The sequence below is a fragment of the Bos mutus genome, chromosome 3 (assembly GCF_027580195.1).
Source record: "Bos mutus isolate GX-2022 chromosome 3, NWIPB_WYAK_1.1, whole genome shotgun sequence".
Classification (NCBI taxonomy): domain Eukaryota; kingdom Metazoa; phylum Chordata; class Mammalia; order Artiodactyla; family Bovidae; genus Bos; species Bos mutus.
In genome coordinates, this window is record NC_091619.1 from 111,340,461 (window position 1) to 111,471,916 (window position 131,456).

The 131,456-nt window shown below is 46.3% G+C and overlaps 1 protein-coding gene and 1 non-coding gene across 3 annotated transcripts; both read left to right on the forward strand.

Moving 5' to 3' along the window:
- Nucleotides 1-27,791: 27,791 nt before the first annotated feature.
- On the forward strand, nt 27,792-114,222 carry TRPM8 (transient receptor potential cation channel subfamily M member 8). 2 transcript variants are annotated; one of them, XM_005902599.3, is made up of 24 exons: nt 27,792-27,908; nt 31,726-31,799; nt 37,071-37,227; nt 39,364-39,541; nt 43,296-43,468; nt 44,280-44,454; nt 45,982-46,049; nt 47,688-47,885; nt 55,462-55,564; nt 56,850-56,968; nt 62,608-62,898; nt 64,704-64,799; nt 65,825-65,954; nt 67,401-67,546; nt 68,330-68,442; nt 69,324-69,540; nt 77,582-77,673; nt 82,770-82,911; nt 84,182-84,353; nt 86,180-86,357; nt 97,597-97,787; nt 106,327-106,426; nt 107,788-107,821; nt 114,172-114,222. In XM_005902599.3, exons 1-24 carry the CDS (start codon nt 27,792-27,794, stop codon nt 114,220-114,222), a joined length of 3,315 nt encoding a protein of 1,104 aa, XP_005902661.3. The 2 variants fall into 2 exon arrangements, with proteins under 2 accessions (XP_005902661.3, XP_070221498.1); XM_070365397.1 differs by lacking the exons at nt 27,792-27,908; nt 31,726-31,799; nt 37,071-37,227; ... (4 more) ...; nt 107,788-107,821; nt 114,172-114,222 and adding an exon at nt 45,724-45,751 and having other exon boundaries at nt 97,597-97,795.
- TRNAG-CCC (transfer RNA glycine (anticodon CCC)) lies at nt 53,988-54,060 on the forward strand. The gene has a single exon. It is a non-coding gene; the product is annotated as a tRNA-Gly (tRNA).
- Nucleotides 114,223-131,456: the final 17,234 nt, after the last annotated feature.

The window sequence follows — 131,456 nt, forward strand, 5'->3', positions numbered from 1 at the left end:
TAAAACACAGCTCGGGAGATGACCCTGTGATAAAGCTCTTCAGTGCCTATGTGCTCCCAAGATACATTCCAAAGTCCTCTCCCAGGCTCACACAGGCCCCTTCCCATCTGCTCAGTCTCCTGTCCCTCAGTCTGGCTTCCACCCTTAACTCTAGCCACACCCATCTGTTTGCTGGCAGGCGTTCCATGTTTGGGCTTCTCAGGTGGCTCAGACACTAAAGAATCTGCTTGACGTTGGGGAGATCCGGGTTGGATCCCTGGGTCGAGAAGATCCCCTGGTGAAAGGGAACGGCACCTACTCCAGTATTCTTGCTTGGAGAATCCGATGGACAGAGGAGTAAGGTTGCAAAGAGTCAGACACGACTGAGCAACTAACACACACACACAAATCCTGTGTTTGGTTCTTGCTCCTGTAGGAACATGATGGTCGGGTAGTTTTTCTTATCCTCCTATTCTGTGATGTGGCACCTTCATCCTCTGCTATACTGCAATGCTTAAAGCAGGTACCAGGTCTTACCAGTCTTGGAGACTTGGGTGCTCAGTGTTAGATCTGCTCATGGTTGGTGCTCAGTTAGTGGCGGGTTGATGAATGAAACAAAGGATGGGTAAAGAAATAAATCAGTGAGTAAAGAGAGAGGGGAGAGAGGGAAATACCAGGAGGTGTGTCTGCACTTGGGCACCAGGGTAGACTTGCCATTGAACCACAGAGAGCGCTGATTGGATGGCAGCGCGTAAGAACCGCAGAGCATACAGCACGATGTCAAGACCACAGAGAGCGCTGATTGGACGGCAGCGCGTAAGAACCGCAGAATATACAACACGATGTCAAGACCTCCCGTTAGGGTTTGAGGTGCAGCGATGACTGGACAGGAACTTGGGCAGCAGAATAATCACCCCAGGGAACAAAGGGGGTATTTCCATATGTGGAAAATTGACTTCTGTGACTTATTTTGTTTATTTGGTTTTTACTGATCCCTGGCGGCTCAGAACAGTAAAGAATCTGCCTACAGTGGGGGAGACCTGGGTTTAATCCCTGAGTTGGGAAGATCCCCTGGAAAAGGAAATGGCTACCTGCTCCAGTATTCTTGCCTGAAGAATTCCATGGACAGAGGAGCCTGCGGGCTACAGGCTCCACACAAAGTCTGAAATGACTGAGCAACTAACACAATACCATGTGCTAAGCACTGTTCCAGGCCCTGGGGAAACGCTTGTCAAGAAGACAAGGCTGATGTCTCCCTGGTGAAGCTGAGTAAAGGTTAGAGGGAGAGAGAGGTGGTCAGTAACACGGAGCAGCAGAATCGAACAGCTGGTGGTGATCGATGCAGGGATGGAAAACAGGACAAGGTGCCAGAACACACAGTGACTGACTTGGGGGATCAGGGAGGACTTCCTGACTGAGGGGATGGTTGAACGGAGACCTGCAGGAGAAGGCTATTAAGAATACAACAATGATGATAATAAGCATTTCTGAATGCTTCCTAGGTGCCAAGTACCATCTTTAGTGTGTGGCACAGATTAACTAATAAAATCCTCACAAAATATCTGTGAGGATGGTGTAATTATTATCTGCATGTACAAACAAGAAAACTGAGCCCAGAGAAGTCAAGGAATTTGTCCAAGGTCACACAGCCAGCAGTGAGTGGTGGTCTGACTCTAGAGTCAAAGTTCACAATTGATTTGATGAGAATAGTAATAACAATAACCACAGTGCACATTGCTTAGGAACGGCAGTGCTCTAAGTGCTTCACGTGGGTTCACTCATTAGTTCTCACAAGAGCCCTGGATAGATACTATGATTATCTTCACTGTTTTCTAGGTGAAGAAACAGGCACAAAGGAGGTTAGGAAACCTCCCCAAGATCACCCAGGGGCAGTGGTGGAGGCAGTGCCCTCCTGGAGCCTGAGTTCTTAACCTCTGCCCTCCGCATCCTCAAAGTAGCCACGTGCTGGAAGATCTGGGGAAGATGGGAAACACCAGGAGCTGGATGAGGACAAGAGGGGTAGGTTTTGTCCCGACTTCAGCGGGAGGCCACCCGAAGAGTGTAAAGAGGGGGCTGATACAGTCTGATGAGGGCTTTGACGAGATGGCTTTGGAGAAGCGGGAGAGTGGATCGTGGGAGCAAAACTGGCAAATCAGCTTCCAGGAGAGAGGTGGCAGAGCCTGAGCGGGAGGAGGGAGTGGCAGGTATCAGAGAGGTGGCGGGCTTGGGGTTTGCAGGATTGGAACTGGAGGCAGAGACAACAGGGATTACGGGTGGGTTGGGTCACAGGGGAAAGAGAAGAACCGGGAATGACTCCAGGGTGGAGGATGACTCCAGGGGCCTGTGAGCTGCCCTGGGGAGGGTGCAGGTTAAGGGAGGGAGGAGATGGCTAGGACTCAGACACCGTAGATGGGACCTACTGAGTCTGGGATGTGCATATTGGACACGTCAGTGAAGATGTCAAGGGCAGTCCTTGGAAATCCCTGAAAACATAACTTGTCTCACAATAGGAAGGCTGGAAAGGACAGCTGAAACAGCCCTGACCTTTCTTTGCTTTTGATTTGGGCCACCTTGCCTCCCCATGACTCTGAGCTGAGTAGCTCTGACTGGGTGTGTGTGTGTGGGTATGTGTTTGTGTGTGTGCATGTGTCTATGTGTGTGTGGATATGTGTCTGTGTCTGTGCAGGTGTCTATGATGAGTGTGTAGGTACATATTTGTGTGCATGCATGCATCTATGAGTGTGCAGGCATGTGTTTGTGTGTGTATCTGTGTATGTGGGCATGTGTTTGTATGTGTCTGTGTGTAAGAAGGTATTTGTGTGTGTGCGTGTATCCATGTGTGTGTAGGCATGTGTTTGTGTGTGTGCATGTATCCATGTGTGGGTAGGCACGTGTTTGTGTGTGCACATCTGCACATGTACCTGTAACAGAGAGGTCAGACAGAAGGGCTCCGGAACCACGCAGTCTGGATTCCAAAGCTGGTTCTGGAGCTTGTTCATAATGTAAGCTTTGGCAGGTTGTCTAAGCCGTCTGTGCCTTGGTTGCATCATCTGTAAAGTGGGGTTGGTGGTAGTGGTGGCGCCCCTCCCCCCCAGGTTTTCTGGGAGGTTCCATGACTCGGCACATGTCAAGAACCAAGAAGTGTGCCTGACACAGAACAGGCTCTCATAAATATTAGCTTTTGTCACAGGTGTACACGTGCACATAGTTGTAGAGTGAGTTTGTGATGATAAATTTCAGAATTTAAATTTCTGCTAGAATCAGAAATTCATTATTGAGTGAGTGGTCCAATGCTTTCTTACCTGAGATGTTGTTGTTACAGAATGGGTATAAGGAGGAAAGCTTAACAGAAAGCCTATCCTTGGCTGCTGGACGGACTGCCTCACCGAAACTGACCAGAATTCCGATTCAGACACCAGTTTCTCCTGCAAGATTCTTCTTACTGGACTGAATTCATCGTGTCCAGTCTTTTTCTTCAATGTGTTTGAATTTGCAGCCCCTAGCCTGGATCCTGGGCTTCCCTGTGGCTCAGCTGGTAAAGAATCTGCCTGCAATGCGGGAGACCTGGGATCCATCCCTGGGTGGGGAAGACCCCTGGAGAAGGGAAAAGCTACGCACTCCAGTATTCTGGCCTGGAGAATTCCATGGACTGTGTAGTCCACGGGGTCGCAGAGAGTCGGACACGACTGAGCGACTTTCACTTTCACTTTTCAGCCCGGATCCTGGCAGCCAGCCAATGCTGGCTGGCTGGATGGGACTTCTAGGGGTCGGCAAACTGTAGTGGTTGCTCTCGCCTTGGAAAATGTCTTTCCCGTCAGGTTACTTTGGGGACAAATATTTAGTTACCATTTGGGGTCACTTGGCTATTTTTGATTCTGACACTTGAACCCTTTTCCACTTAGGGACCACTCTGTGGGATGGTAATACTTCTAATAATCCTAATTGTCTACTGTTTGCATGTTCTTTTTTCCATTACACTTCATCACCCATAGCCATCACGCTTTTAAATAGCATTCAAGCATCCTTTCTGTCTTTGGATGGATTTCCCCTCCCCCAAAGGAGAAAGAAGACGAAGCAGTTCCTCTAATCCAAGTGGGCCTGGAATGCGTTTTTCTTCTCACACCATTACCACATAAAAGTGGTCAGAAATCACTCAAAGCGTCTTTTGTCTTCTCGAGCAAAGTTTGAGTAATTTGGGTAAAAGGGAAGAAATGGGTTCTTATTGCCCTAAGCTCTAAAATGGGATGGAGAAAGGTCATATAGGCCAAATGGACCACTGTGCGTATTTTCAATATTCAAAGAGTTTCATTTCTTCTCATACTCGGGAGCTGGAGCACACTCAGGCTGGAGGCAGGCCAAAAACATTTCCTCAAAAGACATTCTTCCATCTCACCACCCCATTTGCTTTGTCTATCGGAATTGCAGATTTCAAAGTGCACTTTCCTCCGTGGCTTTTTGAAGGAATCTACTTGAAGTCTCATAACCCACTTTCTGAGTTCTGTCCATCAGCGTCACGGACAAGCTTGTCTGACAGTCATGGGGTGTTTGTGCTTTGTTGTCAGAGAGCTCACTGCGGTGTGTAAGGAGCTTAATTCTCTCAGCAGTGCTGGATGTTCACTGATTCTTTACCCTGTATCATGACCCCTGAGCTGAGGGCTTTACAGGGGGTGCTGGAGGGGAAGACACCGAGTCAGGGAAGTCAGGGGCCTTGTCCAACCAAGGTTGCCCTGGAGCCTGGGCTTGAATCCAGACCTGTCTTCCAGAGGTGGAGTGCTTGGTGCTACAGTATTCTGTCTTATTCTGAGCGTTCTTGTAAAAGCCTCAGGAACATTATCATAGTTTACATTCATGTTAGTGAATATCAAATGCTTGCTCCCCGAGTCTGAATTATTCTTGGTCCGTTTTGCTTTGGTACCTCTCTCATCTTCATCTCCATCTCTATCATCTCTGTCTCTCTTCATCTTCATCCACATCTCCATCCTCATCTTCTCCATCTCTTTACCTGTCCCTGTCTCTGTTTTTATCTCCATTTCCATTTGTCTATAAAAACTCCTGTTCATTCTTGCATCTGGTCCCAGTGTTGCTTCTCACATGAAAAGCGACTTGGCTGACACAGCAAAACCATCGAAGAGCTTCATCGAGTCTCTTAGGTCTGGCGTAACGGAGGAGGGCTAGCCATGAGTGTGAGAGAGTTTCAAGCCCCTGCTTCTTATCAAATCACTCTGGAAAACTCTGATTTCTAAAGAGCTGTCAAGCCACACAGTTCCCTTGTCAGGTCACCTACAATGGAAGTGGGGTACAGTTAAATTTAAGTGGTGCAGGGCAAGTCAGGCTGAGGCCAGCCAGTGCGCAGACACCTTGAACTCATGGCTAGAACAGGAGCCTCTCACTGGAGACCAGAGGAGAGACTGGTGCCTTAGTGAGCTGGCTACTTCTGATTCTGCCAGGGGAGCAGAATTTGGGGGGCTGCGGAGATGACTGAGGAGCATAAAATCCAGAGGGACCCCTTCTCTCCTAGGCAGAGATGGTTCCTGGGTTCAACTGAAGGACCATTTTCAGGTGGGCGGCACTTTATCCTGACCACTTTTCTGATTCCTACCTTTCTCATGGCTGCTGGTCTTGGAGCTGACTGTGGTCCTGGCAGAAATCTGGTTCTTTCTGTTAAAGATGTAGCATCCTTGATCCTGACTTCTATCTGCTGAACCAGGATCTGCCGTTAACAAGATCCTCAGGTGGTTCACGCACATATGAAAGCTTGAGGCAGGGCCAGGGCGAGTGTAGGCAGCTGGTCAGGGAAGAATGGGCTCATGAGCTCATGGGAAGTTGCAAGTGCAGCCTCTCCCTGAAGGGTGGGCTCTTCATGTAGTGCTCACATGGGCCCTCGCGCCCTGTGGCAGAGGCTGTGTCTTGCAACCAGCTCCAGTGGGGCAGACTCAGAGGGCGAGGCTGCCACGCACAGCTGTGCCTAGTCTTTGTGGGGAGGGATGCAGGAGAGCTGGCCCAAGTGCCTGGAGAGGAGGAGGCCCCAGTGGACCTGGAAGTTGGGAGTTTACAGAGGGAGCAGCTTGGGGAGATGGAAGGGAGCCAGGGCAGGGCCCTTGCACATCTGCTGACATCTGGGCTCTGTTTCGTGGCCTCTGTACATCTCCTATAGGAAGCCTCAGTACCAGGGGTGGGTACTGGGGAGGAGGGCAGGACAGCCCTGCTTTGAAGATGGGTACTTTCGGGGACATGACTGGCCGAGACATCTCTCCCTTGACCCGTGGAGTCTGCAGCAGCTCAGAGTCAGTATATAGTACATATTGTATATATACTGCACATAGTACGTTTGGGCTATTTATTATACTATACTGTGTATATGGGTTTCCCTGAGAGCTCAGTTGGTAAAGAATCCGCCTGCAATGCAGGAGACCCCAGTTTGATTCCTGGGTTGGGAAGATCCTCTGGAAAAGGGATAGGCTACCCACTCGTGTTCTTGGGCTTCCCTTGTGGCTTAGCTGGTAAAGAATCCACCTGCAATGTGGGAGACCTGGGTTTGATCCCTGGGTTGGGAAGATCCCCTGGAGAAGGGAAAGGCTACCCACTCCGGTATTCTGGCCTGGAGAATTCCATGGACTAGTTCATGGGGTCGCAAAGAGTTGGACACGACAGAGCAACTTTCACTCACTCACTCTCTCATACTGTATATATAGTATTTATGTATGGTAGTATATATGTATATATATATATATATATATATATATATATATCGGAGAAAGCAATGGCACCCCGCTCCAGTACTCTTGCCTGGAAAATCCCATGGACGGAGGAGCCTTGAAGGCTGCAGTCCATGGGGTCACTGAGGGTCAGACACGACTGAGCAACTTCACTTTCACTTTTCACTTTATGCATTGGAGAAGGAAATGGCAACCCACTCCAGTGTTCTTGCCTGGAGAATCCCAGGGACAGCGGAGCCTGGTGGACTGCTGACTATGGGGTCGCACAGAGTCGGACACGACTGAAGTGACTTAGCAGTAGCAGCAGCAGACATACATATATGTACATATATATAGTATAGTGTAGCATATAATAAGGAGACAGCCCGTATAGCAGAAAGAACCCTAGCTCTGGGTGAAAAGTGCGTATGTTGACCTTCTTCTACCCTTGCAGACAAGGAGCCTTAGGGGTGACATTGGGGGTCCCCCAGGGAGTGTGACCGCTCCTCTGTGTGGTGGCCCAGCTCCCTGTCCCCGGACGGCACATTCACTGACACCCACTGGCTGTGCTCGGCCTTGTTCAGCTGACTGCATTTCAACTGCTGGCGCTTGTTTCTTCAGAGCCATGGTGGTTGAACTCCGTCACATCTGAGAAACATCAGATTCCTGGTTCAGCAGGTCTCAGGGGTGGGGGACGTGGATGTCGTTTCCAAGCTGAGGCCCTGAAAGGCTGATGCAGGAGGTCATGGGTCACAAAGGGAAACATGTTGGAAACACGCTGGGGCTCGCCTCTCTGCCTCCGTGGGCGCTGGGAGACAGAAAAAGGCGCCTGCCCGGTCTGCAGAGAGGAGCCCCAGACACACGGCTGCCGAGCTGAGCGGACAAAAGAAGTCAGGGGAGGAAGGATGCTAACACAGTCGGTGCCTCCATCGCAGCCGTCCTCCCAAAATTCCCCCCAAATCCTGGCTCAGCCTGAGATGCAAGTGTTAGGATCCCCCATGGGGAGAAGGAGCTGGGAGTCAGGGGTTAAGCTGCTTTCTCGAGCTCCCACAGTTAGCAAAAGCTCAGAACCAATTTCATTTAATATTGTGTGTGTGTGTGTGTTTGTGTGTGTGTATTCACCTGAACAGTCAGGGAACTTTCATCTATTTTATTTAAGTTTTCATTTATTCAAATTCCAACCAGAAGCTAAATACAATTGGAAACGGGTGAGCACTAAGTTTTACTCCAAAGGAGTAGGATCATTCAGATTTACTCCAATTAAAGTAGGCAACCCTTAAGCAAAGCTTTCCCTCATTTAAAAGAAAAATAAAACAAAGAAAAAACAAAACAAAAATTATACAGTAGTCTTTCCATGTGTTCATTGCACAAAATGAGTTCTGCTTTTAGAACTTTGACACTCAATGGTGTTTTTTTTTCCTCCCTGCACAATTTAAGATCCCAACTTTAATAACTTTTCTACATTAAAAAAACCCCCTAAGTTTTCCTTTAGGATGGTGTAAAAACCAGTATTTCTGTACAATTTGCTGGAATTGTTTTTCTTTATAATAAAAATCTCTTCTTTTCAAAACCAAAAAACAAAAACCAAAAGGAAAGTTCTCTGGCTATTATGGTTCCTGCAGCTATGAATGTATTTCTCAGTTTCATAGCCACTTAGCTACTTCAGACTCCAGATGTGCTTTAACATGTGTAATTGTATCCACACTTGGCAGAGTACTCTTTTGTAACAGCAACTTGGGGAAAAAGATCTGGAAATAAAATACATACATTTATGAGTAGCAGGAAACAAACATGACCCAGTAAGTAATACATGAAGCAAGACTGCCTACAATGAGATATTTTTTCATTCAACATTTTTAAACATTATTTTTCGTTGACATATAAAATCATTTCATTGACCTGACATAAAATCTGCCATCTTCCCCATTTGTAAGCGTCTAATTCAGCAGGAGTCAGCACGTGTGTCCACACTGTATCTCAGCATCGCCAGCTAGTGGTAAAGAACCTGTCTGCCAGTGTGGGAGACGTAAAGGACACAGGTTCAGCCCCTGGCTTGAGAAGATCCCCTGAAGGAGGGCCTGGCAACCCACTCCAGTATTGTTGTCTGGAGGAGTCTGGCAGGCTGCAGTCCGTAGAGTCACAAAGCGTGGGACACAACTGAAGCCACTTAGCACACACCACCATCAGCTTCCAGTTTGTTCAATTTTGACTTATTTTTCTCACAGTGCAGAAAACAGGGAAGCGAAAGTGAGAATCTGGTCCACTCACTGAGCGGACGTTCTCTGCTCACTCTTGTGGGACCAAGAGGGCTCTGAGGAATTCGGCAAGCCAATGCCATTGTCCACCTGTGAAGCCTGTTTTGGGGATAAAGGTGATTGAAAATGTCTCTCCTGCTAGCCGTTGAATTTGCTCAGAGAAGCCACCTGCTGGTACCGAAAGAGAGCGCAACCTCATACAGTATTTTAAAATTCTCTAAAAAATCACGTTTGTCTCTGTAGAGGAATTTGGGCATTTCATTAAGTCTTGGATAAAATGACAAAGTTGTAGGCTATATACCTATGCCTCTATAGCTATACATACAAATCTGTGCCTGTACTTCTACATCTATACCTATATATCTGTATATATATACAGATATGTATATATACATATACATATACATACATATATATGTATACATATACACACACACAGATATATACACACATATATGCCTATACACATCTGGGCTTCCCTGGTAGCTCAGATGGTAAAGAATCTGCCCACAATGCAAGAGATATGGGTTCTATCCCTGGGTCAGGAAGATCCCCTAGAAAAGGGAATGGCTACCCACTCTAGTATTCTTGCTTGGAGAACCCCATGGACAGACCACGGGATCACTAAGAGCTGGACACGACTGAGCAACTAACACACACACACACACACACACCTCTGTCTCCATTTCCACCTCATCCCCATCTCCACCTCATCTCCATCTTCACCTCCATCTTCATTTTCATCTCCATCCCTCCCACTGAATGACAGTGTTTACTTACGTCAAGGATCCATTCACTGAAGAATTTCAGGTCGTACTGAAAACATTTGCATAGAACTTGTTTAGGCCAAGTGATACTTTATTTGCTGTGGATATAGGTTTGGAATTACGATGAAAACTGGGATAGAGCAAAGAACTTGATGGTTTAATAATCAGAAAATAAAGGAGAAAAGTCCTTTGTTGCTCCATTAATCTCACTCTGAGACCAAGACAGGGTTACTTGGCCCCCAGTACTTCTATCGGTTACAATAAAAGCCCATTTTACCTCTCCTCAGAAGGACATGCTTGCTGTACAGTGCTGAAGATGGAGGCTGGAGGTGGGGGTGCCCCAAAGTCTCAGTCGTGTCTGACTCTTTGTGAACCCATGGACTATACAGTCCATGGAATTCTCCAGGCCAGCGTACTGGAGTGGGTAGCCTTTCCCTTCTCCAGGGGATCTTCCTGACCCAGGAACTGAACTTGGGTCTCCTGCATTGCAGGTGGATTCTTGACCTGCTGAGCTATCAGGGAAGTCCCAAAGTCCCGGGAGGTAGAAGTTTAACATAGATTTGGAAGGAGACATGATTCAGACCATAACAGGGGTAGGCAGCGTCCAGGCCTGTCTTGCTCTCTTCATGCTCAGAGAGCCTGGCTTGTCCGAGACTTGCCTGGGGACTCTCGTCTCCTCTGGTCTTGACCCCTCCAGCTCCTGTTGCTGTGACTCTTGCTGTCACTGTCGAGGACCACAGGAGGTTGCCCTACAAACCTGGAAAACCCAAGTCTAAGCCCTGCAGCCTGGTGCTCAAAGCCGGGTCATTCTTTGATTCCTCAGGACCATGACATTCCTGCAGTGTCAGCCCGGTTGGTTCTCCACAACACAGTCCCCCTCCTTCCAGCATCAAGGCAGCCTCCTTCTCCTTTGGTTCTTTCTCCCTCAGTTCAGTTCAGTTGCTCAGTCATGTCCGACTCTTTGCGACCGGACTGCTGCACGCCAGGCCTCCCTGTCCATCACCAACTCCCGGAGCTTACTCAAACTCATGTCCATCAAGTCGGTGATGCCATTCAACCGTCTTATACTCTGTTGTCCCCTTCTCCTCTTGCCTTCAATCTTTCTCCCCAGGTATATTTTAAACCCCAGATGTAATTGTACACCCTGTTTTGTAACTCACACCAATTACTTGGTAGCATGTATATATATATATATATAGTTTTTTTTTTTAGAGTTTTTTTAATGTGGACCATTTAAAAAGTCTTTATTGAATTTGCTACAATATTGCATTTGTTATATGTTTTGGTATATACAAGGCATGTGGGATCTTAGCTCTCCAACAAGGGATCCAACCAGCACTCCCTGTGTTGGGAGGTGAAGTCTTAACTGGACCATCAGGGAAGTGCTGGCAACACATATTTTGAACCTTTCCCTGCAAACACAGCTCTACATCCCCATGTGCAATGGCTCTACGATGGTTCACTGAGGAGCGCCTCCTCCTTCCCCCCATCTCTCTCACCTCCCCCGACTCTGTGCTCATCCCCCTCTGCTCTCAGCTTTCCTTCTGCCAGCCTGGGGTCACTGGTCCGCCACCTTTGACAAGGATTATTCCTCCACAGCAGAGCAGTATGCAGTTGGTACTTCAGTCTCTGTAATTTCCTAGCTTTGCGGCCTTTTTCAGTTCATAGCTTGGTTTTCAAACTAAACGTTAGGCTCTGCTTTCCAATTCCTTTGCACCTCTAAAAATACCGGGAAGGATGCTGTGCAGATTGCAGTCTGAGGACAGAGAGGAACAGATCCACGGCCTTGTCTGTATGTGCGTGTACTTGGGTTGTATGTCGGGAAGGAAGTTGTGGGGGTTAAGGGTGTAAGAGTTTTTAGTCCGAGGGTCCACATTTGCGGCGATTTTGAGGTTTCTCCGATTCTCTCTCTGCTTCTGGCTAGATCTCTGCTTACGTGGGTCCTCATTCAGATGCGACCCCGATGTTCCCAGTTTTCCACAGTCCTCACCCTTCCCTACTGCTTCACACTAGGTCACATTATTCATTACCTGTCTGACCCTTGGAGTATTTGTGGCCTTATCTTAAGTTTTTCTTAAAGATTTTCTTTGTCAACAGGATTTCTTCCCTGAATTGAATAAGCTTTTTCTAGGAGTTACCACTATAATTAATTATGTCATAACCCTCCTTTCACATCTTGATCAAACCCTTCTGTTTTTACAAAATTGCCCCTTGACTTTCATTATATTTAATCTCTAGCCTCTTGGCATTCGTTTGACCCTTTAATCAAATTTTAAATTATACCATCCTATTTCTACTTACCTGAAATGTATACTTCATATATGACTACATAACAGAATCTCTCACCTGATGAAGAATCCGCCTGCAATGCAGGAGACCCCACAATGCAGGAGATTCCTGGGTTGGGAAGATGCGCTGGAGAAGGGATAGGCTACCCACTCCAGTATCTTTGGGCTTCTCTTGTGGCTCAGCTGGTAAAGAATCCGCCTGTATGCAGAGGACCTGGGTTCGATCCCTTGGTTGGGAACATCCCCTGGAGAAGGGAAAAGTAACCCACTCCAGTATTCTGGCCTAGAGAATTCCACGGACTGTACCCTATGGGGTTGCAAAGAGTCGGATGTGACTGAGCGGCTTTCACTTCATTTTTCAAGGAACATTAACTATAACAAAACTGTTTAAATTATGCTAGTGGTACATCATTTAAATAAAATGACTGAAAATTGTCCACCATTGATTATTATTTTATTTCTCCTAGTTGAGTTGTCACAAAGACAAAGTATAGTTTAAAGGGGATATGGAAATGACTATGAATTAATCCAACCAGTCCATTCTGAAGGAGATCAGCCCTGGGATTTCTTTGGAGGGAATAATGCTGAAGCTGAAACTCCAGTACTTGGGCCACCTCATGCGAAGAGTTGACTCATTGGAAAAGACTCTGATGCTGGGAGGGATTGGGGGCAGGAGGAGAAGGGGATGACAGAGGATGAGATGGCTGGATGGCATCACTGACTCGATGGATGTGAGTCTGAGTGAACTCCAAGAGTTGGTGATGGACAGGGAGGCCTGGCGTGCTGCAATTCATGGGGTCGCAAAGAGTTGGACACGACTGAGCAACTGAACTGAACTTAATAAAGCCAGCCTTGCTGAGTTTTTAAAAAAATATTTATTTATTTATTTGACTGTTGCAGCATGCAAGTGTGGCATGTGGGGTCTAGTTCTGTGACCAGAGATGGAACCCAGGCCCCTGCATTCAGAGCAGGGAGTCTTAACCACTGGGCTAGCTGGGGAGCCCCTGGCCTTGCTGAGATCTCTTGTGACTTGTACCCCAGCCCTGCCAGCCATCCCAATACTGAATATATGTTGGTGTGGAGAAAGTTAACAAAACCGACGAAAATACCTGTGTTGAATTTCCTCTACTTAAGAAATTTTCTTAATCTTAATCATTAGCTTTTAATCTATTAATTAATCTTGTCATGACGTTCCATAATGAGCATTTTCTATTTCATTTGTGGTTTTTAATATGTGCCATAATTGTAGAAATTCAGCTTTAGTGTGTTTAATTCTATGGTACAACTGGCAAGCCAAGAGTGGGGATTTGGTATTCCGCTTTATGAGCATTTAAAATACTCTGTTCTGTGAATATGCATTCTTTACTCAAAGTCAATGACTACACTTACATTGTATTTGGTGCCTGGAGGTTTTTTTTTTTTTCGGTTCCTCCTCTTAAAAGAACTTCAGAGAAGAGGGCGGGGCTGAGAAGGCTCAAGTTATAAAAAGCCTCTTCCTTTTGCAAGTATATCAGAAGAGCAGGATCCTTGGAGTAAAGCAAATCCTGTCTGATAAACTTCCAGGGGTAAGGTACCAACTTTTGCTTTTCATCTTTCCATAAGTGTTGCAATTGTGTAGCTTGTAGAATTGATGTGAGTTTAGTGTCTCTGAGGAGGATACCCTTTGTTTTTTCTATGAAGGTAAGAAACTAAAGGAAGATGAAATTGGAAATTTCTCAAAGATCTGTGTGGATAAGCAAAATGCTAGTGCACAGGTGTCTTTAGTCTCATTCGGATTTACTTAGAAATGTAGAAATCTGTGCTGGATTTTTGAGTGATTTAAAATAGATCTGCAGTATTTTCCCCTCTGATCGGCAGAGTCAGAAACGTCCTCAGATGAGTTCTACTAAAAAGTTGCCAGCTTCTTACGTCTGCAATTGACTACCTTAACCAATCCTATGTTTCCAAACCTATTGGGAGCTAAACAGGTTGTTCTTATTTTTTTTAATTTTTATGACTTCAATTTTTTTAAACTTTTTATTTTGTATCGGAGTATAGCTTATTAACAATGTTGTGATAGTTTCAGGTGAACAGGGAAGGGACTCAGCCATGCAGATACCTGTATCCATCCTCCCCCAGACTCCCTTCCCATCCAGCCTGCCTTATAACACTGAGCAGAATTCTCTGTGATATACGGTAGGTCCTTAAAACAGGTTGTTCTTAAATCTAGACTATTGTGACATATAAAGGAACATTCAGAAAGTATGCATTCAGATGGTCAATGGTCTTGATAATAAAAGGAAAAAGGTATTTTTGATTTTACACACTGTGGTTCCTTTAGTTTTTTTTTTTTTTTTCCAGCTTCTGAAACCCGCTCATTGCTTGTATCATTTAGAAGCAAGAAAGAAACTCTGAGGAGTTGTATGAATAATTAAAGGTTTTATTTCTGCTTAATTTTGAAGCCATTATTGCTAGTGCTGACTTTTTCGGTGTAAAAATTCTTAAGCAGAAAGTAAGAGAATGGTTATTCCTCAGGTCTGTTCTATATGTATGCCTACAAATATGCTTATTATGGCAGGAGTTTTAGCTTGTCAGTATCGTAGAGGATAAAGAAATTTCTTCCAAGGTTAGGGCTTTGGATGTACAATTCTTTAAAATTTGGAACAAAGTTGTTATCATCCATTATTAATTTTTTTTGGTTTTGCCTAAGAACTGATGTGATTCTTGGCATCACATCAGACAACAGTTTCAGGCACCACAGGGACCCTCTGCCTTTCTCCTTCAAGCATCATCTGCTGCCCTGTCCTGCCTCCTGTCTCTTTCCTATTACCTTTGGTTCAGGACACGTGGGGCTTCCCTGATGGCTCAGATGGTGAAGAATCTGCCTGCAATGCAGGAGATGCGGGTTCAGTCCCTGGGTGGGGAAGATCCCCTGGAGAAGGGAATGGCTACCCACTCCAGTATTCTGGCCTGGAGAATCCCAGGGACAGAGGAGCCTGGCAGGGTACAGTCCACGGGGTCGGATAAGAGTCAGGCTCACCTGAGCGACTAACACTATTATTTCCCTTCACATGAGATTGATGACTTTAGGAGCCTCCATTGGCTTCTGCCATTTACCCAGTTTTTAGCCATCTATTCAAATCACAAAAAAAATATGGTCGACAGAGGCAATTAGAAAAGCAGGACAATTCCTGTAACCAAACAAACCTCAGTTCTCCTCTACGGGTGAACGAGGCGTGGAGACAAAGTTGTGCACAGACCTTGCAGGTCTGTAGCTTTGCAGGCATCGCTGTAACACTGTTGCCAAAATGAGAATTAAGAAGATTTCTCTGGATGGTGTCATTTATATTTGAAGCCTCTGCAAGTGTCACACTCATCATTACAATGAATAATTGATGGGAGGGAAGAGTGGAGATGGCTGGGGTTTGGTTTGGGGCCTTTTGGAACATTTTCAACAGAACATGAACAATTTACTTCCTCTCTCATTCAGGGTTAGTAAGGAGAAATTCTTCTTCTTCTTTTTCTTTCTGTTCTTTTAGAAATCAGAGAGAGACTTAGAACTTGAAAATGGCATCTTAGAACTGGTTTGAACGTGGTGATAGGCACGCTGAAACACAATTTTAAAAACATGCCAAAAACCACTCATGTGTTAGAACAATAACATAGCAAGTTGATTTTTGTTTTCGTTTTGGGCTTACAGGACAAAAGAGTATTCTGTTGTTGATGGGTGACCATTTGAAATTTCTAGACTATTTGAAATTATCGTGATTGTCAGCGATAAAAGTAATGTCAGCCTACTCCCCTCAATCAACAAAACAAGGTTTTTAATTCTTTAAATTTTGATAGGGTGTTGATACAGTAAATGTGACAATCTTTTCTTTCACAAGGGCTTAGTAAAGTGGTCAAAGAAGCTTAAATTTTAAGGATTAGATTCCTAGGCCAGGCTGCTTTGGTGTGAATGTTGTATACCCTACTTATCAGCTGTGTGACTTTGGGGAAGTTACTTTACCTCCCTGTGCCTTGGTTTCCTCGTTCATTTAAGAGGGAAAATAATATTCCGTGTAATGCATGGGAGGATTAGAAAAGTTGACCCATGTGAAGAGTATAGCACTGTGTCTGGCACGTAACCAGCTTCACATAAGACGAAGCTGTTATTTATTCCGAGCTTCATGAAGATGTATGTGTCATATGCCGTCAGGACAAATCGTGTCGTTTATAAACTCAACTTGTAACCACGAAAGAACACTCAGCCCAAGTTTTCTTGAGAATACTTTTATTTTTTTGTAGTCAAAGATTCTTTTATTTTCTAAAATTTCTGTACCATATTTCATTTAGTCATATACCCGGAATATTTTCATTTTAAAATGTAATCAATATAACAATTATAAATGCCATGTTTTACATTATTTTTTTTTTCATTTTAAATCTTCAAAATCCACTGTGTATTATACACTCACAGAGTATCTGTTACACCAGCCGCATGTCACATGTGCCCCAGGCACAAGTGGCTCGAGCCTGCTGGACTGAACCACTCAGGTCTAGAGCCTGTGCTTCTTAGCAATGCAGTGTTTAGTAGAAGCTTCCAGACAAAAATGCTAGTATTATTGTTTGTAAAAATGTTATAACTGACCATAGAACTTTAATGGATAGAGCCAACATAACAAAATTAAAGGTTGAAACAGGATGAAGAGAGGAGGGCTATTGGATTTCTTAATTCCAGACTATTTCCAGAGAGGTAAAAATCTCTTTCTTAGGCTTCTCCACGTCTTGCTCCAAAAAGTCCCTCTCCCCCTTCCCAGGTCTCCTTTTTTTGTGTGTGAATGAAAAGAGGTGGCAGAAGGTGGATGAATACACTTTTGCACCCAAGGCTTATGAATCTAGGGTTTCTCTAAATACAGACTGAGGGCTTTCCTGATGGCTCAGTGGTAAAGAATCTGCCTCCTAATGCAGGAGATGTGGTTTGATCCCTGGATTGGTAAGACCCTCTGGAGGAGGAAATGGCAACCCACTGCAATATTCTTGCCTGGAGAATCCCATGGACAGAGGACCCTGGTTGGCTATAGGTCATAGGGTCGCAAAAGATTCAGACACGGCTGAGCGACTCAGCAACAAAAATACACACGGAATACATAACACGCGACCTCCTCTGAAGTGTCTAGTCAATTCCATGCTTGTGCTTGAAAAAGATTCCAGTACAAGCTTTGATTGGTGTTATTGGTTGCCTCCTGGCTGAGCTGAGTGGTTCTGCAGCAGCCTCAGCAGCCTCAGGAAACACGTTAGAGTTGCTGAATCTGCGTCCCACCCCACATCTGTGGGGTCCCTGTGGGTGGGGCCCACAAGTCTGAGTTTGAGTGAGGCCCCAGTGATTTTGTTGCCCAGTCATCATGTGTTTTCACGTGGGAAATTGGAGAAAGTGGGCAGTGGTTAGCACAGAGCTGCTGCTGTCCTGATGTGGATGGTAAGCAGTGTCTTCACAATCTATTGTAAAGCTGGAAACCATGAATGCTGGTTCAGAATCCACTGTGGCTTTAATTGTCACTGAGATAATCTTCTTGGTGGGTATTAGGACTCCATTAATTTAATGAGTCATCTGCAATCTGAGAATAAGGACCATAAGTAAAAATAATTGAGATATTAATGAAAACAAAAAGATTTTACATCATTCCACAAGTAGGAAGGAAATCAAACCAGTCAATCCTAAAAGAAATCAACCCTGAATCCTCATTGGAAGGACTGATGCGAAAGCTGAAGCTCCAGCACTTTGGCCACCTGATGCAAAGAGCCAACTCATTGGGAAAGACCCTGATGCTGGGAAAGATTGAGGGCAGGAGGAGAAGGGGCGGCAGAGGATGAGATGGCTGGATGGCATCACTGACTCAATGGACATGAGTTTGAGCAAACTCAGGGAGACAGTGAAGGACAGGGAAGCCTGGTGTACTGCAGTCCACGGGGTCACAAAGAGTCACACATGACTGAGCGACTGAACGAGAAGTACGTCCTAAATCTGGCCAAACTCTCAGACATTTCTCTACTGGAGCCATCATTCGTCCCTACTACAGAATTGCCTGCACTGGATTTTACCTTAGTCACGCATCTTCCACTGGCATTCAGGACTTTCTACTAGACGGCCACACAGTTTGGTGCTGTAGGTATTACAGGGTTATGTCACGATGTCTCCTATCGTGTGGCCCAGGGTTCTTTTTATACAGGTTTATTTCTTTTAACTTATTATTTTGAGATAATAACAGACTCATAGTAGCGCACCAGTCAGAGTCAAATTGCTGCCTCTGAGGCCCTCTTAAATTGTAGTTTGGAAACTGTCACTGCTTTTGCACATGCTAAGAGTCAGATTGCTGCCTTTCATGCATACTCAAATATGTATGGAACAGTCACAGAGGATTATCCATTTGAAATTGCAAAAATAGTACAGAGAGATCCCAGGTCACCTTCACCTGGTTCCCCACAAAGGTTACATCACACATAACCAGAGTGTAATATCAAAAACAGGAAACTGACACTGGTATACTCCGCAGCCTTTATTTATTCAGATTTTTCTCACTTGCATGTGCAGTGCGTGCCTGCGTGCTCAGTCATGTCTGACTGTTTGCGGCCCCATGGACTATAGCCTGCCAGGCTCTTCTGTCCATGGGAAAAGCCAGGGGATCGTCCCATCCTGGGGATCGGACCCTCTCCTGCATTGGCAGGTGGATTCTTTGCCACTGCACCACCTAGGAAGCAGGTGTAGAGCTTTATGCGATTTTAGCATGAGTGGATTTGTGTAACCACCACCACAATCACATTGTGGAACTGTTCTACTGTTACTGCTAGAAAAATACCCCCCATGCTGCTCCTTCACAGTCTCGCCGCCTGCCCCATCCCACCCAAACTGCAGGAGCTGTTTGTATACTGGACTCTGGATCAGGGAATATGGGTTTGATCTTGCTTTATGGACTCTGTGAAACATGTAATTGACTGTGTTCCCTTGCTTTCAGTTCGGTTCAGTTGCTCAGTCGTGTCTGACTCTTTGCAACCCCATGAACCACAGCACTCCAGGCCTCCCTGTCCATCACCAACTCCTGGAGTCCACCCAAACCCATGTCCATTGAGTTGGTGATGCCATCCAACCATCTCATCCTCTGTCGTCCCCTTCTCCTCCTGCCCTCAATCTTTCCCAGCATCAGGGTCTTTGCAAATGAGTCAGCTCTCTGCATGAGGTGGCCAAAGTACTGGAGTTTCAGCTTCAACATCAGTCCTTCCAATGAACATCCAGGACTGATCTCCTTTAGGATAGACTGGCTGGATCTCCTTGCAGTCCAAGGGACTCTCAAGAGTCTTCTCCAACACTACAGTTCAAAAGCATCAATTCTTCAGCACTCAGCTTTCTTTATAGTCCAACTCTCACATCCATAAATGACCACTGGAAAAACCATAGCCTTGACTAGACTGACCGTTGTTGGCAAAATAATGTCTCTGCTTTTTAATATGCCGTCTAGGTTGGTCATAACTTTCCTTCCAAGGAGTAAGCATCTTTTAATTTCATGGCTGCAATCACCATCTGCGGTGATTTTGGAGCCCAGAAAAATAAAGTCAGCCACTTTTTCCACTGTTTCCCCACCTGTTTGCCATGAAGCTATGGGACCAGATGCCATGATCTTAGTTTTCTGAATGTTGAGCTTTAAGCCAACTTTTTCACTCTCCTCTTTCACTTTCATCAAGAGGCTCTTTGGTTCTTCACTTTCTGCCATAAGGGTGGTGTCATCTGCGTATCTGAGGGTATTGATATTTCTCCCGGCAGTTTTGACTCCAGCTTGTGCTTCCTCCAGCCCAGCGTTTCTCATGATGTACTCTGCATAGAAGTTAAATAAGCAGGGTGACAATGTCTCTTGCAATTAGGTTGCAGTTTGTAGCCATGCACTACAAGCAGGCTTTCCATGCTCTGCAGGAGCCCTTCGCCTTACTAGTTTCTCTTTCATTTTAATCTCTGCTCACCTCTTTCTCTCTGGTTCCTTTGTTTTCAATAATATCTTAGTAAGTCTCTTCAAATATTTGTGCACCCAGATAGAATACAAAAAAATTAAAGTGCAAAAAAAAAAATTCCAATATCTTCTCCATTTATTCTTTAAACTCATCACTCACTTCAAAACCCTTTTTTTGAAAGGCTGAAAGTTGTGTGGGTGCCTTCTGACCTCCTCCTCCAATTCCTGAGGGTGCTTTCTGCTGCATTCACATTTGTATTGGCTGAGGATGCAATTCCTACATCGCAATCTTTCGCCTTATATGCAATGCTTTTTGTTATCTTGAATGCTATAACCAATAACAAACTTAATTAGAGGAAGACACAGAGGGAAATTTCAGATACTGAGGTGGATTTCTGGGTAGGTTTTAAATCTTTAAGGTTTTAAAACCTTTAAGGGTTGTTCACAATGTCTTTTTTTAGATGTAGGGCTTTCCTCTCACTGGGCAATTTTCACTTAACAGTCCTTACATTGTGAAGTTCAATCAGAGTCTTATGCCTGTAAAGTTTCCAAGAACATCTGAGATTTAGTTTGTACATGTATCTGCTGCTGCTGCTGCTGCTGCTGCTAAGTCACTTCAGTCGTGTCCGACTCTGTGCGACCCCAGAGACAGCAGCCCACCAGGCTCCCCCGCCCCTGGGATTCTCCAGGCAAGAACACTGGAGTGGGTTGCCATTTCCTTCTCCACATGTATCTGGGTCATTTTTAAAGCTACTGTAACCTTTAATTCAAGAAAATTCATTGTCTTGAACATTTTTAAAAGTAAAAAATCAAGACATCCTTAATAAAATTTCAAATTTAGACATTAAAATGTATGTGAAAGGACAAAGAACACAAACCATTCCTAACATCCATACATACCAAGAAATTTTCTGTTTTAGCTGCTTGTATGGCTTTATCTTTTTATCCTTAAGAAATTTCACTGGGTACCTTTAAGCCTATTAATTTCACCTGGCATGAGACTTTTTTTTTTTTTTTTAATATTGAAGACTTAGTTGGCAACCCACTCCACTATTCTTGCCTGGAAAACTCCATGGATGGAGGAGCCTGGTAGGCTACAGTCCATGGGGTAGCAAAGAGTTGGACACGACTGAGCAACTTCACTTTCAGTTCTTTCCCTACTCCAGGGAAGAAGATTTATCCTATTGACTTTTGCTACATCTGCTGTGTGGAACTTTTTCTTCTTTTCTTTTTTTAAACAACTGATTATCAATTTATTAAAAAGGTTGATTTAGACATTGGCAATGGCAGCTTCCACCTTGACTTCTGGCTCAGTCTTGATAGAAGGGATCTGCTTGACAATCGCAGAAGGACGGTGTGGGTCCATGAGTCGCTTGTGGATCCTCATCTGGAATCAATCCCAAGTCTTAGAACCATGATGACAAGGAGTTGTCCTCGTCGTTATTCTCCAAGTCTTGGGAGGCATCCAAACAGGGCCTTTCACTTTGAGATTCTTTTCCTTCATGCCTCTGCAGGTCAGCACATACCTTCTTCAGAGACTTCACATTGAAGCTGGTGAGGGTGATCCTACAGGAATCAACACCTGGGCTTCCTGGTGGCTCAGTGGTAAAGAATCTCCCGCAATGCAGGAGATGTGAGTTCGATCCCTGGGTTGGGAAGATCCCCTGGAGAAGGGAATGGCAACCCTTTCCAGTATTCTTGCCAGGGAAATCCCATGGACAGAGGAGCCTAGTGGGCTCATGGAGTCCATGAAGTCACTAAGAGTTGGAAACAGCTGAGCATGCATGCTTGGTGTGTTTATTTGAATTCCTCTTGACATTATGTGTTTCATTATTGAAGAAAAGTACATCTTTCATTTTTTTGCCTGAATTTTTGGTAAAGAATCCGCCTGCAATGCAGGAGACCCCAGTTCAATTCCTGGGTTGGGAGGAGCCCCTGGAGAAGGGAAAGGCTACCCACTCCAGTATTCTGGCCTGGAGAATCCCATGGACCGTGTAGTCCATGGGGTCACAAAGAGTCGCATTCAATTTGGACTTTCACTTTCACACTTTCACTTTTGAAGTCCTGGCCTGTGTTATGAAGCTAGTGCCTTCCTGATGCATTGGCCAACCCTACAGTCTTTTAAGAAGTAGAATAATAAACTGTGTGTGTGAATACATGAAATCCACCTTATCGGACATCATGCCCACATTACGGAGCATGTTCGGTGTCATCTTACTGGTGGGTTCTTACTTGGGGAGGTCCCTGGGTGGGGTCAGTCCACATCTGGTGCTATCACTTTCCTGACTCCATTTTCCTTCTTCTCAGTGAGAATTTCATTAATTTAGAGAACTACACTCAGATAAAGCAAAAAGATGGCCCTAGGCCTGAAACTCATGCTTGACAACATTATACTCCACTGCCCTCCAAGTGGGTGGAATGTCTCTTTCATGTGGATACCAAATATCTCATTAAAAAAACAACTGATTTACTTTTACTTTTGGTTGCTCTGGGTCTTCACTGCTGCAGGCAGGCCTTACTGCTGTGAGCGGAGCTAGACTTCCTTGCGGTGGGTGGGCTTACTGCAGCGGCTTCTCCTGTTGCTGAGCACATGGGCTGCAGTACTTGTGGCACACAGGCTCAGTAGTTGTGGCGCACGGGCTTAGTTGCTCCTCGGAACCAGGGGTGGAGCCCGTGTCCTCTCCATTAGCAGGCGAATTACCACTGGACCACCACACCTCATTTCTGAAGTCCCAAACACCTCACTTCTGACCCAGAGAAAGCAATATCCAAGAGAGAACTTTGTTTAGGCTTTAAGAGCATAAGAGTTACATATCATGCTTATGTCGTGTGCCTCTGTGTCGTGTTACAGTTTGGGAGGTACCTGGTCATGTATTCCAAGACATATGTGAAACTCTGACCCCTAAGTGTTCGGGTTTTGGGGAACCAGCCCATCACCTTTAACTTCTGGAGCTTGGCAAACCATTTACAAACTCACTTCTCCTCAAGTAAAGTAGTTCTTTCTTCTCCATTCCAAGAGACGGAAGCCGCAGACGTCTCCTGGCTGCCCATGGGGTTGGGTGACCGGGAGTGTGTGTGCAGCCAAGCTCCAGAGCAGATGTGTGCAGATGCTTTTGGGCAGCACAAACCCTTCCCCAGAGGGAGCCTGTTAGGACCCTGAAGATGCAAATCTGAAGGAGCGGCACTCTCCCCACAGGTGTGGGGAGGGGTCCTTGAGCCCCCACAACCGGGAAGCCCTAAGCTCCACCTTTGAGACCACCACTCTAAACTTGGCTTTTTAAACGACTGCTCTAGAGTTTCACAGGTGCAGTTTCATATGCGTGCAGTGTCCCCAGCCAGCCTCCCGTCTGGGGCAGACTTGGCATTTCTTCTCTGGAGTACGTGTCAGACAGTCCAGTTGAGACCAAGGACCTGGGGCCGTAGGAAGTCAGTGTCATGTCCAGGAATAATTTCAAAGAATATGATGCGAGGGGGAAAAAAAAGATCCCCCAAATTGTCATCAGCATTTACTATGTTATTCTCGACTCTGTTTTCCTTTTATTTTTGATTTATCATTTACCCTCAGTTGATCAGTTCCATGCCGATAGTCTTACTGCTCCCAACTACCCCACAAAGTCCTACTCTGTGCTCTATATTGTCATAACTGTTTCTCTGTCTCTGCTAGTTTCCATCCCCCAAGATTTAAACATGATCCCACCCCTTGGGAGTTAACAAGTCAGCCTGGGATCCTCCCCTCCCCTGTGGCTAACCCCACCCATGCGCTCTTGTGGATGGCGAGGTCTGTCCTATGGTCCTCAGCCTCTCACCCTCACTTACTGAAACGTTATCACTAAGGTCAATGGTTATCTTTGCCTTACCTAGTCTCTAGAAATGTTTCCTGTTTATTAAGTGTCTTTTCAGGATTACGTAAGGAATACATTTAATTTTCCCAAATATAAAAAGCAAAAGGATACAATTAAAGTCACTCAGTCCCACCCACACATATAGCAGTGGTTACCATCTTGGTGCATTTGCTTCCATGTGCCTTATACATGGCACCCCACTCCAGTACTCCTGCCTGGAAAATCCCATGGACGGAGGAGCCTGGTGGGCTGCAGACCATGGGGTCGTGAAGAGTCGGACACGACTGAACGACTTCACTTTCACTTTTCACTTTCATGCATTGGAGAAGGAAATGGCAACCCACTCCATTGTTCTTGCCTGGAGAATCCCAGGGACGGGGGAGCCTGGTGGGCCGCCGTCTCTGGGGTCGCACAGAGTCGGACACGACTGAAGCGACTTAGCAGCAGCAGCAGCAGCCTTACACACGTTGTGCGTCATGACTGTACGCCCCCTTCTTCGACAGCTGCCCTTCCTGAAGGTGCATCGTGTGTTGGCTCCTCTGTTGTTACTGTTTAGTCACTCAGTGGTGTCGGAGTCTGCGACCCCATGGACTGCAGCATGCCAGGCTTCCCTGTCCTTCAGTATCTCCCAGAGTTTGCTCAGACTCATGTCCTTTGAATTGGTGATGCCATCCAACCTTCTCATCCTCTGTCATCCCCTTCTCCTCCTGCCTTCACCTTTATAAGGAAGCCGAGAGGGTGGAAGACCCACTAAAGGTCACAGGGTGAGTGGTTGAACCCAAGCTGACTGTCTCTCTAAGGTCAGAGCTCCTGACCACTGGAATTTCTTACTTCCTGCTTTTCTTCTGCCCACAATAAATCTTATTAATTTTTCTGTGTCATTAAAATACACCTCATTCATGGCACCATCTTCTTACTCCTTCTGCATGTAATGTTCTCCTATTGTTGGAACTTAAGGTCATTTCTAATTTTTTCTATGAAATAAATATCTAAGTATACCCTTTAACGTCTTTCTGATGACTTCTTTTATCTAGAATTCTCCAAAGCCCCAAGGATAATATTTGAACTTTTGCTACATTGTTGCCACACTGGTTTGCAAACTGGAAAATGATTTTTACCTCCCCCGGACCCCCAACCATAAGAGAGAGTTTGCACTCAGCTCTTTTCAGCATCACACGCATCATCTGAGACCGTCTCCCCTGGACGCTTCACTGTCACTGAAGGTTTATTGTTTGTATTACTAGGAAGGCAGAGCATACGTCTGTGTGTATTAGTGACTTGAGTTTCCTTGTTTGATGGCTTTGGATTCGTTTACCCATTTTTCTACAGGGTTTTGTATTGTTCGACCTAGTGGTATGACTTTATGACTTTTCCTTAGTATTTGATGCATTAACGGGTTTCTCCCTGGTGTGACTTTCACTTTCTCCTCCTCGCGGTTTTCATTCTGCTTTTCCAGTTCGCCCCCTTTCAAGGATCCTGGGGGCCCCTGTAGGCCCTCTCCTCTCCTCTTCAGACCTCCCTAGAAGCCCTTGGTCCTTGACCCCATGTCCCCTCTCCTAATATCCCTTTCACACCCAAGCCTTAACTCCCAACTGTGTTTAGGAGATGGATAAACGCTGTACCTGGAATATCTCACCTGTGAGGCAGTGTGAAGGTGGTCCAGACCCATAATTAGTCAACTAGAATATCAGCTGACCTCAGAAAACCAATTAGAAGCTAACATGGAATAAAGGCCCCTGAAATGTCAGAACAGGACTGCTTCCTGCCCTTTTTACACAGCCTTCCCATTTCTTATTTGAACTGTGATTATAAAGCAAAAATAGACCTTTTCTGCTGCAATGAAATAAGCAGTTTTTTCATTGCGAGCAAATGAAATCACTTGCTGACCGTCAGTGCCCTACTTAGAAGCCATTTGCTGCTGTATGGGAATCGCAGTAAATCCCTGGCAGGATTGATTTGTGGTTTTACAATAATGTATGTAAAGTACCAATTAATACTCCGAGTCTCTCTGTGAAACGCCTAGAGAGAGAAGTAAAAGAAGCGCTTGTTGTTTTAAACAGCCTGGCCTGAGGGTTCTCAGCGGGCTTTAAAGAGGCGTCCAATCTCTGTGGCCTGGGAGGGTTTTGAGGCTGGGACTGGGGATTTGGGAGGAGGAGCCGGGCTGAGAAGTCAGGAGCCGAGTGGCTGAGCCGTGGGTCTCAGCCTTTCCACGCGCAGGGGGTGCGGAAGGCAAGGTGGAAGTAATTTGCAAACTAAAGGAGGATTTTGGGGGTGAGGGAGAGTGTCATATAATCGCGTATGTATTCCATCAATCTTGGTATTAATACTTCCTGCTTTGGGCTCTGTGCCAGGCTCTGGGAATACAGTTGGTGTTCAGTCGCTCAGTCATGTACAACTCTTTGCGACCCGATGGACTGCAGCATGCCAGACTCCTCTGTCCTCCAGTATCTCCTGGAGTTTGCCCAAATTCATGTTCATTGAGTCAGTGACGCTGCTTAACCATCTCATCCTCTGTCGGCCCCTTCTCCTCCTGCCTTCAATCTTTCCCAGCATCAAGGTCTTTTCCAATGAGTGGGATCTTCGCATCCAGGGGTCAAAGTATTGGAGCTTCAGCTTCAGCATCAGTCCTTCCAATGAATATTCATGGTTGATCTCCTTTAGGGTTGACTGGTTTGATCTCCTTGCTGAACAGATAGATCTGGTTTTAGCCTTAAGTAGACAGACAGGGGGCCGAACAGATCATGAAACATATCAGGGTACTCATATCTTGGTGGAGAGTAGACGGTGCTTCCAGAATAGGCCACTGGGCACCTGTGCCAGCCTGGGCATCATTGGTACCTCCCTGAAGAGATGGTGCATAAGATCGGGAGGGTGAGCAGGAAATAACCAGCTGGGTGTGGGGGGAGTTGGGGAAGAGGGCTGCAGACACACCATGGGACTCACACGGCTAAGTCAGGGCCCAGTGAGGAGCCTGGCCCAGAAGGAGAGGGAGGCGAGTGAGGTCAGGCTGAGGTACCTGGGTCTGGGGGGCTGCTGTGGGCCACTGGAAGAGCTAGAGAGGGGCGAAGGGGTGGGACTACCCCTTGGATGTGGTGATGACAGAGGTGAGGGTGGTGGGGGGAGAGGTCATGGGAAACTGGGGGAGCTTGGTCCCAGGAGCAGACAGAGGGCCAGGGGCGGGGCAGAGGGGAGTGTAGGAGAAGGATGATGCCTTTGTTCTAGGAACCCCATGTTTGCTGTGTCTGCTCGACCGCCCAGGGATGTGGTGTAGCTGTTGGTGGATACAGGTCTGAGATAATGTTTGGGAGACAAGAGGGACAGGTTGCTCCTGCAGCTGGGATGGGAGACTCGGATTCCCAGAAGAGCAGGGGTATCCGGGGACATCTTCATGGCAACCAAGGCTTCTATGATACCCCCGGCTCAAGGCCTGCTCCTGGAGCCTGGGAGGAAATTGTCAGGGGCCCCTGGGACTCATGTGCTGGCTCCAAGTGTTGGGGTGACCCAGAGCTCACTGGTCCTCAGACCCTACTGCCCTGTCGATCAAAGTCCTCCTCCCCCTTCCTGTGACTGGATCAGGGCAGGAGTCCTCCTACCTGTCAGCTGGTCTTCTTGCTGCAAGCCGCTGGTTACAGCTCTCTCCAGGGCCATCAGCTTGAAAGGAGCCATCCTTTCCCCTCTTATGTGGTGGTCAGGGATGCTGGATCCCACCCCCCAGACAAGAGGGCGCACCCAGAGGGGCCCTGCCCACAAGGGAAGGGCCAGGGAAAACATACGGAGGGACTGAACTCAGGCTGGGTCCTGGAGGAGAGATGAAGCGAGGAGAGCAGAGGCGGGGGGACAACTACCCCGTTAGGGGGGCCGGGGTGGGGGCGGGTAGGGATGGGGCTGTGGGGGCAGCAGACGGCGAGACGGGAGGGGCTCGGGGAGGGCACTGCGGTGAAGCCTTCAGTGAAGCCTGTCCACGTTGGTGACCCCATCTTCCCCGCTCCACTTTGTCCACAGGAGAAGAGATGTCCTTCAAGGGTGCACGGTTCAGCATGAGGAACAGAAGGAACGGCACCCCGGACAGCACCCGGACCCTGTACTCCAGCGCGTCCCGGAGCACCGACGTGTCCTACGCCGAGAGCGTGAGTTAACCGCGTCCCCTGCAACACGCAGTTAAGGTTCTTTGGGGACCTGTACTCCTTCTTTAAAAAGTTCATGTATCATCTCACTCTTGTCTGTGGATTACTTTTGTCGAACGAAGAGATGTTTTCTTTTCTGTGTTGTTTGTCAAGCATTTCTGTTTTAAAGTTTGTAACTGTAACCTTATGTTGTTAAAGAATGCATTTGTTTTGGCCTTTTAAAAAGGCCAAAGTAGATTTTATTGAAGTGTAGTTGACAGCACAGTGATTCAGTTAACACACACACACAAACACATATATGCACTTTTCATATTTTTCATTATGGTTTATTACAAGATATTGCATATAGTTCTCTGTACTCTACAATAGGACCTTGTTTATCCATTCAAGAGTGCACCTATTAACTGACTTATATAACATTTTAAATACTGCACTTTAAAAAATATTTATTTTTAATTGGAGGATAATTGCTTTACAATATTGTGTTGGTTTCTGCCATACAGCAACATGATTCAACCATAGGTATACATATGTCCCCTGGCTCTGGAACCTCCCTCCCGCCTCCCACCCCATCCCACCCCTCTATGTTGTCACAGAGCACCTGTTTGAGCTCCCTGAGTCGTGCAGCAAATTCCCACTGGCCATTTTACATATGGTATCTATTTTACACACGATAGTGAAACACCATAGTATGAATATTTGGTTTTTACTACTTAATGCTTGGTGTTCTTGCTTCCAGCCCTGTGGGTTCACCTTAGAAGTGAGTTTTGAAGTCCTTTTATTTAATTCCGTGGCTGGTGGCTCATTCTGCATCTGCATTTGTCCTGGCTGTAGCTTCTGACCCTTCTCTTTGGTGCCCGTCTCACCTCTTGCCATTCTGTGTCCCTGCACACTGAGTTGCTGCTTAGGACTCGGGGTGGGGAGGGGCAGAAGGCTCCTCTCTGCACGCCCCTCCCATCCAGTCCCACCTGCAGCTCCAGTGATGCCTGCAGGCTTTCCACTCACTCTCAGGTCCTAGAGAACACTCTCACGTGTCAGGAAATAAAGACAACATTCCAGTCTGATACCAAGGTCCCCCTCAGCCAGAGTGATGAAAGTCGGGGTGGCAGCTGACTCTGGAAAAGGGAAGGAGGAGGAGGGACTGGGCTGGGGCTTCTGGGGTGCTGGGCATGTCAGTATTTTTTTTTTTAAGCTATTTATTTATTTATTTTGGCCTAGCCCCTGGACATGCGAGATCTTATTTCGATCCCCCAGGGATTGAACCTGTGCTCTTTGCAGTGGATGCTCAGAGTCTTAACCACTGGACCACCAGGAAAAGTCCCCATGCCAGTATTTTGATCTGCGGGGTGAGGTTCTCTGGGCACCCAGGCTCTTGCCATTCCCACCACCCCATGCCCACTTAGGTTTTTGTAACTGCTGCGGTCACCCTGGCCCTGTGAGAATTACACCATGGGCAAGGACCCTGTGGCTTCTCCAGTGCCCTCTCCTCTGGCCTCCAGCAGTGTGAGACCCCTGGGAGGGCAGAAAAGGTCTTTCCGGATCCCACGTGGAGGCAGGCATGGGTGCTGTTGGCAGTCAGAGACTGACTCTTTCCTGTTTTGCTCCTCTGGGCTCCCCCGGAATTTCTGGATGGATTTCCCACTCTGCTCAGAGATGCCAGCTGTCATGTGGGTAGGATTTCTGAGACCACACAGGTACATCCCAGTTCTGAGGGTCCTCTTTATCCCTGAGAACATATACCTCTGCAAAGTACATTTTTCAGACGGAACTATTAGCAACAAGATAGTTTTCGTCCCCACCCTTTCTCCATCACCAGCATCAATTTCAAAAGCTTATACGTATAAGCTTATATATACTGTGGAGTTTTCTTTATCTGTGTGAAGTAGACTTAAAACTAGTGAAGCGCTAGAAAAAATTATGAAGAGGAAAGGCCATCACAGGGCTTCAAAACTTATTCATTCAGAGGATATAAGATTTATTTTTGCTTTCTACATTTTTATTATTAATATTGGTAGAAAAGAACCTACAAACCTAAATTCCCAGCCTAAGGAAAAACAATACAACTAACACTCTTGCACCCATCACCAGCACTTTTCACCGCATGTCAAAGCCCTCCACACTCTCCTGAGTTTTGTGTTCCCCATTCCTTGCTTTTATTCATAAGTTATGGTTTGAATATACGTGTGTAAACAGTGGATGGTTCCGTTTCGTCCGTTTTGACATTTGTGGAGCCCCACCATCAGCTCCTCTGTGGGTTCGGTTTCTTGCTAGCGTCCTGTGTTCGTGGTTCTCCGAGTGACCATGTGTCGTGGCTGTTGATTCAATCCTGCTGGGCTGGGCTTTCTCTCGCGCTCCTTTGTCCAGCTTAAGGGGGATGAACATTTGAGTTTCTGATTTTGCCTTTAGGAGCAGGGCCATTCTGAACCTTCCTGGATGTGTGAGGTGGTCCCTGGAGAAGGTTCTCTGGATTGAGGCTGCTGGGTGAAGGTGAACACCTCTCCCTAATGGGAATTGGGGTTAAGACACAGGATTTATGGCGAAATATCATTTAAAGGGCCAGGTAAAGGGGGCATGTGGTTCCTATTCTCTGATGTCTCAGAATGTACAGTGGTGGGCGCCAGATGGCTGGAGGAGACTGCTGAAGGCATGGTGGGCCTTTTCCCAGGACAGGGACTGTCCCCTCCCTTTTTGTGGTGGCCTCGCTGTGGGGGATGAGGAGTCAGGCTTGGCTTTGGTGCAAAGACAGGAGGAAAACCCACAGGACACTGTCTGAGAACTGTGGGTGCCTCGTGACCTGATGGAAGTGGGTTTGGGCTGCCAACTGCACCTCCACGGGGCAAGATAGTCCCCTAAAGCTGACAGCCCTGTGCCAGGCATCTGAGCGTGCAGGGCATTCCCAGGACACAGGGACTATTTCGAGGGGACAGCGGTGACCAGTTTCCAAGAGTTGTGGCAATTCGCTCACCGCCCACAGTGGGTCTGAGGCCCCTGCCTTGCCCTTCCCAGGCCTTTGGTGTCAATGCTTTCTTAATTTTTCCAGCCTGGTGCGAGTGTCGTGGGACATCATTATGGTTTCCCTTCACCTTTGCCTCATTCCCGAGGAGGCCGAGCACCTTCTCACACATTTATGGTTGTATATCCTCTTTTATTTAATGCCTGTTCACGTCTCCTTCCGTTCTCTTATGACGTTGTCTGTCTTATTCTTGGTGTCTCATCATCCTTTATATATTCTATTGACCAAGCCTGTGGTGATCAATACATGTTGCAAATATCTTCTCCCACTCTGGGGAGTATACATATTTTCAAAGTAGTTTTCAACCTTTGCCAATTGGTTTGCTTCTGTCACCTAAAGGGAAGTTTTCCATCATGTGTCAGAATTAGGTCCTGAATATGCCTGATCACCTGCCTGTGGGGGGACAAATGAAAGTTCGGAAAGAGCATCTACACGTTATCGTCTTTGGAAAAGCAAGCATTAGAGGAATGGGAATCTGCAGTAGTACATTATTTACGATACTCTACCAACAGATCCTTATTTTCCCCTGGTTGCTTTAGAGTTGAAAAAACATACTTTGCATGTGTGACATTTGTTACAAGATAATGCCAAGTAACTGTTAGAAAAATTTATATTTAGTTATAAAAACTTAAACGTATGCCTCTTTTTTACAAGCTCTGTATGCTCTAAAGGTGTGACGGGATACTGGGTGCCACCGATCTGCAGTGAATCCTTAAACCCTTTGAAGTAGGTTTAGTTCATTCATGAAGAGCAGCGGGGGTTAAGAGCAAATTAGTGATATGTTGTTCCCATGTTCTCTCTCCAAAGGACTTGGTGAATTTCATCGAAGCAAATTTTAAGAAACGGGAGTGTGTCTTCTTTACCAAAGATTCCAAGGCCACGTAAGCACCTCTTTTGCCTCCGATTTTGCTAGTATGTTCAAAGATAAATTATTAACAACCACGACAACAGACTAGTTCATTATTCAAGTCATTTGCATCTTGCAGTTCTCAGAAATGGTGTGCGAGCAGGAAGAATTTGGCAAGCAGCTTGTCCCTAGAGAGGTATCATTTCGTATTTTAAGCTTTGGCAGGAGTGGGTGAAGGTTCCAAGACAGGCTGTCACTGTCTTGGTGCCCCCATGGGCCTGGGAGCCCGCCCGAGTGGCCGTGGCAATCAGCCTTGTTATTTCATAGCCGTTGGCAGGCGACAGCAGGCATGCACACTCGTGGCAATCTGACCGGCTCCTCTGTCTGGCTGTTGACTGTGGCTATACCATAGGACTTTGTTGTTTATCCTTTCTCTATATAGTAGTCTAGCTACTAACTGATGGTGTAGTTGCTGCCATAGTTTATGTTTAAAGACTGTTGACCAGAGGCAGTTACAGCAAGATCAGGAGTGTTACAATCAGCCTTAGATCCAACCTTGGCTTGGCTGCCTGTTCACTGCATGAACTGGAACTAATTATTATCTTCTGAACTGAATTTTCTTATCCTAGAAATCCAGCACAGTATACATTCTGTGTTGTGGTAAGGATTCAGTGGGATGTTTCATAAAATCCCTACTCTAGAAAGTTCTCAGTCAGTGTGCTTTCTTTCTTTGTATAAATTAGAAAATGAATATCAGAAAAAATAAGAGATTTCTATTTTGTCATTGGTATAAACTTAGTCATTATGAAGCATTTTGACAGAGTATAAATTCTGTGAGTCAGCTATCTACCCCCCATATTTCCCTGAAAGATTTTGTGTTAATTTGTTTGGTAGAAAACACCATTTGGATTCATTCACTCATTCAATCAATATTTATTGAGCATCAACTGTATCAAGGGGACTTTACATACTTGATCACGAATTCTACAACTGCCCTGCAAGGTAGCTGTTATCATTTGACTGACAAGTCAAGTGAGGCCTGGAGAGGCTCAGTGTTTTACCCAGGGTCTCATTGCCGGGCTTCCCTTGTGACTTAGATGGTTAAGAATCGGCCTGCAATGCAGGAGATTCGGGTTTGATCCCTGGGTTGGGGAGATCCCCTGGTTGGAAATGGCAACTCATTCCAGTATTCTTGCCTGGAGAATCCCATGGACAGAGAAGCCTGGTGGGCTACAGTCCATGGGGTGGCAAAGAGTCAGAGACCACTGAGGGACTAACACTTTCACTTTCATATTGCTGGTAGGAGAGAAAAAAAGGATTGAACCCAGTTTTCTGATTCTTCTTTGTGCATTCTTTTTTTAAATTGTTTTTTAATTGGGAGAAAATTGCTTTACAATGTGATGGTTTCTGTCATACAGCAATGCAAATCAGCCATAATTATGCTTATATCACCTCCTCTTGAGCCTCCCTCACCTGCCCCCAGACCACCCCGCTGGATCAGCACTATTTATAACAGCTAGGACATGGAAGCAACCATGCGTGCATTCTTTTCGGGCCCAGCTCCTGCCCCTTCTAAGGACGACCCTGCCCTGGCCTGACTGTATTCATCAGTACCTTGTCATTTGCAGATAGCCAATCTAATTGGCTTAAATGAGTGGTGGTTGTAATGGGACCTCGTGGCTGGAAAGCACAGCCAGATCCAGGGCTTAATATTACCAAGACCTTGCCTCTTTACCTGTGAGTCTGTCCTTCTCTGGGTGTGAAGTCTCCTCCTTTGTAATGCAAAATGGACACCACAGCTCTGGCTGATAGCATTTCAGCTTACCATTGAGGGGAAAGAGGGCCTGGTTCCTAGCAATTCTAACCAAAGTCCTGGAACCTTGATCTTGGAGTTCATGGCTCTTATTGGCCTGGCATGGGCCATGGACCAGCTCTAATCCTTGGGAAGGTGATGGAATATGTAATTGGCCAGTCTTGGGTCATTGGAAGGACTGATGCTGAAGCTGAAACTCCAATACTCTGGCCACCTGATTCGAAGAACTGACTCATTTGAAAAGACCCTGATGCTGGGAAAGATTGAAGGCAGGAAGAGAAGGGGACGACAGAGGATGAGACGGTTGGATGGCATCACTGACTCAGTGGACATGAGCTTGAGTAAACTCCGGGAGTTGGTGATGGACAGGCAAGCCTGGTGTGCTGCAGTCCATGGGGTTGTAAAGAGTCGGACACGACTGAGTGACTGAACTGACTGACTGGGTGTTGTGTCCATATGGACCTGGTGTGGGAAGGATGGGTCCTCAAAGGAAAGACGGGGTGTTTCTACTAGCTGCAGCAGAAGTGGATGGAGGATAGGGAAATCTACAACTGCCCAGCTGATGGTGTCTGACTGCAGCTCAGGTCTGACCCCAAACGAAGGCACTTGCTGTGAGTAGCCCTCACCCTCCACAACACCAGCTGAGGACAGGAACACCTCGGGGTCTCCCAGTGCCTATCTCAGAGGAGACCCAAGGTTACAGACCAGAGTCAAGACTCCATAAGCTTTTTAACTCCTCATATTTGTTATTTTCATCTGTCTATCGGCAGCGGGGATGCTCTGTGTAATCTAAATTACTCATCAAGGGAAGTGACTGGTAACAGTGATACTGTAATCCTGCTGCTGCTTGGCACACCAGCTGACGTAAGCTACTGCAAATCTCCCCAGAGTTGTCCCTTATATGCTAAGCCCAGACCATTCATGTTTTTCTTCTTTAACCCCTTTCGGATGTCTGTTTCTTGTGTGGTCACGGGAGAGTGATGCCTGACTATGGCCCCTGTTGCTGAGGGTACCCTCTGAGACACTGCTGCCAGTTAGGGGTCGCCTCCTGGCACTCCCGAGGCTGTAGGTCCCTGGATCTGGGTTTGTTCTCTTCAGTTCTCACTGCCTCAGCTATCCTGGATTCTAGGTAGAGACAGGAAGAACTTGGCTTTTGCTGTAATGGGCTATGTGCAATGGACCTTTCTACTATAATGGGAATATTCTTTATCTGCATCAGCCCATATGAGCATTTGAAATTGGCTAGTGCAACCAAGGAGCTGAATTTTCAAATCAAATTAAATAGCCACACATGGCTAGCGGCTACTATATTAACAGTGTAGTTCTGTAGGAGTCTGACTTGTCCCAAGGGGTAGAACTAGCATCCTGACTCTCTCCTAATCCTCTCTATCTCCCTTGTCTGTCACTTCTGTGCCTCCTCCAAGTATCTATGCTCCTAACGCCTTCCTAGCATTCTTCCCACCTCCTCTCCATTTGTAAACCAATTTACGTACATTGGTACTCAGATATGCAGATGACACCACCCTTATGGCAGAAACTGAAGAAGAATCAAAAAGCCTCTTGAATGAAAGTGAAAGAAGAGAGTGAAAAAGTTGGCTTTAAGCTCAACATTCAGAAAACTAAAATCATGGCATCCGGTCTCATCACTTCATGGCAAATAGATAGGGAACAGTGGAAACAGTGGCTGACTTTATTTTTCTGGGCTCCAAAGTCACTGTGGATGGTGATTGCAGCCATGAAATTAAAAGACGCTTGCTCCTTGGAAGGAAAGTTATGACCAACCTAGACAGCATATTCAAAAGCAGAGACATTACTTTGCCAACAAAGGTCCATCTAGTCAAGGCTATGGTTTTTCCAGTGGTCATGTATGGATGTGAGAGTTGGACTCTAAAGAAAGCTGAGCACAGAAGAATTGATGCTTTTGAACTGTGGTGTTGGAGAAGACGCTTGAGAGTCCTTTGGACTGCAAGGAGATCCAGCCAGTCCATCTAAAGGAGATTAGTCCTGGGTGTTCTTTGGAAGGACCGATGCTGAAGCTGAAACTCCAATACTTTGGCCACCTGATGTGAAGAGCTGACTCATTTGAAAAGACCCTGATGCTGGGAAAGATTGAAGGCGGGAAGAGAAGGGGACAACAGACAATGAGATGGTTGGATGGCATTACCGACACAATGGATATGGGTTTGCGTGGACTCCGGGAGTTGGTGATGGACAGGGAGGCCTGGCGTGCTGCAGTTCATGGGGTTGCAGAGAGTTGGACACAACTGAGCGACTGAACTGAACTGAACCCAATCATCAAGATGGAGCCAGACAAGCTTCTCATTCGAGGTCACCCGAAACACACCCCTATTCTTGGAAGGGAAAAGGGTTTGAGAGTCACTCTTCAGTTGTAGCAAAGACAGATGGGACAGGGGCTTCCCTCCCCAGTCCTGCAATGAACTCGGGTGGGTGTGGAAGGACCCCAAAGGAGAGTGGCACAGAAACAGCTAAAGAGAGAGGGGAGGAAGCCACCTTGGACCACAACAGTGGGGAGGATCCTGAAACCACCAGGAGCAGCCTCAGCTCAGGAAGTGCCCCAGGGCTAGTCAGAGAAAAGCCTAAAGCAACTGCAATCAAGTCCAGTTGACTTTTTAAAATTTTTCTTGGCCAAACTGAGTGATGCCTGAAAGACCTGTTCCAAAAAAAGAGGCAAGGTTACTGGTGGAGGAGTGATTTTGGATTCTAGGTTCTAGCTCAATTTTTATAACTCTAGAAAATATAGAATGTTTTGATATCAATACAGATAATTTCTATACCCTAAAGTAATTAAGATCTGGGCTTCCCTGGTGGCTCAGTGGTAAAGAATCCACCTGCAATAGAGGAGACATGGGTTTGATTCCTGGGTCGGGAAGATCTTGGGGAGCAGGAAATGGCAACCCACTCCAGTATTGTTGCCTGGGAAATCCCATGGACCGAGGACCCTGGCAGGCTCCAGTCCACGGGGTCGCAAGAGTCGGATGTTACTGAGCGACTGAACATTCCTGTGCACACACACATACACAGTGTTAGTACTTAAGACTTTCAGTTACAAGGAACCCAGGTTATTTTAACCTAAATGAAGAAATTTACTCTAAAGAAAAGGAAGTTCCCTGCAGAACCTGAGAGATAAGTGGCTGGGATCTAGAATAGTTAGGGCTATGGCCAGAGTGTGTGAAGGCTCAAGAAGTCTTCTCTGTTGTCGTTTATTCCATGCCTCCCTACATTCCTGCTTTCTTCTTTCTCAGTGGAGATGCAAGTGAAGTGTATTGCCTGAATCTTCCATGTCACAGGGATAAAACATCAAGATAGTTTTTAAACAACCAAGATGATGAAAACAGTCTGGAAATTAGATGTGATGCTAAAATCTCTTTTTGTGTTGATTTAAGCTAATCATGTGTGGTCTACGAGACGTGATGAAACATTAAAGTAGGTTTAATGAAATCTGTTCCTTCCTGTCAATATCCTCCTGCTCAGGGAGAATGTGTGCAAGTGTGGCTACGCCCAGAACCAACACATAGAAGGCACCCAGATCAACCAAAACGAGAAATGGAATTACAAGAAACACACCAAGGAATTTCCCACCGATGCTTTTGGAGATGTTCAGTTTGAGACTCAGGGGAAGAAAGGGAAGGTAAGCGATGGTTTTCTACTTGAACTAGTTAATCCATATGCTAACATGGTAGGTTACTGAAGTACCTTGAGTTACTTCAAATTGTCTGATAGTATGTATGAAAGCAGAAGAGATGGGTTGTCACCCAAAACATGATTGCAGAAAAAGATAAATCTTGTGAAAAATCAAGCGCTGTGATTAGATCACGTGCTGTGGCAACACTCCTCAGGTGATTGTTAAGGCAGTAGTGAGTAGCGAGGAAAGAGCAGAATGAGTTCCATCTGTAAGGTGTTGGTAACGCCAAGGTGGCGGGTTCAGTTCCCATATGGGCCACCAAATGTTATGACTGTCTGGGCATGGGCTGGAAAAGAATTTCCAGACACAGAATATTTTAGAAGAGAGGATTCATTGAGAACAAAGGACTGAGGTAGTGAGAGGTGCTGCAAAGACAGCAGGCCGGCTTTCTGACAGACCAGGGAGAGATGACCGCCAAAGAGAGAATAGAGCCGGAGATGCTATTAGACCAGCAGGCCAATCCTGAGGTGTTTTCAAGGGACAGCTGATGCTTTTGTGGGCTTGCAGCCAGTTTTTATAGCCTCAGGACAAAGAAAATTCCTAAGGGAAGGGTTGGCGTTTAGTCGTTGGTTCTATATGGTACACGTGTTACTTAATATAGAGATGGGAGCTGGCTGGTTAGGGGCAGGCTGGCTCTTGACAAACAAGATGGCTTTTGACAATGGTGGTCGTGGAGCTTGGCTCATTCTGGAAATATTGGCCTGTGACCCAGGATGGCTGGCTTGTCATACAGTGTCCTTTCTCCAGGCACAGCGCAGGCTCATGTGATATCCTCGTTGACCCTCCCTGCTACAGACAAATGCATTTATGGTTTAGTTTGGCATATGACATTCTTGACAGTAAATGTGGTCTTGAATAAGGTGACATTTTCCTTTGCACACCCACACTGCAGGCTCTTACGCAGCATTTTACAAAGCTGTTTAATGGAACCAAAAAGGATAATGTGAGAGTTGTGAGTTAAGTTTTATTGGGGGCAAATGAGGACTATAGCCAAGGAGACAGCATCTCAGATAGCTCTGAGGAGCTGCTCCAAAGAGGTAGGGGGGCAAGGTCAGTGTTACCTATGATTTTAGTGAAGGGGGTACGTGCAGTCAGGCACCCACTTTGGTAGATGCTTGCTGCTAGTCATGAGAAGCAGGTGTCTCCATGAACGATTTTAGTGCTTTTGTAGATATGAGAAGATGCAAAAATTTGGGCTCATATAATATGCTGAAAATACCTAACTGTCTGAAGCCCAGTTCTGTGGGTTTTCCCCAGAGCACAGAGAGTTTCATTCTTGATCTCCACCCTGAACTCATTTCATGATGTGTGGAATGTCAGTTGATGACAGTGATTGATTGCATCCTTGTAAAGGCAGCTCCCTGGTGGTTAGGATCCGGTGCTCTCACCCCCACGGCCCGGGTTTGATTCCCCATCAGGGAAACCTTTCTTCTTCCTCTCCCCCTGCCACCGACCGACCTCCCCGGAAGGTCCCGTTAGGGCTTGAATCTGCCTGCAATGCAGGAGACCTGGGTTCGATCCCTGGGTTGGGAAGATCCTTTGGAGAAGGGAATGGCAACCCACTCCAATATTCTTGCCTGGAGAATTCCAAGAACAGAGGAGCCTGGCGGGCTATAGTCCATGGGGTCACAAAGAGTCGGACACAACTGAGCGACTAATATTTCCCCTTTCAGAGGCAGATGGCAGGTGACCGTTTTCAGTTGGCCATTATTAACAGTTTCCTTAAATTCTCCTCTGTCCACTCTGTCTCTTCCCAAGGCCTCTGTCTCGGAATGGGCTGCCACTGTCTTGCCTCCCCCCTGTCTTGGCTCACAGTCTGTAGTTAGCACTCCTGCTGGAGGGCTCCCTGAAATGTAAATCCCTTCTGGCTTCTACTCTGCTTAGAACACCTGACGGGTGCGCCACTGCCTTTAGGATGAAGTCTCCAGCTCTCCAGCTGGCTGGGGTGTCCCCTTCCACTGCCCCAAGGGGACCTTCCTCACCTGCCATGCGCTCCCCTCCCAAAGGAACAGGTAGACTGGGCCACGCCCCCGCCATCAGGAGAGCGCCTGCGGATCCTGATGCTTCTGTCCTTCCCCACAGTATATCCGACTGTCCTGCGACACGGACGCGGAGACGCTGTACGAGCTGCTGACCCAGCACTGGCACCTGAAAACACCCAACCTGGTCATTTCCGTGACTGGCGGCGCCAGAAACTTCGCCCTAAAGCCGCGCATGCGCAAGATCTTCAGCCGCCTAATCTACATCGCGCAGTCGAAAGGTGCGCGGGTCCCGCGGTGGCCGACGGGACCGTCCCGGGCGGGGACGTGGCGCCCGCGGGTTTGTCCGTCCAGGCTGCGCCACGTCTTTAGAGACTGAACGAAATTGTCCTCTACCATTCATGCGCAAGACTGCAGATACTCTAGGGCTGTATGATTAATCCTGATCTTAATTAGAAACAAGATCCTTAAATGAGGAAACAGATCCGGAACTCTGGAGGGTGGGGTGAGGTCGGGGGGAGGGAGGGAGGATTTCCTTAATCAGAGCTCAGGAAATTGCATGTGGGTAGTTGCATGTTTCTCTTAACCTAACGTTTTCATTTAGTCGTTTTTACATAAAACACTCAGAGTATTCTGGCCAATCAAAAAAAGAAAGTTTAATTTTTGCTGTTTCATTTGGGGACCAATAATATGCTTTGGAAAAAGTGACCGTGCCTGGCAGGTTGTGAGCGCCAGGTGAGTGTCTGATGGGTATCAAAACACAGAACCCTGGCTTTGTTATTTGAAATATGTTGCTTATTTTTTTCTTTTTTGATTTTTTGTTATGATAAATTGTAAACCTACAGAAGATTTGTAAGAATAATCTAGTGAATATCTGTACAGCCTTCACTTAAATTCACCAATTGTTAACAATTTCTCATGTTTGTCTTCTCCCTCTCTCTAGATATTCTCGTATTATGATTTTAAAAATCGTTTGAGGGATTCCCTGGTAGTCCAGTGGTTATTGTTGGTATTGCTCAGTTGCTAAGTTGTAGCCGACTCTTTGCAATCCCATGGACTGCAGCATGCCAGGCTCCTTGTCCTCTGTTATCTCCTGGAGTTTGCCCAGGTTCTTGTTAATCGAGTTTTGTTCTTGTTCAGTTGCTCAGTTGTGTCTGACTCTTTGGTAATGCTATCTAACCATCTCATACAGTGGTTCAGTTCAGTTCAGTTCAGTTGCTCAGTCGTGTCGGAGTCTTTGCGACCCCATGAATTGCAGCACGCCAGGCCTCCCTGTCCATCACCAACTCTTGGAGTTCACTCAGACTCACGTCCATGGAGTCAGTGATGCCATCCAGCCATCTCATCCTCTGTCGTCCCCTTCTCCTGCCCCCAATCCCTCCCAGCATCAGAGCCTTTTCCAATGAGTCAACTCTTCGCATGAGGTGGCCAAAGTACTGGAGTTTCAGCTTTAGCATCATTCCTTCCAAAGAAATCCCAGGGCTGATCTCCTTCAGAATGGACTGGTTGGATCTCCTTGCAGTCCAGGGGCCTCTCAAGAGTCTTCTCCAACACCATAGTTCAAAAGCATCAATTCTTCGGCACTCAGCTTTCTTCACAGCTCGACTCTCACATCCATACATGACCACTGGAAAAACCATAGCCTTGACTAGACGGACCTTTGTTGGCTGCTTATCAATATGCTATCTAGGTTGGTCATAACTTTTCTTTCAAGGAGTAAGAGTTGTTAGGACTCTGAATTTCCACTGTAGAGGGCACAGTTTCAACCTCTAGTCAGTGCATTAAGATCCCCCAAACCGTGGGGCGCAATAGCCAAAAAAAAAAAAAAAAATCCTTTGCAAGTAAATTTTAGGTATCATGAGCTTTAGCTCTTAAGCACACACATTAGCACATGTCTCTGAAGAACAAGCTTGTTTTCTCATGTAACCGGTATAAATTTCAAACCCAAGGAAGTTCACACCGACCAATACAGTCATCTAACAAAAGGTTCTTGTTTTAATTTTGCTAATTATCCCAACAATGTTCTTCAGAGTAAAAAAATGTTTTTTGTTTTTTTTCTCCACCTGGATTCCAATCCATTTAGCTTTTCATATCATTGAATGCTGAAAAGCTTTCTTTCCTCTGGAAATGTTCTTTAATCTTTTTGGCCTTTCAGGACCTTTTTGAAGACTATAGGCAACTTTTTTTTTCTCTCCAGAATTCCTTTCATTTGAGCTTGACTGATATTTCCTTTAGATTTGATTCTGTTTATCAAAGTCTAATATTTATTTTATTAGTTTATCTAATACTAAGATTGTAAAAACTTAATTTTTTTCATCATGGATTTTTGGGCATCAGTTTTTACATTTATTTATTTATTGGCCATGCAGCATAGCATGCAGATCTTGGTTCCCCACCTGACCAGGGATTGAACCCTTGCCCCCTGCAGTGGAAACTTGGAGACTTAACCCCTGGACCACCAGGGAAGTCCCTTGAAAACAATTTTATTAAGAATATTAGTTGACAGAACTAAGGTAGCATGTCTTATTCTAAATATGCTTTTTCTTAAAATCAAGAAGAAAGGCTGCTTTCTCCCCGTATTTATTCTTAATTTCCTGATCAACCAGATGGGACCACAGTAGATACTTTGTTATGAAACCCAGCAGCTGACTTCCTCACCACTAAACCCGAACATACATAATACATTCCTTCAGCAAATACTTCTTAAATGCGTGCCATGTGTCAGAAATTGTTTTAGGTACTGGGAATACATAGAGTAGAACAAAGCAGACAGAAGTGCCCAGGCCGGGATTCTTCTTAGATGAAGTGAATGGGCGGAGCTGGGGGTTCATTGTCTTCTTGTACTCTGGGTCAGCCACGTGGAGAGCTGCTTTGTCTCCTATTGCCTCATTTGAAACGGGGGTATTGACAACTGAAATCTGTCTGCAGGAAGGAGACTGGGTGCCAGGGGGTCTGGAATTCACATCTTGTGAGAACTGGCCAAAGGAATGGGATCTGAATGTTCTAGGGACTACATCACATTTACCGTAAAATATTGGAAGGACTTTTCTGTGGGAGATGACTAAAGTAGCTCCCTGTCAGGAAGTCAGTAACAAAATTGGAGAATGGAGACAACAATGAACAAAAGGACTTTCTAACAGTTGGGGGAGGGGGCTGCCTCAGGACTCCTCAGAATTCAGGGAGACTGGTGGCCAAGCCTCAGGCTAGATTCCTGCCTGGGTGGCACACTGGCCTAGGCACATTTTCAGCTTTAGATGCCATTATTATGTGAAGTCATATTTTTAGGTATTTTGTTTACTACAGTTTTGAAAACAAAACTGTGAAAAATTCTTGGCCTTGCAAAGATCATCAAATAAAAACCTTCAAACACCAGTGTGCAAGCTTGTGCAATTTTAAAGTTAAATTGTAGGCACCAGGGTCATGCTAGAAGACCCCATGGACTGTAGCCCACCAGGCTCCTCTGTCCATGGGATTCTCCAGGCAAGAATCCTGGAGTCGGTTGCCATTCTCTTCTCCTGGGGATCTTCCTGACCCATGGATCAAACCCAGGTCTCCCGCATTGCAGGCCGATTCTTTACCATCTGGGCCACTAGGGAAGCCCAAAATTAAATGGTAGGCACCAGGGTCCTGCTGGGAAGATCACTCCAGATCCATGGGGCGGGAAGTGTGGGAGCAGAGCGTTCCACTTTCCATGATGACATTGCTTAACTTGCTCAACAGCTAAGGGCAGGTGCTTATTAGCCCTGAAAAGATTTACCTGAGAGATGATTAAAGGGACAGATTTCTTGGCCCCACTTCCCAGAGAATCTGATAATGTGAGTCTAGAGTGGGGTCTAGAATCTGTATCTTTTTAAGCGGCATCTCTAGACACTCGGACATCCTCTTCTCTTTCCTAAGTCCGTGTCTTAGGTTGAACATAGTCCAAAGTGTGGCCAGCGATGCTGGGTCCTGGTGCTCACAGGTGGGGCTTCTTTAGGGATTGAGCACAGGATGAAAAACTTATTCAGAGCCTCTGTTCTCCTCTCTTGTTGGCAGGTGCCTGGATTCTCACTGGAGGCACCCACTATGGGCTGATGAAGTTCATTGGGGAGGTGGTGAGAGACAACACCATTAGCAGGAATTCGGAGGAGAACATTGTGGCCATTGGCATCGCCGCTTGGGGCATGGTCTCCAACAGGGACACCCTTATCAGGAATTGTGATGTGGAGGTACGGGCAGGACATGAGGAGGTCTGCGGGGTCACGGGGGAGAGTGGCCCTGGCATGGGGCTCTGGGATGCCATCAACTTGTAGGAAGTTGGCCTTACAAGGTTCCTTTGGAACCTCAGGAATTAAAAACAAGGATGACATAATCAAAGCGGTTCTGTGAAGGAATTACCGATAGATGTGTTTTGTTCATGAAAATTTGTTCCCAGCAAATCCTGTTAGAGTCAGTTCTTTAGTTTTTTATTCTCTGGTACTAAGTCTTATGACAAAGTATATGTTTAATTACTTCTTTTCATAATCCTGTAACTATGTGCTCCTCAAGAGCTAAGACTTCATTTTATTCATTTTCTAATCCCTAGACCCTAGCATAGGTCTTGGCATATGATGGATTCTAGACAAATATGTGTATATCAATATCTACCTCTATCATATCCACATGCACACAAATATGTATGTCTGGATACACACACACACACACACACACTTTCCTGAATGCTATCAGTTTCAGTGAATTTATACAAAAGCACAGGGTGATGGAATAAGAACTGGATTGGGAATCTGATTCTTATACTACCACCGGTCATTTATGTGACAATAGGCAAGTGATCCAACTATTTTGAACCTTCATTTCCTCATATTTAAAATGATGGCCTGAACTATAAGATTTTTAAGACCCTTCTGCACTTAGGAATCTGGAAAGAGGCATCAATATAGTTGAACCCAAAGAGTCAGCCTTTCATGAACCCATAAAGATGTCATCAGGCATTTTGGCCAACAAGCAAGTCTCAAAAACAAGTTGCTGTGTGCTTTTCAGGGATATTTTTCAGCTCAGTACATTATGGATGACTTCAAGAGAGACCCTCTGTACATCCTGGACAACAACCACACCCACCTGCTGCTCGTGGACAACGGCTGCCATGGGCACCCCACAGTGGAGGCAAAGCTCCGGAATCAGCTGGAGAAGTACATCTCTGAGCGCACGATTCAAGGTCAGTGCTTACGAGATGGGACGTTAGAAAAACATATGAACAAAAGCAGCAGCAGCATCAACAATAGCTCCAGTTATTGAGTGAAGCGTGGTAAACCCATCCTATCAGATGCTCTACTGCCAAAGAAGAGCCGTTGTATCTCTTCTTAATATACTAGAAATGCTTCTGCTCCTATGATACGTACCCTCCAGTGTGCTAGAACATTGATGAATGCTGCCTTGTCCCACTCTGGCTTGGCAATAAAGAGACCTGCTGTCCATTCTGCTTGATAACATTTAAGACCTGGTAAAATTCACGGTAGCAAATTGCACTGATGAAGCAATGGGATTTGCTAGAGTAGAAGTGATAAAAAACCAACCCGCTAGCTTCACAGTTAGATGATTTACTTCTTTGACTATTGGCTACTTCTCTATACCATTGTTGTTTAGTTGCTAAGTTCTGTCCAGCTCTTTTGTGACCCCATAGACTGTAGAATGCCAGTCTCCTCTTGCCCATGGAGTTTTCCAGGCAAGAATACTGGAATGAGTTGCCATTTCCTTGTCTAAGTGATTTTCCTGACCCAGGGATTGACCTCGTGTCTCCCACTCTTTACCACTGAGCCAACCAAAACCTCCTAAAACATTGGTTTCAGGGGGAAAATGCAACCATGGAATGAAAGCCTTTATTTGCTATGGAAAGTGATAAATAATGTCTTCTACTGCTGAGATGTTGGTGTTGAGATGTGTCCTGTTGTGGAACCAGATTACCACATCATCTAGTGACAGTCTCCATCACAGAGACTTGCTGGAGATAATCTCGATCTTTTCTCAATGGGAAGTCTGTGGAGGAAGACATTTGTATATGCAGTCATCTCTCTGGAGAAAACACGTCGTTACGCAAATTTTTCATGCATAGATTATGCAAATAAGTGAAAGTATAATTATTGTCAGGATAAATTTGAACCTGGCTTAATATATTCAGGTCAGTTCAGTTCAGTTACTCAGTTGAGTCCGACTCTTTGCAACCCCATGGACTGCAGCACGCCAGGCCTCCCTGTCCATCACCAACTCCCGGAGTTTACTCAAACTCATGTCCATTGAGTCGGTGATGCCATCCAACCATCTCATCCTCTGTCCTCCCCTTCTCCTCCTGCCTTCAATCTTTCCCAGCATCAGGGTCTTTTCAAATGAGTCAGTTCATTGCCAAAGTATTGGAGCTTCAGCTTCAGCATCAGTCCTTCCAATGAATATTCAGGACTGATTTCCTTTAGGATTCACTGGTTTGATCTCCATGCAGTCCAAAATATTTATTAACAAAAGTCAATCATTCACAGACTTTAGCATTTTAAATAAATGTCATGCAATGTGACTCATGTCATGCTACTGCTGGTTTGGAGCCCAGAGATGATCCACTGTGATCAACTGATTGTCAGGTTCGTTAGGTCTGCAGCCAGCACCCCAACCCTAGGCTCAAGGGGCAGAAGTTCCCTTGAGGTAGGTGGGTATTTCTGATGAGCCCAAAATATATTTTATGTTTTATATTTTACAGATTCCAACTACGGTGGCAAGATCCCCATTGTGTGTTTTGCCCAAGGAGGTGGGAAAGAGACTTTGAAAGTGAGTCTTGGTTTGGTTTTCTAGAAGATCGGTCAACAAGTTTGCTCAACCAGTTTTTATTTTCATGGCTTTGGGGGCTCACCTAAACTAATCTGGTTGCTTTCTTTTCTACAGCAAGTAAGTAGCATTTTTCCAATCACACAGCCTGTTGCCCTAACAGACTTATGTTGTCTCCTCAGCTGAGAAGATTTAGGAAGAGACTTTGTAGCAACACGAATAGTCTTTGTCCTTACTGTTGGCTTTGGCCATCAACCAGCCAAATAGAAGGGCTTGACCTGAACTCACAAGACTCAGGAATGGTAACCAACACGTATGTTGGAAAACCATGGCCACCCTGTGATCACACACACTTAGAATTACATGAAATTTCTGGCAGAGTTAGTTGGAATCATAATCTAATGCTTCTCTTTATTATTTTCTGTAACAATGATCCATTCGTTTATTCCTTCATCAGCAGGTATTTATTGTACCTTCTATGAGACCTACTGTTGAAAACATTATTAAATAAAGATTTTTCAGGGAAAGACTTTTCAGAGAAAAATTAGAGATTTTTTTCAGTGTGAAATAGTCAGTATGGAAATGCTTGAAGAGGCAGTCACATTAAAGAGGAAGAGAGATGGAGAAAAAGTAATTGAAGATGGTTGCCTCTATTATCACTCAGATTTTAGATTTAGAATTAAGGTTTCCAGCAAGGTGCTGCCGGTCTAGAGTATCACATTTCTGTAGCATTTCCCTCAAAGTCTGTTCAGGCAATTCACAACCCACAGATGCTACAGGAGAGAGGAGAAAGGGAAGAGAAACTACCCACTGAGCTCTTCATCCTTCAGCTCACTCTCCTATACCCTCATTCCCGCCCCAGCACAGCCCTGACACCCACCTTTGGCTCAGGTAGGGAGGTGAAGATGGATCCCAGCCTGATCTGATGAAGGCTCCACACTCTATGGGCAACGTCTTCTGTAAGGGAGACAGCACTCCTGGCTAAAGGAAGGGGCTGTGCTCACATGTACATGACTTTGTCTAGTTGTCAAGTAATTAAAATTCTTAAGACCCGATTTCCCTATGCTGGTCTCTGTGGTTTTTATTGGGGAAATAAAACTGTGGTATGTGTTTATCCAGAAAACAAATATATTTTTCTTTTCTTTTCATAAAAGGAGAAAAGAAAATTATTTGAGGAGGGAAATATGTGAGTCAAAAAAGTGTGCCAGCTTCTGGGAAGGTATTTTCATGCCTTAAATCTATGCATATTATTCACCTCTGGCAGATAAGCCATCAATGACAATGTTGGGTACCATCTTAAGAGTTGTCATTTAAATCTATGATGTCAATATTTGGAATGATCAGTTTTGTATAGAGGGATATCTTGAAGCACTTATTTATGGAAAACTTGCCAGCTGCACATGTCCTTACTATGGAATTTGATACTAACACAGGATGTAAGACAACTGGCTTACATTTTTGATTCTTAAACGGTTGCAAGTATTTGGTTTGCTTCTGATTGAAAATGAACCTCCCCTACTCCCACAGAAGGATACAGTGCAGAGATGTGTCCATATGATTTGTTCATCAGCTTGATTAGAGCCTCGGCCCCGGGCCGGGTTCTGTTGATCCTCTGGTCGACTCTTACCTCCCTTCTCGCAGGCCATCAATACCTCCGTCAAAAGTAAGATCCCCTGCGTGGTGGTGGAAGGCTCGGGGCAGATTGCCGATGTGATCGCGAGCCTGGTGGAGGTGGAGGATGTCCTGACGTCATCCATCATCAAGGAGAAGCTGGTGCGCTTCTTGCCCCGCACGGTGTCCCGGCTGCCTGAGGAGGAGACCGAGAGTTGGATCAGATGGGTGAGTTGCAGCGGGGGCAAGTTCATGGGAAGGGAGGGGGCGGGCGCCGCCACTGCCAGCCTCTACTAGCAGCTCTGGGCGTTTATACTTTCTCAGGGACTTGGAAACTGCACTCCAGCCCAAACAGGTTTTTCCTTGGAAACTGAAGCTCACATACATTAAATGACTTGCCTAGTCTCCATACCTCATAAGGTGTAGCAGATGGGGCTTAAATTCCAGTCCGCCTGTTTTCAAAGCTGATACTCCTTCTTTCATACCCTGATGATACGCTTCTGTGTCTCGTATCAGCAGTGGGGGCTGAGGGGGTGGGGGGTGGGGGGTGAAATCCCTGTGATGGTGTTTTAGGAATGCAGATTCTAATTTGAATCTGTGTCTAGTGGAGAAGCTGTTACTACAGAAAGATTGCCTTTCTAAGTTAACTGGCCTGTGATTCATTCACAATCTCTCATCTTTCCTATTGGATCATGTAAGAAATGTGTAAGAAATGTGTACTGATTGAAATATCTCCGGCCTGTATTTTAACATAGTGCTGTGCTTTCTCACATTTCTCTCTGAATCATGACTGGTGTTGACTTGAAATGACTTTCATCTTGTTGACTGTTCAGTTTGTGATAGAGTTCACATTGGCAGGAGTGGGGACGTTCCCATCAGCTCATCTGAAAGTGGCCTTCCATGTTTGGGTATTCTTAGGAGTGTGTGCTTCCACTTGGAAAGTTTGCCATAAAGGAAATAACAGGATGTAGACAGCAAGAGTTATTTTAATCATGGAACCCATTTCATCATTAGAGTGAAAGGTTGAATTTAGTATAAATATTTTTTATAAGTTCTTTAATTAACTTGGTATTTCAGCAGCATTTCATTATAGAAGAACCTCGAAGTGTCAGATTTGGCAAACTGAAATCCTGGAGTAGTGAAGACAATCTTGTTCTTGGTGGCATTTGTCATTATGTTGTTTCTTTTATCAAAGCACAGTTGATTTGCAACATTGTGTTCATTTCAGGTATACAGCAAAGAGATTCATAGATATATATGCTGTGTCCATTTGCTCAGTCATGTCTGACTCTTTTGTGACCTCATGGATTGTAGCCCACCAGGCTCCTCTGTCCATGGGATTTTCCAAGCAAGAATACTGGAGTGGGTTGCCATTCCCTTCTCCAGGGGATCTTCTCAACCCAGGGATCAAACCCTCATCTCCTACATTGGCAGGCAGATTCTTTACCACTGAGCCACAGGGGAAGCCCAAATATACATAGACACAAAAGTATATGTATGTGCATTCGTGCTAAGTCACTTTAGTCATGTCCTCTTTGCCACCCTGTGGAGCATAGCCTGCCAGACTCTTCTATCCATGGGATTCTCCAGGCAAGAATACTGGAGTGGGTTGCCATGCCCTCCTCCACGGGATCTACGTGACCCAGGGATCAAACTTTTGTCTCTAAAGTCTCTTGCACTGGCAGGCAGGTCTTTACCACTAGGGCCATCTGGGAAGCCCCCTACATATATATGTTACATATATATGTAACTTTCTTTTGCAGATTCTTTTTCATTATAGATTATTACAAGATACTGAATGTAGTTCCATGTCCTAAACGGTAAATCCTTGTTTATTTTATATGGAGTAGTGTGTATTGGTCTTTGTCATTATTTAAAGCAAGCATGAACAAATCAAATTCTTGTAAATAATGAGAAGAATCAAGCCCATTGTCTAGGCTACAGGGTACTCGGTATTAAATTAATGAACAATGAGACCCTCTTGGCTTTATTTAATTTCACCTGCCTGGGCAGTTAGGTGATGATCCAGGGAAAGTGCGGCAGGATCAAAGTGATCAGGACACAAGTCCTTTCTGGATTAAGCCTCACTACTAAGACTCAGAAGATGGCAGCTGCATCTTCTTCCTATACCCGAGAGTCTCTGTTGTTGCTGAATGATGCACTGTCCAAAAAAAGCCCACGTGATGTTCCTACAACATCTGTGTTTCGCAGATTTTGCTAAAAAGGGCAAAGCTAGTGGTTTTCTGTGAAAGTTCTTGCTGGGGTTTGCTTGTATCTTGTTCAAGTCCAGTTGAGGGGAATAGAGTGATATTAGCGTCATTGATGATGAAGGCCGAGTTGAAAGATGCGGCTTAGGGGTGCAGCCACCACGGACCTCCTTGTGCTGAGCCCCTGGATGAGACAGAGGAACCCACCCAGACAGAGGCAGCCCTGGAGGATTGCCGGCCCGCTGTCAGGCGACACGGAGTGACAGCTGACACTAGAGCACTAGCACCCTGCAAGGAGCAGATCCCAGCGAAGAAGCGGGAAGGGGCTGGCTGGGCACGGCCAAAGTGGTCAGTTGTCTATGTCACTCCCCAACCCCGAGCCAATCAAGGGAGAGGTGAAGAATCTGCCTGCCAGTGCAGGAGATGCAGGAAACGTGGATTCGATCCCTGGGTTGGGAAGATACTGTGGAGAAGGAAATGGCAACCCACTCCAGTGTTCTTGCCTGGAGAATCCCTTGGACAGAGGAGCCTGGTGAGCTACAGTCCATGGGGTCGCAAAGAGTTGGACATGGCTGAACATGCATACACACAAACGCCCTGAATACCCAGAAGCCCGATTTGAATAGAGTGCCCTCCGGGTGAAAATATGTGGGTGAGAGAAATACGTATAACCCACAGTGGTTATTTCTGTTCCCCATATATTCAGACCTAAACAGCTTGAGTCTTTCCAAACATATCAAGGGAGCAACCCCAAAGCACAGATAGAAACCCAAGACTTTGTGTGTTGAGCAGTGTCGTCAAGATACTTTCCTGTGATGGATGGAAGAAATCCAGCAGTCAGTTCAAGGATGCTCGCAGACAAAGGAATAGACAACTCTTAACTCACCCATCAAAGATGGCCCTGGGTCCATTCCAGTGACTGTCCTCTTATTCCTTATGCACATTGCTTGTAGAGTCCAGACAAGGTCATGTCCAAAGGGCCATGCCACTGTATGGGTCCCCATACCCTTTATAAAGGATATTAAAAAAAATTTTTTTTTGATGTGGGCCATTTTTTAAAAAGTCTTTATTGAATTTGTTATAATATTGTTTCTGTTTTATGTTCTGGGTTTTTGGCTGCGAGGCATGTGGGATCTTAGCTACCCAACCAGGGGTTGAATTGGCTCCCCTTACATCGGAAGGTGAAGTTTTAACCGCTGGACCACCAGGGAAGTCCCTTTATGAAGGGTTTTGATTTTCTGCTTCAAGAAATCTGCTACGGGAAAGTCACATGAAGCAGGCTAAATGTCAGACACATTTCACTTTCTATGATTATATTGCCCTTTCTTGGATGCGTATCTAATTCGTATTCATATGCTAATGATTTATCATAATTATAGTCATGTCAATCAGAAGACATACATCAATAATAAAAATTAGCCTGGCATTTTAATTGTGCACTTATATGGGGTCTGGCAGTTGTTAGAGATTTCCCAAAAGACAAAGCTCAGGAGTGGAATTATTAATGAATGAATGTATACATTCAGCCAGACATTCGTTGAGCAAGCTCTCAGGGGAGTTGCGGGTGGCCTCACTGGCCATGTGGACAAGCAGCCCCTAAGCCTGGCGTCACAGTTTCTCATCCTCCTCAAGAGACCCCATATGCTTGCCCACTGGGCCCAGGCCCTCCTCCCCACCAGGGCTCTCATAGTTCCCCACTCTGCCCACTCCCACCTTCTCAAGAGCTTGACCCTTCAGCGTCTCCCAGCCTGCCAGCCAACCCGGTATCATTCATTTCCAATACTTGCATTTATTCAGTAGTAATTTATTGAGCACATACTGATGCCTGATCCTGCAACAGACATTTCAAAAAGGAGAGTACACAACAGGGAGTGCCTGTCTTCAGAAAGAAAATGGAAATTAAAAAAAAAAAATTCCTGTTGAGTGATTACAGTACAGTGTGCTATTTAATTTCCTACCAGAAAAGGGAGTTTTAAAGAAAATTAGCAGCGTGGATACACTGGGCTTGAGCCAAGGGAGCCTGGCCTGGTGTGGGAGGGCCTTTCAGCGGAGGGCTTCTCAGAGGAGGTGATGTGGGACCTGAGATCTGAGTGATGGGTGAGGGTCAAGGGTGAGGACTGGGCTTGTTTGGGGCACAGCTCCTGAGACTCGAGATAAGCCCAGCTCCCGAAGGGACTGAAAGATGGTGGTGAGGGTGGACGCTTTGACGTGGAGACTGTAGGACTTAGGAGGGGCCAGGCCAGGGAGCTCCTTGAACACTGTCTAGAGCTTTTGGTCTCATTCAGGTGTGTCAGGAAGTCACCGAGGAGTTTGAGGCAGGGCGAGGTGTGATCTGAGACTGTTGCAGTTGAGCTCACACGGGCTGCAGTTAGGGGTCAGGATCCTAGGGGGACGGAGTACGGGTGGGTGCCCCTGCAGAGTCCTCTGGGTTCCATCCATTTGCTCTGTATCCATGTTCATCTTCTTCTTCTTCCTTTTAATTCCAAAGGAAAAGTTGTCCTGGCCCTTCTGTGCTGCCCACCCCCAGCTGGCCCCAGAATCCTGGGACCTGGACCCCTCCTCACCTGTCATTTCTGGCCAGGCCCCTTTCCTTTGCGTGAACAAAGGCCGCCAGCATGGTGGGAGGACCCTTCCCTTCCTGCCGTCAGCCCCTCTCCCTCTCCGTCAAACTCACTGTGGTCTGTGCCTTCCTGCAGTTTTCATCTATTTCCTCGTCACCCTAGGATGCTTCTTGAATGAAGCCCTTGGACACCACCTTTCCCAGGAAACTGCAACCTTAAGGTCACCTCCTAAAGTCAAAATTCAAGGGCGCTCCTTTTTTCTTTTTAAAAAATTGAACTCAAGTTATAATACTGTGTTCTATCAGGTGTACAGCCAAGTGATTGAAATATATATATGCATATATAAATAAATGTACTTACTGTTGTTGTTGTTCAGTCGCCCAGTCGTGTCTGACTTTTTGTGCCCCATGGACTGCAGCACGCCAAGCCTCTCTGTCCCTCACCATCTTCTGGAGTTTGCCCAAGTTCATGTTCATTTCATCGGTGATGCTGTCGAGTCATCTCATTTTCTGACCGCCCTTCTCTTTCTGCCCTTGATCTTTCCTAGCATCGGGTACTTTTCCAATGAGTCAGCTGTTCGAATCAGATGACCAAAATACTGGAGCTTCAGCCTCAGCATCAGTCCTTCCAGGGAATATTCAGGGTTTATCTTCCTTAAGATTGACTGGTTTGATCCCCTTGCTGTCCAAGGGACTCTCAAGGGTCTGCTCCAGCAACACGATCTGAAGGCATCAATTCTTTGGTGTTCTGCCTTCTTTGTGGTCCAGCTCTTACAACTGTGCGTGACCACTGGGAAGACCGTAGCCTTGACTCTGTGGACCTTTGTCGGCAGAGCAGCGTCTCTGCTTTTCTAGGTTTGTCATTGCTTTCGTGCCAAGAAGCCACTGTCTTCAGATTTCACGGCTGCAGTCACTGTCTTCAGTGGTTTTGGAGCCCAGGAAGAGGAAATCTGTCACTGCTTCCACCTTCTCCCCTTCTATTTGCCATGCGGTAATGGGGCCGGATGCCATGATCTTAGATTTTTAAATATTTAGTCTTAAGCTGGCTCTTTCACTCTCCTCCTTCACCCTCACCAAGAGGCTCTTTAGTTCCTCTTCGATTTCTGCGATTGGAGTGCTATATCTGAAGTTGTTAATGTTTTTCCCTCCTGTCTTGATTCTGGCTTGTAACTCACCCAGCCCGGCATGTCTCATGATGTGCTCAGCGTATAGGTTAAACAAACAGGTGACAGCAGACAGCCCAGTTGTACTCGTTTCTCGATCTTGAACCAGTCAGTTGTTCCATACAGGGTTCTAATGGTTGCTTCTTGACCCACATATGGGTTTCTCAGGAGACAGGTAGGATGGTCTGGTATTCCCATCTCTCAGCTTTCCATAGTTTGTCATGATTTACATGGTCAAAAGCTTTAGCATAGTTGGTGAACAGAGACAGATGTTTTTCTGTACATATATATGTGTGTGTCTATATATAAGAATAAGAATATATGTACACACATATTTTTATGTAAAGAATATGTATATATTATTTTCAGATTCTTTTCCATTAAAGACATTACAGGGAATTCCCTGGTGGTCCAGTGGCTAAGACTCTGTACTCCCAATGCAGGGGGCCTGGGTTCAATCCCTGGTCAGGGAACTAGATCCCACATGCCACCACTAAGACCAAGAACAGCCAAATAAATAAAAAAAACATTAAAAAAAACCAAGACATTACGTATAGTTCCCTGTGCTATACAGTAAACCCTTATCATTTGGACAGTCCTTGTTGTTTTATATTTAGTAGCATGTATCTGTCAGTCCCATACTATTAATTTATCCGTTCCCTCCCCTTCCCCCTTTGGTAACCATGAGTTTGTTTTCTATGTCTGTGAGTCTGTTTCTGTTTTCTAAATAAGCTTATTTGTATTATTTTTAGATTCCACATATAAGTGATATATAATTTGTCTTCCTCTGTCTTACTTTGCTTAGCACCATCCATGTTGCTGCAAATGGCATTATTTCATTCTTTTTTTATGACTGATATTCCATTGTGTGTGTGTGTGTGTGCATATTTACCACATCTTTTTTGTCCATTTATCTGCTATGGGTGCTTATGACCTGGCTATTGTAAGTAGTGCTACTCTCAACATTGGAGTGCGTGTATCTTTTCAAATCAGGGTTTTCATCTTTTCTGAATATATGCAAGAATGCATATATAGCCAACCTGACCTGAGGCTTCCCTCTCTGCCCAGCCAAGACTGTAGTTCCAGATCTTCATGTCCAAATGTTGCCGGGAAAACCCACCACCGCCTTGAACTCCGTGTAACCACAGCCAGACTCGCTTCCTCCTCTAGAGGGAGCTCTTCATTTGCAAGCTCCCTCCAAGCTGGCCTGAAACCTTAGAATCAGGAGGGGCTCTGCCTCTCCCCAGGCTCTTTTTTTCTTTTGTCTTTTATTGACCAGGGATCAAACCTGCTTCCCACTACTGGACTGCCAGGGAAGTCCCTCCCCCAGCTCGTGAATCTTACAAAATGTCTTAAAATTAAACATTACAGAAAATCACAAAGGAAAATATAGAGAATCCCTCATCTCTTTATTTAATCACCACGTTGTCTTGGCTTTTATACACATTGAATTTTCCTTTCTATAGTCTAAGCCCTTAGGACCACACTTGGACAATTTCTGTGGTTTTTTTTTGTTGCCTTTTCCTGATTTATTCACTCACTCAATGATTGAGTATCTACCATGTGTCACATACACACACTCACACTCAGCCCTAGTCATTTTATCTTGCAGCTTTCTGATAGGTTCTTTTGATATACCTGTCCTTATAGAAGCAGTGCTTTATGCTCATTGTGGTCAAGGACTCACTGTTTCAATTTAGAAATTAGATGCTGCGAGTATGGGCACTGAGAGGAGGGAAGGAAATCTGAAACATTCCTATAGGTCGTCTTTAAAAAAAATGGAACGAGACATTCCTCACCAAAAGAGAGAGAAGTTTATACTCCTCGGGCCTGAAATCAGTTGGCTGACAATTCTGCTCTTTAAATCTTGCCAGCTCAAAGAAATTGTCGAAAGTTCTCACCTATTAACAGTTATTAAAATGGAAGAAGCAGGGGATGAAATTGTGAGCAATGCGATCTCCTATGCGTTGTACAAAGGTGAGTAAAAGTGGCTCTTCTAGAAATGTGACTTTCTGTGGCTTTTAATGGCTGGCATTTATTTTTTACACAGCCTTACTGGAAATATAATCTTGCATTTAATTTTGATTATCATAGGTTGAAAGTTAGAATAACTATTATTGACCTCCTTGGATGTATGTATTTAATAGAACAAGAATTTTTATGTCATTGAAATACTGGTTAAATATGATCACGGTGCTTTCCAAAGAATTGTCTGCAGTAGTGGTTTAAAATCTTTTTCTGAGCCTCAGACACCTGGGAGAATGTGATAAAAGCTGTGGACCTTTGTCCTAGGATTCCACATCTGTGTACACATGTACACACACACTTCACACACAGATGATTCTGCATTCAGTTTCAGGGGCTAACACATCTCCTGAAGCTTGTGAATGAACCTTAGTTTTAAATTCTCATGTGTGAACTTTGCTTCCTGAGAATCCCATCCAGGTGAAATTACCTGACAAAGACCGTGCGGAGTTGAACCGCCTGATTAATATCTGTAAGGTATGCAGAGCAGCGCAAGGCACCTCGGAAGTGCATTTTTAGCATTAACTATTTATTAGAAACATTCTTGTGGTACTTGTCAGAAATGTGGTTGTAAGGATATTTATTGAAATGGGGCTACATCTGTAGAGATACACAGATACAGAAAATAATAGCTCTGGAAAAGACAAGTAGAACATTGTTATAATATAGCTCTTTATTTCATAGATTTAGATATAGTATAAGTCAGATGTGGCTCTGGAAATGTAATATTTATGGAATCTGAATCTATAGGAAAATATCAATATGCCATAGTTACACTGTTAGGATATGGAATGGAAAGATATTATCACCTAAATTGATCCTCATCATATACTTTGGGGCATAGAGAATATGGATAAGAATCAGTGAAAATAAAGTGTCAGTGAAATGACAGCTCTGAGTGTCTGATTCCTTTTTTTTTTTGATCTGGACCATTTTTTAAAAACCTTTAATGAATATATCATAATATTGTTTCTGCTTGTTATGTTTTGGTTTTTCGGCTGCAAAGCATGTGGGAATCTTAGCTTCTTGTCCGGGGATTGAACCCACATGCCCTGCACTGGAAGATAAAGTCTGAACCATTGGACCACCAGTAAAGTCCCTCTAAGTGTTTGATTCTAAGAGAACATGTTCAGAATCTCCTTTGACAAATGGCTCTGATAGTTGGCCATATGGAATGGTTCTGATGCTCTTGTTTCTGGGTGTTTGGTAAGTTGACTTTTTCCCTGTCCTCTTACAGCCTTTAGCACCAATGAACAAGATAAGGATAACTGGAATGGGCAGCTGAAGCTTCTGCTGGAATGGAACCAGCTGGACATAGCCAATGATGAGATTTTCACCAATGACCGCCGATGGGAGGTAAATAAGAAGTCCTCTTTGGTGACTCCAGTGGCAGGTCTAGTCCGTTTCTAAGAAGGCCTTTGATACTGAATCTTGAAATGGACGCTCTGTCTGGTGCATCTGTGTTGCTAGGCCTCATTTTCTTCATCTGTTCTTGCTGTTGTTCAGTTGCTAAGTTGTGTCTGACTCATTTCGACCTCATGGACTGCAGCGTGCCAAGCTTCCCTGTCCATCACCATCTCCCGGAGTTTGCCCAAACTCATGTCCATTGAGTCGGTGATGCCGTCCAACTATCTCGTCCTCTGTCACCTCCTTCTCCTTCTGCCTTCAATCTTTCCCAGCATCAGGGTATTTTCCAGTGAGTTGACTCTTCACATCAGGTGGCCAAAGTATTAGAGCTTCAGCATCAGTCCTTCCAATGAAAGTTCAGGATTGATTTCCTTTAGGATTGGCTGGTTTGATCTCCTTGCTATCTGAGGGACTGTCAAGAGTCTTCTCCAGCACTTCTTCATCTGTAGTATGGGATAATAACATTGACTTTGTAGGTTGGTTGTAAAGAGATAATAAAACTAAATACACTAATGTAAGGTAGCATCAAGCCACCAATATCATCTAAAGTTTACAGCTTTTCAGCTGTGACGTGAGAGGCAATTCTCCATCTGGGTGTAGAGGTGAAGATTTCCTCTTGGGGGAAGTATATGCTCGACAGCGGTACTCATTTTGTGCCCTACTCTACCTTCCTAGCCAAATTCTAATGAGAAAACTGTCAGACGTGAGATGCATAAGAGACAAATAGAACAAGTTGATTGAAGACATACAATGAATATCATAGAAAATTGGGCCTCCCCCAGGCAAACCTGTGCCTCCAATATGGAAGTTGTATGTCCAGGAAATCTGTATTTTTTCCCCAGTAAGCTGACTTTTCTCATTTAGAATTATTTTTTTCACATTTATTCAGCTGCACTGAGTCTTGGTTGCAGTATGCGGGATCTTTCATTTCAGCATGGGAACTCTTAGTTGCAGGATCTAGTTCCCTGACCAGGGATCAGACTCGGGCCCCCTGCATTGGGAGCACAGAATCTTAACCACTGGACTGCTAGGGAAATCCCTCTCACTTTGAATTTGATGACAGCTGTAAGGCTACACTTTCCAGCAGCATCCTCTTGTATACAACTCAACTGAGATCCACTTCAGGAATTCTGTTTCATAGGAACAATTACAAAATGTCACACGTGGATCCACATAGCAGGGGCTTCTTTGTTTTCAGCTCTTCAGTCATTGGTGGGCAGTGAGAATTTCATTTTATATGTGTATAACAGTATAAAGCATGTGTATTTCATAACTTTGTATCCTTCCCAGTCAGACTCAGAAAACTTTTAGGCCCATTATCATATAATCAAAGATGAAGAATTCATTTATACTAACGTGATCAATTTTAATAATAGAATACAAATAAAGTCATGGTTTATGGACATTTAAATTATTCATTTCTTTAGCAAACACTATCTTTGTTTGGTTTTTGCAGTATAATGAGCCCTATCTCATATGGCAAGCCTTGAGTTAGTTGAGGGAAAGTAGAATTGCAAGTAGATTTAGTTAATTGATTCGTAAATGAACCCATGTGTGTGAACTGTCCTATTTAAGTGAGGTTAGATGGTACAAATAAACATAAAGTTGGGCACATATTGAATTGATCATTTAATTTTACTAGCTTAGATAAAGATAGTTAAGCATGAAGGGTCTAATGGTTGAGAGAATGGACTCTGGAGCCAGCTCCTCTGCATGACTTAACCTCTGCAAGTTACTTAACATTTCCATGCCTCCATTTCCTTGCACAGTGGTGAGTTGGGGTCAGCTCATACTGTTTTTGGAGAAGGCAATGGCAACCCACTCCAGTACTCTTGCCTGGAAAATCCCATGGACAGAGGAACCTGGTAGGCTGCAGTCCACAGGGTTGCTGGGAGTCGGACACGACTGAGCGACTTCACTTTCACTTTTCACTTTCATGCATTGGAGAAGGAAATGGCAACCCACTCCAGTGTTCTTGCCTGGAGAATCCCAGGGACGGGGGAGCCTGGTGGGCTGCCGTCTCTGGGGTCGCACAGAGTCGGACACGACTGAAGTGACTTAGCAGCAGCAGTAGCAGCCATGGGTACCACGGGGGCGGGGCGGGGGTGGCATTCTGATGGCATTTTGGGAGCCTGTTCTGAACTTGAATCTCTAAAGGCATCTTGACCTGTGTTACCTCATTTCATCCCCACAAACACCTACTTTACAGATGAGAAAAATGAGGTTCAGAGACACAGTCTCATTCAAGGTTGCACATAAGGTAAGGTAATGGTAAAACCAAGGTGTGGAGACAAAGGTGTGTCTGACTCTGAAGCTGTTCTCTTTTCCTGTGTGCCAGGGGTTCTCAAAGAGTGACCCCTGGACCGGGGGTAGCATGGACTTAACCTGGAAGCTGGTTAGTAGTGCAGATCGTCAGGTCAGCCACTGCTTTCTGCCTCTGTCCCACTGGGAGCCACAGTGTGGGGACTGAAGGGCCCCTTGCCAGTTCCCTGCCGGGGTCCAGCCCTGCCTGATCCAGGGTATTTGAAGGAGAGACAGCATAGGCAACCTATTTATTTAAATATTTTATCAAAGATATAAAGAGTAATAGAATGAGGATAGCTCAGTGAGGAAATTCAGTGGAGAAAAGAGGCTGAGTAGCTTGGTTTACGTGGGAGACCAATAAAACTTCAAGACAAGAAGTTTGCACCACTTACGTAGGCCGCAGGCGTCCTTCCGTTCTCCCGAAGGAGAGGAGACACTGAGGCCTCCCCGGTTGGATCTTAGAAGCCCAGGCATAATTAGTAAGCATGGTGGCTTCCGCGCTCCAGATGGAAACTCAGCCAGAGTGAGAGAGAGAGCGACATGGGGAGACCAAGTTTTGGTGAACAAGGCCCGCACTTTATTTTCCAAAGTAGTTTTTATACCTTAAGTCATGCATAGAGGATAATGGGGGAAGGGGTGGAGTCATGCAAGGACAGCAGTTCCTGGTTCTAATTGAAGCCAGGCTTTCAAACTTATCATATGCAAAAGTTCAGGTGAATTACATCATCTTCTGGCCAGGAGGCCTGTTAACATTTTAAGAAACTTATTTTTCTCTAAAGGTGATTATTCCAAAGTCAGGAGCCACCCTCCAAAAGCATTAGATAAAGTTGCATTCCTATAGGGCAAAGGTGTGGTGGGCTCAATCAAGAAAAGAATTAACTCAAGGGTCCAAGGTTACAAACATTAAAGCTACTACTTACACCAATTATATTAATCAATACACTGCCAGGGACACAGCAGGTAAGGGATGCAGAGACTTAGCAGAAAACATTGGCCCAAAAAGTGAAAAACCCTTCACCAATACAATTTCTAATCGATCTTTTAACTGCTCAAAGGACTCTGTATTAGACAGTTTGGAACATCTCCTGCCTCTCACAGTTGGGAGGCTCTGAACAATCACATGTGGCTGGAAAAACCTATTCAGGCAGGCTAGGATTTCCAAAGGAGTTTGTAGGTTGAAACACTGTCACACCCAGGAATTGTTAACTGGAGCTGTAAGCTAACTCTTTTTTCAGAGAGAGGTAGTGGGGGACAGCCCCCCATAAAGTCAGAGGTGTAGGTGAGAGCACAAAGCAGAAAGTAGGCAGACTCTGGTTTTGGGGGGTAGATGCTCGAGAATTTCCAGGGGGACTCCTGAGGCTCGATCCCGCCTTTGCGTATGCTGAGCCTCCTTCCTCATGACCTTTGTCATGGGCGGAGTTCCTCACACTGGCTCCCCGCAGTGATAGAATTCCAGTTGAGCTATTCCAGATCCTGAAAGATGATGCTGTGGAAAGTGCTGCACTCAATATGCACTCAGTATGCAATATGCCAGCTCCTGGCAGTTCCCTCTGCAGGTAACGTGTGATCCTGCTGAGACCAACATCAGACAGAAACAGAAACCGCTAATGATGCCCTTGGCCGGGGATATTCCCCTGAACTGGGGCTCAGTCACGTCCAGTGAGGAGAGTGGATTGGGTGGGCGGCAAGGAGATGTGTGTGGGTTTGGCGCTGCAGCGCCCAGGCTCCTGGAACTGCCCCCACTGGCTCCAGCTGATGGTTCTCTGTGGTGTCAGATCTTCTGGTGTTTACTCGTGAGTGTTATTCGCTCCGTCATGTCTGACTCTTTGTGACCCCATGGACTGTATGTAGCCCGCCAGGCTCCTCTGTCCATGGGATTCTCCAGGCAAGAATACTGGAGCGGGTTGCCATTCCTTGTTCCAGGGGATCTTCCTGACCCAGGGATTGAACCCAGGTCTCCTGCATTGCAGGTGGATTCTTTATTGTCTGAGGCATCTGGATTTTAATGCTGGAATTGTGGATTTTTATGAACCATCTAATTTTTTATTAATTTTTATTGCGGTATAGTTGCTTTATAGGACTTTATAGTGGTTTTGTAGGACTTCCCTTTAGCTCAAGTGGTAAAGAATCTGCCTGTAATGCAGGAGACCAGGGTTCAATCCCTGGGTCGGGAAGATCCTTTGGAGAATGGAATGGCAACCCCCTCCAGTATTCTTGCCTGGAGAATCCCATGGACAGAGGAGCCTGGTGGGCTACAGTGCATGGGGTTGAAAAGAGTCGGACACGACTGAGCGACTAACACACACACATGGTTGCTTTAGAGTGTTGTTATTTTCTGCTGCACGGCAAAATGAATCAGCCGTACGTGTGCACATGTCCCCTCCCTTCCGGATTTCCTTCCCATTTAGGACACCATGGTGCATTGAGTTCCCTGTGTTATACAGTATATTCCTATCAGTTTTCTATTTTATACATGGTCTAATTGTTAATGTTGGCAACTGAATCAAACTGTAAAAAATATTGGGTTGGTCAAAATATTCATTCAGGTTTTGAAACACACGAGCGAACTTTTGGGCGACCCAGTACTAAGGAGGACGTTGGGAACCAGTGGTGTGATCTGTGGACCACTGGTTTGTGCCTGAAGAATGTATTCATTATTAAGATTTTCAATAGGCTTCTATGGGATAAGACTTATCAGGAGCCCAGACAGTAGAGATAAAGGGAAATAATAACTGGGTATCACTGTCAGGTGTTCCAGTAACTCATGGTTTTTGAACATGGCCAGGCGTTTGCCTCATGGTGTGTGAAGGGCAGCAGGGTGACCCACGGCACGGACGGAAGAGCTGGTTGGTGGTTGGCTCATGATGGTGTCTACCGTAGACCTCAGAGAAGTCGTGTGAGCTGGATGGCAGGTTCCCTGCCCCCTAACAGAGCCAGTGCTTCTGTACGAGACACTGGGATCAATTCTTGATCAATGTCACCCCTATATGGTGCCATCGTCTGCACTTTACCATAGCACAAGGCCAAGTCCCATCCAAACCCACGTCTGGCTGATTTCAGATCCCACCATGCTGCTTCCTTCTCCTGCTGCAACGCTTGAGCTAAAATCCAACATTGTGTTACAACTGAAAAGATAAATTTTATTTCCAAAGCAGAACTGAAGGAGAATCTGATAATCCTGTTACTTTGTGGTTGAAAATGCGATGGAAGCTGAGAAAGAAAATGGCTTGCTTCTTTAACTGGATTTAGGGTGTGCGCCCTCTCTCTGTGCTCTTTCTCCTCAGTCTGCTGACCTTCAGGAAGTCATGTTTACAGCTCTTATAAAGGACAGACCCAAGTTTGTCCGCCTCTTTCTGGAGAATGGCTTGAACCTGCGGAAGTTCCTCACCAATGACGTCCTCACGGAGCTCTTCTCCAATCACTTCAGCTCCCTGGTGTATCGAAACCTGCAGATCGCCAAGAATTCCTATAATGATGCCCTCCTCACCTTTGTCTGGAAACTGGTTGCTAACTTCCGAAGAGGCTTCCGGAAGGAAGACAGGAATAGCAGAGATGAAATAGACATAGAGCTCCATGTATGTACTGGGATGGTTGTCTGCCTGAATACTCTGATCTCTTGAGTCTTCCTTCAGAAAAATCTCTCTACCTCTCTAGATTCCTACTCCCTATCTCATCACCATCATGTAGTCAACATATTGGGTTTGTTAATTTTCTTGCCCTACTTCATTTATTTAAGCTAGCAGATCCTACTGAGATAATAAATGGTGCATTTTCTTGCTTTATTCTTTGTGCTATATTTATAACTAGTTATTGCAGTGTTTATTGATTGCAGAGGTTGGTGTGATGCACTTTCTGAAGGTATCTAACAGAGAACAGGGGCAAAGAAATGGCAACCTGTTCATGCCTTAGCCTTTTAGATGTGATCTGCCTAAAACAGTTCTGTGCTATCCATGCAAAGGACTGGAGAACTGCCAAGTTTTCCTTTGTGAATGAAAAGGGAAGCAAATCTTTCCAAAAGGATAATCCTGGTTTCCACTTGAGAGGATGTTATGGATGTACCATTTATATTCTTTCAAGATTTTCTACTTAAAGGACAGGCAGGGCCAGTTTCCTGCACCAGCAACTCTTTGCTGAAGGCTTGCTCTGCTCAGAGCCCACTGAGGGTCAAGTTGGTGTATAAATACCCCAGCAACCTTCCTGCTCAGAGGGGATAATTCTGAGGCCTGTGTCCTACACTGGCTCCTAGAGTTGCCTAGTGAGACAGTTGTTGTTCAGTGGCCAAGTCATGTCCGACTCTTTGCAGCCCCATGGACTACAGCCCACCAGTCTCCTCTGTCCGTGGGATTCTCCAGGCAAGAATACTGTAGTGGGTTGCCATTTCCTTCTCCAGGGGATCTTCCTGACCCAGGGACTGAACCCACATCTCCTGCATTGGCAGGCAGATTCCCGCTGAGCCACCAGGGAAGCCCCACGTGGCCCACGTGGTGGGGTTAGTTTCTGGTTATTTACCATGATAACCTGTTGGTCCGTCCTTTTCTAATTTCATTTCCTCAACCTTCGAGTGGTTTTCCCAGAATCACTTCTCAAATAAAATGCTTGTCTGAAATCCTTTTACTTCTGGGAAAACTCAAGCTAGGTCATTATCTTTTATAGTTCTCGAATTTTAATATATGTGTGTGTTTGCAAAAATCTAAATGAGCTAGGTGTTTGAAGAAGTTGGAAGTGTTTAAAAAGCTGTTTGATTCTGTTTATAGTGAAACTCTCCACAGTATCTATAACTGTGCCAGAAACATTTTGTATCTTGGTAAAACTTGTAGGAAAGATTAAAAGGAATCTATACATAGAGTTGTTTTTCTATCTGAAAAAGATTCCCTTGGGCGGCTAAATGAAGCTGGGATTCTAGCTGAAACATTAGGAATTGAAACTTTGAATAACACTCCAAAGAAATAAATATAGTTTTACATTGTGATAATTGAACTTTAACTATCAGAAAGTCGGAATTTAGATTGAGCATTTTTCTAGATGAGAAGGAGAGTTATATGGTGAGAAGGAATTGCTTTCTCTTCTGGCTGTCAGAGTCATTCAGTTTTTAAATTGCTGTCAGCACATTTTTTTCAGCCTTTATACTTTTCCATCTACTTGTACATTGCCTTTTGTGATAGATCAAAGATTCCGTGTCAGATTATACCACCTGGTGCACTGGGGAGATGAAACGCTCATCCCTATTCTGTGAAAATGGATTCAGGCACCGAGTTACAGAGCCCTCCATACACGGGGTGCTCCCTAGGGCATCCTGACCGCATTTTCATTCTCATACTGGTGTGTCTGCTAAAGTGGTGTTCCAGCTGCAGGTGCTGACTCCCTGCTCTAACCCTCCCAGGATGTGTCTCCTATTACTCGGCACCCCCTGCAAGCGCTCTTCATCTGGGCCATTCTTCAGAACAAGAAGGAACTCTCCAAAGTCATTTGGGAGCAGGTAAACGCCCAATTCCTTGGCAAATGTGCGCTTTGCTGTGGTTGTTCTGACCCTCTCAGAACTCACACATGTGTGCGCATATGTGTCCACGCTCAGTCCTGTCTGACTATTTGCTGCCCCAGAGAGTGTAGCCCACCAGGCTCCTCTATCCTTGAAATTTTCCAGGCAAGTATACTGGAGCAAGTTGCCGTTTCCTTCTCCAGGGGATCTTCCTGATCCAGGCTTTGAAGCTCTGTCTCTTGGATCTCCTGGACTGGTGGATGGATTCTTTACCACTGTTCCACCTGGGGAGCCTAATCTTAAAGCATCACTAATGAAATGAAATATTTGATGTAACGAAAATGGTTGTGGCTTGTTTTTAATGTGAACAGAGGTGTGTTTGGGAGGGGAGGTCTCTGAAAAGTGCTGGCCATTGTGGGCAATCCAGAAAGCACTTACTTCTTAGGTGTGTGTGGATGTGCGATTGTTTTCCAAGTGGATGAGGTTTTTAAGTTTAGTTTAAAAATTAATTTCTAGCTTTATCACATTATAGACAGGAAGGTATGGCCTGTACAAAATCTTCTCTGGGAAATGATTGATATTTTTCTCTGTGATTCCCTACATAATGATTTTTCTAAATGATTTATGAGCAGTTGAAAAGCAGTTACCTTCTCCATTTTTAGAGCCTACAACTAGGTACTGAATATTAATTCACACACAGTCTCACTAACTACATTGTCAGATCTTCGTGTCCTTGGCCACTTTCCCACCTGAGCTCTTATAGCATGGGGGTGGGTCTTCAGACCTCCCACTGCCCCATCGAACTATCAGCTTGTCCTACATTGATCTTGATACTGTCTTTTTGCCTGTTAATTCCGTGTTCAAGACTGTGAGTATATTCAGGTTCAGGACTCTTGGTGCACATTGCACACCTTGCTGGGAACCCATTTCCTGCTTTTGCCACAATTTTTTCCTTGTCTGACTTTGATGTTGGCTTGACCACAAGGGATTTAGAATTAACGGCAGCATGCTCACTTCTCTGAAAGACCAGGGGCTGTACTTTGGCCGCCCTGGGGGCCAGCAAACTTCTGAAGACTCTGGCTAAGGTGAAGAATGACATCAACGCTGCAGGGGAGTCGGAGGAGCTGGCAAACGAGTACGAGACCCGGGCAGTGGGTAAGCCTCCTGGAATGGGACCCGGGGGTGGCATAGGCACGCTAGGGGGCATTTACTGACTTTCCTAAGATTGAAGGTGGGGAAAAATGGGGGCTTCCTCACCCCACAGCCTCCCAGAGCCATATCCAGGTCAAGTCTAAGTAACTCAGCACCGTAGGAGAGCCTTGGAGTGTTGCTGTTCAGAAACTGTGACAGGTCTGAGGTTTCACCTGACATGTGAGCTGATGGGTTAGCCTGCCAGTCTCCCATACCCATACCTAGGGAAGACCCCAGAGCCCTAGTTAGGGGCCGCAGATAGCTTATTACTATGGGAAAGGCAGCATTCAGAACAGCATCCAGGGTTGTTCCTTGTGCCTCGATTCCCCACGGGGTGATGTGAATAAGAGCTGGTGTTGACAGTCCCACAGCTCCCCCAAATCAGGAGACTCAGGGCCTCTATAATATAAGACGACAGGTGAGCTGCCCAGCGCCCTCCGGGGGAGGTTTCTCATCACCAGGAACAGAGATGGGCAGAGGCCTTGCTGAGTCTGATGCTCCCGGAACATCTGTCCTCCATTTGCTTCACCTGCCCTTGAACAAAGCTTATCGGTGCCCCTGCTCAGAAGGCCTGGGCCATGCGAGGTGTGAGAAATCCAGGACCAAGTTGCCTCCCAGCAACGCAGAATGTTAGGCCAGTTCTATTTTTTTTCCCCCCACTTGAGAGTTTTAAGTTTGCAGTGTGGCACATTGCCAACTGCAGCCGTGCTTATCTGTTGTCTTATCTAATGAAGAAATCCTCATGAGTTGAGCTTCTCTGCACTGGAAAAAAAAGGTGTCTGATTTTTTTCTTCTAATATATTTAAAATTTGAAGATACCATGTTAATTTCAGATTGACTTAGCTAGTCAATGAATCCTAATGTTTGACTTTTAAAATAGTTCCTCTGAGGATCAACACACCAATCTCTTTGTCATAAGAGCACAAAATATGAAATCTTATGTGTCAAAATACAAGACATCCTCAATGCAATTGGTCAGTGTTTTTTTATTACATCATTTTGGCTCTTTTTTTTTTTTGGTACTGTGCCTTAACTGCAGAGACCCTCACCAAGAAAGCACAAAAGGTAAACGAGATAGCTGAGGGTCTGAATCCTCCCCGCTGTGGCTGAGCCCCATCAAAGCAGGCGGTGGGGGGGGCTCCATGTGTTCACTGCAGCTCAGTGGGCGTTTCTGACACCTGCCACCAGGAGGTGCTGTAATGGGCATGGGGTACCCAAAGAAGACCCCTTGCCCTGTGGAGAATTCTCTTCTGTTGGCCTTATCTCTGCCTTTTATAAACCAGGAGAGTCACAGCCGGGGTTTTGTGGAAGCCGGGGCTTGGCCGGGGCAGAGGGGGCAGGGTGAGAAAGTGCTATGCCTTGGCCAGCCCTGCCTCCCTCTTCCCTCTCTCTGGGGATGCTGTCGCTTAGAGCTGTTCACAGAGTGTTACAGCAGCGATGAGGACTTGGCGGAACAACTCCTGGTCTATTCCTGTGAAGCCTGGGGGGGAAGCAGCTGCTTGGAGTTGGCGGTGGAGGCAACCGACCAGCATTTCATTGCCCAGCCTGGGGTCCAGGTGAGCAGCATGCCGTCACCGAACGGCATGCCTAGAAATGGGCCTTTCCCATCAGCTGGCTCTCGGCACCCAGGGTTACCTCTAGCTCGGTGTAGGGATGGGCCAGTTACACAAGCTCCCTGAGCCTTAGTTTCCTTGTCTGTAAAATGGGCAGAGTAGGGGGTAAAGAAAGGCTTGCTATGAGGATTCAGTGAGACAGTCTGTGAGTGGAGCCGGCCCTTTATGGTAGCAGTTACTGTCACAGCCGTTATCCGTAGTACTGGGAGCAGAGAATTTAGTGTGAAGTGGGTTCAGCCACTGTAGGTGCTTTCTGCCTTGAATTACACTCACAGCAATTTGTGTCTTGTGCCTCAGGTTTGGGAGGGGAAATATTTCACCCACCATCCCAGCTGGAGGAAAGGTAGAGAAGGGGACAGACTGACACTCACCTACACACTCCTCGTATGTGCAATCACGCTTTATCTTCACAGCATGCGTGCAGGTCAACATCATCCTGTTTTACTGACGAAGACTTGCACAATAAAAATTACAGTTGGTTAAGGTTCGTAGGTTTAGTGAATTTGGACTCATACAGCCTCTATTTTAAAGTCCACAGAACTGAAAATCAAGCAGAAGTTTCAGTGGTTTAATCATAGCCCCTTAGAATTCAGGTAACCAATATAAAAGAATAAGGATCTCAATTCAGAGAGTGAGGGGAGGTTTGAGGGCTGGGAAGAAAGGTTGCACACCATCCAGCAAGTCATTGCACTGATAAGGACCTGTTCCTTTGTCTGTTTCCTCTAGAATTTTCTTTCCAAGCAGTGGTATGGAGAGATTTCCCGAGACACCAAGAACTGGAAGATTATCCTGTGTCTGTTTATTATACCCTTGGTTGGCTGTGGCTTTGTATCATTTAGGTACGAAACCAAGGCACACAATAGTGTGTGCGTGTGTACATGCATCTGTGAATGTGTGAGCACGTGTGCGTGCACATGCATCTGTGTGTGTATATGCATCTATGTGTGTAGACATACTTGCATGTGTACAAACATACATGTGCATGCACACGCACCTGTGTGTGTACACGCACCTGTGGGTGTATAATCGTCTGTGTGTATACATATATCTGAGGCTGTAGATGTACTTGTGTGTGTACAAGCATCTGTGTGTGTGTATATGCACCTGTGGGTGTATAAGTGTCTGTGTATATACAGACATCTGTGTGTATAGATGTACTTATGTGTGTACAAACATTTCTCTGTGTGTACATACATCTCTCTGTGTATAGATGTACTTGAGTGTGTACAAGCATGTGTGTACAAGTGTCTGTGTGTAGATGTACTTGTGTGTTTATAAGCATCTATGTATGTACACGCACCTGTCGGTGTATGAGCATCTGTGTGTACATGCATACGTGTGTGTACATTCTTCTGTGTGTGTACAAGCATCTGTGTCTGTACAAGTGTCTGTGTCTGTGCACACATCTCTCAGTGTGTGCTCTTGTGTAAAGAAAGCATTGTAAGGCCTGGAATTTATGACGTCCACTCTAGTGCCTGCACACATTAGGTCTGGGATCTCTGTGGGTTTTCCCTGGGTTTGAAACAGGCAGAAGTGGGGTCATGTCCTTATATCTGAGGCAGAATTTGGATCTGGTAGCCAAGCAATGCCAAGGCTGAATTCTGGCCGCCTGGCCCCAGCCCGGCTGTGGGTCTGTGTTCATCTGCGTTCAGCAGGGGAGATGAGGCCCACACAGCGATGCTGGCTGGGATGGTGACAGGGCTCTCTCCTCTCGGTCCAGGAAGAAGCCCCTGGACAAGCACAGGAGGCTCCTGTGGTACTACGTGGCCTTCTTCACCTCCCCGTTCGTGGTCTTCTCCTGGAACGTGGTCTTCTACATCGCCTTCCTCCTGCTCTTCGCCTACGTGCTGCTCATGGATTTCCACTCTGTGCCCCACGCCCCAGAGCTCGTCCTCTACGCGCTCGTCTTTGTCCTGTTCTGTGATGAAGTGAGACAGGTAGGTCAGCCCTCACGTGCGTGCCCCCTCCTGTCCTCAGTGGGTGGGGGCTTCCTACTGCCACGGAGGAACAGAAGCTGCTCCTGAAGTTCCAAAGTCACTATGTCCCCCAAACAAATGTTCTCCTTAGGTGATCACCCGTGAACATGAAGACGCACTTCCGTGAGATCTCAGCCCCAGGCCCAGGCTTTGCTCTGTAATTAATGTTAATGGAGATGAATTACTCGGGATCAGCAATGTGTTCAAAGAGCAGGTTGACCTTGGACTCTAAACCCACTCCTGTGTTTAGGGATTGGGAGCTATTTGTGGCCCTGTCAGTACCATCGCCGGGGGAGGCGGCACCATGCGTGGCAGGGAGACCGGAAGGACTTGCCGTTTAAGAGCATCTCAATGTGCAGTGTGTCAGATTGACAATGTTGGGAAGAATTCATATTCATTCTTGTGAATTTCAGGGAGTTCGTTTCAATTATTCATGGTGCTTTTCTGTAGTTTCTTGGGATCTGCATTGTTTGACATGCTCTTTCCACCCTTGAATCCAAACTTGGCCCAGGCTGGGCATGTATCAGTGTTCAGTTAATAGTTGTTGAATAAATAAATGTTGATGTTGAAGGTCAGTGCTGTCCTTAAACCATCATAAAAAGTCATCCAGAAAACCCTTTTAAAATGGTAATTTGTAAAGTGTATGAGAATTGCTCTTGCCATCACTCTCGTCCCATATGAGCCCAAATGCAAAAACATATCCATTCAACAAGTATGGCCTAGGTGCCTATAGTTTGTGAGGTGCTGTGCCAAGTGATACAAGATGTTTGGAGGGGCAAAGGATACTGGTTTTGACCACACAGAGTCACTGCCTAGAATGGGAATCCTAAATTGGTTTCAATTATCATGCCAACTCTAATACTTTTTGGTGCCTTCTAGGATCCCTGGCAATGGCACTCCACTCCCGTACTCTTGCCTGGAAAATCCCATGGACAGAGGAGCCTGGTAGGCTGCAGTCCATGGGGTCGCTAAGAGTCGGACATGACTGAGCGACTTCACTTTCACTTTTCACTTTCATGCATTGGAGAAGGAAATGGCAACCCACTCCAGGGTTCTTGCCTGGAGAATCCCAGGGACGGCAGAGCCTGGTGGGCTGCCATCTATGGGGTCGCACAGAGTCGGACACGACTGAAGCGACTTAGCAGCAGCAGGATCCCTGGGTTGAGAAAGATTCTGAGGCTCTGTTTTCAGCAGGAGCGCACCTTAATGAATTAGCAGCATCTGCCATGGGCACAAGGAATGGCAGAAGTCCTGGCACCAGTGCCCTGAATCTGCCTTTGCTTGTCCAGTAGGTGGGAGTTTCAGGTGTGGACTGGAGATGGGGTACAGGTGGAAGTGTGTTGAGCATGGTGAGATTATCAGGCTTCTGGTCTGATAATCTCCCCCAGCAGGTCTCCCCCAGGATCTGGTCCTGCTAAAGTGCAAAAGGCTTCTGTGATTTCGGATCAGCCTCACGGGAGCCCCAGCACTGGCTCAGGAGGTCACAGTTCAGCCCAGGGACCTTCTGTATGAGCCCATGAGGGCTAGGGCTGCGATGATAGCAGGGCTAGGGCAGGCTGCGATGATGAAGCACCGCCAGGTGGCTGAAACAGTGCAAGTTCATCACCTCATTGTTCTGAAGGTCAGAAGTCTGAGATCAGGTTGTGGGCAAGGTTGGTTCCTTCTGAGAATGCAAGGAAGAGCCTGTTTGAGGCCCCTCCCTGGTTCCTGGAGACTTGCTGGCCATCTTTGCTGCTCCTCTGCTGGCGATGTGTTGTTTGATCCCTGTCCTCATGCCCACACCACCTTCTCCCCATGTGCGTGTCTCTGTCCCAGCCTCCCTTTGTCATGAGGACACTAATTGTTGGGTCAGGGGCCCATCCTGCTCCAGTATGACCTCATTTTAGCTAATCCACACCTGCAAGGACTCTACTTCCAAACAAGGTGCTGGGGGGGGATTCCTTAGAAGTATCAATTTGGAGGGGACATGGTTTGACCCACAACTCCTTCCATGCAGTCTATTAGTGCTGTCTTTACTTGCTAGTTCTCTCTCTTTTTTGGACTTAACTGCATATCAGCAGCCAGGGTGTGAAAATACCTGCATGAGAGAATCAGAGAAAGATGGAAGGAGAGTCAACAATTAGAAATGGGCCGTCGTGAGAGTTAACCAAGTTAAACTAGCACCTCTTGAGTTATGTTGTCATGGGAGTTGGCACTGCCCAGGGTCACACATGCTTCTTCCTAGACCAGTGGGGTCGGGGCTGGGGCCCTGCCTCCCTGCCTTTGCTCCACTCCCGGGCGTGGTTGACTACCTTTCAAAGCCACATCAAAGAGAAAGTTTAGCTACTGCAGAGAAAGACGATGAAAGGGTGAGTTTGAGGGGCTTTGGCTGGCTGCGGGGGGAAAGCCCTGAGTCTCACACCATCTTGGAGGCTAGCAGACCTCTTGTCCTCTGTGGGTGGGGGATGCCCAGCAGGGAAATAAGTCATGAGCCCAAAGAAGTGGAGAGGGAGAGAGAAAGAGAAAACCAGCAGGAATTGCAAACAGCATGGTTGTTGTTCAGCTGTTCAGTTGTGTCTGATTCTTTGTGACCCCATGGACTGCAGCATGCCAGGATTCCCTGTCCTTCACTATCTCCCAGAGTTTGCTCAAACTCATGTCCATTGAATCGGTGATACCATCCAACCATGTAATCCTCTGTCGTCCCCTTCTCCTCTGGCCCTCAATCTTTCTCAGCATCAAGGTCTTTTCCAATGAGTCAGCTCTTTGCATCAGGTGACCAAAGTACTGGAGTTTCAGCTTCAGCACCAGTCCTTACAATGACTATTCAGGGTTGATTTCCTTTAGGATGCACTGGTTGGATCTCCTTGCAGTCCAAGGGACTCTCAATAGCATGGTAGTAATTGAATTTCTTTGATCTTCTGGTTTCCTGTCCTTAAATGGGCGTCTTTCCTACTGTAAGCGGTAATTTTTTTCTGTTTTATTGAAATATTGTGACATAGCCCTGTATCCATTCCAGGTATGTAGTATAATGACTTAACGTACATAGAACTATGAAATGATAGCCACAGGAAGTCCCAGAGAGGAGCCACAGGACCGGATGCCTTGTGAGGCAACCTCGCCCATCTCATCCGCATCAACTCTACTGCGGAGTTCCAGCTCCTCGCCCAAACTCTGCTCCTGACCAGAAGTGGGTGGCAGGGAAATGACTTCATTCAGACATTTGGTTTTTATTCACATTTAATCCTTGGGTACTAGCATAGGAGCTGGCGCTATTGCGTTTCCGGCAAGCGTGTGTATCTTTTTAATAAATGAACTGAGAAGGCAGGGTCTTCCTGACTGAACCCCAGAGCTGTGCTGTGACTGAGAATAAGTGGGGAGCCCTGAGGCCAGAGCCAGGCTTTGGGGAAGAAGCTCGCAGGAAGGGCTCAGGGGTAGCTCTTTGGGCAGTGGGTGCTGTTGGCAGCTGCTTCTTAGAACAATTGATAAAAAGTTCTTTTCCTGCTCTTAACTGCCCCTTACTCACACTCCCAACATTTCTCCCTTAGTCCCACTCCTGACCCTGCCTCCTGGCTGCATTTCATCACAGAGCCTACGATGTGATTCCCAAGGTCATCTGTATCCTCCAGGCACCTAAAGGAGCATCAGGTCCAGAGAGAGGGCGTCTCCTGGACTGCTTCAGGGGCAGAGCTGGGCCTGAATGGAGGACGCAGGGAGAGTCATCCTGGCTCAAGCCAACACACTTCATCCACGCCCTCCTTCTTTGAACAGATATTTATTGAGCACCTACTGGGTGCCAGGCAGTGTTTAGACCCCAGGGATGAACCAAGCAGGCAAACATCTCTGTCCTCATAGACTTTTTACCAGTTAGAGATGACCGTCAGGGTCACTTCTGAGAGCTTTCAAGGAGAGGAGGTGAGCATGGCAGGTAGTGTAGAATGAGCGAGTTTTGAGTTGATGGGGAGATTGGCGGAGAGGACCCAAGAGAGTGAAATTCTAAGTCCTCTCAGCACAAGCGTGTCCCTTCAGATTCGGATGCATATCAACTGCTCATCACTGATTTGGGTCATGCAGGAAGGAGTCTCAGGACAGGTGTGTTTAGCTTGGAGAGGGGCTCTGGGCAGGCGGAGTGCGTGGAGAGTTGCCCAGGAGAGACACGGCGGGGACTCTGCGTGGGAGGACGGCGGGCTAGTGTGCTCCCAGTTATTCCCCAGGCCTGACGTGATGCCCACAGCGTCCGACTGGGTCCCAGCTGTCCTGCCTTCCAAATGGGTGATATTGGACCGTGTGTAGCTCTGTCCAAGTTGATATTTGACCACGTGTAGCTCTGTCCCATGGACGGAGGAGCCTGGTAGGCTGCAGTCCATGGGGTCGCACAGAGTCGGACACGACTGAAGCGACTTAGCAGCAGCAGCAGCAGCAGCTCTGTCCAAGTTTGTCCTCTCTTTCTCTGTAAAAAGTTATTCTTTTAAATTTATTTTTAGTCGGAGGATAATTGCTTTCCAATGTCGTGTTGGTTTCTGCTGTACAACGTGAATCAGCTATCAGTATAAATACACTCCCTCCCTTTCGAGCCTCCCTCCTACCTGCCCATCCCACCCCTCTAGGTCATCACAGAGCACCGAGCTGACCTCCCCGTGTTACACGGCAGCTTCCCGCTAGCTGTCTGTTTCGCGCGTGCTGGTGTGTGCGTCAATGCTGCCCTCTCAGTTTGTACCCCGTCCTTCCCCAGCTGTGCCCTCAAGTCTGTTCTCCCTGTCTGAGTCTCCATCCCTGTCCTGCGATTAGATTCATATCTAATCATATCTCTAGATTCCACATGTATACATTGTACGCGTGCATGTTCAGTCACGTCATGTCTGACTCTGCGACCCCCATGAACTCTAGCCCTCCAGGCTCCTCTGTCCATGGGATTCTCCAGGCAAGAGTACTGGAGTGGGTTGCCATTTCCTCCTCCAGGGGATCTCCCTGACCCTGGGATCGAACTCACATCCCCTGCGTCTCCTTCATTGCAGGCAGATTCTTTTACTACTGAACCGTCAGGGAAGGCCTATATATATACATTAATATACGATACTTGTTTTTATCTTTCTGACTTACTTCATTCTGTATAACAGGCTCTAGGTTCATCCTGTAAAAATTCTTCTTGAAGGGGCAGTTTGAATCCAGCAACCTTGCGTATTAAGGCAATGGTGAAGGACATGCTTAGGGTCAGGAGCGTGGGGCCCAGGCCAGCCCTGCCATCCGAGAGCCGCTCTGATTGTGTGGTCTGTGAGCCAGTCTTCGATGCCAGCCAGCCTTGCTGATTCTTGTCATTACAGAACTCTGACACTAGAGGTCGCTGTTTCCCCTCAGGTGTGCAGTCTCAGGCCTTTGGAATCCTCCATGCGGTTGGTTTCCTCAAACCATCAGGTCTGCCAGCCTAGTACTGTCTTAATTAACCCAATTCACACTTGTTAGCGAAAATCAAAACCAGGCGGGATGCTACCTGTTTCAGATCGTGTCTGGGTGTCAAACGCATGCTCCTCGGTGTCTGCCTGGGTCCCCTTGCCCGTGGGGGGATGGTGGTGGCAGAGGTTGCTCTGTTAATTGGAATTTTTAACCAAGGCAATCAATGAGAACAAACAGAGTTAGTTGCTAAATAGCTCTTAGGTCTGTTAAGCAGTCTGTGAATGTTTATTTAAAATGAGGCAAGTCCCAGCATCCCTTCATGGAGAGCACACTCATTCTTTAGGCCCTCGAATCCTGAGAAAGATGGTGAAATATGGTGTTTTATGAATGTAGCCTGACCCTGGCATTCCTTTCAGAAAAGAGACTGCTGTTCCTTTTTAAAGATGTCTTCTTACTGTAACAGTATCTCCCAGCCGACGAATTGATGTACTTACCGTTCCTCCCATCACGGGTTCAGAGGCTGAGCCAGGCTGGCGCTGCCCTGTTGCCCTGTGCCTACCTGCCTCGCAGGCCAAGGTCTCAGAGAGGGAAGTAGGTGGCAGGGAGAGCCTGTCCCAGCCGCCCTCATCTTGCCCTGGGTGGGTGGGGACCCACGTCACTGGGGTCACCCAATGGACCGTTCTGAGCCCATGAGATCCGCCACCCACAGGGGAACAGGGTCAGATCAGGCTGCTTATATCTGGGGGATTTTTGTTTTTTTCGTATTTTTTTTTAATTTAAGTTTTTATTTTGTATTGGGGTATAGCCAATTAAGGGCTCCCCTGGTGGCTCACTGGTAAAGAACCCACCAGCCAAATGCAGGAAATGTAGGAGACCCAGGTTCAGTCCCTGGGTTGGGAAGATCCCCTGGAGAAGAGAGGGCAACCCACTCCACTATTCTTGCCTGGAGAATCCCATGGGCAGAGGAGCCTGGCGGGCTACAGTCCATGAGGTCGCAGAGTCAGACACGACTGAATCGACTGAGCATGCACGCACATAGCCGACTAACAATGTCGTGATAGTTTCAGCTGTACAGTGAAGGGACTCAGCCGTACATATACATGTATCCATTCTCACCCAAACTCCCTCCCATCCAGGCTGCCACACAACATTGAGCAGAGTTCCATGTGCTGTATGGTAGGTCCTTGTTGGTTATCCATTTTAAATATAGCAGTGTGTACCTGTCCATCCCAAACTCCCTAACCACCCCTTCCCCTGGTACACCAGGGGGATTGTAATACTTTCTTGGTGCTTGATTTCATAATGTTCTCACCCCCTTGCCCACTAAAGTTGCCATTTGCATTTATCAACGAGTGAAGAGAAGGGCTTCCTGAGAAACTGATGCTGTTTCTTGAATCTCTTCCAAGTCTAAGACTGGGGGATCCCCATGGACTGTAAAGAAGCAGGGTGATGCTGGAGAGAGGAAACTGGATTTCAGAACCCCGAGACCCACCACTTACTGCCTTTCTGTCTTTGGGCGAGTTCCTTTGCTTCTTTTTCTCAGGCCCTGGTTTCAGGTGTAGAATAGGAAAGGAGATATCTGGATAGCGGGTGGCCCATGGTGGTGAGTTCATGTAGTAGAGTTGAAAAGTGCCGTGTTCCTTTGATGACGCGTGTTTGTTGTTATTTTCCTCTTCCCTGAGTAAGGCAGGTACATGGTTTCCTTATCTGAGCTCACTGGGACCTTTGGTCTTACCTCCCCTCCGACCCTTATCACGTTTCATTTTAAACATGTTTAACGTCTATCTTTCGCATGGGCCAGTGGATTCCTTCAGAGTCCACGTTGCACCCAATCTGATGTCTTTGTGTCTCAGGAGCCCACCACAGGTATTTGCAATCCTGTGGACTCTCAGTAAAATATGTTCTGACTGGATGAGCAAATGACAGGTGAGATGACCTCCCTGGAATCACCCAAATCTAGTGGACGGATTGCCAGAGAGGCTGTCCAGATGCAGCCTCTTCTAATGGATAATCTTATCCCTCTTCAAGTGTTTTCCTGACATACTTTCTTCTGAGAAATCATGACTGATATATACATATCATGACAAAAAGATCCTTAAGACACATTGTTCCCATCAGTCATTTCTGTGACCACATCTGTTCCCTTAGGTGCCATGTATAGCACCTGCGTGCAAAAAAGGGTTTTTAAAACTTCCAAAAAAATGTTCCCTTTTTAAAGACGTTTTATTGTCATGTGTCGGAAAATATTTATAGGAAACACACAAATCTGTGATGACGGCAGTATGGGTAACAGCCTTGAAGAGTTGTCCAGTGTGCAGCCTACACCACTGTACATGGCGGTTGGGGGAGGGTTCCAACTTGGCCCACACAGGTTCTGCAGGTTCCTTTTTAAAGAACAGTAAGGATCCCTGTGTCTTTTTTTCCTTGACTTTCTTAGCAACATATGAGCAACAGAACAGCAGGCATGTGACCTTACTTTCCAATCCCCCGGGAATCACAGGGGTCAGTTGCAGGGCATACTTGGTACATCATGGACTCAAAATGGATCTGGAGAGAAATGTGTGAGCGTGAATAAACCTGGACGCAGCTGATGTTCCAGCTGCTGTGTCCTTTCTGTCCCTCTGCTCTGCAGTGGTGCGTGAACGGCGTGAATTACTTTACCGACCTGTGGAACGTCATGGATTCACTTGGGCTTTTCTACTTCATAGCGGGGATTGTCTTTCGGTAAGTAGTCCTCAGCACATCTTCAAGTGTCAGTGTGCGGATTCTCTCAGGTGGAAAGGAGGAGAGACATTTCAAGCCCAAGATATGTGAGATAGGGTGAAATATGGTCCTGATATTTTATGAATACAGGGCTTCCCTGGTGGCTCAGTGCTAAAGAACCCACCTGCCAATGCAGGAGACGGGTTCGATCCCTGGGTCGGGAAAATCCCCTGGAGGGGGAAATGGCATCCACTTCAGTATTCTTGTCTGGGAAATTCCACAGACAGAGGAGCTTGTGGACTACAGTCCATGGGGTCACAAAGAGTCAAATACGAGTTAGCGACTAAGCAGCAATAGCAGCAACGTTATGAGTATGGTGGTGGTGGTTGAGTCACTAAGTCGTGTCCGACTCTTGCGATCCTGTGGACTGTGGCCTGCCAGGCTCCTCTGTCCATGGGACTCTCTAGGCAAGAATACTGGAGTGGGTTGCCATTTCCTTCTCCAGGGGATCTTCCACCCACTCAGATCTAGGAATCGAACTCAGGTCTCCTGCATTGCAGGCAGATGATTTACCAACTGAGCTTTGAGGGAATAGACTATCTCCAGAACACCATTCAGAAAAGCGGTGGCTATTCCTTTTAAAAAATGTTTTCTTACTACAGCAGTCCCTCTGAACCCCAGAATTGGTTTGCTTACAGTTCTTCCCATCACGTGGCCGGAGGGTGAGCTGGTCTGGGGCTGCCCAGTTGCTATGTATCCTCCCTGTCCCCCCCATTTAGAGATTATTACAAATGCCTGTTGTCTCTGCCTCTTAGAGACACAGCCTGGTTGATATAAAGTTGTGTCTCCTCTCATCCCCCCTCTTGGTGATCTGTAATTGGAAAGGGGTTCTTCATGGTTTTTCTCTTTGCGCTTGTATAATTTGGGGAGAGGAAATTAGAAATTGAGGGCCCTAGAGAATGATGAAGGTGTAAATATCACACAGCATTTTGCTTTGAGGCCATATAATCTAACATGCATTTAACTTCAACTCGAATGTTGGTTCTGGAGCCTGCCCTCCCAGCTGCAAGGTTTCCTCAATCTCAGAACTCATGATTGGAAAAACCAGTTGGAAATTGTGTTTGGAGGGAAAAAGCAACATGACTTCACCTGATAGGGATATTGGGGTGCACCCAAACCGTGAACCCCCTTGCCCAGTCCTGCTCCTTCCAGACCTGCCTCCCCAGTAGCTTCAAGGTGAAATTCCTGGTTCTGATGGAGCAGAGAAGCTTTTCTATTCGTATTTACACCCACTTAAATCAAATCCCTTATGATTATACAGTGGAAGTGAGAAATAGATTTAAGGGCCTAGATCTGATAGATAGAGTGCCTGATGAATTATGGAATGAGGTTCGAGACATTGTACAGGAGACGGGGATCAAGACCATCCCCATGGAAAAGAAATGCAAAAAAGCAAAATGGCTGTCTAGGGAGGCCTTACAAATAGCTGTGAAAAGAAGACAAGCGAAAAGCAAAGGAGAAAAGGAGAGATATAAGCATCTGAATGCAGAGTTCCAAAGAATAGCAAGAAGAGATAAGAAAGCCTTCTTCAGCGATCAATGCAAAGAAATAGAGGAAAACGACAGAATGGGAAAGACTAGAGATCTCTTCAAGAAAACCAGAGATACCAAAGGAATATTTCATGCAAAGATGGGCTTGATAAAGGACAGAAATGGTATGGACCTAACAGAAGCAGAAGATATTAAGAAGAGATGACAAGAATACACAGAAGAACTGTACAAAAAAGATCTTCACGACCCAGATAATCACGATGGTGTGATCACTGACCTAGAGCCAGACATCCTGGAATGTGAAGTCAAGTGGGCCTTAGAAAGCATCACTACGAACAAAGCTAGTGGAGGTGATGGAATTCCAGTTGAACTATTCGAAATCCTGAAAGATGATGCTGTGAAAGTGCTGCACTCAATATGCCAGCAAATTTGGAAAACTCAGCAGTGGCCACAGGACTGGAAAAGGTCAGTTTTCATTCCAATCCCAAAGAAAGGCAATGCCAAAGAATGCTCAAACTACCACACAATTGCACTCATCTCACATGCTAGAAAAGTAATGCTCAAAATTCTCCAAGCCAGGCTTCAGCAATATGTGAACCGTGAACCTCCTGATGTTCAAGCTGGTTTTAGAAAAGGCAGAGGAACCAGAGATCAAATTGCCAACATCTGCTGGATCATGGAAAAAGCAAGAGAGTTCCAGAAAAACATCTATTTCTGCTTTATTGACTATGCCAAAGCCTTTGACTGTGTGGATCATCACAATAAACTGTGGAAAATTCTGAAAGAGATGGGAATACCAGACCACCTGATCTGCCTCTTGAGAAATTTGTATGCAGGTCAGGAAACAATAGTTAGAAGTGGACATGGAACAACAGACTGGTTCCAAATAGGAAAAGGAGTATGTCAAGGCTGTATATTGTCACCCTGTTTATTTAACTTCTATGCAGAGTACATCATGAGAAACGCTGGACTGGAAGAAACACAAGCTGGAATCAAGATTGCCGGGAGAAATATCAATAACCTCAGATATGCAGATGACACCACCCTTATGGCAGAAAGTGAAGAAGAACTAAAGAGCCTCTTGATGAAAGTGAAAGTGGAGAGTGAAAAAGTTGGCTTAAAGCTCAACATTCAGAAAACGAAGATCATGGCATGCAGTCCCATCACTTCATGGGAACTAGATGGGGAAACAGTGTCAGACTTTATTTGTTGGGGCTCCAAAATCACTGCAGATGGTGACTGCAGCCATGAAATTAAAAGATGCTTACTCCTTGGAAGGAAAGTTATGACCAACCTAGATAGCATATTCAAAAGCAGAGACATTACTTTGCCAACAAAGCTCCATCTAGTCAAGGCTATGGTTTTTCCCGTGGTCATGTATGGATGTGAGAATTGGACTGTGAAGAAGGCTGAGCGCCGAAGAATTGATGCTTTTGAACTGTGGTGTTGGAGAAGACTCTTGAGAGTCCCTTGGACTGCAAGGAGATCCAGCCAGTCCATTCTGAAGGAGATCGGCCCTGGGTGTTCTTTGGAAGGACTGATGCTAAAGCTGAAACTCCAGTACTTTGGCCACCTCATGCGAATAGTTGACTCACTGGAAAAGACTCTGATGCTGGGAGGGATTGGGGACAAGAAGAGAAGGGGACGACAGAGGATGAGATGGCTGGATGACATCACTGACTCGATGGACGTGAGTCTGAGTGAACTTTGGGAGTTGGTGATGGACAGGGAGGCCTGGGGTGCTGCGATTCATGGGGTCGCAAAGAGTTGGACACAAGTGAGCGACTTATCTGATCTGATCTGAGAATGAGAAGCTTTACAGTGAGTGCTCACACTATGATGTGAACTGGATAAAGCTCAATTTCGTCCTTCGAAACCTCCCTTTCTGCTTGGGTTAAAGGCTCAGCTTTTGGATCACGGTTGGACGTGATTTCTGGATCATTCCAGTTAGAAAGCACATAAGGTTTTCAGTGAACATGCTAGCAGATGGTTAGTTAATCAAATGATCTGGTGCAAATGAGGTAAGTTTCATTGGGGGGAACCTGGCAGGCTCAGGTGCCAAGTGGTTGGCATCATTGTGGAAGCCTTGTGAGCCGGGAAGTTAGCGACAACAGGATTGGGTCCTACAGTAGTACAATAAATCCCCTCCGTTCGAACGTGTTATGTCAGGGGAGTGTGTTCGTTAAGTCTGACAAAGTTAGCCTAGGGACCCATGTAACACAATCTGCTATATAGTACTGTACTGTAATAGATTGATAGTAATTTTCACTCAAATAATACATTAAAAACAAACACAAAAAATGAAACATTTTTGATCTTACAATATGGTACCTTGAAAAGTATAGTTCAGTTCAGTTCAGTCACTCAGTCGTGTCCGACTCTTTGCGACCCCATGAATCGCAGCACACCAGGCCTCCCTGTCCATCACCAACTCCCGGAGTTCACTTAGACTCACGTCCATCGAGTCAGTGATGCCATCCAGCCATCTCATCCTCTGTCATCCCCTTCTCCTCCTGCCCCCAATCCCTCCCAGCATCAGAGTCTTTTCCAGTGAGTCAACTCTTCGCATGAGGTGGCCAAAGTACTGGAGTTTCAGCTTTAGCATCATTCCTTCCAAAGAAATCCCAGGGCTGAGCTCCTTCAGAATGGACTGGCTGAATCTCCTTGCAGTCCAAGGGACTCTCAAGAGTCTTCTCCAACACCACAGTGCAAAAGCATCAATTCTTCGGCGTTCAGCCTTCTTCACAGTCCAACTCGAAGCAGCTATATCACTGCTCCTTTTACGCTTGCTTCTGGACATCCTGGGTTTGAAGTGAAGTTACAGCACTACTGTACTCGACAATGTGGTTTAGCCACTGAGTCGTGTTTGACTCTTGTCGGCCCCGTGGACTGTAGCCCACCAGGCTCCTCTGTCCACGAGATTTCCCAGGCAAGAATACTGGAGCGGGTTGCCATTTCCTTTTCCAGGGAATCTTCCCGATCCAGGGATTGAACTTGCATCTCCTGAGTTGGCAGGCAGATTCTTTGCTGCTGAGCTGCTTGGGAAGCCCACGCTACACAGAGCTGTGCAGTGCAGTACACAAAGCGCAATCTACAGGATGCGTGCTCTTGACAGTGCACACCAGACAGCTGAACTCACTTACACAACTGGACGTGGGAACCCATATTTGCATCTTTGAAAGTTCACATCTCGAAGGTCCATGTGGAGGGGACTTACTGTATTTAGGCTGAAGGGCTGAAGTGTCGGGAGTCTTGGGAGCTCTGCTGTGTGTGATGTCCTCGTCTCTCCTGGAGTCACGAGGGCAGTGCACGCGGCCCTTGGTGTTCAGTGGCTGAAGGGCAGGTGCAGACCCTGGTCTATTTCCACTTTCAGTTCCCAGGCTTTTGGCTGTTTCTTCACGTTTGGTTATTTTTAAAACTAAAACTTTGATTATAAATCAACTACACTTCAGTAAAATTAAAAGACAATATAGCAAATACAATCCAGAAATAAATAAAAGTGATACAAAAGCACAGCTTTGAAATGTGTTGTCAGCATCTCACAAAGTCTTTCCCTTCTTTCCACAGGCTCCACCCTGCTAACAAAACCTCACTGTACTCGGGACGAGTGATTTTTTGCCTGGATTACATTATATTCACCCTAAGGTTGATTCACATTTTCACGGTCAGCAGAAATTTAGGACCCAAGATTATAATGTTGCAGAGGATGGTAAGAATAAAGAGTATCTGTGGTTAGTTGTCCTTCTTCTGACTATACCCAGAGTTCCTTTCGTTGCTGAGAGGAACTTTTTCTCCACAGAGGGATGGTGGCATTTCATAATCAGTAGCGTTTGTTTTTTTTGATCTGTTTTCCTCAGGGGCCCCTTCCAGGTTAAAATTTAATGAAAGATGACTGTTGGGAGCAAACTGCATAACTCAGCACATTCCTAGTAAAGATCTCTATTTAGACCGTCCATGTTACCAAGTACTTTCACTTGAGTCTTAAGTATTCACTAGTGGTGGCACAGTGGTAAGGAATCCACATGCCAATGCAGGAGATGCAAGAAACTCAGATTTAATCCCTGTGTGGAACAGATCCCCTGGAATAGAAAATGGCAACCCACTCCAGTATTCTTGCCTGGAGAATCCCGTGGACAGAGGAGGCTGGTGGGCTACAGTCCACGGGGTCACAGAGTCAGACACGACTGAGCACGTGTGCGTAGGCAGGATAGGGACTTTTACACTCATTTCATAGATGTGGACAGTTGGGTTCAGGAGGTTCACATGTTTGTCTGGAGACATGCAGTGAGCTAGGAGCAAAGCGAGGTATGGAACTTTAATCTTATAACCACATAATACAGACCTCAGGGAAGCACCACCAGACCCATCTCATGGGGCCAGAGAACAGAAAGATAATTACACGCTGACCACGTTGCTTCTCCCAGCTCGTTCTCCACGTGACCCAAACCTCCGTGTTTTTGTCTTTAAATCGGATGGGCGTTTGAATGAGCTCATCTCGAGGTTCCTTTCCAGCGCTGAGCTCCTCTGAGTTTGTGGTTTTAATTCAAAGCATATCTGGGGCATCGAGTCACCATGAAGTCATGCTGTGTGTGCAGAACATTAAAAACAATAAAATGGTGTATTGTTGTTTAAAAAGGAGAGCTTTTATTTTCCTTAAAAAAAAAAAAAAGCAATAGCTCAGGGGTTGGCTGGAGAGGAGTGGGGCACTGTGGAGTTGGGGCCCTCTTCTGCTCCCAGGCAGGTCTCATTCAGAAAGTCTCTGCTCTGAGATGGCCTGGGAACCTGCAAGCAAAGATGCACCCATCAGTGCATGCCCCGAGACCCGGGGGTGATGATGAGCATGTCTAAAAATTGGTGGGTGGATGATGCTGGCTGCCGCAGGTCCCTGGGGCCCCTCTGCCCTTCTCTGTGGTCAGCGGAGCAGTCGAGCCGCCCTGGTGCAGTCCTGACGCTGCTCTTCTGTCCTCCTCCCTCGACAGCTGATCGACGTGTTCTTCTTCCTGTTCCTCTTTGCCGTGTGGATGGTGGCCTTTGGTGTGGCCAGGCAGGGGATCCTTAGACAGAACGAGCATCGCTGGAGGTGGATCTTCCGCTCAGTCATCTATGAGCCCTACCTGGCCATGTTTGGCCAAGTGCCCAGCGATGTGGATGGTGAGCCTGACATGGTCCCGATGGGGACAGCTGGGACATGAAAGATGCTTCCAGAACCAGCTCTCAGGGAGCCTCCAGGGCTTCCTGGTTTGATCCTGAGACCTGTCCTAGGAACAGGCTGCTGGAGTCCGGCCAACATCAGGCAGTGGACACTAACCCTCAAAGCCTTTTCCTTCTCCTGAGCAGGATCTTATGTACCCTGGCAAGCTTGTCCCCAGCATCTCAGCCTGCAATTTTTAAACCTTCTTAAAAAGAGTGTTTCTCAAACTTATGACAGCAGCATGGCCGATGACAGCCAGAATCCTCACTGGTGTAGAAAAGAGTGTTGTGGGTCTGTCCAGAGTGACAGGGTACCCATTTATTTCAAAAAGTGCAATAGTGAAAAATTTTGCCCTGGAACCTGGGATTTAAGCTTCTGGTATGAGTTCACTGCCAACTATCTGGAGGCAGGTTAATGGTAGCAGAGATGGCATTCATTTGATCACAGCCAGTTGGCATAAGGAAAGCATGGGGCATGTGCAAACTGGTGTGTGTTTTGGATAAACTGTAGAACATCTTTGTGATGCTGGCAGTAGCTTGGGCTCATCGCGTTCTGTCCTGCCACAAGAAAAACCCCCCGATGTTCGCCCGGGCCTAGGCTTGTATTTCCTAGCTCCTTGGTGTTTTCTCAATTATCCCCATGGCCTCATGTGGTCTTTCTGGTGTCTTCTGCTGCAGTCTCTTCCAAGACCTTAGAGAATGCTCTTTTCCATGCGCCGATGGAAAGGCAGCTTGTTATTATCATTCCCCAATCTGCTCTCTGCACTTGCCAGTTTACATAAGTGGGTGTGTTTTGTCTTCCCAACAGTCCTACATGTTGGTGGCCTTAGTCCCACGGGAGGCGGTTCATGGTGACCTAAAGAGTCAGTGACAGGTAGTGTTCAAGTCCTGGTTCCGTCACTCGTGTGCTGTGTGACCTGGGATGCAGTTGGCATCTTAGCCTCTAAGTCCTGCTGCAGGTCACATGGGTGTGGCACCATCTTTTCTGACAGGTGTGTCACCAGCCGGCAGGCCAAACTCGCACGCTCAGTGGAGTCCAGCGGGACTCCTGGAGGGCCAGACGCTTACATCCACTGCCTTCTCTAAGATTCCCAGGAAAAACTCCTCATCCTCTCTTCCAGATCCAGACTTTCTCCATGGCCCCCATTCTAGGCTGTTGCCCCCGGTCACATAGATGCGTATCAGCCTCTCAATTTACCACACACCCCCTCCCCCACCATTTCCTCCCTGGTAGCCATGTTCGTTTTCTACGCCTGTGACTATCTCTGTTTTGTAGATAAGTTAACTTTTTACCACTTTTTAGATTCCACATATAAGTGATAGGGCTTCCCTGGTGGCTCAGCTGGTAAAGAGTCTGCCTGCAATGTGGGAGACTTGGGTTCGATCCCTGGGTTGGGAAGATCCCCTGGAGAAGGGAACGGCTACTCACTCCAGTATTCTGGCCTGGAGAGTTCCATGGACTGTGTAGTCCATGGGTCGCAAAGCATCAGACACGACCGAGTGACTTTCACTACAAGTGATACCACATGATACTTGTCTTTCTCTTTCTGACTTGTTTCACTTACTGTGATAGTCTCTGGTCCATCCGTGTTGCTACCAGTGGCTTTATTTCGGTGAAATATGAGTCAGTGAATTAAGTGTGATTCTGAGGCTTATGCCCAGTTGGGTAGAGTGTCTTGGAACAGTGCCCAACACAGTGCCCGGTCTTCACCTCGTGGCCCGCTGGGGTGCCTTGGTGCTGCCCTTCCGAGTGTCCTCACCTTGCCTGTTGGTTGCTGCATCCTCAGGTACCACGTACGACTTCTCCCACTGCACCTTCACTGGGAACGAGTCCAAGCCCCTGTGCGTGGAGCTGGACGAGCACAACCTGCCCCGCTTCCCCGAGTGGATCACCATCCCCCTGGTGTGCATCTACATGCTGTCCACCAACATCCTGCTGGTCAACCTGCTGGTCGCCATGTTCGGGTATGTGCTCGGTGACGTGCTGGACGTGCTGGGAGACACACTGGACGTGCTCTGAGATACACTGGACGTGCTTGGTGATGCACTGGCTGGGTGTCCACGCGATTCCAGGCCCCGTGCTGGGCTGGGCTGGAGGCACTGGGAGGGAGGCAGCAAAGGTCTCCCTTGAGGAACGCATGTTGGAGGTCTCTAGGGCACTGGTGGTCTAGGGTAGGGAGAGGCCTTGAAGGGACTATATTACAAATATAGTGTGTCCCTGTAAGCTATAACATGAGCTTATTTGACCCCAAAGACAGATGACTGTGACCCCCTCCAGCATGTTCAGACTATTAGATATCCTCTTAGCTACCTCCCCCGAGCATCGCGATGCTGGCCTGCCAGTGACTGCATCCCAGCTCAGCTCAAGGTCCTCACGTTCTATGGAGTCAGATGGATGGTTTCCAGGGCTTAAGGGACTCAGCTGTTAGGTAATCACTGCTTTAAAATGTTGAGTTTAAGTACAAGTCCAGAGCACAGGGTCAGGAGAGTGATTCTCTTTGGGGCTTGTGTCTAATAAGGTTGGCGTGAGAACTCGATGGGACTCTGAAACATTTTTATTGCCTTTGGCCATTCTCTTTAATACATTTAGAAAATCATGTTTGTCTCACCCCTTATTCTTTCTTAAGAGGGTTTCAGAGAGCCTCATGTGTCGGTTACAGTGGAAGTACCTTGGTTTTTTATGCTGTTGCTGTGAAGTAGCTGGTTATATTGAGTACATGAATCCTGGCACAGAGAGAGACACATAGTTTAGAAACAAAATATAAATTAAAAAATTATTTGTTAAACCTTGGAGTGAATGAAAACTATAGTTGAACCCCCAAACTGGGAAACTATGACAGACAAGAAATACGTTTGATTTCATTAAACAAATGTTTTAGGTACAGGGGACCGCAGATAGAGTCACGTGATAAATGATAGCCTGGGGGCAATCTTCGCCTGAATGTGAGCAGAGGCTTCTAGTTCTTAAGATAGAATGGGCTCCTGCACACTGGAAAAAGAAAGATGAGCCAGTAGAAAATGGGCAGTTTAGTTCAGTTTAGTCGCTCAGTCGTGTCCGACTCTTTGCGACCCCATGAATCGCAGCACGCCAGGCCTCCCTGTCCATCACCAACTCCCAGAGTTCACTCAGACTCACGTCCATCGAGTCAGTGATGCCATCCAGCCATCTCATCCTCTATCGTCCCCTTCTCCTCCTGCCCCCAATCCCTCCCAGCATCAGAGTCTTTTCCAGTGAGTCAACTCGTCGCATGAGGTGGCCAAAGTATTGGAGTTTCCACTTCAGCATCAGTCCTTCCAATGAACACCCAGGACTGATCTCCTTCAGAATGGACTGGCTGGATCTCCTTGCAGTCCAAGGGACTCTCAAGAGTCTTCTCCAACACCACAGTTCAAAAGCATCAATTCTTCGGCGCTCAGCCTTCTTCACAGTCCAACTCTCACATCCATACATGACCACAGGAAAAACCATAGCCCTGACTAGACGAACCTTTGTTGGCAATGGGCAAGGGGAATGCAATTCAGAGAAATTTAAATGGTCCCTAATCATATGGAAAGGGGCTCACCCTTGTTGTGGGAAAAGTCAGATGAAACCAAGAGCGAGGTGCTGGTTTAGGATCCGTCAGGTAAACAGACATCACAGGAAGGGTTGGGGGTGGTTCTGGGAGTCTGCCTTGTCTCCAGCTTTTGGTAGAGTGATCTGAAAATAGCTATTAAAAATATACAAACCTTTGGCCCAAGTCCTTCACGTCTGGGAATCTTTACTAAAGGCACATATGTAAGAGCACTTATTAGATCCATCATTTGATGCCTGACGATACGGTGATGACAGAACAAAACATGTTCTAGCCACAGCGTGGAATACTATGCAGCCCTTAAAAAGAAAAGGTGGGGCCTCTGTTTATTGACTTGGAAGGATGTTTTGTTAAATATAAAACGCAAAGTGCAGACTTATTTTAGGTTATAATCTTATTTTCTGACAATAAAAAAGAAATTTAAAAAATCACCATGATCACATATTACTTCTATAATTAAAAAAACAGTCAGTTGTCACCCAGAGCCGTGAGGGGTGCCAGGATTGTAATCGAGGGTCATCTTTCTCTGTTGGTCAGTGGCCCGCCCTGGAGTGAGGCTGGGTGGGGGGGGACACGTGCCTCTGGGGACATCACACATCCATGGCACTGGGCAGCGAGTGGTCATCCGGCCTTCAGGAGCACAGAGACATCTGCCTCTAGTCCAGGTGCTTCCAAAATGTCACTGCTTTGCTTAAAATTCTGGCAGTATTTTAGTATTTCCCCACAGTGTTCGGGGTAAATTTCAACCTCCTCCAAGGCCGTCTGTGACCTGAACTTTGAAAACACCTTAAGGATTCTGTCCGCAGGCATCCCACCTGTTCATCCCTGAACGAGGTGATCTGTCCTGCCTGACACTTTTGCAGATGTCACCGCTCTGTCGGCATCACCTGTTCCATCTTGATGGCTCCCTCCCCCTTCCTCCTTATCCTCTAAGGAGCCCAGCAGCATCCTTGGCCTGAGTGGTCCATGTGCCCTCCCTTCTGTGCATAATGACCCCATGCACCCTCTTCACAGCCATAGCCTCCTCTCCTTCCAGACTGTAAGCTCTGGAGGGCAGAGACTGTGTCTGTCTCAGTGCCTGGCCCTTCCTGGGTTTGTTCCATGGATGAAAGAACAGAATTCGTTCTGCTTGTAGTTCCTTATTCGGTCACCAGTGAGGAGCTTAGCTTCCTGTTCTGTTAGTCAGGCTGAAGTGTTAATAGTGAAGTCACTCAGTTGTGTCTGACTCTGCGACTCCATGGACTGTAGCCCACCAGGCTCCTCTGTCTATGGGATTTTCCAGGCAAGGGTACTGGAGTGGGTTGCCATGTCCTTCTCCAGGGGATCTTCCCGACCCAGGGATCGAACCCAGGTCTCCCGCATTGCAAGCAAATGCTTTACTGACTGAGCCACTAGGGAAGTGTTAATGGTGAATGTCAAATGAGTGACGGGTTCATCACACGGATAACATCTGCTCTGTGTCAGGTGTGTGGGCCACGGAGGTCACGTGGCCATTGGTCCCACTGGCCTTAAAGAGGGAGTGTGCAACCACTCCCCTCCCTCAACCATCACTGGCTCTAACGGGGTCCTGAAAAGGACTTAGGGATCCAGATACCTGTATTGCTTAAGGGAAGCTGGACCATGTCAGGCCGCCAAACGTCCCCAAGTCTGAGCTTGCAGAGAGAGATGGCAAGAGGAGTGATTATGTATCCATGTGAGGGCAGAGAAGGGAAGACCAAGTCCCAGACTTGAAGCAAGAGTGGGGAGGAAATGAGATGACTGGGGTTCTATTTGACAGTGATAGCCTCTCCTGTCAACCTTTATGTTGAACACTGGGCTGCCCCTGTAAAAACCAACCACCGATATAACATCTACAACCATTCAACAAAAAGGCTGACAGCTCCCAGTGCTGTGGACTCTGAGTGACGTGAATTCAGTAGGTCTCAAGAGGCAATGTGGAGTAGTGCTTAGAGCTTGCCTGAGTCTGTGTGCTGTGACTGTGTGTGTGCACGCGCGTGCTCAGTTGTGTCCAACTCTTTATGACCCCGTGGACTATAGCCTATGGCGGATGTCTCTGTGACCAGGCTCCTCTGGCCATGGGATTCTCCAGGCAAGAATACCAGAGTGGGTTGCCATTTCTTCCTCTAGGTGTTCTCCAAAGCCATTCTTCAGGATTGTATCAGTTTGTAATTCATTATGCCCTTGACAATCATAAAATGATAGAATTTGGAGCTGAGAGGGACAGGAGTCTGGCCTATTTTTTTTGGGTCAAGGAAGTGGAAGATGGGCAGCTCAGCATCTGCTGTGCTGGCCACACTGCGGTCCAGCTTGCTGTGTCCATTCGAGACTTCAACCTGAGTGTTTTCCCCATGAGACCTGAGCCGTTGGGCTGTGCTGGCCACACTGTGGTCCAGCTTGCTGTGTCCATTCGAGACTTCAACCTGAGTGTTTTCCCCATGAGACCTGAGCCGTTGGGCTGGGCTACAGCCCACTGTTGCCTCATTCAGTGCTTAAGTGTAAAAGCTGGAGGAGTTCCCTTCCCAGGGGGGCTTCCCAGATTCCTCTTGGGCTCAAGCAGAGGCCTTTTCTTTGTTAATCCCTGTCTGGGCACTTGAGAACAGTCCCCTTGCTATCCTTAGGCTAACTGATCAGAACACTGTCTTGGAAGATGGTTGTAATGGTTGTTCTGGGCTTCCCTAATAGCTCAGCTGGTAAAGAATCTGCCTGCAATGCAGGAGACCCTATTTTGATTCCTAGATCGGGAAGATCCCCTGGAGAAGGGACATGCTACCCACTCTACTATTCTGGCCTGGAGAATTCCATGGACTGCATAGTCCATGGGGTCACAAAGAGTCAGACACGACTGAGCGACTTTCACTTTCACTTTTCGAGCCCACAGCTCTGGGCTATGACTCCCATCTGGCTTCACATCAAAATATTCATGTAACAGCTTAACTGTACACAATGGCAGCCTTTTGAACTCAAAGTAAATGAACACTTGGGATTTTAAAGCGATATTGGAGTGTTCTCTAGATGGTATTCAGCAGGGAAAGGAAATGGATGTGAACATCTGTGATTATTCCACATTAAAATTATTGATCACAGGCCATGTGAGGCTTATCAGAGCACGGAGTGAACTTAGTTGTCAGTAGATGACTCGGGGTCATGTTAACACACAGCTGAGGGGCCTGCAGGTACTGGGTCCTGAAGATCAATCCACCAGAGGCTTTTCTGCTGAAACGGACCCACAAGACATGCCCTGTCTAGGGTGATTTCTAAGAATGATTTTTTAGTCTTAGGACTAATGTATGTTCGTTACAAATATGGAGCAGAATAGGAAAAAAAAATATCATGTGGTACAGACTTAAGCGTTGGGGTGACTTCATTAGTCCCAGGCAGGCTACTGAATCAGGATGAAAAGGGAGCAGATAATGCTAATGATAATAATAGCTAATATTTATTGATACTTTATTGGGGTAGGCACATTCAAGTGCTTCACATGTGTGGCCTTGTGTAAATTAGTCATCATTTTTGTGTAGGCGTGGCTTTATAACCATTTATAAATGAGGAGTTGGAGGCAGAGAGAGGTTAAAATCTCTGCTATTTGAGACGTAGAGAATGGACATGTGGAGATGGGGATGTGCGGTGGAAGGGGAGGCTGGGACAAATTGATGGAGTGGGGCTGACATATATGCCCTGCCGTGCTCTGATGACCTAAGGGAGCAGGGAGATGGGGACCGAGTAGGGAGAGAAGCTGAAGAGGGAGGGGATGTATGCTTACCTATGGCTGAGTCGTGTTGTTCAACAGAAGCTATCACAGCATTGGAAAGCAATTATATTCCAAAAAAAAAAAAAAAAAGAGAAAGAAATCCCTGCTATCTGAGGGTGATGGGCACGAGGCATAGTGATATAAGACGATGTGATGTGATACAAACAGTATAAACAGCACGAAAAGGCTGTTGACAAAGGATCATGGTGCTGAGTGGGGGTCATAACTTGCGACAGATCCCAGGTGGGCAGCAGTGAGTGGGTGAGACCTTTGCCCTTTGAGGTTGGGTTGGAGAGGGAGAGGTAGAGGAGATAAATCGGTCTGGGGAGGACCAGCGACTACAGAGGGGAGGAAGTTGAAGTGGTAGGTTATGGAGTCTTGTCTGCCGTGGCAAAGAATTTGGAGTTTTTCTTGCAGATGAAGGGAGGTGTTCATGGGTCTCTACACAGGCAAGCCAGAGAAAGCAATGGCACCCGACTCCAATACTCTTGCCTGGAAAATTCCATGGACGGAGGAGCCTGGTGGGCTGCAGTCCATGGGGTTGCAAAGAGTCGGATACGACTGAGCGACTTCATTTTCACTTTTCACTTTTCACTTTCATGCATTGGAGAAGGAAATGGCAACCTACTCCAGTATTCTTGCCTGGAGAATCCCAGGGACGGGGGAGCCTGGTGGGCTGCCGTCTATGGGGTCACACAGAGTTGGACACGACTGAAGTGACTTAGCAGCAGCAGCACACAGGCAAACAGCATAATCTTAGTTGTGTTACTTTGACAAAAACAAACTCAACGTTTAGCATCACAAAAACCAGTGCCATGAAATCGCTGACTGTCTCTTACTGGTCTCTTTGATGCATTTTTGGTGCTGCAGAGTCAGAGGGGAGCCTGGATGTGCGGAAACATTTTAACACACCCGCTGGGGCACTGCATGGGTGCAAAACGTCAGGGTGATCCAGGGTCCTTGGATATGGCTAGTGTGTCGAGCAAAGAAGGGCAGGTGGAAAATGCCTGAAATCTGTGAAAAGCTTGGAAGAGAGGTTGATCTGCTTGCAGTCTAGCTGGCAAGTTTTTTGTATTGCAGGTTTTTCTAGATTCTGACATCATTTTAGCGTCTACTTTTTCTTTGTGAATTTTTTGCAGACTTTCCATTCTGCTCTGTGGATTGGTCTTTCTTTTTTTTTGTTTTTACTACCAAACGGCTTTAATTACTGATCTTTAAAAATCATTTTAACATCTGTTGTATGAAGGCCCTTCATTAGTCTTACTTAGACTTTTCCTGGCTTTTCTTGTATGTTTAATCAGATGGAGGGCCTAAGGCTTATCTTCTGAAATCCGTTTTTCTTTCCTATTCCAAAAAGTTTGTTAATGAATTTTATTGTGCTGATGTTAACTTTGTAGATTCATTTAGGGGAAGCTGAAATCTAAAAGAAGTGCCAGAAAAAAATGGGTTTTTCTCCACTTAATTACATATAGTTCCTCAGTTTTGTGGACTTTTTCCACGTGGATATGGTCAATGTTCTGTACATTTTTTCCTAGCCATTTGTGGTTGTGAGTGATATAGTTTTTCTATTATGTTTTTTCGATAACTGTTTTTTGATGTGTAGGGAGGTTATGAAATATAACTCATTTTGGAATAAGTCTCTTTTGTTATTGTTCAGCCGCTAAGTCATGTCTGGCTCTTTGCAACCCCATGGACTGCAGCATGCCAGGCTTCCCTGTCCTGCACTATCTCCTGGAGTTTGCCAAACTCATGTCCACTGAGTTGGTGATGCCATCCAACCATCTCATCCTCTGTCACCCTCTTCTCCTCCTGCCCTCAATATTTCCCAGCATCAGGGTCTTTTCCAATGAGTTTAATAAATAAGAAACAGGAGGAAACTTCCATGATGTGATGAAAAGAAAAGAGAGAAAAAAATAATTCCATGTCTCCTTACTGAATTCTTTTTTTTCTCTCTCTTTTCTTTTTCTCATGTCATGGAAGTTTCCTCCTATTTCATATTTATTAAGCTCCTTCTTTCTTCTACTTCTTTTTTTCCCCTCCTAATCAGAAATGGATGTTGCATGTCGCCAGAAAACTTTCTAGCAATAATTGAAATGGTATTTTTTCTTTTGATCTATGATGTATTATGAAAATGATGAATTACATAAGTGACCTTAATATTTAGTCATCCTTTTGTTCTTTGGTCAGGCACATTACTCTTTTAACGTAATGCTGAATTTCAGCCATGTGTATTACAAGGCTATCTGAATCCTAAACATTTATCTCTCAGTAACATTTTCACTGTCAAGGGATGTCTGAGGGTTCGTCTCTCCTGTCTCTTCATCCTCTCGTACTCAGCTGCTCCTAGGGGACAGAGATCCTGCCGGCTGGGTAGCTGAGGGCACAAGATATCACGAGAGATGTTTAGTCAAAGGGGACTGTGCTCAGATTTCCTTGGTGCTCCAGTTGTTAAGATTCTGTGCTTCCAATACAGGGGGCGTGGGTTCCATCCCTGGCTGGGGAACTAAGATCCCACATTTAGCGTGATTCAGCTAAATGTTTTTCTTTAAAGGTGGAGACCTTGCAGAATTTCTCCCAAGGAAGACACTAGATGGCCAGTGCTTGGCAGGGAGAGTGAGGACCATCAGAGTTGGGTGGATGAGAGCCTGAACCTGAGGGAGGGGCCCTGAGCTGCTCTGGACATTTGGGTTTGCTGAGGGGGTTGAGATGCATCGACAGCAGAACTCAGCCTCTCCTCTACGGAAATGGAAAACCATGTTTAAGAACATCAAAATCGTTCGAGCAAAGTGCTTTGAAGCAGTGCCCAGTTATTAGCCTGCCCTGGGTAGTCCTTATGTCTTTTTGACGGAGGCTGGGGCTGACTCGAGAGAAGAAGAGCAATCTAGAAGGTCTAGGGTGAGATTTGGCTCCGGGTCACGTTTATCCTTTTCTGCTGCTCTCTGGGGGAAGGTGGGCCTGAGTAAAGGTGGACCTCAGCATGGTCAGCCCTGGAAATGTGTGATTTCTGCAAAGCGGCCTTTGGGTATTCATGTCCAGTAATCAGCCAGCTCGTCTACAACCCCTGGGATGCGGATCAGGGCTTTCACTGCTTGCCCAGGAGAGGAACGCTGCTCACTGGATCCACCTGGACCCTGAAGTGCAGAGGAAGCAGTGGTTCCAGCTGGGGCTCCATGGAGCTTGCTGGGTTGTCCTGAGGAGCACCTGGGACAGAGACGGGAGGCAGAGTTCTTCAAGGTGAAGACTGCTACCAACACCAGCCTCTGTTGTGGGCACTGGTCTAAGTGCATTTTAGACCAGGGCTTGGCAGCCTTTTCTGTATGTGCCAGCCATGGTCTGGCTTCGACCAGAAATGCGGAAAGAAGCCATGCCTCATGATCCTGCACCATCCCCTCCTCTCTGCTCATGGCCCCTTACAGAGCAGTTTTGGCCCCTGGGTCACATTGCCAGTTCCTTTTCTAGATGACCTGGGAGGCGTGAGATGTTTTCCTTTGCCTCTGAGTGACTGGTGAGGTAAGATGCCAATCTCTTCCCACTAGGAAGGACCCTTCTCGGCCATAGTTCCACTCAAAGCTTCCCAGGAAGAGAGGGACGGTTCATGTTCTCCAGCTCTAGGCATCCTGAGTGTTCCTCCCTTCAATAGGAAGGAGTAATTCCTTTTGGATAAAACTTAAGAAGACAACATTTGATGCAACTTTTTTTTTTTTTTTTTAATTTGGGGCACTGCAGTAGCAATCGGCAGAAACCATTTTTGGGTGCATAGATAAGGATTTAAGATGCTGCTCCCAGGGCATTACCATTTGAATGGTGATACTGGTTCTAGCACAAAGAATAGAGTAAAACATGATTCCTGGCAGGCTGCCCGCCTGGACTTCGTTAACCCGGGCGTGCCTGCCGTCCTCTCTCATTGCAGCAACAGAAGCCGGCGGTGTCCTTTGCAGACGCAGAATCAGCAGGGACTGGCCAGGACAGATGATGATGCTGGGTGTTCGTCTCCGAGCAACCTGACCTACATTTGGAAGAAGCGGCAGCTTCCCTGCTGGGTTCAGTTTGCTGCACGCTCACGCATCACAGTCCTGTCTGCTTTTCACCTAGAGAATCTACCACGTAAAGATGACACATGATCAATCAAGAAACCATTTTACATGCCTAGTCTGGGAGGTTATGGATAGTAGATACTCAGTAAATGTGAATTCCCTCCACTTTAAAAACCACCCCCTATTGAAGAGGCATTCCCTGCAAAAGCCTGCCCCGCACAGACCCCAGGACCTGGAGGAGTCTGATTCATCAGTCAATGCCAAGATAAGAGGAGCTGAACTTACAGGCAAAGCCACAACCGTGCTCCATGTAGGTTAGGGCTTTGCTTGTGTGTATGACCATCACTTGCCTGAAGATATTTAAGTCTTAGGTGGTAGTGTGGCAGAGAGCAAGAGTGAGGTCTCACAACAAATGAATCCCATTTGGCCTGCCTGAGAAGTTTGGCCTCTGAAATTTTTACCCAGAGTTTGGAGAATTTAATCTATCTGCAATCAGGGTTTGCTTGGAGGTGATTTCTAAGCATTCACTGCTACTTCTTTGGCTCTTAATGGGGTGGTTTGGTGTTAGCAGTAAAACTGTCTTGGATGATTGAACTTCAGTGAATGGTAGAATGCATCACAGTAATCTTTTACTAAGTAGTCCAAGCAGATCAGCGATTCAATGGACATGAACTTGGGCAAACTCCGGGAGATGGTGAGGGACAGGGAAGTCTGGCGTGCTGCAGTCCATGGGGTCACAAAGAGTCGGACACGACTTGGTGACTAAACAACAACCACCACCAAGCAGGTCCTTTTGAAACAAGCATAACCCAGAACACTCATGCGCCACGTCATGCGATGGCATCGGGCAGTGACAGGGCGAACAGGCTCTGGAGTGGGTCGCAAGGTCCAAATTTTGGCTTCATCACTTCCCAGTTGGGCGACTCAATTTACCTACCCTGCTTCTGCCTCAGTTTCCTGATCTGTTAGTCATAGCACTTATATGTTGACAACAGGGTCTGGTAGATACAAGTGTTGGCTACCTTGCAATCTTGGTTTAATTTGCAACTGGTAAGTCAGTAGTATAATCAGACATTTTCCCAGTAAATAGACATCCTAATTTTCCTTATGGGGATCTCTTTCTCCCTATGAACTGTGATTTACACAGTGGGATGGTATTGTAAGTAAAAACCCAAGCCTTATTATTTCACTCACATATAAGCATTTTCCCAAAGTATAAAAGTTAGTTATAAACGTAATTTTTAATGACTTGGATTAGCCATAATTTGTGATACATTTTCTTAGTGTTGAACATTTTGGTTGTTCCATGCTGCTGGGTGGATGGTGGGGGCACCAGACACCTATGATGTATAACCGTTTCTATATTCTCTTTTCTCAGTGTCTCCTTATTCTTAGGTTAGATTTCCAGAAATAAAATCAATGGGTCAAAGGGATAAATATTTTTAAGGCCCTTGATAAATATTAACAAACGGCTCTCCCAGATCGTTTATAATTAAACTCCCACAATGACGTAGGCAAGTTATTCCTATGAGAGTCATCCTCTTGGGCCTCTCAATATGAAACACAATACCAGAGTAACGGACAAAGAGAACCCTTGAGAGGTCTTGAAATAGGAATCATTTTAAAGTTCATTGGACAATCTTTTGTGATTAGCAACAACAAGACAAAAGCCAGATCTAATTTTGACCCAGCACGAACGAAAGAGTGCCTGAGTTGTTCAGGCTCTGATACCAGCATGGATTTTTCTCTCCTGTGTCAGTGAGAGCTTGATACCGATGTCGCCGTATCCGGCGCTGGAATGGCCAGGCCTGTGGAAGGCTGAGTCTCGACCCTCTCTCCCCTCCCGCCAGCTACACCGTGGGCACCGTCCAGGAAAACAACGACCAGGTCTGGAAGTTCCAGAGGTACTTCCTGGTGCAAGAATACTGCAGCCGCCTCAACATCCCCTTCCCCTTCGTGGTCTTCGCCTACTTCTACAAGGTGGCCAAGAAGTGCTTCCGGTGCTGCTGCAAAGAGAGGAGCACGGAGCCCTCTGCCTGCTGTGAGTAACCCTTGCGCCGGGGCCCAGAGGCGACGGTTCGTTTCTGGGAGGGTGTCTGGTCCACATCTCAACGGTGGGGTTAGTCACAGTTATTTCAGCACTCACAGTGGTGTGTCCTGAGACTTCTCTGATGGCCCAGTGGTTGAGACTGAGCTCCCAAGGCAGGGGCGGGGGGCCTGAGTTTGATCCTTAGTTGGAGAACTGAATGAGATCCCACGTGCCACACAACCGAAAAAAAAAAAAACAACCCAAGTGTTCGTCTGTGAAGGTCAGGCATCGAGTCCCCTAGTGACTTAACTCAGGAGAAAGAGTAGATTAAGAAAGACATCTAGATCTGCTGGGACAGCCTTGTTCCAGGGGGCTCGCTTTTGGACGGACATCATAATGGTGTAAGTAGGATGTTGAACAAACACAATGGGTGGGATAGTGTCAAAATGTGACTTGGTTCTTGCTCTCTGTTGTTTCCGTGACATTTATTCTCCAGGAAACCTTAGGTCTGATTCTGGCAAGGCTCATTGCTGCAGAAGCCAGTACTCGAGAAACCAAGCACCACACTCGGAGAGTTGGAGAATCAGGTTTATTACACTGGCGGGCCCAGAGGAGTTAACACTCTCAGCTCTGAGCCCCGAATAAAGGGGTTACAGAGTTTTTATAGACAGACTGTAGTGGGCAACACTAGCTGTTAATAGGCTGGTTTAAACTAAGGGGTTTCATGCATGCAGGAACAGCAGTCAAGATGGGGAAGGGGATGCCTGGCCTGGACAGGCATGATTAAGCAGGTTTGCAGGGGCTGGGCGATTGCAAAGAGCAGGACAAGGGTGAGTGAGATAAACTCAAGTTCCTAGTATTGCACGTCCCCACCTTCTGAGACTACGTGACCTACGTGATCTAGTCTTTGCAAGGGGCGAGCTGAGTTACAGAAGGCAGAACGAGAAGGAGGTTATGTCAAATTTTAACTTTTCCTCTTCATTCGTGACTTTTCTGGTGGCTCTTAGAGAAAATCTTCCGATGACCTTACTTGGTTAAAGAATCTCAGTTTAGGAATTGGGACCCGCTGTCCAATAGATTAACCAGCCCGTTCACCGTCTTCCAGAGGGGAGGCTCCGCTTAGCACCCTTCTCAGCTGGTGGACTCGTCAGGAAGGGTGGGCCACTGGCTTTCCTCTCTCCCTGCCTCCTGCCCACTCACTCACCAGCTGCCCTAACTGGTCTTCTGTGGGTTGGAGCGTGGGAGAAGGGAGAGGAAAGAGCAGAAACCCTCTGTGGAAACAGTGGCGCTGCCGTGGGCTGGCTCCGTGCCCTCTGGCCTGTGCGTGTTTCCAGCTGACCCGCGATCGTGTGGCGCGTGGTGGATCCTTCAGCTGAACCCTGCCCGACCCCTGCACACCAACCACCGCTCCTGGGGTCTGGCAATGCTTTCTCTGGGGGCTGCTCCCCGACCCGAGCCTCTGGTCTCCAGGGGTGTCTTCTGCACACTCTCCCACACCGCCTTCTGGAAGGCAAGAGTCCACACGGCCGGGGGTTTGCTCTGTCTCTCTTGCATGCTTGCCCACCTCCTCAGCCCTGTTAGACTCTAGGCAGGCAGTTCCCCACCAGCCCCTCTGCTCGCCCCGGCTGTGGGAGCTGGACTCTCTGACCATTGACCCTCGGTCACACCTGGTTCCACCATCTTTTTGGCTGCAGAGAACCCACATCCGGCTCTCTCCCCCGAGACCCTAGGGTTTCCTAATGCCCCTTCCTTGAGCCACTAAGCTGGGCAAGTCTTCCTCACCCACAAATGTGTTTCCATCAGATTCAGCCCAAGGGAGAGAGAGGCCTATTTTCATTCCTCCGGATGTTTGGACACGAAGAAAGAGTGGGAAAGAGCACCACCGGCTCCTGTAGCTTGTCCTCTAGCCTCAGGCTTAAGTGGGGGCTCCATCTCGGGGTGGGAGTGGGGCGCAGCTGCAGGGCAGACGTCTGCACATTGATGGGGCCCAGACCCTTTGGGGTCCACACGGATCTTTCCATTTCTTTTAAAAGTCAGAAGGAAAAGCAATAATTTTTAGGTGACAGAAAATCTATTGGTACATGTGTGGGAAGCCAGCACTTCCCTTGTGACTCAGACGGTAAAGTTCTGCCAACGATGCGGGAGACCCAGGTTCAGTCCCTGGATCAGGAAGATTCCCCTGGAGAAGGAAATGGCACCCCACTCTAGTACTTTTGCCTGGAAGATCCCATGGTCGGAGGAGCCTGGTAGGCTACAGTCCACGGGGTCGCCAAGAGTTGGACACAATTTCACTTTTACTTTCATATATGTGGGTGCATGTTCAGTTATGTCCAACTCTCTGTGACCGCATGGACTGTAGCCTGCCAGGTTCCTCTGTCTTCATGGAATTTTCCAGGCAAGAATGCTGGAGTGAGTTGCCTTTTCCTTCTCCAGGGGATCTTCCTGACCCAGGGATCCAACCTGTGTCTCCCATGCCTCCTGCATTGGCAGGTGGATTCTTTACCACTGAGCTGTCCAGGAAACCCCTGTTGGTATATACTTGTCTTTGTACCAACCCAGTCATATAATCTTTTAAATATTTTCTTCATCCAGGAAGGGGCCCATGATGGCAGAAGTGCCAGTGCTGAGGGCCTGGGGTGACTGACTTATCTCAGTAAAATTAGAAGTCCTGTATCCCAGGGACTCCATCAGTTCAGGGACTCACAGAGGTCATCAGTGGCTCTGTGTGCTGCCTAGGGATGCAGAGTTGATGACCCAGATTGGACTCAGCCCTAGAACCTGTGAGATTTCCATTCTCTCTTTTTTTTTTTTTGAGGAAAAGCCAAGAAGGGTCTCACTGAGTCTCTAAGAAGATCTCTTGTATCTTATCTAACAACTCCATGAGACCTGGTTGCTTGAAACGCTACTATTTATCTGCTCACTGACTGGGCTTCCCCCGTGGCTCAGACAGTAAAGAATCTGCCTGCAATGTGGGAGACATAGGTTTGATCCCTGAGTTGGGAAGATCCCCTGGAGGAGGGCATGGCAACCCACTCCAGTATTCTTGCCTGGAGAATCCCCGTGGACAGAGGAGCCTGGCAGGCTGCAGTCCATGGGGTTGCAAAGAGTCAGACACGACTGAGTGACTAAGAATGCACGACTACCATCATGGGATTCATGTTTCATTTTGGGCCAATCATTCCTGTCTTTCTAATATATCCCAAATATTTTGATGATTCAGAAAGTAAAAACATGAATTTTACTAACCTAGATATGATAATTGGCTGTAATTAAGAAAAATTTAATTTGCTAAGAACCATCATTTTTTTGTTTGATTCCTGCAAAGAAAAATGGGGGAAAGATACTCAGGAATATGACCTTCAGTATTGTTCATAATTTGCTTCTGTGTTACTCCTGCAGCCATGATCCCCTAAAGTCTGGCTTTCAGAATGTAAATGTACAAGGACCCCCATCTCATGTCACAGTTTAAAGAATCCTCATTGTCGACTCTTTTAACAGCATTATTTCAAGATGTTCAATGTCACTTTGGGGATGTCATTAGCTATCGCATGTATGTAATTGCCTTTCCTAATGAGGAAAAGTGTTTTGACAATTTGGATAAGTTACCATCTTTCTTCTCATTGTTTTGCTGTGGAAGACAGAGTGAGTAATTTCTAACCAAAAGAATGAGAAGTCTTTATATCAGGAATGGGAATTGAAAGCTGAGACCTGGAATTTGTACTCAAAGACTACACCCAAAGATCAGGGGCATGTCATGAAGCGTCTCAGAACTACCTTTGAGTCTGTTTTGAAGCTATGTCATGGATGAATGTCTGTAGAACCTGTGGGAGGGCTCAGGGGACCAAACCAAGCCTGCAGACTTGGAGGCAAATGCAAAGTAAATTTAGGAAATGTGTTGCCAACTAGAGTCTTTGGCAACAAGTTTCATACTTCTTCCTGAGTGGTTACAGAGGAAAAACAAATGATGGAGAAAGGTTGTGGGGAGGAAGGTTTGATGAAGTATGAAGGAAAGTGAAAATGAAAGTAGAAGTCACCTAGTCGTGTCTGACTCTTTGTGACCCCCTGAACTATACAGCCCATGGAATTCTCCAGACCAGAATACTGGGTAGCCTTTCCCTTCTCCAGGGGATCTTCCCAACCCAGAGATTGAACCCAGGTCTCCCGCATTGATTGTTTGCCAGTTGAGCCACAGGGGAAGCCCAAGAATACTGGAGTGTGTAACCTATCCCTTCTCAGGGGATCTTCCCCACCCAGGAATCGAACCAGGGTCTCCTGCCTGCATTGCAGGCAGATTCTTTACCAACTGAGCTATAAAAGCCATGTCTAACAGTTAGTGCTGTCTGGAAATAATTTGGTGCCTTGTGAGGTAGGGAATTCCTCATCACCAGTGGGATTCCAGCTGGGGGTGGGGAGGTAGAGGGACTCCATGGGAGGAAGGTCTGCTCTCCAGCCCAGAATCAATAGAATCAGGAGACGTGATGTATGGGTGAGGACAGATCAGTCCTTTGGATTCAGGATGGGCTGAGAAGGCAGGATAAGATGCAGATATCCTCCCCAAACTTATTTGTGATTAAGCATAATAAGAACGTAAATGTAGAAAACAGGCATGTGGACAAACGGGGGCTGAGGAAGGTGAGTGAATTGGAGATGAGCTGTCTGGTGGCCTCCCATTCCCGTTCCATTTCTGTATTCTTCCTGAGACTAAGAGCTGTCTGGAGAAAGTGTCGTTGGCTCACTGTTCCTCCAATTGTGGTGAGCCCTTCAAGGAGACAGGTACAGAATAATACCACTCATTCTGACATGTTGCTTTCTCTAGTTGAAGCTCCTGTCCACTTGCTGGCCAGGTTTGGGGATATGTTTTCATTCATTCATTTATTTTTTATTGGAGTATAATTGCTTTACAATGCTGTGTTGGTTTCTTGGTAAGCACACACACACTACCCTGTGTAAAATAGAAAACTAGTAGAGAACCTGCTACAAAGCACAGGAAGCTAGTTCAGCACTCTCTGACGACCTAGAGGGGTGGGAGGGGTCCCAAGAGGGAGGGGATACATGTATGCGTATGGCGATTCACTTTGTTGTACAGCAGAAACCAGTACAACATTGTAAAGCAGCAAAGCAACATTTGTTGGTCAGTTGCTCAGTCGTGTTTGACTGTTTGTGACCCCATGGACTGCAGCACGCCAGGCTTCCCTGTCTTTTACCATCTCCCAGAGCTTGCTCAAACTCATGTCCATCAAGTTGGTGATGCCATCCAACCATCTCATCCTCTGTCATCCCCTTCTCCTCCTGCCTTCTGTTTTTCCCAGCCAGGGTCTTTTCCAATGAGTTGGCTCTTCGCATCAGGTGGCCAAAGTATTGGGGTTTCAGCTTCAGCATCAGTCCTTCCAATGAATATTCAGTGTTGATTTCCTTTAGGATGGACTGGTTTGATCTTCCTGCAGTCCAAGGGACTCTCCAGAGTCTTCTCCAATTAAAATAGATAAATAAATAAAGTGAAAACAAATCCCCCAACCTGGCCAGCAAGTTGACAGGAACTTCAACTAGGGAAAGCAAAGAAGGCAGAAATGAGCTGTGTTCATCTGCACCTGTCTCCTTGAAGGAGACACCACAATTGGAGAAACAGTGAGCCAACGACGCTCTCTCCAGACAGTTCTTAGTTTCAGGAAGGAATAAAGACATAATGGGGGGTGGGGGTGGAGGACAGAATCCTCCAGCCACTATGCAATGATGACAAAAGACAGGGACCCAAGAGCCTCTTTACTCCCTGGAGATTCTGGGGCATCTGGTCACCACCTGCCCTTTTGTCTTTCTTTCGGGATGGCTAATTCCTGAACCACAGCATTCTGTGGCCGTCGACTCCTCTCACGGTAACTCATTTCCTACATTTACTTTGCATTTGCCTCCAGTGATAGGAGAATCATGGGGTTTAAGCTTCACATGGCTCTTCTTTAGAGAAAAATGCAAGATTTTTCGAATAACTTTTCAGAAAAGGTAGAATCCAAGCTTCCCTGTTTTGTACTTTTGGGCCGATACTTTCAAGTGATGGTAAAATGTATGCTACCCAGTGATTACAGTTTTATAAAACCCATCGCTTTTCATGAATGAAAAAGTATTTATTTATAGAGCATTTGAAAAATACAGAAAAGCTCAACTGAGGGCAAGAGCAGATGGGCTTCAGACGGTAAAGAATCTACCTGCAATGCGGGAGACCTGGATTCGATCCCTGGGTTGGGAAGATCCCCTGGAGGAGGACATGACAACCCACTCCAGTATTTTTGCCTGGGGGATCCCCGTGGACAGAGGGGCCTGGCGGGCTGCAGTCCATGGGGTCACACACAGTTGGACACAACTGAGTGACTAAGCACAGCAGCACAGCACATCTAGAGATAAATATTGATAGCATATTGGTATTGATTCTGTTATTCTTAGGTGGGTGTATGATAATTTGATTGCTGTGTACATACATATTCAAAATCTAATTTGCTCATTTAACTAATAACCTCCCATAGAACATCTCCCATCACCATAAATATATACCTTTATGACAATTTTTAGCTGTGGAATATTCCAGCCTGTGGATATACTGTACTTCATTAAACCAATCCCTTGTTAAGCATGTATGGTTTCTCCTCTTTGGTTACTATGTCTATGATAAGCAGTTTTATATATTCATTTTTGAGCGCATCAGTGACTTTTTTCCCCTTTGAATTCTTTTCAAAGGAGAAATTTCTAGATACAGTGTATGTACGTGTTGAAGTCTTTTGATATGTCTGTTCCCATCCCATCCCTCGTTCCCTAATGCTGTAACAGTTCACAGATTTTTCCCAGTATATGGGAAACCTGTTTACTCACCTCCTTGCCAACACACGGTACAGTCGTTATTGTAGACCCTGCTCAGTTTCCAGTTTCGTTATGAAAATGCTATGTTATTGTCTCAGTCAACATTTCCTTGATTCTTAGAGAGGTTGGACATTTAGTCATCGGCCATTTTTGCTGTCCAGCCACCTAGTTCAGGAGCACCTATCCTTTTCCAGTTGATTATTAAGTTCTCCTATTGGGCTTCCACATACCTTTAGTTTGAGGAAAACAAATTGAGAATGACTTTGCTTGGAAAAATTCAGTTAAGAGAAATTCAGTTAGGAATTATTTTTTTAAGTGAATGACCACCATTGAAAAATAAATCTGGATTTGCTATCTGCGATCTGCTTCAATTCTGCCCCTTGCCTATTGGTTCTGCCTCTGACTCCCAATTAATTCTGTTTATACCTAGGAAAACCTTATAATAATTCCTAAACTCTAACATCTTGAGGAACAAATTTAAAACTAAACACTGCTGCTGCTGCTGCTGCTAAGTCACTTCAGTCGTGTCCGACTCTGTGTGACCCCATAGACGGCAGCCCACCAGGCTCCCCCGTCCCTGGGACTGTCCAGGAAAGAACACTGGAGTGGGTTGCCATTTCCTTCTCCAATGCATGAAAGTGAAAAGTGAAAGTGAAATCGCTCAGTCGTGTCCAACTCTTAGTGACCCCATGGACTGCCGCCTACCAGGCTCCTCCATCCATGGGATTTATCTTATCTCAGAATAAGATAACGTGCATGAATGTATGCACTTTTCTTTCCCCACAAATTCATATAGAGGATTGCTGTCCATTGAACTAGTCCTGGAAACACAGGTGACTCGTTGATCTGTTCTTTTGTTTGCATGCCATCTGAAAAGCTAAGTCACTGTAAAAAGTGTTAGTTGCTCAGTTGTGTCTGACTCTGTGCGACCCCATGGACTGTAGCCCCAGACTCCTTAGTCCATGGAATTCTCCAGGCAAGAATACTGGAGTGGGTTGCCATTTCCTTCTCCAGGGGAACTTCCCAACCCAGGGATCGAACCTGGGTCTGCTGCATTGCAGGCAGACTCTTTACTGTCTGAGCCACCAGGGAAGCCCTACTGTTAAAAAAAAAAATAATGAACTAAAAATCTTGCTGGAACATTCCCCAGGCCAATTTTGCAGCACACCTGGCTTAGGTGAGAGGAAAAGACTAAACATAAGATTTTCCTTGAGGTCTACACCCAGACTGCATATTTCAAGAGGATAGGTATGAAGTCCAGGGATGATTCTCCTCTCCTCCAAAGTTTCTACCCCAGCGTTAGGTTGAGAATAGATAATCCATCAGTAATAATCCAACTGAATAATCAGTGTAGCATTCTGATGTCATCAAAATGGGACATGGGAAATGTGAGAACCAAACTGAGTAGTGAAGTGATTTTGTTAAGTTACAAGACACACAGATGGGCTATGGCTGGATCTCGGTTTGGAATGCAAATTACATTCCTATTTCATGCAAGCTCCAATTTCTCATCGTTACCAAGAACTTCATTACTATTCCATTGCTCTGCTGCAGTCACTAGTGAGTAACATTAGTCAGATCAGCCTGTGCAGGACGAATCCAAGTCCTTTGGTTCCAGACAATGGCAAAATGCCTAGCAGGTGTTGATTTAGGAGGGAAAGGGGTAAAGGAAACAATTTGAATGTTTTTCTTTGTCTCATTATTCAAGGTTTCAGAAATGAAGACAACATGACTCTGGCATGGGAGGGTGTCATGAAAGAAAATTACCTTGTCAAGATCAACACAAAAGCCAGCGACCCGTCAGAGGAGTATGTCAGCCGTTTATTCCTGCTTTGCGAGGGTCCCCTTGTGTACAGAAGCTAGCAGATCACAGGCAGCTTACTTGAACAAACTCTGTGTAAAGAAAATTCGCACCAGAGAGCAGCATCAGGAGGCTCAGACAGCCAAAGGTGACAAACAGAAGGCTGTGTCAGCCTTCCAGGAAGGGCAAAACCTTCCCCCCTGCTATCTGATGGCCCTCCTGATTGCAGGGAAGAAAGAGATGTTGATATTTGGAACCTGCAAGGCAACGCCATGGACCAGGTGACCAGAGCATGGGTCCCTGTGCCATAGCTGCAGAGGTGAATTCTGGGAAGATCCACAGATCATGGGCAGCAGTCATTACTTTACAGGGTCCACACATGTGTCTCTGCGAGGAAGAAACAGAGAGATTAGAAGATGGCAAAGCCCTTGGGTTGATGTGTCACGGACTGTTCTTGTCCCTGAGAAGTCCTGAGCATCTTCTATGAGGCACATGGAGTTGCTGTAAACATCCCATAGAACTAGGCACATCACTCCCTCCATAGATGGTCCACGAAGAATGTGGGCTGCAGGGTCTCCAGGAGCATGCCCTTTGAGCTTAAAATGGGGTTAACAGGGTTAATGCTACCGGTAAGTCGCTTCAGTCATGTCCGACTCTGTGCAACCCCATAGACGGCAGCCCACCAGGCTCCCCCATCCCTGGGATTCTCCAGGCAAGAACCCTGGACTGGGTTGCCATTTCCTTCTCCAATGCATGAAAGTGAAAAGTGAAAGTGAAGTCGTTCAGTCGTGTCCGACTCTTAGCGACCCCATGGACTGCCGCCTACCAGGCTCCTCCATCCATAGGATTCTCCAAGCAAGAGTACTGGAGTGGGGTGCCATTGCCTTCCCCATAACAGGGTTAATAGTCAAATGTAATTCTAACGGAGAGCTCCAAACACACCTCAGAATTCGTCTAAGGAAGAATAAACATAAGAACAACTACTCCCTTTGTTAGGCTTAACACAGCTATTGGGAGCACGGGACGTGAGGTGTGCTTTTTCTCTTCGAGCAATGAGGCAGAGGCCTCTATCCTCCTCTGTCCCTGGACTCAGAGATTTTAGTTTTGGAAGGAAGGAATGGACATTACATGTCATCTTCCACCTCCCACCCACATCAACAAAGGTAGCATCAATTTGGTGTCCTTCCAACTGGGACAAGAATGCAATTCTGCTTTGATTGGATATTTGGAAGAAAGTAAAAATGATAAAAGTAGCTGATGTTAATTTAGTTGAAGATGAAAATGATCTGTATTTTGTTTTTTAAAATGGAGCCTAATAACCTTTTTTCTCTCTTTCTCTGTTTTCTCTCTTTTTAAACATCTTTGAAGAATAAGGCATCGTTTTAGACAGCTGGATACAAAGGTAGGGTCCTGTTTATAGTTTGGGAAATATTTTTTAAACTCTATTATCTTTGAGCTTTCAGCTAGAGGCCGGTGTCCAAAAATAAATGAAGTTAATTGTTTTGAAAAATGGATATGACCCTCTTCTGTGTTCAGTTGTCTTCGTTCACTGTGTGAAGTCTGACTGCTGGAACAAAATTGCTTCAGATGTTTCTAGCCCACGTGGGAATAGTCCTGAGTCCCATTTCTACAACGTCTGAAATTTCTCCTGCTTCTGTCTAACCCAGGACCCCATTTCTCTTTTTCTCTCAAGAGAAAGATGCTTGCAATGACAAGGAACACCAGGCAGGCTCAGAAAATCAGCTTGGGAGCCTGGGAGCCTCTATGCCAGTCTTTGTTGCCACTCTAATTTGTCACCTACTGAATTTGAATTATGAATGTGTGAATACACACATAAATGTCAAGCCTAGAGAGGGAATGCCCACCTCCATCCTGAGCTGGGCAGCTGGAAATTACGATTTGGTTCAGGAGAAGTGGCATTCGATTCATAAATACTGGCTCCCTGTTAGACTCTGAGGAGGAGGTGGTGTCTCTCTTATCATGGCGTTTTGAGGATGGGTGTTGCAGTCACATGTCACATTTGCTGCTTCCTGCCTTGCCGCCCCCAGGATGTGCCGTTTCACTGCTGACAATACCCCATCAGGGGTGGCAGGGTCTCCAGTACCCAAATCCCCTCCTGTAGGAGCGTCTCAAGGAACATTGAATAAATGAACCAAAACTGCTCTTTTCAGAGCTCTAACTGATGATTTATCCAGTCCACAATTCCTTGCATATGTATTTCTGTGTTATCAGCAGCATGTAAAAATCTGAGGCCATGTGTCCATGGGTCTCCCTTCCTGCACTCTGGTCCCGTGCAGGATGCTGAACTGATGCCTGGAACCTTCCTACCTGCACCCCCTGCCCCCATGGCTTGTCAATTCCTTCATCGCCTTCCCTCCCCTGGAACCGCCTGCTCCATACATTGGTGTCAGCCACTCAGGATGATGGTACATTCTGTGTAGAATGTTTCTGTCACAATCAGCTTTACTTCCCTACACTTTAGGGACTTCAAACAACCATCTTATTTCCCTCTTGCTTTTCTGGATCAGGAGTATGGGAAGGGAACAGCTGGGCAGTTCTTCTGCTTCTTGTCGTCTCAGCTGGGTTTACGGGGCTGGATTCAACTGGCAGTAAGGCCGGGACCTGGCCCCTTGGTGCTCCTCCTCATTGCTTTTCTCCCCACATGACCGCTGATCTACGTAGCTTGGGCATCTTGGGTCAGTTCCCTTTGTTCCATAGGGGCTGGCTTCCAAGACTGAGGAAGTGCTCCCCAAGGTGGGACCTGGACCTGGCATGACGTTGAGTAAAGAAGCCCCAGGCCAACTGAGATCTAGCTGGGGGAAGAGTTAATGCCACCCGTCCATCCTCTACCCCTCGAGGTGGGAGTGATGCGTAGACATGGAGAGACGTGACAGCTATCTTTGGAACCACACCATCACACAAGAGTATATCCTGTTTCAACTGCTCTCCTTCTGATGTTATACTATTGCTGGTTTTTAATTGAGTGACTAGGAAGACCCCTAGTATGCTAAGGCTGTATATTGTCACCCTGCTTATTTAACTTCTATGCAGAGTACATTATGAGAAATGCCAGACTGGATGAAGCACAAGCTAAAATCAAGATTGCCAGGAGAAATATCAGTAACCTCAGATATGCAGATGATACCACCCTTATGGCAGAAAGTGAAGAGGAACTAAGTGAAGGAAGAAGAGGAAAGTAAAGAAGAGCCTCTTGATGAAGGTGAAAGAGGAGAGTGAAAAAGCTGGCTTAAAACTCAACATTCAGAAAACTAAGATCATGGCATCCAGTCCCATCACTTTATGGCAAATAGATGGGGAAACAATGGAAACAGTGACAGCTTTTATTTTCTTGGGCTCCAAAATTACTTGGGCTCCAGATGATGAAGCAGTCATGAAATTAAAAGATTGCTTGCTCCTCAGAAGAAAAGCTATGACAAACCTAGACAGCATATTAAAAAGCAGAGCATTGCTTTGTCAACAAAGGTCTGTCTAGTCAAAGCTATGGATTTTCTGGTAGTCATGTATGTATGTGAGAAATGGACCATAAAGAAGGCTGAGGGCCAAAGAATTGATGTTTTTGAACTGTAGTGTTGGAGAAGACTCTTGAGAGTCCCTTGGACTGCAAGGAGATCCAATCAGTCCATCCTAAAGGAAATCAATCCTGAATATTCATTGGAAGGACTGATGCTGAAGCAGAAATTCCAATCTTTTGGCCACCTGATGTGAAGAGCTGACTCATTGGAAAAGTCCCTGATGCTGGGAAAGATTGAAGGTGGGAGGAGAAGGGGACAACAGAGGAAGAGATGGTTGGATGGCATCACTGACTCAATGGACATGAGTTTGAGCAAACTCCAAGAGATGGTGAGGGACAGGGAGGCCTGTGGTCTGTGGGATCTCAAAGAGTTGGAGATGACTGAGCCATTGAACAAGGAAGACACCATTGGGCTAAGTGCCATCAAAGCAAACATGGCCCCCAAATTTCATGAATGGACCCTTTGTTGAATGTTTTGGGTGTGGGAGCATTTTCAAGCCGAATTACATAGGATTAATTAGGAATAACACTTTGCAGTATCAGGAGTGTTTTCCAGATTGCCTGAGTCTATAGTATCAGGGAACAAGGTCAGCAGCTGTGAAGACCCTAAGTCCAGAGAGGCATGGAATGTTGTAGACTAGAGAGGGACAGTGTGAACGAGAGGGAACCCCGAGTGGGAAGAAGGGGGAAGCTATTTCGTCCTGTGAGGGAACTTGTTGGCCTCTTTAGGGATGCGTTTTACTCCCCCACAAACCTCTGGGGACATATCTGGGGACACTCCCTTCAAAGAGCCCTCTGGGCAGTCAGAGTGGCCACATAAGAGGGACTTAAACAGTTTGGCTTGGGAATAGAGGTATGAAGCATGTGTCTAGATGTGTGTGTCTGTAGAGAAAACAGGCTATTTTTGGTTATTCTGTTGCTTTACTTGTGAGTCCAGTTGAGGTGGCTTTGGAGGGAGTTGATGGAAAGTGGACTTGGGGTTGAACTCAACCTTCTGTGTACCTTGCTGGGGGGCATGCAGAGCCTGGGCAGGATGGCAACACGGGGACGGAGCAGAGTGGGACTGGGGTCAGAGGTCAGCCGGACATCCGGGCACTGGTCCAGCTGAACTGATTCCCGGGTTCAGGGAGGCCTCCTAGTTGGTGAGCTTCTGGGAGGGTTGGGGTGATCCGGTGGTGGGGGCGGTGGGCCTGAACAGTGGGGGCTGTGGGGGCTGCTGAGGGGGTCCCAGATGGTTGCAGTCACAGTTGGGGGCTGTCCACACATACATGTGAGCCTGGGTTCTGTGGGGCCCTCAGGGGAGGGCCTTGGGTCAAGGCCCCTTGGCGTCTCTCTGGCTGTGGAGCTCAGCCTCTTTGTGGCTCTTATAAGAAGTCCCCCACACGCTGCATTTTTCAGGTTTTGGTAGAATTTAGGCAGATCCCTCCAGTGTTCTTGCCTGGAGAATCCCAGGGACGGAGGAGCCTGGTGGGCTGCTGTCTATGGGGTCGTACAGAGTTGGACACGACTACAGTGACTTAGCAGCAGCAGCAGCAGGCAGATCCCTGGGAAACCATAAACCATACAACACAGAGCCCTCGGCCCCACCCATGGACTTCACTGCCTCTCTCCCCTCTCTTGGGGCTCCCCTGGTGGCTCAGACGGTAAACCGTCTGCCTGCAATGTGGGAGACCTGGGTTCGATTCCTGGGTTGGGAAGACCCCCTGGAGAAGGAAATGGCAATCCACTCCAGCATTCTGGCCTGGAAAATCTCATGGACGGAGGAGCCTGGTAGGCTACAGTCCATGGGGTCTCGAAGAGTCGGACACAACTGAGCGACTTCACTTTCACTTTCACTTTCTCCCCTCTCTAGTCCTGTCGCCACCCTCTCTCCCTTTTATCTCCTCCCCCATCCTCTGTGCCTTCTCCTCTGAACAACAAAAAGATTCTCCTTCATATCCAAAGAGAATTTTAGGGCTGGCCACTTGTTTCTTGAGCAAGCTCTTAATGTCTTCAGTTCAGTTCAGTTCAGTTCAGTCACTCAGTTGTGTCCGACCCTTTGCGACACCATGAATTGCAGCACGCCAGGCCTCCCTGTCCATCACCAACTTCTGGAGTTCACTCAAACTCACGTCCATTGAGTCGGTGATGCCATCCAGGCATCTCATCCTCTGGCGTCCCCTTTTCCTCCTGCCCCCAATCCCTCCCAGCATCAGAGTCTTTTCCAATGAGTCAACTCATGTGTAGGCATGAGGTGGCCAAAGTACTGGAGTTTCAGCTTTAGCATCATTCCTTCCAAAGAACACCTAGGGCTGATCTCCTTTAGAATGGACTGGTTGGATCTCCTTGCAGTCCAAGGGGCTCTCAAGAGTCTTCTCCAACACCACAGTTCAAAAGCATCAATTCTTTGGCGCTCAGCTTTCTTCACAGTCCAACTCTCACATCCATACATGACCACAGGAAAAACCATAGCCTTGACTAGACGGACCTTTGTTGGCAAAGTAATGTCTCTGCTTTTGAATATGCTATCTATGTTGGCCATAACTTTTCTTCCAAGGAGTAAGCGTCTTTTAATTTCATGGCTGCAGTCACCATCTGCAGTGATTTTGGAGCCCCCCAAAATAAAGTCTGACACTGTTTCCACTATTTCCCCATCTATTTCCCATGAAGTGATGGGACCAGATGCCATGATCTTCATTTTCTGAATGTTGAGCTTTAAGCCAACTTTTTCAGTCTCCTCTTTCACTTTCATCAAGAGGCTTTTTAGCTCCTCTTCACTTTCTGCCATAAGGGTGGTATCATCTGCATATCTGAGGTTATTGATATTTCTCCTGGCAGTCTTGATTCCAGCTTGTGTTTCTTCCAGCCCAGCGTTTCTCATGATGAACTCTGCATAGAAGTTAAATAAGCAGGGTGACAATATATAGCCTTGACATACTCCTTTTCCTATTTGGAACCAGTCTGTTGTTCCATGTCCAGTTCTAACTGTTGCTTCCTGACCTGCATATAGGTTTCTCAAGAGGCAGGTCAGATGGTCTGGTATTCCCATCTCTTTCAGAATTTTCCACAGTGTAAACCATACTAAACAGTGTATTGAAGTCCTTTTACTGCAACAAATATAGAGATTTCTCCAAAGCCCTCCAGTAAAAAAAAAAACAAAAACAAAAACTCCATCTCATTCTTACACCAGAAAACAAAGTCATTCCTTAACCTTAAATCTGTAAGTAGGAATCTTACTATGCCTTCTTTATTTTAGGTAGCCCTCATGGTTTCTTTTTGTCCTTTTCTAACCTCACAGTTAAATTATGAGGTTAATACTGGAAAGAAGCCATAGTTAAACTGAGAGTTTTCCTTGAGTGAGTGATTTAGCACGTTGGAAACCAACTGTACAGAGATTGCTTTATGTCTATAGCTTTTATCAAGTGTAACAATATGGCTTGTAATTTGAAGTGATCTTTATCATCTTCATGTATCTTGTGTAAAAACTTGTGAAATATGCATGTATTGAAAATAATTTTATCATGCCTTTTACCTAAATTTGTTTAGCTTTTTTTACTGTGTTTTTGGTGAGGGGAGACACTTTATTTGCAAAAACTTGATTAATGTTATATTATTTTCATTAGTGTTATACTCTTATCAAAGCAAAGCTTTATTGATATCATTTATTGGTATTAGTTACATATAACATTATGACTTACATGTGTAAATTTGTATCTGTATATAGGTTATATATTATTTCTGTGTTGTTAAAAACCTCTCATTTCTGTGTGGGAATCACTAGTGATTAAGATTCGTGCTTCCCTGATGACTCGGCGGTAAAGAATCTGCCTGTAGTGCAGGAGACACAGGTTGGATCCCTGGTTTGGGAAGATCCCCTGGAGAAGGGAATGGCAACCCGCTCCAGTATTCTTGCCTGGAAAATCCCACAGAGAAGCCTGGTGGCCTACAGGCCATGGGGTCGCAAAGGAGTCGGGCATGACTTAGTGACTAAACAACAACAGTAGCAAAAACTAATCCTAATTGGTGCTAATGCTTATCTGCTAGTGATTTGATTTCAGAAAGTCTGTAGTGAACAAGCTCTGAAATATCACCTGTCTGATATTCTGCCGTACTCCAGGCATGGGCCATACTTCTTATTTCATGTATGGTTAATCTGTTTCATGGAAAAGCCTTAGAATCATGATTTAAAATTTAAGTTGGAAAATTGATCTAAAGACTGGTTCTGTTTTCTCCTTTCCAAGCTTAATGACCTCAAAGGTATTCTGAAAGAGATTGCTAATAAAATCAAATAAAACCGCATGGACTCTGATGGAGAAAAATTTAATTCTAGCAAGGTAAGTCATTTTAATAGCTTTCTTCTTTTTTTGATCTGAAAATTTACATATTTTGAGACTAATTCAAAATCATGATATTTTCTCAGTTCTTTTATTTTCACATGTGATCAGATTTGCAAAATAACACTGGTGTAAAAAAAACAATCAAGGGATATAGAAAGGATACAGGTAGAAACCCACCTCCCATAACTCCCCCTCATGCCCACACTCCAAGACTGTTCCCTGGTCCAAGGTGAGCACTGATAGCATCCTTTTGAAACTTAAAAAAAAAACTTGCAAATTGTACAGCTATTTTGACATTAATTGAATCAAGATCAGACTATTCAAAGAGTTGGCCTTTTTTTTTTTTTTAACTTAACTCTAGATCATGAGTGTCTTTACAGATCTGTGCTTCAAATATGTACCTCATTCTCATGGTGCATCATTGATGATTATTGCTGTAGGGGATACACAGATGTCTGGGTCTTTTGGTTGGCTTATTTTCTCTCAACAAATGCATGTTGATCACATCTTACTACCAAAAATGTTTTAGTAAACCTTTTAAGATTTGGGGGGCTTCCCTGATAATTCAGACAGGTAAAGAATCTCCCTGCAATGTTGGGAGACCCTGGGTCAGGAAGATGCCCTGGAGAAGGGAATGGCTACCCACTCCAGGATTCTTCCTTGGAGAATTCCATGGATAGAGGAGCCTGGCAGGTTACAGTCCATGGGATCACAAAGAGTTGACTGAGCCACTAACGCTTTCTTTCACTTTCAAGGTTTTTAGCAATAGCTCATTTGCACAATAAAAATGTAATTCAGTTAACTGGCAAAATTGAGCCCAAGGCTTTGCACCATGATCTGAGCATTTACTTTAAGTTTTCTCATTACCTGTCCAAATGCTGAAACCAAATGTTAACAATGTTGTTAGGGAGTCGTAGAGCTAGGAGGAAACAGCTATGAGCATTCCATTTGATTAGAATTTTTTTGAGAAAGTGAATTGCACGGAATGGAAACACAATGAAGGCTCCCTTCCACCTTCCCTCTTTCCCTTCGTGTTTACTGAGCATCTTCTAAGCGCTGAGGCTCAGACTCTGATTTCTACCTTTGCATAAATCCTCTCACAGCAGAATTTCTATTCACAGAGTGGCTGTGTTATAAGGGTAACTGTATTAGGACCCATTTGGTTTATCTGGTCACTCAACACTTTTCCTTGGGTTCTGACAATTACAGATCGTATTCTAAGCCCTCTATCCTGGAAGATTTTGTAAGGGCAAGATTGGCGCATATTTTATTTGCATATTTATTTTGTGTGGAAGCAGGGATAGCCTCGCAAGTTGCTCAAGAAAACAAACCTTGTACATTTAGGAAGAACGCATTTCAACTCTTCCATCGTGGCACTTCACGAACACAGCATCATACTTTACAGTAAATTATAATTCGAGTTTTGAAGCATTTGTTATTTTGTTTATGAGCTGAGCCATAGAAAAAGCAATTAGGAGGTGATGAAACAATTCAAAATGATTAAAAAATCCATAGAGGTGTAATAATCAGAAAAGATGTACTCATCCACCTCTTAAAGCTCTAATCTCATCTCTTTTTTTTTTTTTCCAAAAGTGTTGACTATGAGGAAAATGAGCGCACATACTGGTTTCTTAGCAACCTGCTCTTTGCTTAGACTTAATTTTTTTTAAGGTAGGGGGAGTTAATTCATTGGTGAATGAACATGAATGGGGAGAAGGACATTACTTCATGTCCATGTGGGCATCTGTGAGCCTGGGGATGAGAAGAGCATGAGAACACAGAGGCCCAAGATAGTCTTAACCACAGATATCTTTAGAAACAGTGTGCTTGGCATGTGCAGTTTGTTGGTATACTTTTTACTTCTGGGTAGAAGATCCATTTTCTTTTTTTGATGTCGTCTGTCTGGCATGTCCTTAAGAAGTTCGCAGAAAATGTAATTTTATGGGCAACCACCTACATGCTGCTAAAATATATATTTTTTGATTTTTTAAATTGAAGTATTGTTGCTATAAAATATTATATGTTATAAGTGTACAGTATAGTGATTTGCAATTTTAAAGGTTAATTCTTTAAACGTTAACTCTACTTATAGTTCTTATAAATGTTGGCTACATTCCCCGTGTTGTATAATATATCCGTGTAGCTTATTTTCTACCAAGAGTTTGTACCTCTTACGCCCCTCCCCATATCCTGCCCCTCTCTCTTACCTCTCCCCACTGGCACATGGGGCTGAAATATTATTATTGTAGTGTCTTTATGATACTGCTTTCTCTAGAGAGGTGAGGATATCTTTCCTAGTAGTAGGGGCAAGGAAGGGAATACCAACTCAAGCGGGTGTAAGCTGGGCACCAGTGAAGGCAGGGCAGAAGGGGACACCTGGGGACAAGTCTTTATCAGTTTGCCCATCGGGGCTCTCCATCTTGAATCAGCCTTTGATCCAGTAACTTGGGATGAGATGTTTGGGTATAAATATTTCTTCCTCCCATGCTAAAATGGAAAAGAAGTAAGAAGCAGGGTGAGAGAAAGCCATTTGTTTGCTTGTACCCTTACACCTTCCCTGAGGACAAGATGGAGTGAAGGTGGGGTAGGGGGTACTTCCTTTGGGTACCAGAAATTGTTTGGTCCCTCCATAATCATCCATCGGTTCTTGTGTTGGCCGCACTTAAACTCCAGCTCATCTCTTCGGTACATTATTGCAGTTCTTAATGTTATTATCAACTCATCCTTGTGCAGAAATCACTTAACAAATAGGGCACTTGAAAGCTTTCTGGGACGCAAAGCTTATCTTTGAGTTGAGTCTTAACTATAGTCATTTTGTTTACATTGGCAAAGTGGTCAGAACTCACCTCTTTAAGGGAGGAAAAATGGTCATGTACTCGCTCCAGTACTGAAAAGCAACGTCTCAGTGCCTGCTTTAGGCACTTAGGCCCTCTGTCAGTATGTTGCCAGTGTGTTTTGGAGCCAACACTGTCCTGAGAACAGAAGAGGGAGATGGCTCTTAAGGCAATGCTCTCCCTTTGTTTTCACAGGTCGCATCAGACGTCTGCATGGAGAAGATTCAAGGGATCCTGCTGAACAGTTGCATCTTGACAACAGCTGTGTTCCTGACTAAGCGAGAATTGTTCAGGCCCCTGGGTGCACCTTGATGGCTTTAATCACTCTAGTGTGCTCAGTCTGAGGATAAAATGTGTCCCCGATTTCACTCAAGAAGGCGGATATAAAGGAAGAACATTTCCTGCTTCCCCCAGGCCGCCCTGTTGCTCTCCGCGTCTCCGGGGCCAGAGCCCCCTGTGGATGCTCTGAGCTGCCCGGTGTTCTCCCGTTTCCTCCTCTTGTCCTCCTTGGACCCATGCATGTTAGGGAACGTCTCTCCTAGGAATAGCAACCTGGTCTTGCTTTCTCTCCTGGATCCTTACTCTGTCTTCAACTGATTCTCTTTTGTTTCCTTTTTTTTTTTGTATTATGTGACTACTTAGCTGTCACAGTGTTAAACGTTTCTGCAGTCAGGTCAGATTCTAAGACGTGCTACAGCTAGAGCACTCTGGTTTTTTTCAGGAGAAACTCTCATCATTGCTCTCTATGATTTTAATCATTAAAGCAGGTGATAAAGCATCGTCTTCCTGCACGTGCCCCAGGAACCCCACTTGACGGAAGTACCCCCTTCCTAGCAGTGCGAAAAGGCACCTGAAGATGACCTCCCCAGAGGCGCATCTGGTTTTGTTTTCACTGAGTGTCCCCTTGCTTATTATTTTCCCATTATAAATAATTCATGGGTATGATAGGAAATTCCTGGGTATTATACAAAACATAGACTATGAGGAAAGTAGAAAATATAAACAGTCTCACTATCTGAAGATAATCACTGCTAACAAGTCAGAGTGTTTTTTCAGGTCTGCTTTTTTTTTTTTCCTATGCATGTTTTATGTCTCTTTTAAAATTTTATATAAAGTCAGCATATAGATTTTACATAAGCTTTTTCACTTAATATTTTATCCAAGATGTACTCTTTATATACAGGGTCTTAAACTTTACATTAACACTTGCTTGCTGTTCAGTCTCTAATGATTTCTGCTACGTTGGTCATTGAAGGTGGTTTCTTGTTGGCCAATGGGGTGAGCATCTATGCGTATGAATCTTTTTCCACAGATGGGAAAATTTCCCATGGCTAGATTCCCAGGAATATGTACTTCTTAACAAAGTATTTATAAGGTTTTTTACAGAAATGTTTAGCAAATAGGAATTGTTAGCTTGATATCAGTTCAGTTCAGTTGCTCAGTTGTGTCCAACTCTTTGCGACCCCATGGTCGCAGCACGCCAGGCCTCCCTGTCCACCACCAATTCCCAGAGTTTACTCAAATTCATGTACATTGAGTCGATGATGCCATCCAACCATCTCATCCTCTGTCGTCCCCTTCTCCTCCCGCCTTCAATATAAGTCTTATCAAACTATTTATAAGGCTTTTTCAGAAATGTTTAGCAAATGGGAATTATTAACACGATACAGAACCTAGAACTCCTAAGATAAAATATTGCATCTAATCCTTAGTTTAGGAAGAAACCAGTATACTTATTTCAGTATTATAGAGGTGAGGGCATTGGTATAGAATTCAAGGTATTATGTTATTGAACGCCTGTACTCCCAGCTTTGTCTGAAAGTGGTGTTATCTTTGCACAAAAGAAGTGCATAAAGTTATTTAAACATCCGTGATTAGTTTTTCCACTTTGAATAGAATGTACTCAGTGGCTAAAGAAGAGTATCTTAGAAGGAAGCTATTAAATGATTAACTCATTAGAAAAACTACAAAAGCATGAACCAAAAAAATGTTTTTCTGTTTTGTCTGGGCAGTAGTTAAAATGACTCCTCACAACATTCATGATGTTTGTAGGGAATGAACACAAATAAAAGGTGTCTTTTTACCTAAACCTCTTTAATGACCTGACAAGGAATCTTAGTGGTGGGGATGATCAATTCATGGTTTTGGATTCTGAAAGGTGGAATAAAATTTACTTGACAAAAATTGTCGATGAATGGAATTTTCAAGTTTTCTCTGTTAGCGAGAGAATTTTGTTTTTGTTTCACCATGGCAACTAGAAGAACTGCCTTTTCTGAATCCACCAAGATGAGGCTTGTGTTATCGCCATAGTGACTGGAAAAAAAAAACAACAAAGTATTTGGCCCTGTCCATAAGACCACGTAGAGAATGACAACCATCCCAACCTTTTGTCCTCAATTCAGATGGTGAATGTGAATAAAATCAGTAACTTGAAAACCTCCTAGAAGATGAAACTTAGCATAACTCTTGGCTGATCTCCTTAAATGTGCTTGTCCCTGTGTTCACGTTTTCACAGACTATGCTTTTGTTAGTGTAAGAAATAGGCCGTGTGCACATCAACATCGTGAGTAAAAGCAACTGCTCCGTTGACGCTAATGACAGAGAACTTGAATGATGCTCGGAGTCCACTTGGGGGAGCTGCCCGGTGCTTCCAGCTCGGCCGGCCTGGCGGAGGTTTTCGTGTGGTTCCTCTCCGTGGTCTCTGTGCAGGACAAGTCCTTGTTTCGGTGCAGCTCATGACAACAGCAGTGTCTTAGCTGCACCTCTAACCAAAGGTGCTGTCTTTGTATCTGGTATTGAAGGTGTCCTGGGCGTGTGTACACGGCTGCTGTTAGCCTTGCGGCTTGGTTCAATTGACTGTGTTGAATTAAATGAGGAGGAAATGTCATGGGTTGCCTTTGTCATTCTTTTGAGAGTGGAAAAAAATACAGTCCCTCCCTTCAGATTTATTTCTGTGGGGATCTGACTCGCAGAGTTACATGAGCTGACTTTGATAAGCAGATAACTCGAGCATTCTGATCACATGCAAGCAGAAGGCTGTCCCCCATGGTTCTGATTCTTGCCATCAGGGCCAGGTTTGGATCCATGGTCGCTTTTTGGTGCCCCCGGTTGGGCACCCGTCTACACCACCAGGGTCTCCAGCTTCTGTGACTTGGAGACACCCTGCTAGGTCACCACCCTTTAGATATGTGTGGCTGTTTCTGAGCTTACAGGGTCTCCTGTGGGCTCAGGATCTGTCTTGGGGCCAAGATGGTACCTTATGTCCACAGCCCCACGTGCTGATGGAGGCTGGGGCCCAGACCCGTTTCCTTGCTGAAGGCAGAGTCCTCCAAAGCCACCTTGGTTCCAGACACAACTGGGGAGTGTGTCTCCCTCCGCTGCCCCTCCCCTTCGTGGTCCATGTGGTGGACTGGACTCGGTGGTCGTTATGGACACAGCCTTTGCCCACAGCCTCCACCTCAAAAAGAAACGTCTTAGGAGTCAGGCCCTCCACTGAGCTGGGGCCGGGTTTTGGACACAAGCATCCCATTGCTTCTCTGACCCACCCCCACCCAGGCACACATAGACTGGACAGGTCTCAATTCTCCTGAAGACGGAAAACATGAGGGCAAAACGGCCTTCAGTGGCCTGTCCCACTCATCCGTCAGACCTTGGTTGTTGTTTCTGAGCCATAGTTTAGGATCAAGCTGGGGCTTTGGGACTCCATGGGCTCATTTATAGCCTCAAATTTTTAATCAATGTTTTTCCGCCTACAGAAGTCTTGTTTGACTAGGAGCAGTTTCCCTTATTTTTCTCATAATGTGCAATGTGTTGTCAGTAAGTGGCCACTGTGAATACTTCCTGGGGATTAAGAATAAAATAAAAAAAAAATCAAAATAAGAAAGGAACAGGAGGCCCTGCTCTCCACCATCTTACAATCCATTAAAGGAGATGAAAGTGAAGTCGCTCAGTTGTGTCAGACTCTTTGAGATCCCAAGGACTGTAGCCCACCAGGCTCCTCTGTCCATGGAATTTTCCAGGCAAGAATACTGGAGTGGATTGCCATTTTCTTCTCCAGGGGATCTTCCTGACCCAGGGATCAAACCCAGGTCTCCTGCATTGCAGGCAAATGCTTTACTGTCTGAGCCACCAGGGAGACAAGATTGATTTAAGATAAACAGGGACTTGATGCTTCCTGGTGCTGCTGCTGCTGCTGCTGCTAAGTCACTTCAGTTGTGTCCAACTCTGTGCGACCCCGCAGACGGCAGCCCACCAGGCTCCCCCATCCCTGGGATTCTCCAGGCAAGAACACTGGAGGGGGTTGCCATTTCCTTCTCCAATGCATGAAAGTGAAAAGTGAAAGCTTCCTGGTGGCTCAGTGGCAAAGAATCCACCTGCCAATGCAGGAGACCTGGGTTTGATCCTTGGGTCAAGAAGGTCCCCTGGAGTAGGAAATGACTACCCACTCCAGTATTCTTGTGGAGAATTCCATGGACAGAGGAGCCTGGTGGGCTACATTCCATGAGGTTGCAAAGAGTCAGACATGACTGAATGACTAAGCATGCATGCATGCATGATGCTGCAGGCAGTAAGCTGAGTGCAAAGGCCATGAGTGTGGATCCAGCAGAGACTGTGTGGGGTGAAGGGTCCAAGAGACACCTGATCTTTCGGCAGATGGAGGAGACTGGCTTCCCCTAAATCCCTCTGTGTTTGTATCAAAGAAATGCCTTGAGAAGCTCCCTGGGGTAGACAGCAAGACCCAAGTAGCTAAAGCTAGTCACTGACTGCTGTTCACCAGCAGGGCTGAGGTGTTTGAAGTTGTTGGAGGTGGGGTGGATTGTGGCAGGGTTATTGAGATGGGGACAGAGAAGAAAGACAAAGGCCAGGAGGGGTGTATTAAGGGGTGTGTAGGGTGTTGTTCTTGGGAGCGCCTCTTTATGATGGTACCAATCATCAGGAAAGAAATACAAACCAGGAAGGAATCATGGAAGCAGACAGAGAACACGTGCAGGGACCATATCGCACCTGGAGCCACCCACGGGCTCGCGTCACGCTGGGCCACTGCAACATCCTTCTATGTGTCTCCCTCACAGCACCCCCTCCTCCCGATCCTTGGCCCTGCCTGAGAGTCATCTTCCTGACACTCCCCACTGAGCATCCCGTGCCCTGCTCATGAGTCTCCAGTGGTTCCCCACTGAATTCCTGCCCAAATCCCAAAAAGGGAGCTTATGACTGGGGCAGCCTGGCCCCCACCCACCTCTGTAGATACACGATGTGACCTCCTGGCCTAGTCCCCAACCTCCAGGAACAGCTGTCCATGTAGCTCTCCTGGTCTGAGTCAAATGCTGTGTCTTCCTCCCAGCCTGTTTCTTACCACTGACCATCCAGCATCCTATATCCCAGGAAAACCACATGGCTTCTGTGGTTTTGCTATGTGCCTCAATGGATCGTTTACTAGGGAACAGAAATCTGGGACACATTTACCTTGCTGTGAATCCTAGCTTCACTGCTTTCTGGCTGTGTGACTTTGGGAAGGTTACTTAAATTTTCTGTGCCTCAATTTCAGTTCAGTTCAGTCGCTCAGTCGTGTCCGACTCTTTGCGACCCCGTGAACTGCAGCACACCAGGTGTCCCTATCCATCACTAACTCCCGGAGTCCACCCAAACCCATGTCCATTGAGTTGGTGATGCCATCCAACCATCTCATCTGCTGTCATCCCCTTCTCCTCCTGCCCTCAATCTTTCCCAGCATCAGGGTCTTTGCAAATCCATCAGCTCTTCACATTAAGTGGCCAAAGTATTGGAGTTTCAGCTTCAACATCAGTCCTTCCAATGAACACTCAGGACTGATATCCTTAGGATGGACTGTTTGGATCTCCTTGCAGTCCAAGGGGTGCTCAAGAGTCTTCTCCAACACCAGAGTTCAAAAGCATCAATTCTTCTGTGCTCAGCATTCTTTATAGTCCAACTCTCACATCCATACATGACCACTGGAAAAGCCATAGCTTGACTAGACGGACCTTTGTTGGCAAAGTAATGTCTCTGCTTTTTAATTTGCTGTCTAGGTTGGTCATAACTTTCCTTCCAAGGAGTAAGCGTCTTTTAATTTCATGGCTGCAGTCACCATCTGCAGTGATCTTGGAGCCCAAAAAACTAAAGTCAGCCACTGCTTCCCCATCTATTTGCCATGAAGTGATGGGACTGGATGCCGCGATCTAAGTTTTCTGAATGTTGAGCTTTAAGCCAATTTTTTCACTCTCCTCTTTCACTTTCATCAAGAGGCTCTTTAGTTCTTCTTCACTTTCTGCCATAGGGCGGTGTTATCTGCATATCTGAGGTTATTGATATTTCTCCCGGCAATCTTGGTTCCAGCTTGTGCTTCCTCCAGCCCAGTGTTTCTCATGATGTACTCTGCATATAAGTTAAATAAGCAGGGTGACAATATACAGCCTTGATGTACTCCTTTTCCTATTTGGAACCAGTCTGTTGTTCCATGTCTAGTTCTAACTGTTGCTTCCTGACCTGCATATAGGTTTCTCAAGAGGCAGGTCAGGTGGTCTGGTATTTCCATCTCCTTCATAATTTTCCACAGTTTATTGTGATCCACAGTCAAAGGCTTTGGCATAGTCAATAAAGCAGAAATAGATGTTTTTCTGGAACTCTCTTGCTTTTTCAGTGATCCAGTGCCTCAATTTACTCATGTGTAAAATGACCTCCTTCCCTTCAGAGAGGTGGGAGGGTTAAGTGAGGTAAGTTTAGAGGTGCGTAGGTCCAGGCTGGCGCTTCTTTACTGCTCAGTGAAGGCCTGTTGTTTTCCAGTCACTAAGTCATGTCTGACTCTTTGTGACCCCACGAACTGCAGCATGCCAGGATTCCCTGTCCTCATCTATCTCCCAGAGTTTGCTCAAACTCATGCCCACTGAGTCAGTGATGGTATCCAATCATCTTATCTTCTGCCACCCCCTTCTCCTTTGACCTTCAATAATTCCCTGCATCAGAGTCTTTTCTGATGAGTTGGCTCTTTGCATCAGGTAGCCAAAGTATTGGAGCTTCAGCTTCAGCATCAGTCCTTCCAATGAATGTTCAGGGTTGATTTTCTTTAGAATTGACTTTTTTCCCTTCTATTTACCATGAAGTGATTCAATGAAGATTAGCACTCTTTATTGCCACCACTCTTAGTTTGTTCCTTTGTTCAAAATCTCTCCACCTCTCCTACTCTATTGTCAGGGCCCAACTTGGGAATCACCTCCTCCAGAAAGTCTGCCTTGACCCTGCACTCCCAGAGAAGCTCTGTCCTGAGAGAGTTTCCCAGCTTTTCTACCTCCTGGCCGTGTGGAAGATATGAGTACCAACGGGTCACCAGAGTGCTAGAGGGGACTTCTCAAGGCCACAGGCCCTGGCCATGTCCCCACCCAGCCACCCAGAAACTGGAGGGTGAGCACCTCACTCATTGACCCCCTGCTTGGATGGGCATCTTGGCCAGGAACCTGTGGTTAATAGTTTCCACCATGGTCCATTGTGGGTCTCACTCCCTCCCTCGCTGTGACCTTCCAGAGGGAAGGGCTTTGTGTTCCCCCTGTGTTTGGCTCACTGCATCTGGACGATGCCCGATCTATTGTGGGAGCTCAATTAGACACCTGTGCTGTTGGACTAAACTAGTCACCATTTCCCATGTGCCCTGTGGTCTCCTTATCAGTCTGTTCCTCCTCCCTTCTTGGCTGGTTAGAATGACTCATCCCTTCTCAGGTGGGCTCAGTGGTAAATAATCCACCTACCAATGCAGGAGATGCAAGAGACGTGGGTTCAATCACTCCCCCAATCACATGGGGAAGATCCCATGAAGTAGGAAATGGCAACCTGCTCTTGCAGGGAGGTCCCATGGGCGGGGGAACCTGGTGGTTCATGGGGTTGCAAAAGAACTAGACGTGACTGGGCAACTGAGCACATACACACGCACCCCTAATTAAGTGCCACCCTGCCCTTGCCTTGCACCGCAGGCAGAAGTCACCAGTCCTTCCCATGTGAGTTTGGAACATGATTTGTAAACTTGACTGCAGCCCTCCCAGCCTGTCCATGAGGTGTCATGGTTGTTGTGTAGAAATCTCTCCTCCTACGGGTTTAGGAGCTCTTGTAGGACAAAGATCTGGTCTTTTATATGATTTCATTCATCTGTGCTCACAGACACACACGCTGTGTGCCTCACCATGCTTGGATATTACAGAAACCCTGTCCCCAGGGATCTTACTGTCTGCAGGGAGTCCTGAGACTTGGGGGCTGATGAGGGCTGTAATACAGGGGTCCAGGAGGCAGGTATGAGGGCCTCTCGACCTAGCTCTGGAGGAGAGGCAGGAGGGATTCCTCAGAACCAGCAAAGCGATAGAGAGGGTTAATCCAGGAGAGGAGGGGAGTGTCTGAAGCGGAGGGAACACACACAACAGCAGGGACGTGGTGGAAAGCAGGAACTTGAACCAGCTCGAGTACGTGTGCTAAGTTGCTTCAGGTGTATCTGACTCTATGTGACCCCATGGGCTGTAGCCCACCAGTCTCCTCTGTCCACGGGGATTCTTCGGACAAGAATACTGGAGTGGGCTGCCATTTCCTTCTCAAGGGGGATCTTCCCGACCCAGGGATCGAACTCGCGTCTCTTCTATCTACTGCACTGGCAGGCAGGGAAGCCTGGGAAGTGCCGCCTGGGAAGCCCTTGAACCAGCTCACCTGGGCTCAAATCCTGACCCCAGAGTACACTTAGACCTGACCTGGCAAGAAGCCCCGACCCGCAGGACGTTAGCCTTGAACCTGTGGGTCCCTTATTAACTTCCTTTAAATTCTGGATTCTGTATTCTCTGCAAAACGCTTCACCGTATGGTATGGGAAATTCACCCTTACATGTCAGGAAAGTTTAGCTGGGGAAGACAGCAACCAACAGACACCTACAGGGAGCCGTGCTCATGCAGGCAGAGAGGAGGGGGCTTCCTGCAGGGCACAGGGGACCGGTGTGGGGGCCACTGCGACACGTCTCCTTCCCACACTCGAGCCGGAGTGCGCTCTTCACACAGACACACAGAGGAGCATTTGCTTTTATTTTGTGTGTTCATTCACTCAGTCATGTCCAACTCTTCGCTACGGACTGCAGCCCGCCAGTCTCCTCTGTCCATGGGATTCTCTAGGCAAGAATATTGCAGTGGGTTGCCATTTCCTACTCTAGGGGGGTTTATTTTAAAAATAAGCCAAAAAGGGTGTAGCTCCCAAATTGAGATTTAATATATGTGTACACACACACACACACATATATACATAGTTCTGAGGTAGGAGAATAGTGTTTGCAGTAATTTTGTGTGCATGAATGTAAAACCTCATGTGCTCCTTTGCCTTCCTGCTGTTGTCTTAGTATCAGTCGCTTAGACGTGTCCGACTCTTTGCGACCCCATGGACTGTAACCCACCAGTCTCCTCTGTCCATGGGGTTTCGTAGGCAAGGATACTGGAGTAGGTAGCCATTCCCTTCTCCAGGAGATCTTCTTGACCCAGGAATCGAACTCAGATCCCCAGGCAGATTCTTTACCATCTGAGCCGAGTACAAAAGAACAAATTGTGTTACACTGCTGCAGTGACCCCAGCTGAATAGATGTTAAGCAGCAGTGGTCTCTGTCCCCATTTCCTGTCCCCCTGCCTCCTCCCCCTGCACCCCCGCCCAAGCCTCCTCCAGCCTTTCCCTTCCTCACTGTCTCCCTCCTTCCAGTTCAGCGCTGGCAGATGACTCTGATGTCTACTTAATTTTTCTTGGAGATGGGTGAAGAACAAGAGCAAAGCTGCCCTTCCACACTGACAGAGAGGCTTTTTGCCTCCAATTTCACCTCTCACGTCCCCTGATTCAACCTCCGGGCACAGACAGCCCCCCCCCCACCGCTTGCAAAGTGAAAATCCCCTGGGCGCCCTCAGCTTTGCCTTGAATCTGCTCGCAGAAGCTGCCAAGCTCTCTTATTATTCCAGAAATGGATTTTCTTTCAAGCTCCTCTGTCAGTTTCTTTCAGGCAGATCAGGCGATTTATGGATGCTTAAGGAGCCGTGTGCCTTCAGTGACCCAGAACAGAAGACACTCAGGAGTCCTGGCTCTGGTGGCAGGAGGGCGGGGGTCATCAGCACACTCACGGGGTTTCCCTAACAGCCCACCTCCTCGGGGAGACCCCGGGCACAGCCTGCATTCTCTCTCCCTGCAGACCCCACGCTGTCTACCCACCATAGCCGCAGTCTCTGACCCCTGCTGTCCTTGGAGAGTCTGGAAACAAGAGACTCTCATGGCAAATGAGGGTTGTTTCCAGGTCAAGAGAGTCATTTCCTTTCCACTTCAGAGAGCACTCGGCCTTCCAGCTCCAGAATCCTGGGCCGTGTTCCTTCCTCTTGAGCTTTCCTCTGATCCGTCTGAAATGAGGTGACACCGTTTCTCCCCTGATTAAGCAAAGAGAGGCTTTCATTTTCAGACTTGTGGTGCATTTGACTTGGAGGGAAGCATTTGGGGGTTTGGCGAGGGGGAGATAAACTCACTTTCGTCAAGCACTCACTGCCTGCCTCTGGATGCGGTGTTCCCAGATTAATTCTCAAAGAACGAGGACACCTGTGGGTGAGCAGCCGCCTTTAAACCACTCTGGGCTTTGGGCTCCTCATTAGAGGGAGGAGAAGTTGAGCTTCATCTCTCCCCAGGCCCTCCCCTCTCTGAAACACCAGCCTTCGCGGCTCCCTGGGTAGATGAGTAGAGCTTGGCTTTGGCCAGAATGCTGATGGATTTTCTCTTCTGGGTCATTTCGATGGCTTTGAGCTTATTTCTGTAAATGTGTCTGGGACAAGAGGGTGGATATGAACTGAGGAGTGCTGGCAATGACCTTCCCTCTCACCAGCCTGCCAGGCTCAGAGGCTTCCTCAGGCCACCTCTTGTAGGAATGCTTATGGTGATAGGGCTCTGCGGGGATGGACACAGGCAGGCTAGTGGAAGGGAGAAGGGAGCCCGGATGTGAGGGAGTGTTTACAGAGTGTGGAGAGACTGAGGTCCTGGCCTGGGTGTATGTGTTTGTGTGTACGAATGTGTGTGAAGCGCGTGAATGCATATGTATGCATATGTGTGTGCATGTGAACATGTGCATATGTGAGTGTGCTTGTGTGTATGTCTGCACACGTGTGTGCAGGTATGTGTGTGCATGTGTGTGAAGCATGTGCACACACGTGTGACTGTGTGCCTGTATGTGGGCACCATGTGCACATGTATGCATGCAACGTGTGCATGTGTGTGTGAACACACATGTACACATGCGTGTGTGAGTATGTGTGAGAGCACACGCACCCACATGTGCACACACGTGTATGTGTGAACATATGTGCACACATGTATACATATGTGCACGTGTTCATGCATGTGTAGACATGTGCTTGTGCATATGCACATTTGTAGGTATGCCCGTGCGTGTGTGTGAACACACGTGTGTGTGCGTGTGTGTGTGCATGCACACACAAACCATCTGGCACCCTCCTTGTTTTCCTCTGTCCCACTTGTTCTCTGCAGTGGCTGCCTCCAGACACATTCTCCTGGAAACCTCTGGCTCCCCCTTGACTCCATCTCCTTCTTTGCCCTTGGTCAATAACCTTACTTCCTCCTCCCACCCGAATTCCCATGGGCTCACTCGGCCACCCTCTTCCAGATTTGCGGACACCCTGACACCCACTGAGGGGCCTTCCTTCCCGCTGCCCTTTGTCTTCTCCAAGTCAGTTCCTTCCTCCTGTGCTTTGGACTCCATCCTGTGCTTGTGCTTCTCAGGAACCTTCTAGGGCTGGTTACTCTTCTTCCTCACTTTCCTTTTATCCCTTCTCTTCTCAAGGGGATTCTCCCCACTGGAAGTGTTTCTGCTTGCTTCCATATTTTCCAACCTCAGAATCGAGCTCTGCTGCCCTCCACCTTCCACGGCCCTTCTGTCTCCTCCCTCTTACCACCTGAAACCTCACAGAGGTGCCAGGACTCTCGGGCTCCATTCCCCCCTCCCCGCCCCCTGCCACACACAGGTGACTGAGTCTTCTCCAACCATCTCCACACCCCTCTGCTTGTGTGGACCACCAGTGTGCTCCAGTCTTCTGTCCACAGGTGTTTGCCAGTCTTCCTGTGACCTCTCTCCTCCAGGCTTTCTGGAACCCCAGTCTGGGCTTCTCCCTGACTTGATAAGCACCCTCTCAGTTGCCTTTGAGACTTGCCCTGCTCTGCTCATCTGTCCATGCTGGCTTTCCCAGGCTCCATCCTTGGCTCTCTCTTGTACTTGGGTTCTCTCCTTCACACCCTGGCTTCAGTTAGCATCCACATGATGTCAGTGCCCAGGTGTATGGCTCCAGCCTGTATTTCCCACCTGAGCTCATACCTGCTCATCCCACTGCCTAGCTAGCATTTCTCCTTTCCTTCACTAATATTTCCTGTGATAGTGCCGGACAGAAATTCTAGCGTCGTCACTGATGATCTATTTACTCCCAAGTCAAAGCCTGTCCTTTGTATCTGGAGTCTAACCATGTGCCTTCTTCTCCACTTAAATCCAACTTCTTCTCACTTTACCATTCTCATCCAAGCCACTGTTTTCTCTTCCTGAACCACAGTCATAGATTCTGATGACCTGATCATCTCCTCTAAATCCTTCTCTGCATCGACACCAAAGTGATCTCTTCAGAATGAAAATCTGCTCATGTAATGCTCTTGTTCAAAACCCTCATAGAGCACCCCATTGTTCTTGGGATAATGACCCAAGTTGTTAGCAGTGCCTGCAAAGTTCAGTGTGCTCTGGTCCCATTTATCTTTGTAGAGCATCATCTGAAACATGCTGCCCTCTCCCTGAACTCTGAACCTCTCAAATTCTCAGAAGGCACTATTAAAAAAAATATTGGAGTATAGTTGCTTTACAATGTGTTATTTTCTGTTCTACCACAAACTGAATCAGCCATATGTATACACATATCCCTTCTTTTTTTGGATTTCCTTCCCATTTATGTCACCACAGAGCACTGAGTAGAGTTCCCTGTGCTGTGCAGTAGGTTCTTATTACTTATCTACTTTATACATATACATAATAGTGTGCATATGTCAATCCCTCATCCCCCCTTTCCATCCTCAGTGTTCATACATTTGTTCTCTATATCTCTGTCTCTATTTCTGCTTTGCAGATAGGTTCACCTGTAGCATTTTTCTAGAGGGAAGAGGGATGCAATTAATGGTCAGTTAATTGTCTGCAGCAACTGGCTTGAAAGAGACAATAGGCATGGGAAAACTGTACTATTCACCCACTCAGAGGGGACATCTGCCCTCTGACTCCGGGGACTTTGCTCGTTGTGTCTCATCTGTCTGGGAGTCTCTTTCTTGCCACATCACACTTTTGTAGTGTCCACTATGATGCGTCTCTGTGGTGGCATGAGCCCTCCTCAAAGGGTCTTCATCACTGTTGCCATTTTGCATGCCTTTATGTGATCCTGAAGGTATGATTATCTTCCTGGCTAAAAGTGTAAGCTCCCTGCAGTCAGGAACCATGTCAAGGTTTGCTCCCAATGTATATCCAGCAAGCAGCTCAGTGCCTGGCACATAATTGCTAAGTGATGTCCAGCGTGTGAGTGAATGGATAAATCAGGTAATTTCTGGGAGACAGCAATGGATACACTGGTTTCTCACGAGTCTGCACATTTGCCTCTGTTTCTATTTGTTCAAGGATTTTCGCATGAGGAACAGCCTTGGAGATAGAAGTCATTTCTCCCTTTAGAAAAAAGAACAGGCCCACTAACACTCCATATAATAAAGATAATATCTTCCTCTGGAAAAAAAATGGCAGGCATGCTCACTGCCCCTTAGAAAAGCCTAGGATTCTCTAAGATCTTCTTCTGTAATGTGGTTGACCATGTGTGCAGGTATCACCTGGCTCTTTTTCATGTTGCCTTTGGGAATCAGGGCTCAGGTAACCAAAGCAACAGATGTAGATACCCTGGCTACTGCTGTGAGTGATGGAGCCTCATCTCTGTCGCAGGAGTATTGGGTCTTCTCTCAGCATCCATGTCAGCTACATGTTGGGAAAAATTTCAGACTTTTCCCAGGGCCTGACATTAACTAGAATCCCAGGTGGCGCAGTAGTAAAGAATCTGCCTGCCATTGCAGGAGATGCAGGAGACACAGGTTTGAGCCCTGGATTGGGAAGATTTCCTGGAGTAAGAAATGTCAACCCACTCCAGTATTCTTGCCTGGGAAATCCTGGGGACAGAGGATCCTGACAGGCTACAGTCCATGGGGTCACAAAAGAGTTGGATACAACTAAGCATATCCTATTCTGGGCATAATGAACATGAAAAGCAATTCTATTTTATCCATTTTGCATGT

Excerpts from the sequence above, each read along its gene's own strand:
- TRPM8 (XM_005902599.3), top strand. The coding sequence starts at position 27,792 with ATGTCCTTCAAGGGTGCACGGTTCAGCATGAGGAACAGAAGGAACGGC. Across the intron at positions 43,469-44,279 it reads TCAGGAATTGTGATGTGGAG|GGATATTTTTCAGCTCAGTA; the intron begins GTACGGGCAGGA and ends TGTGCTTTTCAG. Across the intron at positions 56,969-62,607 it reads CCAATGACCGCCGATGGGAG|TCTGCTGACCTTCAGGAAGT; the intron begins GTAAATAAGAAG and ends CTTTCTCCTCAG.